Source organism: Macadamia integrifolia, unplaced genomic scaffold (assembly GCF_013358625.1).
Source record: "Macadamia integrifolia cultivar HAES 741 unplaced genomic scaffold, SCU_Mint_v3 scaffold46, whole genome shotgun sequence".
NCBI lineage: Eukaryota > Viridiplantae > Streptophyta > Magnoliopsida > Proteales > Proteaceae > Macadamia > Macadamia integrifolia.
The window spans coordinates 146599-290777 of record NW_024870459.1 but is presented as its reverse complement, the minus strand read 5'-3'; the positions used below and the strand labels follow the sequence as shown (position 1 = coordinate 290777).

The window sequence follows — 144179 nt, the reverse complement described above, 5'->3', positions numbered from 1 at the left end:
CTCTACAAGCACCTGGATGAATTTTTAGAGATATACTCCACTGTCAAAATCCTGAATTTTTCCCCTTAGGTTGACCTTGTGCCCATTTTCCCTTAAGGATAAATCCAAATAATAACTTAATTCTTTAAATTTTGTAGTGATTGAAACCTAGGCACAAACGCAATAGGAGTTCCTAAAAAGAAGTACTTTCCAATAGGTAGGACTAACCAAATTAGACGAGCCATCACTAGCTTTACGCAAGTTGATGGTGAGCAATTCCATGACATCTGGGAGAGACTTAAGAATCAAATTAAAAAGTGTCTCTATCATGTTGTACCCAAGTGGCATTTGGTCCATTGCTTCTATGATGGATTGACAGATAGACACATAGGCAGATGGTTGATTCTTCTTGTGGAGGCACTGTGGGCATACTATCTGAAAAAGCTTGACTACTTATTATACATGGGGCAGTATTTTAGGCAGTCTACGCTAGCTCCCACTTATCGGGACACGTGCGATTTTTGTGCCAGTTCTACACATTATGTGGGTGATTGCTCTCTAGCTGTGCGATTCCCTGAATATGTTCAAGAATATGCACAGACTACCCAGAGTTTCTCCAAACTGGGTAATGACCAATATTCCTAGAGCTATAACCTTAGTTGGAGGAACCACCCCAATTTTGGATGAAAGCAACCCAATAGTTTTCAAAATCCACTATATAAGCAGAATTTTTCCAATTAGCAGACTTCTTGTAGAGATGTGTAGCAGCCACCTCCTCCACCACCTATGAGTTCATCATTAGAGAAAAAGGTGATGCAGGTTTTGAATAGGTTGGACCAGAACAAAAGCTCTCCCAGTCACATACTTAATCCCTTACTAAGTTAAAAATTCAGTTGGGTCAGTTAGCTAACACCATCTGTAGGAGAGAGGAAGGTCAACTACCCATTCAAGTGGTAGAAATCCTGAGATTCAACCTAGCAATCGAGTTTTTCATGAACAAGCCCAAGTAGTCATGACTCTAAGGAGTGTTTGAGTATTGGGAACACCTGAACAAAATTCCCTTACAGAGGATTCTGAGAAAGAGATGAGTCCAAACCCCAATCCTGAGTGGTAGAAATCTTGAGATTCAGCCTAGCAATCGAGTTTTTCATGAACAAGTCCAAGCAGTCATGACTCTAAGGAGTGTTCGAGTATTGGGAACACCTAAACAAAATTCCCTTACAGAGGATTCTGAGAAAGAGATGAGTCCAAACCCCAATCCTGAAGCTCCATAAGCTTCCATGGATGATGAGATTGAACAAGTTGGAGGCGATGAAAACCCTGATATGTATATGCCTAGAGCCCCTTTTGCCTCTTCTTCTTCTTCTTCTTCTTCTTCTTCTTCTTCTTCTTCTTCTTCTTCTATATTTGACGAGAAGGGTTCAAGAATGGAAGAGATGATGGAATTGTTCAAACAAGTCCAAATCAATCTTCCCCTTCTAGATGCCATAAAGCAAGTTTTAGCTTATGCTAAGTTCTTAAAAGACTTATGCACTTAGAAGTGTAAGCTGAAGACCCATATCCCTAAGACTACCCATTTGACTGAGTAGGTTAGCACCATTTTGTCAAACCAACTCCCTCCTAAATTGAAAGATTGTGGACCACCCCTCCTATCTTGTACCATTGGGAACCTTCCCGTTGAGCATGTACTCCTAAATCTAGGAGTGAGTGTAAATATTTTACCTAACTCTGTCTATGATCATTTTGGGTTTGGAGAATTAAATCCTACAAAGATTATTCTCTAACTTGTTGATCGTTCTGTGGAAGTCCCTAGAGGCTTTACTGAAGATATATTAGTTAAGGTTGATAAGCTTTACTTCCCTGTGGATTTCCTTGTGCTTAACATGGAAACATCGACTAAAGGAAAACCACAGTCAATTATCTTAGGACATCCATTTTTTTCCACTGCTAATGCATTCATTAATTGCAGATCAGGTGCTATCGATATCTCCTTTGGTAATATGAAGCTTCGATTGAACATCTTTCATGCTTCTTTAGGGTCACAATGTGAGGAAGAGTGCTTCTCCATTGATGTTTTAGATGAGGTAGTAGAGGATTACACCCCAATGATACTAGTAGATGACCTAGTGTGGTAGTGTTTGACGTCCTTTGGAGGTGATGATTATAATATTGATTCTTACACTGTTGAGGTCAATTCTCTATTAGATGCTCCTACCCCCTCCATACCGTCCTCTGTGGACCGTCAATTTTGAGCCTCTTCCTCCTTTCACTGAGAAGCCAACATTGATTTTTATTAAGTCTCCACCAGTATTAGAGCTTAAATCAATGCCAGATTTATTGAAGTATGCTTTCTTGGGATAAAATGAGACATTACCTATCACCATTGCTTCCAACTTGACATCTGATCAAGAAAGCAAACTGGTGGATGTTCTCAAAGAACATAAGGCTGCCATTGGGTGATCGGTAGTTGATTTAAAAGGTATTAGCCCATCAATTTGTATGCATCCTGATGAGCACATTTATGTGTGAAATCTAGAGTAGTAAAACATGCATTTTACATATTTAGAATGGAGCTACCTTGGCTTTTATTCTCTTTTTTTAGGTTTTTTATTTTCATAGCTTGAAAGACTATCGTGCACTGTATCTCAAATTTTACAAGTAAAGAGGTCCTATTTCTTTTCATGATTGAGAAGAAGACGAAGTTCTGAGCAAGATAGATGTGTTCAATTAAAAGTACACATCTGTTTGGTCATCCGTACAAGTGATTATTCTTTTCGGGCCAGAAAAAGAATAATGGATCATCACTGAATCGAGATGCAAAACCAGCCCATCTGCAGTTGTCCCAGAGGTACAAAGAATATTCTAAATGCCAACAAGGATCGATGGACCACACCCTTAAGTGATTGAAGATTTGTTTTTGCTAAAAACAACTACCTAGCGTAGTTGGTGAGTTGTGGTATGTAAAATCCCTTGCTCATTAAGAGTTTTCAAGTTTGAACCATTTGGCTGCCATTTTTTTTTTTTTGGAAGATTTTCTCCCTCCTACTCATCACCATCGATTCAAGCAAGGAATAGAGGTCAGCCAAGGGGGTTTCTTGCACAAGAAGAGCGAGAAAAACAAAGAAATAAGAGAGAAAAAAATAGGAAGCAAAGAGAAAAAAAATAGAAAAATAAATATAGGAAAATAAAAAAAATTAGGAAAATCATGGGCTACACTCTCTCTCCACCTCACAATTATGGGCCCCCCAAACCCTAATCGTTGGTCTTTCTCCCTATTTCTCTATAAATAAAAAACGTTCAAGGGGAGAGGACGGCTAGTTATTATTTTTTTAGTGCTCTCTTTTTCTCTCTCCTTAGGTGCAATTCCATTTTAGGGTTTTATCTTTTTCTCTAGTTCTCTTCTCTAGGTGTAGTCTCTTTTTAGTTCTTCTTACTTTTTAGTTAAACACTTTTGTAATGGAGTTTTAATTAATCAATGCAAGTTTTCTTTCATGTTTATGGTTTATGGTATTGTAATTTTAATTCTCTAGTTCAAGATTTAGATCTAGGTGACAAGATCCAAGCTTTGAAGCATCTCCGTTCAAATTCAACTTTCTCTTCATGATTTGTTTTCTCTAGTACTAGCAATTTCAGATTCGGTTTATTCTAGATCTGGTTTTTAGTACTGGTAGTATTTTAAATCTCAATCAACTTTTCAAGTCCAAGTATTTAAGTTCAAGTAAGTAGGCTTCTATAGTAGTCTTCTCACCCCCCTCTCATTCCCTCTTCTTACTACCCATCATTCTTAAATTATGTTTTAAATTTTCAGTTTTCATTATTGCTCTCCCTTTCCCCCAAGGTTTATGGCTAGATTATTCGTTGGCTTTGCCCCTCTCTAGCTATGTAATCATCCTTTTATTTTGATTATTTATATTGCATCCCTTCCCCTAAAGCCAAGTAGAAAAGCCCTTACAAGAGTATTCTCTGGTCAAGTAGAGAAGCTCATATTATTTATGGTGCATCCCTCGAGCTAAATAGAGATACATACTTATGTGCATCTCTCTAGATTTATTCTTTTTTTATTTTATTTTTTTATTTCAGTTATTTGCTTTTTAATTACATGGTTTCAGTATTTAAATTCCTATATGACAAATGGTTAGGATTAGATGTGAATGGTTAGATCGCTCAATTTTTATTACAATTTCAATTCCAATTTCCCTAGATGTGTTGGTTAGGATGCTTTTAGATGCATTTGTTTTAGGTTGTTAGTTAGAAATAGATCACCATAATTAATTTGTGCACTTTCGTATTACTATAAGAAGCCTAAAATAAAGTGGTTGTTCTCCTTGTATTCGACCCGTTAGCTACACTGATCCGTACATTTGCGGTTACTTTTAAAATTCAAAGACATCCTATCTACTATGATGATGGAGCTAAACCTTCCCAGGATGCAAAGGAGATTGAATCCTAACATGTACTACGTTGTCAAGAAAAAGGCGGTGAAATGGTTAGATGCAAGTATTATTTACCCCATCTCCAACAGTAAGTGGGTGAGTCCCACTCAAGTTGTGCCTAAGAAGTTAGGCATTACTATCTTGAGAACGACCAGGGTGACAGGATCCCTACTCGCACAACCATAGGTTGCTGAGTATGCATTAATTATCAGAAACTGAATTCCGTCACCCGCAAGGATCACTTTCCTTTATCATTCATTGATCAGATTGTAGAGAAATTAGTAGGCCAAAAATATTTCTATTTTCTTGAATGATTATTTAGGTTATAATCAGGTCACTGTTTGTCTTGAAGACCAAGAGAAAAATACTTTCACATGCCCCTATGGTATATTCTCTTTTCAGCGGATGCCCTTTGGGCTGTATAATGCACCTGCCACATTCTAAAGGTGTATGACGTCTATTTTCTCTGACATGGTGGGAGAGTTTCTTGAGGTATTTATGGATGATTTCTCTGTGTTTGGGTCATCCTTTGATGATTCTCTTAAAAAATTAACGAAAATTTTAAAACGTTATATGGACACAAATCTGATTTTGAGTTAGGAGAAGAGCCATTTCATGGTTCACGGAGACATCGCTCTAGGTCACATTGTGTCTAAACATGGGATAGTGATTAACAAGACCAAGGTTAATTTGATTACCAAACTCCCACCACCCACTTCTGTCTGGCAAGTTCATTCATTTCTAGGCCATACAGGCTTCTATAGCCAACTAGAAGAAAAGCATCTATACCTAACAAGATTAAGTGAATACCAAAAATTGTGGTCATTTTATTTCTATCTTTTCACACAACAAAAAAATGGAAAATATTCTTCTAGAGTCTGAAGTTTGAGAAGTGCATGATAAACACTGCCAAAGCCCAATAGGTGGTTCATTAAAGACTTTAGTATTATATCTAGACCTTTGTGCAATTTGCTTGCCAAGGATGCACATTTTGTCTTTAATGATGTCTACCTGTGAGCCTTTCATACCATTAGAGCTTTGCTGTATGCAGCACCCATAATCCAGCTACTGGATTGGTCACTGCCATTTGATATTATGTGTGATGAATCTGACTATGCGATTGGAGTTGTGTTAGAGAAGAGAGTAGATAAGAAACCCATTGTCATACATTATTCGAGTTAGACCTTCTCAGAAGCTCAATTGAATTACACTATGACTGAAAAAGAATTACTAGCAGTTATGTTTGCTTTCGATAAATTTCGATCTTATCTCTTTGGATCTAAAGTGTGGTTTATTCTAATCACACTGCTCTTAGGCATTTACTTGCCAAGAAAGACACCAAACCTAGGTTGATTAGATGTCTATTACAAAAATTTGATTCAAAAATTCAGCATAAGAAAGGTTCTGAGAATGTGGTAGCAAATCAAATGTCCAGGATCTTAGTTGAGTCACTCTCCACCATTGAGTTGGTTGGCGAATCATTTCTTGATGAGAAATTATTTACGATTTCTCAAATTCCTTCTCCTTGGTTTGCACATAAAGTGAACTACTGACTATTGAGAAGCTTCATGATAGTTGGAGTAACCAAGAGAAAGATAGGTTCTTCTCATTACTGAACTTTTGTTATTAAGAGGATCCAGAGTTGTTTCAATATTGTCATGATCAGATTATTCATCGTTGTGTCCTAGAGAGTGAATTTCATAGTATACTTACCTTTTGTCACACTCTTGCATGAGGAGAGCATTTTAGTGGTAAGAAAATTGTTGTCAATGTATTGTAGAGCGGTTTCTTTTGGCCTACTATCTTTAGAAATTCCCATAAGTTTTGTCGCAATTATGTCCAGTGTCAGAAAGTCAGAAATATATCTTTTAGAGACATGATGCCCCTTAATCCTATTATAATTATTGAGATCTTTGATGTGTGGGATATAGAGTTCATGAGACCTTTCCCTTCATCTTTCGGCTTTGAGTATATTTAGTGGAAGCAGTATCTATGAAAGCCAATGATAACAAAGTGGTGGTTAAGTTTGTACAGTGTCATAAGACTCTTATTGGCATATCCCCTTATTGATTGGTATTTTGGGAAACCTTTTCAGTTACCTATGGAGTTGAATGCCGTGCTTATTGGGATATTAAACATTAATTTTGATCTGGTCAAAGCTGGTTACAACCGTCGTCTTCAACTCTTGGAGTTGAAGGAAATGCATAATGATGCGTATGAGAGCACACATATTTATAAGGCTAGGACAAAGGCTTTTCATGATAAACATATTGTCTATAAGTCTTTTAAAATTAACTAGAAAGTTTAGCTTTTCAATTCCAAGTTATACTTCTTTCCTCTTAAGCTTCGCTCTCAATGGGATGGCCCCCTTTGTGGTCACTCAAGTATCATCCCATGGTGTTATTATCATTCAAAATCCTAAAATAGGAAACACTTTTTCAGGTTGTGGGCAACGCCTTAAACCTTATGTGGATGGTATTCCTGATGGCCATGTGGTTAAGTCTGTTGATTTAATTGACCGGGTTTATGATTTATCTTAATTTAATGACCACAACTTTGTCTAGCTGAAGACAGTAAACTTAGCACTTGTGGGAGACAACCCACCATTCTACTTATGTTTTCATTTAGTTGTGTTTTTCAGGTTTAGTATTGATGCGTAACCATGTTGGTGCAGATGATAGTGATAGAACTTTACTCCATCAGGTTGTATTATTCCTTCCCTTTACTTTGCTTTGTTCCCATTGTTCAATAATGTGTTGTTCTTTCACCTACCATTGGGGACAATGTCATTTAAGTTGGGGGAGTGAACGTGAATTTGTGATTGAATTTGGAGCAATTTAAACTCTAATATTGGATTGCACATTTTTTGCTGATTTTTTCTACTCTAGAGCTTTTAAGGTCTTTGTCAAGAGTTATAGGATGTGGTATCATAGTGTGTTGATATCTTTAACAGTTCATCAAGCTTAAAACATTATTGTTCTTCCATGTTGGCCTATTAACTTTTTACTTGGAATCTTAAATTGCCATATTTAGTGAATGTTTATGATGATTCTTGTGTTGAAAATTTTTCAATCATGCATCATTATGACTTCCTCCCTAGTGAAAGAATTTCTTTTCCATAAGCTTTGAAATTCACATCAAAGAGGTGGAATGTCTATATAAAAAAAAAAAAAAAAAATCTTTTCTTTATAAATAACAGGGTCACTGTGTCACAAACATAGAGTTTCGCCTAAAAAGGTTGGACAGTTTGAGAAAAACTAGAAACTTTGATCTAGTCTTGGCTTATAGCCTATTTGGGTTAAGTAAGTAAGTCCTAGGGGTGTTTCACACTTAGTTCCTTAAAGCCATATGGTTTGAAATCAACTAACTGAAAGCTCCCTACATAGCTCCATTTAGAAAGCTTAATAGGTTAGGGACATTGCATGGATCAGAGTAATTTAATAAAAAAAAAAAAAATGATCATAGTTGCATGGTAAAAGTGATGGTTTTATAACATTTGGACCTCATGACTTAGCTACAATAGTTTTTTATTATTATAAGAGTAGAAGTTGGCTAGCATGGAAGAGGATTTCCTTTGTTTAGCTTTGTGTTGAATTGTACTGGCATGCTTATAATCTTTTTTATTGATTTATCGATGATACTCTTACTTGCTTATGAATGGTTACATTAAACTGATGGCATGATAAGCAGAGTTGTTTTATTTTCTTTCACTCCAGGACGAGCAAAAGTGTAAGTTGGGGAGTGTGATTGAGTCATAATTATACATGATGTTGTTATTTAACTATTGCTTTTTATTGGATTTCATAATTAGATTGATTCTGTTTTGCTATTTTATTGTGATTGTAGAGCTTTGATGATAGAATTGGAATTTCTAAGAGAAGAGAGGAAAAAAATTTGAGAAGGAGAGAGATACTCTCTCTCTCTCTCTCTCTCTCTCTCTCTCTCTCTCTCTCTCGTGTCCCTTTCCTAACAAATCTCTCTCTTTTTCTCTTTCTCCTACTTTCTCGCATCCTTCTACCCTTTTCCCACTTTCTCTCTCTCCTTGTGAAAATAGAATAAGATTCCTCTTTGTCCTAAAATCTCTCTCTCCTTTCTCCTGTAGACCACGTTCTCTCTCTCTATTTTTTCTCACTCCCATGAATTCCCCTCTTCTACTATCTTTCTCTCACGTTCTCTCCTCTTGTTTTTCTCCTCCCTATTTCCTCTCTCTCTCTCTCTCTCTCAATATATCCCTTTCTCTCCTTACTTTCCAAATCCCTCATTTTTCATGGTTCTCCCTTATTGGATCACGTCTTCTTCTGGACGGATTTCCCTAGACAACATTGCATAGAGATCATTGTCATCACACCAAGGTTCCATAACCACTATCATATTATTGTTGAATCTCTTCACCTGTGTTCGTGTCTCCATGGAAGAACACCATCGTTGTTGTCCTTCGTTGATTCGCACCATGAGCGGCTAAATCACTTCGTCCTTAGGTGTAGATACCTTTGATAATTGCTATTTAATTTCTGGTTTAAGCATACTGGATTGTTTGATATTGAGGTTCCATCTTAATTGAATTATTTAGTTCAGAGAATATGGTTATGTGATTCATATTTTCTGTTCAATCAATAGTGTTTATCGAAATTTCAGTTGTATCAATGATAGCCTTAAACTAATTGAACTAAATGTGCTAAACGTATGTGAAAGACAATAATGCTCAGCAAGATAGGTTATACCTAGAATAAATCGGAATTGTCATTTTATGGTTGCATTAAACTTGTAGTTTTAATGAACCGGAGTATGCACCAAAGTTAAATAATCATGTCAATGGGAATTCAAATCCTAAAGGTTGTTCTTCTCATAAATTCTCAATTTTGTTAATTAGTCGTTAATTTAGTCTTTGTAATTTTTATTTTCAAAACAACATTCACATCAATTTTAGAAAATTTAACCTTTTAGTTCTCTGTGGGTTTGACCCCTTTATTACCACTATCTTATAGTTAGTCAAGGTTTTATTTTGATTCGTTCACGACAACGATCCACAGTTATTTGATTAAATAATCTCTGGTTAGGATGCATTCCCCTCAAAACCGAACAGGGAGGTGAGCTTGGAAATATAAGGCACAAGCAACAACTAGAAGGTGCTAATGCTTATGTTCAATCACCCCATTTTCTTGTGGGGTGTCCACGCAAGAATGTTTGTGAATGATGTCGTTCACCATATAGAATTGAAGCATGGTTTTAGGGAAAAAAGACTCTAATCTATTATCAGTACGATGAGTTTGAATTCAACAATTGAACTAAGTGTCCACCATTTGGTAGAAGGAAACCAATAAACTATAAGTTTTAGATTTATGCCACATTAAATATACCCAAACGCTGTGAGGAAATTATCTACAATAGTGAGGAAATAATGAGCTAATAACTCACCCCCCCCCCCCTCCTCTCCTCCCTTCCAAAATATCGCAATGAACAAATGCAGAAGGATGAAGACAAATGGGAAATCTGATCCAGGGATGGATGACCAAGATGGATGCGCAACAATGCCGAAGATGAAGCTCGAGTAGCTAGGAAAGCAAAGGGCGATGAGGAAATTGGCGGTGGAAGATAGTAAAAGCCATCACGCATCATTCCTGTCCCCAATCAGCTTCTTTGTTGATGTGTTCTGCAGTACATAGAAGGTGGGAACAAAAATAAAAGAGACGTTTAAAGAAGATGTGAGTTACTGATAAAAATTAAATTGAATTTAAAAGATGAAACAAAAAAAGAAAATTATGTAAGGTGATATTAGGAAGAGATTTGGTCCCATGGTGGGTTATAGGTAGGGTGGTCCCATTGGGAAGACAAACTCGGTAGATGCGGTTGATGGTTTTGGTCACATGTCATGATCTGAAGCCCCATTGTGGAGTATCTAGGAAGAGGAACTCATACTTGAAACAGAGAGACTAGTCATAGTACCTGCAAGGCTGGCGCGGGAATAGATGGAGTGGGACTCGAGAGTGACTGTTGAAACTAGGCGGGACTGAGGCCTAGGATGGAGGTCCCAGTAGACATGGTGGTAGCGTGAACCTTAGGTGTGGAACACAAGTCACAACCTATATTGTTACCTGGGCTGGAACAGCGTGAACGGGGCTGATGGCCTAGCCGGTAGCCATGTATTTTTCAACACGTGGCTTGGGTGTGCCATCGATTTTGCAATGATCGCACTTGGCCATTTCTTAGGTTGGCTAGAAAAATCGTTTGAGCAATGGTTCTCTTGAGTAGTTGATACAACAAAGGTGTCAAATACAGAGGGTGCGGGAGACGGGGCACAGCGTTGTTCTTCTTGCAGAAGCAAATAATAAGAGCAATTGACATTAGGAATGGTATCAGTGGTCAAGATCTGAGATCGGATGTTAGCATAGCTATCAAAGAGCCTCATAAGGAATTGATAGACTCGTTCCTATTGGGCAACGGAGTTAAGTGCCGATTAGGCGGCACAGGAACAAGTGGGAACAAGGACATACGATGAGAGCTCATCCCATGGTACCCTCCACCGAGTATAGTAGGCCGCTAAAGAGTTTGTTCGTTGTTGGATGATGGATATGGAGCGCTTGAGGTGAAAGGTGCACGGAGCATTGCTGCGTGAGTAAATGTTCCTCAAGATCTTATTAGACAGAACAAGTTGCTTCAGCGCTTTTTTTTTTTTTTTTTTTCTAATAATCAGCAAAATTGAATTACTAAAATATAAAAGTTGTTACCGGAGCAGCTCTTTGAGTTCTTACTCCACCTTTGGCATTACCATCAGCAGATTAAAAAAAAAAAACAAATTAGAAAAAGAACAAAAAAAATTACAAGAATCTAAATCTAGGTCTATTCTGACCATCCCATTGGAGATCAGAAAGAATAAAGCAACTTGCTTCAACGTAGATAACGCAAATGACAAGAAAAAGAGAAAACAAATTCAAGATCCATGAAAGGACCATAAAATTGTAGCGCTTCTAAATTTAAATTTTAGATGGAGGAGACATTATTTGTGGAAGTGTGCCATCGATGAACATCATTTTTTTTTTTCCGCTTAAAGGGCCATGCCCATGGCTCGTCGCCATGTGGGATGGTCGACCATATTTGCAACAGTAGCGTTAGTGGAAGCCAGCTGCGCGGTGTTTACCAAAGGAGTGTCGTCGGTGACTTTAGATTCTTGAGACATGAAGACCAATCGAGAAAAAAAAAGAGTGAACAATCACATGTCACTCTAACACTAGGGGTGTCAATTCCTAAACCGAACCGGTAAAATCGGCTGGACCGAACCGATAACAACCCGGACCGAACCGAACCGAAGCCTTATTGGTTCGGTTCGGTTTCAAGTATTGTAACCCCAAAACCAAACCGAACCGCACCGAAAACCGGATGAACCCGAAACCAAACCGAAACCGGCTCAAAACCCAGACCGAAACCGAAACCAAACCGGTGAGAAACCGAAACAGTCCAAAATTCATTAAAAAAATTAAAATTTGAATAGTTTTGTATACATTTGTATGGAAAATCGAATTCAAACTAGACCAAAAATCAAAACCAACCCGGTTACAAATCGATTTAAGAAATCGAAGTTCAACAATTCATCATTTGGTTGTTTCCTAATGGCTCCATACCGGTTTAAAAAACCGATCCAAACCGAAATGAACCTAATAAATCCAAACCGGTACCAACCCGAACCCAAACCGCACCGAAACCGACACCGGACCGAAACCGATAAATCCTTATTGGGTCGGGTCGGTTTCGGTCACTTCCAAACTCACACCGAAACCGGTGGAACCGGACCGAAACCGCACCGACCCGGACCGTTGACACCCCTATCTAATACCATGAAAATATGTAATGATACTGAGTCAAAACTCAACATATTTCATTGATATCGTATATAACAATATGGAAAAAATTTCGCTGCTGCCTGGGCAGCAACCAAGTTTTGTTCTAACAATACATACAAGAAAATGATCCCACCCAATTGGTAACAAAGATTGAGTTGAACTTACAAAAAATAAAAACTCTTTTTTAAGGAGATTTGGTTGGCTAACCGTGACCAGCAAGGATTCCGCCCACTAAATCAATGTAATATATGCTAATATTTTGCTGTCCAAAAAGTGAATTTCAATAAAAGTGAAATTTTTATTAATAAGAAAACCATGTTAGATTTGCAAGCACCTTGGCATAAAAGGGATGCCTCTTTCTTCCCTCCATCTTTTACTGGGTAATAAAAATAAGATATCTTATCTCCATAGGATTTTATCCAGAGTCAACAGTAAATTGTTAGAACAAACACTAAAAAAAACGAATAAATTCATATAAGAAGACATAAAGATTTAACGAGGTTTACATACTAAAATGATTTTTTATGCTTTTGAATAAAAGAGAAAATGATTCACTATGTTAAAAGAAATTGTACAACGGAGATCTCTCAAGAAGATCCAAATTCATAGCAAGAAACTCTCAGCCCAAAATCATAATTCAAAAATCTCCTTCTCTCTTAGTTGAACAAGAAGACATCCTCCTCCTCCTCCTCCTCCTCCTCCTCCACCAAACGAGGCCCAATCCCTTTATTACAATCACATCTTAAAAAAAAAAAAAAAAAAACTCCCATTTGGATAGTCGCCAGGTTAAGAATTTGGGAAAAATTATATGATTACCCACTTTTGGGTTTCCTTTTACAAAATTACCCACAAAAAGTTTTGGTTAATAAAAATACAAAAAATTAGGTTTTGGTTTACAAAACTACCTAGACAAAGTTTCAGTTAACAAAAATACCCAAAGTCAGATTTGGGTTTACAAAACTATCCAAAATAGTGATTCTTCATCTTCCACATAGAAGCATGTACTTTTTTGTTACTAAAACTTTGAGTGGGTAGTTTTATAAACCCAAACTCAATTTTGGGTATTTTTGTTAAATTAAACTTTAAGTGGGTAATTTTGTAAATGAAAACCTAATTTTGGGTAATTTTGTTAACTGAAATTTTTAGTGGATAATTTTGTAAAGAGAAACTCAAAAGTGAGTAATCATGTAATTTTTTCAAGAATTTGAGACACCTAACATCATTTAGCCATGTGAAAGGCTCCTCTCCTCAAAGTGGCTGGTAGATAGAGCCCACTTGTTAAATCTATATTAATTCCAATCCCAATCTATCTCATGACCTATTTTCGTTTCCCTCGGAGTTTTGTAACAAACTGACAGTTTTAATACTCATTTCTGGAAAGGAAAGCCAGATAAGAAAAGTCAAACCCTCATTGCTTGAAGATACTTTTTAAGCCTAAAAGTCTTGGTGGCTTGGGTCTTGGGTCATGGGTCTTGGGTCTTGGGCTGATTTTTCACCCACAACACTGCTCTTCTCACTAAATTAAGCAATAGATTGATTTCGGATCACTTGTCTCTGTAGTGTAAGATTTTGAAACAGACATCCTTCCCTCATCAGGATAAAATGGACATTAATTTTAAGGCCAGAACAGGGACTTGGACTCGGAAAATATACTCTTCCTCTCTTCAAAACCTTAGTATGCTGGAAGGTTAGAACGGAGGAAAATTAATTGTCAATAGAAGTTGTAATACTCCTCTTGTCAATTCATATATCCAAGTCCCCCATGAGGATTTTTTTTTTCTTTTGTCCCCATAACCAAAAAGGAAATGCTCTCTACTAAGATAGTCTATTTCTATCTTCGAGGAGTGATTCTACCTCCAGTTCGGCTTCAAATCCAATTTGGCATCATCTTCGGAAATGCATGGTTCACCTAAAATTTATAATTTTTTTTCTGTAAAAACTTCTTAAGAATGGATCTACACTACAGTAGTTTTTTTTTTTTTTTTTTTTTTGGGGGGGGGGGGGGTGGTTGGGGATGGTAGAAGTCGCTCTCTAGATGTCATGTGCCCTCCTTGTCAAGATGCCCTGGAAATTAGAGGGATCTCTCTCTTCTTGTAAGTTTTTCTTGAGAATTTGGGCAATAGGATATTTATGCCCCGCTTGTTTGATGGGGAACTTGATGGGTGGGATAATAGTATAAAATTAATCCACCCCATGTGATTTGTGATCGTTTGGTTATAAGTGGTGATATTTTGGAAAAACAATATAAAAAATTGTGCTTTTGCTTGTCACCTGATGTAGATGACTAATTCTCCCACCCCGGTCCCTTGCAATGGCCCACCAAATTGGTAAAACTTTACTGAAATTTTAGGGAAAACAGCTGAAGATGAAGATGACGCAAACTCCACTCTAAAGGCAACCACCGCCCCTGCAAGTGCCCTCTCTGCAACCCTACAATTCCTTCGTCTATTTCACTCACTCTCCATCGTCAGTCCTCCCTTTCCTCCTGCACTGCATTTAAAAAAATATATAAAGGGGCAAGGGATTCCTTGGCAGTGGACTTCTCCTAGCCGCTGGCACTACGATTGTCATCCCTACCACTGCAACATCAGCATGAGGAAAGAAAGAGTGAAAGGGAAGAATAAAAATCAGAGAAGAGAGAGAGAGAATCAAAGTATATACTCGTCCATAAGATGAATAAAAAGAAAAAAAATCCCCAAAATCACAAGTGGAAGGAAACCCAAATTGAAAATCCCTAAACTAAAGCAAACCTGAAACCGTGATATTGAATCAGTAAGATCTCCGTTACCTTTTTTCTGAACTAAAGCAAATCTGAAAGTGGTTTGCTCGGTATGAAATAGAATGCGTGAAATTTCCGTCATTGTTGGATGTGGTGGTGAATCAGAGGAGTAGGATTTTTTCGGTATCAAATAAAATTCTAGATATGGCGATAGCTGGGGTCGTGAAGAACTCCACCGCAAGGCCTTGAACTCTCAACGTTGTACGTTGGTGTTGGTGCCCTAGTGAACCACCCAACCTATAGTTTCTCTCCTCCATCTTCCTCCTTGTCCTCTTCCCCAATCACAACAATCTCCTTCAGTGGATTATTCTTTCTTCCGAACCCAACCAAAGGAGTTGAGTGCGACGCTACAATAAGGGCCCGTTTGGTCGTTAAAAATAAAAAAAATAAAAAAAAACATTTCTGATTTTTTTTTTTTTTCATTAAAATGAAAAAACGAAATAAAGTGTTTGATAACCTTATGATGTGCTTCAGTTTTTTTGAAACAAAATAAAAAAAAGATTTGAAGGACAAAAGACGGAACAACAATTCGTTCTTCTGTCCGTGTAGTTTCATTTCAAAATTGTAAAAAACGAACGATTTTTGGAATTCATTCCCGATAAAATACACTCCCCCTCTCACCTCTCACCCTTTAACTTTTGCGCACACAGAGCTGAAGAGAAGAAGAAGAACGATCACTGGAAAAGAAGATGCACGATTGACCTTGAATCCTTGACACAGCACGTACATCTTCGCTTTCTTCTTCTTCTTTGCTCATCATCTTTATTCTCACTGAAGAAATCCTTCTCTATTTCGCACAGAGAAGAGCTACCGCAGTCAGCTACCATCACTTGTTGGCGATCTTCACCTCAGATTCAGGGTTGTATTCTCGGCGATCTTATCCTGATTCATGCTTTCATGCTATCTAGGGTTTCACGCAACCACCCCAAACCATGAATTGATGCAACCTACAGAAATCTCCCCTGAGTTACACATTTATGTTGTTGATGTCATTGTTAATGTCACTGATGCAACCTATAGAAATCCTGGCACCGACTAGTCTATACAATTAATAAAAGTAAAATTAAACTGCTGATGGATCATGGAACAGAGACCACCACATCAGAGGGAAATCTTGCCCTAAGATGTGTTGATTCAGGGTCGAAGCCCTCTCATTGAAGTCTCGATTTGTCTATGGGAGTTAAGAAGGTTTTGGTTCAGGGAGACAAGATTATAGTATTTCTGAGCTAGGATTTGATTGAAATTTGGCATGGGACTTCCAGAGTCTGGGCTCAGTAGTCCTGGATTATTTGGGTTATCTTGGTTCTGAAAGAAAGACAAGGAAAAGGTGCTGAGAAAGGACCATAGTTTATAGCTGAAATGTAGCCAATGATCAAGGAATTTGGTTCTGGAGATGAGGTTTCTCCATGGGAGATGGTTAAATTAAGGCATGGACAAAGGGTAGTGTGAGGGTTCACAGTGTTTCTGCTGTGTTGTAACAGAGAGGAAAGGAGGGGCGGGATTTTAGAGATATTAACTAACCTTTTGTTAGTTAAAAGGCCTAGTCTTTAGCCTTTATTTGGGCTTCAAACTAGTTAATTTGCTTACTGGATTTATCATATAATGGGTAGGCAGGTGGTTATTGAGGGAACCTTATCTTTGTATAGTCAAATTTATCAAGTGTAAAATAGCTTAGGACTATGGAACTGCTGATACAAAAGCAAAGACCATGTCATCATGCACTCAACTTTTGGCTTCAGAAGTTCTAAAAAAATGAGTTTTTTGCTGCCTCAAAATTTCGCTTTTACATGGGATTGCTTCCGTCATTGATTCCTTTGAAACTTTTTAGTTTAACTAAGATTAGTTGCAAGTATATTTCACATCTACAGATCTTTCTACTTTTACTTAATTTTCTGCCAGTTATTAATAATACCTTATTACTTTGATCTATATCTCAGCAACTATATCATATAGTTTGACAGTTTTTTCTTAATCTAAATCCGACCATCATCAATCCCTAAACCAATGGCCATTTTATTCCCCCACACCTCATTATCACAGAATAGAGATTCGATCCCAGTCTATGTAATTCTGTAACATAATTAACTTGAACAAGGCATTGTTAATTTTTTACTTTTTTATATTTTGGAACTACTTTTTTAATTTGGTATCTACTATTTTAATGTTGTCCCAAAAAATTATCAATTTATAATAGTACTTTAATTAGTGTTATTTCTATAATTATTGATTTTCATTAAAAAAAAAAAATTCTGAAACAAGCCTTACCAAACGCCACAACTGTCGTTTCTCCATTCTAAAACTGTCTCTGAAACAGATTCACCAAACACCATTTTTTCGTTTAAAAACGGCATTTTGACATAGAAACTGAAATTTTCGTTTTTGACACGAAACGCCGTTTCTACCAAACGGAGCCAGTCTTCCCTCACTTTGCTTTTCTATTATTTACCCCGTAAACATGTGGGTCCCACATGTCAAACTCTCCCACCCCATACTTCCTTCTAAACAAACAGGCCTCAAGGTTAGCAATCTGAATGATTGAAGACTGTTGCTGCCAAAAACCCCGTATGAGTTGATCTTGCACAAGCACAGACGGTAGAGGCCCGGAGCATTGTCCGGGGTTAGTCCTCGGACGCTCAAGTTAGGATCGGCCGCACAGTGTTCAATATGGGAGTAATGGTGTGGGTATTGATGCTTACCTTCTTCCTTCCTCTCGGGCCCTCTTATATGGTTCCTAGGGTCTAGGGTTTTTTCTTGCCTCCCCCCTGTCCTTCTCGGGTCCACCTTCCTCCCTTTCAGAGTTCCACTCGAATACGTCCATCCTTCTGGTGGGGAATATTCCCTTCATGCAAGCGACGTGATAGAGCGTGATAGAGTCTTTGTACTCCCTATCTGATGGGCAACACGTGTCCCGGTGGGCAACACTTGTCCTCACCCTACTGAGCGATCGATTTGGCCGTATCAGGAGCCCCCTTACTCCCGCTAGGAGTCTCTTCCTGTGGGAGTAACCAAATTTTTCATAATTATAATTTTTCCTCTTTTTCCTGCCTTCGGCCTTATTCCTTCAGCTTTAGGCTCTTGCGACCGAGGCCTGCGGCCAGCCAAGGTAAAGACCTTCGGTCGACAAGGCTCGGCTTTGCCCTGAGCCCCCAGCCGAGGTGGGGGTCTTCGGCCAGGTCCATTCGGCTCGGCCTTACCCTGAGCCCCCAGCCGAGGTGAAGACTTTCTTTCAGGTATGTTCAGCTTTGGCCGAACACCCAACCGAGCAGAGGTTGTCCTTCAATCAAGTCCGTTCGGCTTTGACCGAACTCCTAATCCGAGGCGAGGTCCTTCGGTCAGGTCCGTTCGGCTTTGGCCGAACTCCCCACCGAGAGGGGGACCTTCGTTCAGGTCTGTTCGGCTTTGGCCGAACTCCCAACTGAGAGGGGGACCTTCGGTCAGGTCCGTTCGGCTTTGGCAGAGCTCCCAACCGAGGGGAGGTCCTTCGGTCAGGTCTGTTCGGCTTTGGCCGAACTCCCAACCGAGGGGAGGACCTTCAGTTAGGTTCGTTCAACCGAGAGGGGGACCTTCGATCAGGTCCGTTCGGCTTTGGTCGAACTCCCAATCGAGAGGGGGACCTTCAGTCAGGTCTGTTCGGCTTTGGCTGAACTCCCAACCGAGGGGACGACCTTCAGTCAGGTCCGTTCGGGTGCAAACCTCGAGGGTTCGTACCCTGACGTGGCAGCGCCATTAATGCTTGGGTAGTCGTACCATTTTTCTCCCCATCTATAAAGTGTAGGGGTCCATTTGTGGGGCACTTTTCTTTTTCTTTCAGAGAGCTTACCTTCGATCTCAGTGTTCCCTTCGAAGAGCTCGCCCTTGCGTCGATTTCACTTAGTTTAGCGACACCCAAAAGTAAGTTCATGTCTTGTTCGTCGGGCTACAGCCCACCGTCCTCCGAGAGGACGAAGTCTATCCGTAGGCGTCGGAGTCCAGGGGAGGTCCGAGGGATGTCCTCGGATTCTACCGACTCTCCCTCTTCCCGTGACTCATCGTCTGCGGCCTCAGCTTCTGGGTCCGAGGGTGGCTCCAACGGTGCCGGATTTAGGGAGAGGGTGCTCGATTCCCGAGCTCAGACCCAGGAACCCTTAGAAGTGGAGGCTCTCAACATCGTATCCACGATGGATGAGCCCGAACTGGAGGAGCTAAGGGCCTCCTTTGGTGTCTCGGACGCTTTCGAGCTCTGGCTGCCCAGACCATCTGACCGAGCCAGCTATCGGAACTCAGAGGAGCTGTGCTTGTATGAGGAGGCGTTCAAGGCCGGCCTTCGGCTTCCCCTCCATCCCTTCTTCGCCCGAGTGTTTTGGCACTATGGGATATGTCCGATCCAGCTGACGCTGAACGGGTGGCGGGTGGCGCTCAGCTTTGTCGTCCTCTTCTTAAGGCACCAGAGGCCCCTTTCCCTCCCCCTCTTCATCAATTGCTTCCTCCTTCAGGCTTGCAAGGGGCTTTCGGGTTGGTACTACTTCTGCCCCCGGAAGGACCTTCGGCTTCTTAGGGGTTACCCGACGTCCATCCACGGGTGGAAGGAGAAGTTTTTCTTTGTGAGATCGTCCGAGGGGGTGCCCTTCGGCACCGTCTGGGATATCCCGGACCTTAGGGAGGTGAACTCCGCCCCTACCCTATTCGGGGCAGACGCGGAGTCGCTGGCGATGGTGAGGCGGCAAGAAACCTGCTCTCCAGTCGAGGCCGACTGCCTTAAGTCTGACGCCATACTGTTCAAATTTGGGCTTAGCCCAGGTGAGTTAGGCTAGCCTCAGCTTGTTTCCCTCTGGTGTCGGTGCTTCGTACTGACTCACTCGTTTCTTTTTGCAGTGCAAATCTCCAGGGCCGAGGCTAGGGCTGCCGCAGCGGCAAGGCAAGCTCAAATCAAGGAGGCCAAGGCGCGGGATGCCCAACAGCAGCCGAGGCCGAAGCAAAAAGAGAAGAAGGGGCCATCCTCCGAGACCCCGAAGAAGAGATCCAAAGTCGAGGGGCCGAGCACTGAGGCAGTCCACGGCCTCGCTGCTCCGAGCCATGACATGCCTACCCAAGACCCCTCCTCCGCCTCAGACTTCAGAGGCCCGAGGGTGGCGAGCGTGAGGGCCGAAGTGGGATTTGTCCCTCAGTGGTCGGTCAAGGAAGACGACACGCTGGCCATCGGGCGCGTTGCTCGTGAGCTGGTGATGAAGGGCAATCTTCCTCGAGACGTCGCCGAGGCTTAAAGGCAAGGGACGACGGCCATGATAACGAACGCTTGCATCTTCATGGCCGGGGTAGGCTTCGTTCCCCTAATCCTTATTTTATTTTTCATCCTAGCATTCTGACCTTCGGTGTCTCATGTAGGCACACAATCAAATGGGTCAACTGGCGGCTCGGGTTGAAGCTATGTGCCGAGACCTCGAGGTCGCCGAACGAGAGAAGGTAGCCCTGGAGAACGAGCATTCCATCCTCCTCGAGAAGGTGGAGCACCTGGAGACGGATCTTCTCTCCGTGCGCCGGGAATATGATCGGAAGCTCGCGGAGCTGAAGTCACAGGTGAAGGCATGGGTTCAGGAAGCTGAGGCCCGAGGGGTCGAGGAGTATTGGTCCTCCGAGGACTTTCAGGAGGAGATTAAATGCGCCATCGCCCCTGGGTTCACAATGGGCGCTACTAAGGTCCAAGACTGGGTCCTCGAGCATTACCCAGGGGTCTCCTTCTAGGACAGCGGGCTCATCTTCGAAGAGGAGGACGTTGAGGCAGCCCCATCAGCCATCGAGGTTGTCGATGCCGACGGCAGAGGCTGCAGCGAGGAGGGTGAGGTTCAGCTGCAACGAGAGGTCCCTCCGACTCCCGGCCATAGAGGTTCGGATCAGGAGACCCTCCATGCCGAAGAAGAGGCCGCGAACCCGATGGACGCCCCTTGAAGTTACCCCGGGTCACGGCTCAGACAACCCTTTTATGTTTTTGATATAAGCCTTCGGGCTTCTTCTTGTAATCTTGGCCTTCGGGCCTTCTAGTGTAACTATGGCCTTCGGGCCTTCTTCTGTAGTCTTGGCCTTCGGGCCTTCTAGTGTAACTATGGCCTTTGGGCCTTCTTCTGTAATCTTGGCCTTCGGGCTTCATCAATGAATGCATTTCTTTTTGTTTGCTCCAACCTTCACTTTTCTTGCGTTCTTTGCGTTCTTTTGGGTGAGGTGGTCTTCAGTCCGTAGCTAGGCGCAAGGAGGCCGAAGCCCCCCGTTGCCAACCTTAGGATTCACCCTTCTACTTAAGCACGGCTCGGTCCTGCTCCCTCGGCTTATCCGAGGGGTTTCCTGAGTCCGTGGACTCTAGACTTGAGTGATCTGAAACAAGTATCAAGTGGTTTTCACTAAGTGTTCTCCCTCGGCTCCAGCCAAAGGGTCTGTTAAACTGGCATTGATCCGAGATCTAGCCGAGGGCTGACCCTTCGACAGTCGTCGCTCCCAACAAAGTCGATTGCCTTCGGTCAAGTTCCTTCGGCTCTGGGCCTGGGTCCCAGACCGATGGTGGGACCCTCAGTCAGGTTAGCCCGGCCTTGCCCGTGCCTCGATCGAGGAGTGGATGCTCGCCCTGCAAAGCTTGTTCTTTGCCTGAGCCCCCTGTCCAAGGTGAACACCATCAGCCAGCTCGGCTCGACCTTTGCCCGAGACCCCGACCGAGGTGATGACCTTTGGTAAGTTCAGCTCGGCCTTTGCCCGAGACCCCGTCCGAGGTGTGGACTTTCGGCCAGGTCGGCTCGGCCTTGCCCGTGCCTTGGCCGAGGAGTGGATGCTTGCCCTACGAAGCTTGTTCTTTGCCTGAGCCCCCTGACCGAGGTGAACACCATCAGCCAGCTCGGCTCGGCCTTTGCCTGAGACCCCGATCGAGGTGATGACCTTCGGTCAGTTCAGCTCGGCCTTTGCCCGAGACGGCGTCCGAGGTGTGGACTTTCGGCTAAGTCAGCTCGGCCTTGCCCGTGCCTCGACCGAGGGGTGGATGCTCTCCCTATAAAGCTTGTTCTTTGCCTGAGCCCCCTGACCGAGGTGAACACCATCATCCAGTTCGGCTCGGCCTTTTCCTGAGACCCCGTCCGAGGTGTGGACTTTAGTCCAGGTCGGCTCGGCCTTGCCTGTGCCTCGACCGAGGGGTGGATGCTCGCCCTGCAAAGCTTGTTCTTTTCCTGAGCCCCCTGATCGAGGTGAACACCATCGGCCAGCTCGGCTCGGCCTTTGCCCGAGACTCCGACCGAGGTGATGACCTTCGGCCAGTTCGGCTCGGCCTTCGCCTGGGTGCCCGACTGAGGTGAGGACCTTCAGCTGTATCTGTTCAGTAGAGTTAAGGTCAGACTGGAGAATTCCTCTCAACTGCCGTAAACCAGCTTTCGTATTATCCATGAATAAGACCCTCCGGAATGTAGGATGAGGAATTACAACTTAAAAGTGCACAAGAGCAAAGATTGTAAAAATTAAAAAAAAAAAACAAGTGTGCTTGCTACTTCACTACTGATAGAATTTTCTCAAGTTCTGAGAGTTCCACGACCGGGGTACCCTTTCTCCCCCCGTAGTCTCCAGGTGATAGGACCTTGGTCGTATTACCCTTGAGACTCTGTAGGGACCTTCCCAATTTGGATCTAGCTTCCCTTGATGTCTCGGGTCCGATACTTCAGCCCTTCTGAGGACGAGGTCACCCATCCTGAACTCGTTCTTTCGAACTTTGGTATTGTAGTGCCTCGTAACCCTTTGTTGATAAGCGACCATCCTTTCTTGCGAAGTGTCTCTGACTTCGGCCAAGAGGTCTAAATTTGCTCGGAGCCCTCCATCATTTTCATATTCGTTGTAGTACTGAATCCGATGGGTAATGGCCCCTATCTCCACTAGAAGTACAGCTTCAGTGCCGTATGTTAAAATGAAGGGTGTTTCTCCGGTGGCTAATCTCTCAGTAGTGCGATAAGCCTAGAGGATGTGGTGCAGCTCGTCTGCCCATAGTCCTTTGGCGTCATCCAGTCTCTTTTTTATTCCCTGAAGTAGTGTACGGTTGGTTACCTCTGTCTGCCCGTTGGTCGGTGGATAACCTACAGAGGTTTTCCTGTGGTCAATGCCAAGGGCAACACAGAAAAAGCCGAAAGTCGGATTGGCGAACTGAGTTCCATTGTCCGTCACCACAACCCGAGGGATTCCAAAGCTATAGACGGCTGCCCTTTGGAAGAAGTCCCTTGTGTTCTTTTCGGTTATCGTTGCTAGGGCTTCGGCTTCTGCCCACTTCGTGAAGTAGTCCACCGCAAGCACAACAAACTTTCTTTGTCTCGTGGCCAAGGGGAATGGGCTTAGGATGTCAATTCCCCACATGGCGAATGGTATTGGACTCGATAGAGACGAGAGCTCGATAGAGTGTTGCCTAGGAACGGGGGCGAACATCTGGCACTTGACGCACTTCTTGACTAATGATTCCGCGTCCTTCCTCATTGTCGGCCAGTACAGACCTTGCCTTAGCACCTTATGCGCCAAGGCCCGGGCTCCTAGGTGTTGGTCGCATATCCCTTTATGCACCTCCCGGAGTGCGTACTCGCCATCGGCGGAGTCCAAACACTTGAGGTACTGCATGGTGAACCCTATTTTGTACAATGTCTCGTCCTTCAGAAGGAACCGTGTCGACCTCATTCTTATTTTCCTTGCCTCGTTCCTATTCTCTGGGAGCTTTCCTTCCTTGAGGTATTCGATTATGGCATCCATCCAGCTTTGGCCGTTCTCGCCTACGGGTAGTACCTCTCGGGGTTTTTCGGTGCTTGGCTGTGATAGCACTTCAAAATACACCAATCGTCCAAGATCTGCGAAATCGAAGGTGGCCAGCTGTGACAGTGCGTCTGCACTAGCATTCTCTTCTCGAGACACTTACCTCACCTCGAATTCCTTGAAGGCCGATATCCTATCTTGTACCATCTTCAAGTATTCAGCCATCCTCTGTTCTTTGGCTTCGTAGTCTCCATTCACCTGTCGTACCACGAGCTGTGAGTAACTATGCACCACCAGCTCCTTTACCATCAAAGCCCGAGCCAGATTAATCCTGGCTATTAACGCTTCGTATTCTGCTTCATTGTTGGAGGTGTCGAAGTCAAACCGTAGGGCGTATTCTATCTTGAAACCCTCAGGGTTGATCAACATGATTCCTGCACCGCTTCCTGCACTGTTGGAAGCACCATCCACGTACAATGTCCATACTTTCTCTCCTCGGTCCTCGGCAAACTCTTGGGGGTCGTCGGGGAGCGTCGTCTCAGCGATGAAGTCTGCGAGGGCCTGTGCTTTAATTGCGGTTCTCGGTTTGTACTGGATGTCAAATTCTCCCAACTCTATGACCCAGTTCACCAGACGACCGGACATATCCAGCCACTGCAGTATCTTCTTCAAGGGCTGGTCTGTGAGTACGCATACCGTATGTGATTGAAAATATGGCCTCAACTTTCTTGCCGCTGTCACTTGAGCATACGCCACTTTCTCTGCCTTTCTGTATCTTGTTTCGACATCTATGAGGGTTCGACTGACATAGTATATTGGCCGTTGTTGCCTTCCTTCTTCCTTCATCAGTACTGCGCTTACCGCCACTGCTGATACAGCAAGGTATAGCTGTAAGGTATCCCCGGTGTTCGGCTTCGTCAGCAGCAGGGGTGCAGCCAGGTACTCGTTCAATTTCTCAAAGGACTTTTCGCACTCCTCTGTCCATTCAAACTTTTTGGTCCCTTTCAATGCTTTGAAGAAGGGGAGGCATCTATCTGTAGACCGAGACATGAATTGCCCGAGGGCGGCGACCTGACCTGTTAACTCCTGGACTTGCTTCACATTCTTGGGTGACTTCATGTCCCGAATGGCTTGTATTTTGATCGGGTTGGCCTCAATTCCTCTCTCTGAGACGATAAAGCCGAGGAACTTTCCCGAGGCTACTCCGAATGCACACTTTGCTGGGTTCAGCTTTATGCCGTACCGTCTCAGCACCTGGAATGCCTCTTCTAAGTCTTGGATGTGTTGTTCCGCCTTCAGGCTTTTTACGAGCATATCGTCCACATATACCTCCATGGTTTTTCCGATCATCCCTTTGAAGATTTTACTCACCAACTTTTGATAGGTGGCCCCTGCGTTTTTTAACCCGAAAGGCATGACCTCATAGCAGTACAGTCCACCCTCGGTTATGAAGGATGTTTTCGGGACATCGACCTCGGACATCTTGATATGATTGTACCCCGAGTATGCATCTATGAAGCTCAGCGCCTCGTATCCTGCCGTGGCATCGATGAGGAGGTCTATTTTCGGCAGGGGGTATGCGTCCTTCAGGCAAGCCTTAGTCAGGTCGGTGAAGTCGATGCAGATCCTCCACTTTCCATTTGCCTTTGGGACCATTACCACGTTGGATATCCACTCCGGGTATTAGATCTCGCGGATGAACTGGGCCTTCAGCAGCTTCTCCACTTCCTCCTCTATTTTTTGCTGCCTTTCAGGGGTAAAAGTCCTCTTCTTCTGCTGCACCGGCTTCTTCATCGGGCTAACATTCAGGTGATGTTCTATTACCTCTCGATCTATTCCGGGCATATCCGAAGCCGACCAAGTGAAGACGTCAGCGTTGTTTCGGAGGAAATAGATGAGTCTTTCTCGCTGTAGCCTTGGCATGGTAGCCCCAATCTGAAATTACCAAGTGTTATCCCCCTCTTCGGCTTCAACTTGCACCAAATCCTTGGCCGGCTCCCCTCGTTGATAACTGGCATCATCGCGCAGATCCTCTATCTGAAGTGCCTCACCCGCCTTTTCTTTTCCCCATAAGGTAGTGGCGTAACACCTCCAAGATGCCTCCTGATCGCCCCGACATTCCCCGACACCATTCTTGGTTGGGAATTTTATCTTGAGATGGGGTGTGGAGACGACAGCCTTTAGTAGGTTCAATCCAACCCTTCCTAGTATGGCATTGTATGCCAAGGTAATGCCTACAACCAGGAAGTTAATCATGACCGTCACTTGGCGATCTCCGGTGCCGGCTCTTATTGGCAACTCAATCGACCCTTCCACCTTTACTGGGATGCCAGAGAATCCCTGCAATGGGTGTTCGACTTTCTTTAACTTTTCCTCGTCCAGGCCCATCTTCCGAAAAGCCTCAAGGAACAGGATGTCAGCTGAGCTGCCGTTATCCACTAAGATCCTCTTCACTTTGCAATCCGCTATGGTCATGGTGACAACCAGGGCATCGTCGTGCGGAGTGTGTACCCCTTCCAACTGAACTCTCTCCAGTGGCTGGGCCTCCACAGATGGTTGCTATAACTCTAGTTGGGCTCTTATTCTCATCTCGAAGGTGACGTTCAGCTTCCTCGGGTGTCTGGTCCCTTCGTCGTTCCTGATTGCCTCTACGGGTAGGCCCCCTCCTCTCACAGCGACCTCTGCCTTCTCTCCGACGGTTACCCCTATGGTCATTACTGTCTTGGGCATCCTCCTTTTCGCGGTCTACAAATCGGCCTAGATATCCCCTTCGGATCATCCCTTCTATCTCCCCCTTAAGGTGCCAACAGTCTTCAGTGTCGTGGCCATGGTCTCTGTGGAAGTGGCAATATTTGTCCATGTTGCGTCTCTCGCGGTGTCGCCCCATCTTTCCTGGCCACTTCATGGCCCTGGCATCCGGGGAATCCTTTATCTACATTAGTACCTCTATTCACCTCTGGGTCAGGGGTGCGTATTTCTCGAACTTCCTTGGTGGACTGGGTGCCCGACCGCGTTCAGACTTTCATCTTTTGCCTTCTTCGGAGGGTTTGTCGTCGGCCCTTGAGAGTCTCTTCCTTACCGCCTTCCTTTCGGCTTCTTCATCGGCCTGGAGGGTTTCTTCCATCTGGATGTACTTATCGCACCAAGCTCTCAGCTCGGTCAGATTCCTAGGTGTATGCTTCGCCAGAGACCTTTTCAACTCCTTATCCTTGACGCCTCCCAACAGGGCCGTGAACTCTTCTTTCGGGTCCAGGCCTCTGATTGTGATTTTCTCTTGTTGGAAGCGCTTCATGTAGTTCCGCAGCGATTCCCCCTCCTATTGCTTGACGTTGGTCAAGTTCAACGTAGTCTTCTGAAGGGACTGGCTAATAGAGAATCCCTTTATGAAGAAGTAACTTAGGTCGCTGAAGCTGTGGATCGACTTCGTCGGCAGACGATTGTACCATAGCCGTCGCTCCTCTGAATGTCAATGGCAGGGCACGACACATAATGTTTTTCGAGACCCGATGGAACTGCATGGTGACCTTGAAGCCTTCCAGATGATCGACGGGGTCCCCTGACCCGTCATAAGTGTCATACTTGGGTAGGCAAAAGCTGATCGGGAGCAGATCCCTCATGACCTCATCAGCTAGAGCCGTGTCATTAGTGAGGTCCGGCTCATGAGTTCCCGCCTGATTTTCTGCCACCTTCTTGATCTCATCTTTCAGTTCTAGGATCATCCGCTTTAACCCCGAGTCCTCGTGCCTCTGTTTGTCTCTTCGGCGTGGATCCCCATGTGGATCTCTGGCGGCAAGCTGCGTCCTACCTCTGGGTGCGGGACTTTCCCTCACTGCTCGATTTCGAAGCTTATGACCGGACCTTATAGATCATGTATTGCTCCGTTCCTCGTCTCGAGCCCTCTCAGGATGGATGTGGGGGCCTGGAGGTGCTCCACCGATCTTCTGAGAGACAGCTTTGGAGACCTCCTTCATTGCCTCGACCATCCGGTCATATTTGTCCTGGAGGGCTTCAAATTGCTCCCTCGTCATGTATTCTTATGTTTCAGGAGGGGGCAGAGGATCACTATCTTCACATACTGAATATCCACCCGAGTGCAGGTACCTTATGGATACTTCCCAGTCATCATTACCCCTTTCTCGTCCTATCTCCACCTAGGGAGGAAGCCCCCCTGAAGGTTCTTCCCCCATGTTTATGTTTGACGCTGCTCTTATCTTCCTGCGGTTGTAGGTTCTCCCCACCATTACTGTCGTTCCCACGGACGGCGCCAATCTGTTGCTGCCAAAAACCCCATATGAGTTGATCCTGCACAAGCACAGACGGCAGAGGCCCGGAGCTTTGTCCGGGGTTAGTCCTCCAACGCTCAAGTTAGGATCGGCCGCACAGTGTTCAATATGGGAGTAATGGTGTGGGTATTGATGCTTACCTTCTTCCTTCCTCTCGGGCCCTCTTATATGGTTCCTAGGGTCTAGGGTTTTTTCTTGCCTCCCCCCTGTCCTTCTCGGGTCCACCTTCCTCCCTTTCAGAGTTCCACTCGAATACGTCCATCCTTCTGGTGGCGAATAATCCCTTCATGCAAGCGACGTGATAGAGCGTGATAGAGTCTTTGTACTCCCTATCTGATGGGCGACACGTGTCCCGGTGGGCAACACGTGTCCTCACCCTACTGAGCGATCGATTTGGCCGTATCAAAGACTAACACATGGTAATCGAATCATGCACTCATTTTTTTTCTTTTGTAAGGAGTCATACACTCATGCTTATACGTTGCAGAGCTTTGAAATTTGAATTCAAACTTATAAACTTTGAACTGTAGATTATCGCGGGGGGTCAAGCTGGTACTTCCGTAATTCTAGTTAATTCGAGGCCCATAAAGTTACATTAACCCCGGCCAGATATCAGTGAACCCACCATAGAGTCAAGTTCATATATATACAAATCAGAAGATTGCCCAAGAACGAGAGAGGCGGCATCGCTTTCGGCCGCCGATGGAGCGCGAGATACCTCGATTATGGATTCTATAAAGAACAAAAAAATAAAATAAAATAAAATAAAACTCTAACTGATTAAAATATAACTCTGAAGGAGTTTTCATTCCAACAAATTCTTCCATCCACTTGTAATCTTCTTTGTTTTTCGATATTGAATTGATGTTGTTTCGTTTTTTGAGCTACATTATCACATGGTTCTTCTCTCTGTTCGAAACTGAATTTTTCTCTCCTTCGTTGTTGCTTGAATGTTAATCTTAGTTGAATTGAAAATGTTCAGAAGAGTCCTCTCTGGAAAAAAGAAAACCGAATCTGTTCCTATGTATCTCAATGTCTACGACCTCACACTAATCAATGGCTATGCTTACTGGTTCGGCCTCGGCGTCTACCACTCCGCTGTTCAAGGTCAGCAATTTCTCCATTTTAACTTCTTTCACTTCTGGATCCGACTGTGTTTTTTGTGTACTTGAATCCAGATCTAGTGGGTTTAAATTTCAATTTTGATTTTGTGTGTTTAGTTAATGGGGTGGGATACGCATGTGGAGCCTATGATTTTCCAACTACGGGGATCTTCGAAGGAGAACCGAAGCAATGCCCTAGATTCAATTTCAGGAAATCGATACTGATTGGGAGACAGATTTAGGTCCCAAAGAGGTTCGAGCATTGATGGAGAAGCTAGCAAAGGAATATAGAGGAAACACTTACAATCTCATAACCAAGAACTATAATCACTTCTGCAACAACGCTTGCCTCAGATTGACTCGGAGACCAATTCCTCGTTGGATCAATCGACTTTCCAGAATTGGTAAAGAAAAGAAAAAAAAAATCCAACCTTGATTTCACAAACCCATTATTTTATTCAAAACTTATTTGGGTTTTTGAGAATTGTTAAAAGTCTTGGGTGGGGTCCACCCACATATCCATTGTGGGGGTGCGACCCACCCACTTAGCGCCTAAATTGGCTGCTTAAGGGGGTGTTTGGTTCAGTAAATCTTTAGGATGACATTCTTTAGAATGATAATACTTAATTTTTGGAGTTGTTTGGTTCCACTAGGATGACCCTCATAAGTGAGCATCCTACTTCCCATGAATGACCATATTACAAAGGATATGTTCCAAATCTGAGTTCACCTCAACACTTAAACTCAGATTTGAGCAACCTTTTTACCACCTAGTATAAAAGGAGAAAGCGGAAAGACGTTCTCTACAGAAGCCAATATCTCAACCCGCGAGAAACATGCACTAGCCTTAAGGCAACCAAACGATTTTTTAGAAAGAAACATAATTCAGAAGAATGACTATCAAAAGTTGACATTCATATCCGATACATACACCATATGATTTACCGAACCAAACACCCCCTAAGGGAATGTGAGAAGAGAGTGAGAGAGAGATTCTCTCAACCGTCCCACCCTATTCTCTAGCTTATTGGAGTCCAATTGGGACTCTATAAGTTAGGATGATAAGTAATGGGATGGTTACGTTAGGGGACGACGACTGCTCTCTCTAAGGCTCCCTCTTTTTGAATCTTCTCTCTCTTGAGATTTGTTCTTGTATCTCATTCCTGAAACCTCCATCAAGGGTTCACAGTTTGGAACGTGAAAACGCAGTGGTGAAGGAGATTTTGAAGGGAACGCAAAGAGAGCACCTCCTGTGTTGCTTCTACTGTCAAGCTGGGTCTTCAAATTGGTATGTGAAACTCCCTAAAGTTTAACATTGGTATCAGAGCACCATTTTGTTTTGGGTCGCCGGTAGTGGCTGACATAAAGGTGTTTTGGTTGTTTGGTTTGGTTAGGGTTTGGAACCCTAACTGTGGATAACTAATGGGTAAGCATATGGGTGTTTCTTTTTCTTTTTCCCATTTGGCTTTTGGGATGTGAAATTGCCGCCCACGGGGCCGTCGGTATCGTCCACGGCAAACTAAAGGAGGGGCTACGCCGTTGCCAATTGTATGTCCATGCAATTTTTTTTTTTTAAAGGAGAAACTAAACCTATTAAACGTAACAGATTGTTGTTTTTTTTCTATTTTTTGTGAGCCTGTATGGGCCAGTCCATTAGGCTAAATCCATGGGCCTCACCTAAGACCCATTGGACACAAGCTGGACCAAATTACCTGACCCGAAATCCGACCAAGGAGATTCAACCCGAAATCTAACCCGACCCAAGGCCAATCTGAACAGGTTTGGTTTAATTTGGTCTGGTCCGGTTTTGATTTATGTAATCCAACCTAGACTGGCCTGACTTGTTTTTTGGACCGGACTGATTCAATTCGATCCAATTTTGATTTTGGTCCGGCTCGAAATGTTTTGGTTCGGTCTGGCCTGGGCTGGACTTATTAAAGTCTGTTTAAATAAAAATGTTCGTGGAGTGAATTACACTTGAGACCTTCAACATGGATTGCATACTATCATACCATTACACCAAATCATTATGTTTGGTAACAGAATCACATTTTTTTTATTTGTATCAATTGTAATGGTCATTGAGTTTTAATTAAAACTTTAATAGACTAATAAGCTTATGGGTCTATGCTATTAAACGGCTTTTATACCTATGCTGTTAATGGGCTTGTGGGTTGTAGGTATCATGGACCTCTGTTGGGATCGCGATATGGCGCGTAGCGCATGTACACACGCTAGGGTTCGACCCTAATGAGACAGTATCCCCTGGTCATCAAATGTCAAGGGGGATACACGTTATGGGTAAAAGGGAGTCATCACCTAGAAAGGGTCTAGGACCCATAAATGTCTCCCCCAATCAAGGGAGAGAGACTAATGACTCTGATGGATAAAGCTGGTTTGCACCAAGATTCTGGACAAGTGTCAAGTAACAGACTAGGAAGGTGTTAGGCACCTAGTCTGCTTAGGGCCGGTCTCTTTTTGTTTGACCAAAATTTGTTTGTACCCTACTAACTAGTCCTAAATCTAGGTCACTGAAAACCCTAAACTAAGTATCTAAGTATGGCATGTGAAAACCCTAAGCCAAGTGTCTAAATTATGCTCGCTAGGTTATGATGCAAATAATGAAATGATTATGCTAATCAAAAATTAAAAACCCTAAATGATTTAATTAATGTATTATGAGTCTTAGATTAAGCTAATTAAATAATTCTAGACCTAGGATTAGTTGAGCAATTTGTGAAACCCTAAATTGAATTAACTCGATTAATTGAGCCTAACCTAGATGGATGATTAATGAATTTATGAAATACTAAATTGAATTAATTAAAATGATTAAGCATAATCCCTAATAATTTGTGAAGTGAATTATTGCAATCATAATTAATCTATTAATCTAATAGGTAAAAAGATTTTTAAAGAAAGACAAAAACTTGAATTGAATGGTGAAAGCTACCTAAATCTAACTATTTCAGATGAAAGTTTTGGAAAACCTAATCAATCTAATAATTTAAACAATTAAAACCGAATTTTAAGAGTCAATTAAATGCATTATGAACCTTAATTAATCTAATGAGTTAAGACTTCATTTAATTAAATATTAAAATAATTATTTAATTAACTACCTCAATTTTAAGTAAATAGAATTTAACTATTATGTTAAATATACAATGGTTGTAAATGTCCCATGTGGTGATATGAGTGAGAAGTGGACAAAATATGAATACTAGGTAGGTAACCTACATGCATGAGAAAAATGAATTGATTTAAAAAAAAAAAAAAAGAATCATCAAGTATCAAAAACATGTTAATAAACACGAAGCATGACAAACATGACATTGACTAACCTATCTAAATCTAATGATTATCAATATGACAAGATATCCGAATCTAAATTATATACACAATTAATTCTAAAGGGACTCACTATTTGAGATAAAAAGAAATGGACCGAAACGGGTTCATTTTATCAACCCGAAAACCCAAGAAACGCACCTAATGCTACGAGCCGGTTTGTGGGGGCCAGCCATGCCCTTGTTAACATACGCCCTAGACTATATCCCATATATTATTAAGAGGGAAATAAAATGAAAATCATTTGATTTTAAAATTTAAAATTAGGGGAATCCCAACCCTAAATTTTAGGACCAGATACATTACAGACCTGAAATCAAACCAAAATGGATAAAAGAAAAATAAAGAACAAAAGGAGGGGAAGATTCCACATAGAAAACATAAATGAAATAACAGGTTGTGGGTATTACAAATATGGACTATCTAATCAGCAAATTAAAGAAATAACAAAAAACAAGAAAATAAAATAGGAAGAAGAAGAGAAGACGATGGGCTGGAGATGGATTTTGGCAAAGGGAAGAAGATGGGAGCTGTAGTGGTTCAGACTTCGGTTATGGAGAAAGGTAAGTGGGAAGAAGTAAGAGATGATTTCAGTTATGGAGAAAAAAGGGGGAGGATGAGTTCGGACCAGGTGAAAATGAAGGTGAGAATAGTTTTTTTTTTTTTTTTGGAGCAAAAAAAAATAGGAATTCCTCAAAAAAGTCACTTAAAAACTCTGACTGGAGTGACCCAGCCTCATTAGAAGTTCAATACCGATGCTCCAGAGATTCGATTTCCAAGAGTTTCCATAATCACAAAAATCCAACTAAACCCTAGCAAGAGCTGAGAAAATATGAAGAAATAAATCAAAACCTTAATAGTGAAGAACCAACACTCAACGCAACCTCCGTGCTTCTCTTTCAGACTCAAGCAGGGTGAGAGTATCTTCCTCCCTGACAAGTCCCTTCACATTCCTCATAATAAGACGGTTCTGGTCATCCAGAAACTTGACCCTCACCTGGGTCACCTGACCCCTGGACCCTGTTCGACCTATCACCTTCACCACGACTGCAAGCTTCACTTGAGAATCCATCCTGACTGAGCGAGACTACAAGGGTTTCAGCGAAGGCCGTGAAGCGCGGCAGGCAGCAAGAAGGCAAAGGCGAGCACTAGCGGCGATCCGTGGCTCTAGAGGGAGGAGATGGCGCAAGGGTTTACAGCAGGGACTATAAGAGGAAGGGAAAAGGAAGAAGAAGAAGGGGAAAGGAGGTTCAATGGCTGCTAGTTAGCAGTTACAGCAGCAAGGAAAAAGAAGAGAAGAAGAAGAATGAGGGAAGGAGAAGAGGTGAGTTGCAGGTTTGGTTAAGGAAAAAGAAAGGAAGGAGAAGGGGGTGGAGAGGGTTCGGCCATGGTAAAAGAGAAAAGAAGAAGAAGAAGAATGAGAAAGGAGGTTCAATGGCTGCTGGTTATTAGTTGCAGCAGCAGGGAAGAAGAAGAGAAAAAGAAAAAGAAGAAGAAGGTTCGGTGGGACTGATTGGTAGTTACAGCAGCAGGGAAACAAAAGAGAAAAAGAAGAATGAGAGAAGGAGACGAGGTGAGTTACAGGTTCGGTTAAGGAAAAATAAAGGAAGGAGAAGAAGAGGAGGGAGGCGGCTGATTTTCTGCTACAAGGAAAAGAAGAAAGAAAGGAAGAAGAGATGGGGGAAGAGATTAGGGCTTGAGATCCTAATCTAAGGGTTTATGTCTAAAGAACAAAAATAAATAAAAAATAGATCAAATCAAACCTACTTATTAAGTGAGTATATTAAGCCACAAATGAAACCGATTAATTGAATAAAGATATAACAATAAAAGAAAGCAAAACAAATTAAAATGAAAAATAAAATGAATTAGCAAAAACAATGGATTGCACCCAATGACCCAAATCAAACTATATTGAACCCAATTAAAGCAAGATAAACCCAATTGAACTAGAATCAACTAATTCACGTTTAATAAATCATACTAAACCAAATTAAAGCTAATTAAACCTAATTAATCTAAATGAACCAATTAAACCTAAATACACCTAATTGAATCAGAATAAACCAATTTATATCTAATAAATCACATTAAACCGAATTGAAACTAATTAAACCTAATCTATTAAATCAGATAAACTAGTTTTAAATTACAATTGGGAGAAGAAAAATACCTTAAACCCGGCTTTAATCAAGAAACAAGGGGAGATAACCCTTGTGCTTCAAGCCCCAAATCGAACCGAACCGGACTAGATCTCCCGGCTTAAGGAATGATTAATATGTTAAACTTTTAGACTTGGAGAATATTTGATTTTAGAGGGAAGAAGTTAGCCAAAACCTTGATGGGGCCATCCTCTCAAATTCTCAATTTTTTTCTCCTCCCCTTTTGGAAGAGAGGAAGGGCTATACTTATAGCCTTGGAATTTGAGACAATTCTCTCTTATTTCTGATGTAGGACTAAAAAATTAGAGAGAATTATCCAAAAAGGCTTGCTTTTGGACAAAGGGGTTTGGCACCATGTGGCACTCCTTGGTTGCTCAGAATGGAATCTGATACCGAACTTTGGAGTCAACTTTTGGGGGTCATATCTTTCAAACCGTTAGCCAGAATTCGATGTGTAATATATAGTTAGAAAGATCAGTCCAAACACTATCCAATGATGTGAGACACGATTGTGGTCTCGATCGAGGACCTTTACAAAAATATGTATAAATTAGGGACCCGGATCATATAATGAAAGAGAGAATCGGGCGTCGATTCGCATAGTTCTCACATCAAAGTGCAATGTCCGACTTAAGGGGACAAACAACAATAATCCACAATATCAAATTCTAATTTTTGAAAACATTTTCGCTTGAAAGTTTATAGAAAAAAAATGGTCATTTTCTACTCTAAGCTCAAAATTCTCCAAGTCTAAAATGTCCAACATGTAATTCTTCTTGTGTCATCATCGTCGGGGGGTGACAAAATTAGGTGTCTACAGATTGCCCCTCTTTGACCGAGACGTGTGTAACGGTCGAAAGGCAAAGAAAAGAACACACCATTTTGTCACCAGGAGCAATGTACTGCCGACATCCAGCTCAAGGATGGTGGAGGTGCAAATGCAAATGCAAAATGAGCGATAAGACCAAAGGTAGGAAATGTCGATTGATAACACATGCGAAATCAAGTAGCGTGTGGGTGCTACTATGATTGAAAACCTACCGCATTTGGTCAATACAGAGGTAATGCCCAAACTGTGTGATTCCAAAAATTTGAGTTTCTAGTCGCATGGCTGTCAACCTAAGAATTACAGCAACAAGGTAATGATTATCAATCTTAGCAGTCATGTATGAATATGAACCTTAGGATTCTCTATGGTTTGGTTCCGTTAGTCCATATTGGCAGTCGTGCAAGACTATGGACCTTGGGATTCTCTGCAGGTTATTGGTGCGGATAGTCTATATTGGCAGTCGTACAAGACTATGAACCTTGGGATTCTCTACAGCGGTGATCATCCTCGCACAGCAGTGCTCAGCTGGGATCAACGACGGTGCTTGGTTGTGATCCTAAGGATTCTCAAAAAGTTGGTGTGGGTAGTCCTCGCGTAGCGGTGCTCAGCTATGATCCTAAGGATTCTCAACAAATTGGTGCGGATAGTCCACCTGGCAGTCGTGCACGACTATGAACCTTGGGATTCTCTGTAGGGGATGATCATCCTCACACAAAGGTGCTCAGCTGGGATCAACAACGGTGCTTGGTTGTGATCCTGAGGATTCTCACGAAATTTATGCCAATGATGTGTTTGGTTGTGCACCTACATTGGAATTAGCAAAGGAAAACTTGGGAGATTCTGGATCTCAAATACCTGAATAAGGACATAAAGCTTAGCAAAGTTAGCAACAAACAACTGTATTGAATTTAAGAGATCGCAATGGTGTTCAAGATGCCATCACATGCCGAATCGACTAGAGGTCTAGATCCGAAAGCCAAGGGGCTTGGAAAGAGCACCATCATACGAAGGTTAGTGGTTAGTAAAAGCACACAAAGCCCATATGTTCATGAAGGAGAATGTTGTTAGTGGATTGATCATCATAAAGGCAAAGTCTTTTCATTGAAAGGAAAAAAATGGCGCCACGACTGCTACAAGTTTTGAAAAGCAGAAAGGTGGGGAACGACTCCTTAGTAAACGTTGCCCAGACCAAAAGATCTTCAATTTAACAACCTTAACCTAGGCGAGCCAAATGGTTCCACGAGGCTGCAATGGAATTCACCAGACCTTCTATTAAAGCCTCTATGATAGGCGTGGTACCCACATCCCCTAGAGCACCCTGAGGTAAACCGAATTGATGCATGAAGCGAGCTGGTATGTAGAAGGAGGTATGGGATATACCTAACAACCTGACATAGTCACAGCCAGAAATGTGTAAAACAGGGTTCCGAACTGACCACCAATGGACTTCCCACCTGATGCTTCGCTATATGAGGTTTGCCAGTCGCTCAGGCCAATTTGTTGCATCGTGGTAGTTAAAGGTCTGAATTCGCTTGAAATACTGAAATTGTTCGAAATGAGCTGTAACCAAAGGTTGGACCAATTGAAGGCACTCGACTAACCATACCTGGAGGAGGGCGAAGCACCCATTAAAGTCACTGGTGCAAAAATTTCGACTACCTGTCATAATATCAAGTCCTCTCAAAGTCTCTGCCAAAAACGTAGGGATAATGTTGCAACCTTGTCTCAGCTACTGGATGACGTTGATGATAATGGGTAAGCCCCCACACTTGGGGGAATGCAACAGATAACGAGCGATCATGCAGAAAAGGAAAGCATTCCTTCAATGCACCCTAAAGCTTTCAGTATTTGATCGAAGTGGGGCAAACTCCTGGATAACAACATAAAGATTGATTTGATCACTTTCCATGAATCACCTCGCCTCTTTAGCACTCCAACCAAAAAATTCTCGAATTTCTATCGATCTAATGGGTTGCAGTGTTGGGCGAAATACATCTCCCCGATGATTGTAAACAAGACAATATCGAAATTCTTCCAAAGTAGGGTAAATTTTCACAGTTCCGAATCAAAAAACATGAAGTTCTCGGATCCAAAAACGAGATGCCTCATGTATCAAAGCACGACATGGACTGATGCGTTGGAGCTGAAAGAGTGCATAAAGGTGCACTTCTGCAAGGACTCCAGGGTCGTCGTCCCTCATTTCTACCATCCATCGGCGGAAAGCAACATCCATGATAATAATGGGAGCAACAAAACACAACTCGAATTTCCTGGGTACATCATAAAATGTAAGTTAAGGAAAGGACCAACTTACAGGAAAATATCATATGACATATCCACCAAAAGTATACTGATTTTTTTTCTATTTGCAAAAGCTAAGTACCCTTTGAGCCAATTTAGAAAATGTAAGATTGGTCTCTCAGATGACCGTGATCATGTCTGGGCCCAAAACCTAAGCTAAAACAAATGTTAAGACACACATACCGAAGGAAACTAACCCAATGGTTCTGCCATGGGTAGAGTGAGGATACTACTTTGGATAGTGACCTCACAAGAGGGATCACACTGACTAAAGAAAAAGTTAAGCTAAAAGAGGGGCTATTGAAAACTCTTGGGAACCGTCGAATAGGAGAACATTAGATGGAGTCTTCGAGCCAGATCAAGACAATTATTTGCAAGGATGACAAGTTCACGAGAGAAATCCCATCAATTAAAATAGTTATTTTGAAAAAAGGACTAAAGATGAAAACTCTTAGGAATCTACCGAATTTGAGAGACGGTGGAAAGAGTTCTTAGTCGGACTCGATCACCTCCTGATGATAAGAGTAGCGAGAACCCATTTGTCTGAGGGGGAAAGGGATAGCTAAAAATGAAAAATTAGGTCCAACCCGCTATGAGGTGTGGCAGAAATTGACTAAGCTCAATTTTGACTTTCAAGCTGCTTACGTATCCTAAAAATTTAGGAATCAGGTCGAGCGTAGTTCATGCCTCAAAGGTAGTTTTCCTTCATTGCATTCCCTTTTTTTTTTTTTTTGAATGCGAAGGCTAAACATAATACTTTTTCAGTTGATCTAAGTTGGTCAGGTACTGCAGTTCTTGACCATCAAGATCTACAAGGCGTATTGCCATCCCCGAGATGATTTCCTTCACCGCAAAAGGGCCACTCCAGTTTGGCCTAAACTTGCCCCTTAGGTCATGAATGGCTCTCTGCTCCTTTAAAACCAAATCTCCAACTTCCAAGGAACGTGGGTGGACTTTTTTGTTGAAAGCCCTTGCAACTCGCAATTGATACTTCTTCATGTTGTCCATTGCCTTCATCCTTTTTTCATCAATGAGGTTCAACTCCTCGTACCTCGACTTGAGCCAATCCGCTTCTGGAATCTGACTCTCCATGAGGATTCTAAGAAAGGGGACCTCTAGCTCAATCGGGAGGACTGCTTTCATCCCATATACTAAAGAGTACAGAGTTGCCCCAATTGGAGTTCTAATAGAAGTCCAATAAGCCTATAAGGCATAAGGTAATTGGTCAGCCCAATCATTGTTCCTATCAGCCATCTTTTGGAGTATGACCTTTATGTTTTTGTTTACCGCTTCAACCGCTCCATTGGTTTGAGGGCGATAAGGAGAAGACTATGCCTTCCAATCCTAAATTGGTCACACAACTCCTGTGCCTTGCCCCTAAAATGTTGACCTTGGTCAGAAATCACCTCATGGGGCATCCCATGTCGGCAAATGATATGTTCTTGCAAAAATTTGGCTACCTTTGTCGCTGTGAGTTTTGAGTATGACTAAGCCTCTACCCATTTGGTGAAGTAATCAATAGCTACCAACACAAACTCGTGCCCGTTCAAAGCTTTGGGGTTAATTTTTTCGATCACATCGATACCCCAAGTGGAAAAAGGCCACGGAGAACTTAATATGTGCAATTCTGTTGGGGGCACATGGATGAGGTTGGCAAAAATCTGACATTTATAGCATTTCTTCACAAATTCTGTGCAATCGACTTCTAGTGTATTCCAAAAATACCATAAGCGGAGAATTTTCTTAGCCAACATACGGGCATTCATGTGAGGGCCACAGATTCCCTGATGTACTTGCTCCAAGATTGTCTGTGCTTGATCTTCATCCACGCACACCAGTTGTACACCATCAAAAGATCGCTTGTATAAAATATCTTTGTGTAATATGAATTGGGTGGCATAACGCCTCAAGAACCTTTTATCTCCTTGGGTAGCATCTGCAGGGTACTTCTCCTCTCTGATAAAATCCACAATATGGGAAAACTAAGGCCTACCATCTACTGTCAGGGCATTGACGAAGCCTTGATGTGAAGGATGATCTCTCCGATCTATAATGAAAGGTTGTATTTGCTCACCCGGACAAAAATCAACCATCGATGCAAGAGTAGCCAAAGCATCGGCAAACCTTTTATTGTCCCTCTGGAAATAGTCAAAACTAATTTCTATGAACTGCTTCATTAGAGACTACACACCCTTGGTATGGTATTTAACTTTTCCTCCTTTGTTTTCCACTTACCTTGGACTTGGCATATGACAATCGACGAATCTCTGTATACTTTCAATCTTTTGACCCCAATAGAGATGGCTGATTTCAATCCCATGAGGCAAGCTTCATACTCGGCCATGTTGTTGGTGCACTCAAAGTCCAACCTATATGCTATGGGCATGTTCAACCCTTTAGGAGTTATAAGTAGAACTCCGGCTCCGCAACCTTTGTGATTGGCGTCTCCATCAAAGAACATTTGCCAAATGCCAACCTCATTTTCAACCTCAACAGAAACTATATCTTCATCTGGAAATATGTCATTCAAAGGCCTTGTATCAACAAATGGATGTGCAGATAGGTGTTCAGCGATGACACTACCCTTGATGGACTTCTGGGTGACATAAACAATGTCGAACTCCACTAAGAGCAATAACCAACGTGTTAATCTGCCCGTCAATGTAGGTTTCTCAAAAAGATACTTGATGGGATCCATTCTGGATACCAAAAAGACTGAATAGGTCAACATGTAATGTCTCAACCTCCTTGTTGCCCAAACCAAAGCTGCACAAGTCTTCTCCAGGGTTGTGTACCTTGTCTCATAGTCTATGAACTTCTTACTAAGGTAATAAATTGCTTGCTCTGTATACCCATCTAGACCATGCTGAGCCACCATCGATCCTATGGAGGTTTCTAATACAGAGAGATACAACAACAATGGCCTTCCTGGAGTAAGGGGAATAAGGATTGGTGGGTTTACCAGGTAGCTCTTGATGCGATCAAAATCCAATTGGCATTGAGGATTCCACCTCTTAGGTTGATCCTTTTTCAGTAATTTGAAGATCGGTTCACATATGGCTGTCAGTTGAGAAATGAACCGACTAATATATTGGATCCTTACTAAAAACCCTCGAATTTCCTTCTCCGTTTGAGGAGGTGACATTTCTGTTATCGCTTTGATTTTGGATGGGTCAATCTCAATGCCTCTCTCACTTACCATGAACCCCAAAAGCATACCACCTGTCACCCCAAATACACATTTTTGTGGGTTCAGTCTCAGTTTGAACTCCTTGATCCTCTCAAAGAAAACCCTCAAAGCCTTAAAGTGCCCTTCTCGATTAATCGATTTGACAATCATGTCATCTACATACACCTCCACTTCTTTGTGTATCAAATCATGCAAGATAGTGGTGGCGGCCCTTTGGTAGGTAGCATCGGCATTCTTCAAACCAAAAGGCATCACCCTGTATCTATAAGTGCCCCAATCCGTAGTGAAAGAAGTCTTGTCTTTATCTTTGGGATTCATTTGGAACTGATTGTAACCAGAAAACCCATCCATGAATGATAGAAGCGCATGCCCCGCAGTATTATCCACTAAAAGATCGATGTGAGGTAAGGGAAAATTATCTTTGGGACTCGCCCTATTAATGTCCCTATAATCCACACATACCCCGATCCGACCATCCTTCTTTGGTACGACTACAACATTTGCCAACCATTCAGTATACCTCGTCACCTCAATGAACCCTACACTGAGTTGCTTGGAAATCTCCTCTTTTACCATTAAAGCCCAATCCGGACGCATGCGCCGAATCTTTTGTTGAAATGGCTTTGCATCAGAGGAAAGAGGGAGATCATGTTGAACTATGCTGGCATCAATACCGGGCATATCGGCGTACGACCAAGCAAACACCTCCTCAAATTCTTTTAAGAGCTCGATTAATTGGGTTATCTCTTGCTTATCAAGGGACATGCCAAGTCTAACCTCCCGGGGATCATGTTCTAACCCCAAATTTATTAGCCTAAAGTCCTCACGGATAGGTTTGGCCTTCTTTTCCTTTAAAGCTTTTAATGATTTGAGAAATTCAGGTGATGGGTCATCGCAACATTCATCATCAAGAGATGGAGGGGATAGGGAAGAGGAAGAAGCAATATACTCGGAAGAATTCAATTCACTAATAACTTCTCAAGAAGGGATGGAGAAAAGAAGAGAAGAAGAAGAAGAAGAAGAAGAAGAAGAAGAAGAATGAGAAAGGAGGTTCAATGGCTGTTGGTTATTAGCTACAGCAGCAGGGAAGAAGAAGAAGAAGAGTTGCAGGTTCGGTTAAGGAAAAATAAATGAAGGAGAAGAAGAGGAGGGAGGCAGCTGATTTTATGCTACAGGGAAAAGAAGAAAGAAAGGAAGAGGAGATGGGGGAAGAGATTAGGGCTTGATATCCTAATCTAAGGGTTTATGTCTAAAGAACAAAAATAAATCAAAAATAGATCAAATCAAACCTACAGTATATTAAGCCACAAATGAAACCGATTAATTGAATAAAGATATAACAATAAAAGAAAGCAAAACAAATTAAAATGAAAAATAAAACGAATTAGCAAAAACAATGGATTGGACCCAATGACCCAAATCAAACTATATTGAACCCAATTAAAGCAAGATAAACCCAATTGAACCGAAATCAACTAATTCACGTTTAATAAACCATACTAAACCAAATTAAACCTAATTAAACCTAATTAATCTAAATGAACCAATTAAACCTAAATACACCTAATTGAATCGGAATAGACTAATTTATATCTAATAAATCACATAAAACCGAATTAAAACTAATTAAACCTAATCTATTAAATCAGATAAACTAGTTTTAAATTGCAATTGGGAGAAGAAAAATATCTTAAACCCGGCTTTAATCAAGAAACAAGGGGAGATAACCCTTGTGCTTCAAGCCCCAAATCGAACCGAACCGGACTAGATCTCCCGGCTCAAGGAATGATTATTATGTTAAACTTTTAGACTTGAAGAATATTTGATTTTAGAGGGAAGAAGTTAGCCAAAACCTTGATGGGGCCATCCTCTCTCCCAAATTCTCAATTTTTTTCTCCTCTCCTTTTGGAAGAGAGGAAGGGCTATACTTATAGCTTTGGGACTTGAGACAATTCTCTCTTATTTCTGATGTGGGACTAAAAAACTAGAGAGAATTATCCAAAAAGGCTTGCTTTTGAACAAAGGGATTTGGGCGCCATGTGGCACTCCTTGGTTGCTCGGAATGGAATCTGATACCGAACTTTGGAGTCAACTTTCGGGGGTCATATCTTTCAAACCATTAGCCAGAATTCAACGTGTAATATATCGTTAGAAAGCTCAGTCCGAGCACTATCCAATGATGTGAGACACGATTATGGTCTCGACCAAGGACCTTTACAAAAATATGCATAAAGTAGGGACCCGGATCATATAATGAAAGAGAGAATCGAGCATCGATTCGCATAGTTCTCACATCAAAGTGTAATGTCCGACTAGAGGGGACAAACAACAATAATCCACAACATCAAATTCTAATTTTTGAAAATATTTTCTCTTGAAAGTTTATAGGAAAAAAAATGATCATTTTCTACTCTAAGCTCAAAATTCTCCAAGTCTAAAATGTCCAACATGTAATTTTTCTTGTGTCATCATCGCTGGGGGTGGCAAAATTAGGTGTCTACATGGGCTTATACTATGTATGGGCTTTATTGTTTTAATAAAAATTTATATGGGCTTTACATCTTAGTGATTTCTTTTGTGTTGGTCTCACTTCATTAATGCATTTATACATGAGCTCATACCATTGATGGGGTCTATTTTTACGTATCATATTATTTATGTATGTATATATAAATGTGAATGTATCTTTGGTACCGTGTGATGGTGTGGTTATGTATGTGCGCAGTGGTGCCTATGTGTATGTCTCTCAATGGTGCGCTTCCTAGTAGATTGTAGTAGGTTTTTTATAATGATGTAATATTTAAGGACATGTTATATTATATTTTTGGAAGCCTTGTAATGGGGGTTACGGACCCACTATGAGACATACAGTAGAGTTATCATGACACGCCACCAGAAGTACCAAAAGGGTTCTTTTGAGGGACCCCGCGCACCCTTATGTATGGCGCATTTTATGTGTTTGGAGATGCCCATTCCTCTATTGAACATTGCCAGTAACCCTTAGAATTAATTATCCCTGATACATGTTAAGTGGGGTTTGACATTGAGTTATACGAGATGATTGGTCCCACATTATGCATTAGGAAAAATTAACTCTGATAGGGTTCCAAGTAGCAATGTACAAAGTACTTAGAAATATACTCATTATGTTTTCTTTACAATATGAATGTAGAAATGGCATCAAAGAATGTGATTGCTGACTTTAACAGAGGCGACAAACTTAAAGGCCATGAAAACTATGACCAGTGGCAACGAAAAATTCAGTATCTGCTTAATGAGCAAGACTGCTTTGAATATCTAACCACAGAAATAAAAGAACCACCTTGCCCTCCCTTAAGCGAAGAGACCACCCAGACCCGCAAAGACCAGGATGCCTATGCTACCTGGGTAAAAAAGGACCGAAGTACATGCTACATCATGCTCAGTGCCATGCATGGTGACATTATAAGGGACTATGAGAAGTTCCCTATAGCTAAGTCCATGTGGGATGAGCTTAAGCATGCATTCGGAGGTATATCCACTACCAGACTTAGAGGTATGATCCTCAAGTTTGAGATGTACAGAATGAACCCAAAGCATAAGATGCATGAACACATTAGAGCTATGAAAGAATGATCCGCAAACTTAAGGATACGGGACATGAGCTCTCTAATGAGTAGCAGATTCAGGCACTGATTCGGACACTCCCTGATTTATGGGCACAAGTGAAACTTATCCTTGCCCATATTGAGACTATCAAGACACTGACTGATCTTGCCCAACACCTTGAGCTGGTGGTAGAGCGCTTAGAGGAGACATGGATCATAGCTCTTGTCGCCCAAGGGGGCAAACGCAAGAGCAACAAGCCCAAACATCATGGGCAAGGAAAGGGGAATCAAGGAGGTGATCAAAATCAGGCACTTAAGGCGGGTGGGGTCAAACGCAAGAGGGGCAAGCGTGGGAATAAGGACATATCCAAGAAGAGATGCTATAATTGCCAAGGACTTGGACACTTTGCTCATAATTGCACTGAGCCAAAGAAAGTATAGTCCATATCTTTTCCTCCTTGTACTTGTGTTAGTACACATGTTTTGGTTGCCCTAATGCAGTCAGATTGGATTGTTGATACAAGAGCAACCAGAAACATCACACGGGAAAGAGGTGGCTACATAAATTACCGCAAAGTGGCCCTGAGAGCGCAAAGTATATTAATGGGAAATGGCACCAACATTGATGTTCTAAGAGTTGGAATGGTTCTACTCCGCTTGCAGACAGGCCGCCTTCTTCTTCTCTATAATGTTCTTTATGCTTCGGACATAATGTATAATCTCATTTCTATTACAGCACTTTTAGAGTTTGGATACTCTTTTGTTTTTTCCTTCGATTCTTTAGATTTGATGTTTAAAGATGTCCTTTGGGGGCACTATACTCTTGACAATGGTTTTATTAAACTAGATTTAATTAATGTAAATTCTAGATCTTTTTCTTTATTTGTAGGTAACAGTAATTTAGATTTTGTGACTTGGCATGCTAGACTAGGTCATATAGGGCAGGACAAGATGTCACGTTTAGCTAGAGCAGGACTTTTAGGCTCACTCGCTAAAGTTGACCTGCCTATATGCAAACCCTGTCTGGCAGGGAAGGCTCATCGTAAGCCTTTTGAAAAGGTTGCCAGATCAGCTCAACCCTTAGAGCTAGTACATTCGGACATCTGTGGACCCATAGATGTCAAAGCAAGACATGGGGCCTCCTATTTTCTCACTTTTATAGATGACTATTCGTGATTTAGTTATGTTTATTCGATAGCTCACCGTCATGAAGCGTTAGATTGTTTCAAATACTTTGTGACTGAGATTGAGAATCAATTAAGCAGGAATCTAAAGATTTTGCGAACTGACCATGGACACAAATATTTATCTGATCAATTTAAAGAATTGTGTGAGGAAAAAGGAATAGTGAGACAGTTGACCTACACTCCACAACAAATTGGTGTAGTGGAGAGAAGGAATAGGACTCTATTGGACATGGTTAGATCTATGATGGCACAAGCCAACCTCCCAATTAGTTTCTGGGGGGATGCATTTGAGACTACTGCCTACATTCTTAATAAAGTACCTTCTCAGTTTGTTCCATCCACCCCCTATGAGCTTTGAAAAGGCACTAAGCCTACTGTAGGGCACTTACGACCATGGGGTTATACAGGGTATATTCACTCCTCGTCCCATAAGTATGGGAAGTTAGAACCCAGAGCTAAGAAGTGCATCTTTGTGAGGTATTCTAATATCTCAAAGGGGTGCGTTATGTATGGTGAACATCCTGGTGGAGGTTTGACTGAAATTGAATCACGTGATGTTGATTTTCTAGAATCGGATTATCCTAGCCTATCTGATGCGCATAGAGATCTTGACCTCTATAAATTAGAGGAACTTCATAGTGTATCTCATCATCTTGGCGAGGGTGGGGTTATATCTCATCCTGTAATCACCAGAGATAATTAGAATGTCATAGATGGTAATGCATCTGCTGACTGCGAGCCTAATGGGAGTGCACCAAGTGGGAGCACACCTACACACTATGAACCTAGTGGGAGCACACCCACAGATAATCAAGAACATCTCATGCACAGAAGCACATGATGACACATTTCCCGTCATTGATTCGAGATTGAAGGGGAAACTGCTCTTGTGTGTATCCCAGGTGATGAGAGAGAGCTAACTTCTTTGCAAGAGGCACTCTCATCAATAGCTAAGGATGATTGGTTGGCTACTATAAAGGATGAGTTGAGTTCAATGAAAAAGAACCAAGTCTAGGAATTAGTTGATCTTCTACCCAACTGCAAGACCATCAGGAACAAATGGGTTCTCAAGATCAAGCGTAAGGTGGATGGATCAACTAGCAAGTATAAGGCACGCCTTGTGACGAAAGGCTACACCCCAAAGAGAGGGTGTGGACTATGATGAAACATTATTCCCAGTGGTGAGGATATCATCCATTCACCTTATTTTGTCTATTGTTGCAATGTTAGATCTAGAACTCTTTCAAATGGATGTTAAGACTGTATTTCTTGATTGAGAACTGGACAAAGAGATCTATATGGATCAACCAGTGGGATTTAAGGCCAAGGGGCATGAGTGCAAAGTATACTTCCTTAAGTGTTCTTTGTATAGCCTCAATCAAGCGTCCAGACAGTGGTACTTCAAATTTCACCACATTGTAATTTCGACTGGCTTTGAGGTGATTGAAGAAGACCATTGCGTGTATATAAGACGGTCCAATGAGGGATTTATAGTTCTTTCTTTATATGTCGATGGCATTCTCTTAGCTAGGAATAACATTAACATGATTGCCTCCACTAAAGAATGGCTATCCTCCACATTTGAGATGAAGGATATAGGTGAAGCCAACTTTGTGTTGGGCATCAAGATTATGAGGGATCGATCAAGGAATTTTCTTGGATTGTCTCAGTAGACTTACTCGGAGAAAATTCTTGAATGATTTCACATGCAAAATTCAAAGCCTATGACACTCCAATGGATAGAACGTGCACATTGAGCCTGAACAAATGTCCTAGAATGAAGAAGAGAAAAAACAAATGTCAAGAGTACCCTATGCTGCTGCAGTAGGTAGTCTTATGTACGCGATAATGTGCATGCATTCAGACATATGCTATGCAATAGGGATGGTCAGCCGTTACCAGAGTAACACAGGGCCAATTCATTGGCAGGCAGTCAAAAGAATTTTTTCATACCTTCGTGGGACTACAGATCTCATGCTCACCTATAGTAGTTCAGACTTGAGATTAAGAGGATACAGTGATATTGATTGGGGCAACGACCACGACGAGTGAAAGTCTATCTCATGCTATACATTTGTCCTTGGAGGTGGTGGTGTGACTTGGAGCAGCAAAAAGCAGACCTGTATTGCTTTGTCCATGATGGAGGCTAAGTACGTTGCATGCTCAACAGCTGTTCAAGAGGCAGTATGGCTTAGGAGATTCTTGAGGAGTCTCAGCCTATGTTTCACATGCTGATGATGTGGTAATGTTACATACTGATAGTACAGTAGCTTTGGCATTTTCCAAGGATGCTAAGTTCTATGGAAGAGCCAAGCACATTGAGATCCATTACTACTATGTTCTTGATATGGTTGTAAAGGGAGAAATTGTCTTAAAACACATCTCCACATCTAATATGGTAGCTGACCCATTGACTAAACCTATTCCAAGGGATGTGTTCTTTTCACATGTTAGGAATCTGGGTCTTAGACATGGATGATGTATCTTTCTTTTGTAAGATAATTTTATTGACATATTGTAGTCACTTTTAAGGAGTGTGCATTTGAGGCATGTGTTTGTAATAAGTGATATGTGTATTTCTATTTGAATAGTTGTCACCAGGCTTGAATCGACCCACTCACACGGGTGATTCACATTGGCGCTTGTGAGTAGCAAGCAAGATGAATCTATGGTTTTTTAAAACTTTAGGGTGCTTTAATAAGAGAAGCCTTAGTCAGCACTAAGATGAGACCTTACTGGTCGAACATGGAATCATCACAATTCTATGTAGCCTAAGTTAAAGCCGAATGTGAATCTTTTAGACAGTTGGATGCAAGAGCAACTTGTGCTAAAAGAATCAGATTAGGCGCTCTGAAAAGCGACTGAACCAAGATTTGTATGGTGTTTTATATTTTTAGTGACATGCCCATGCCAGTGGGAGTTGCCCCATAACATGCATTAGTTGCATGTGCTGATGCCGATCGATGATGCGAGTGACCAAATGGATCCCTGCTTCATCACTGTGTGAGTCATCAACCAGTACCCTTTATCTTAGACTATGTCATTAAGAAGACACCCAATGTTGCTACTTTAGCTTGTTCCTTAGGATCAAGGATGATGTGGTCTCACAAGGCAAGACTGGGAAAGTAGTTGGGGATAATCTAAATGGTATGAAGGCTATGGGAAAACTTTTCTTTATATACCTTATTGTGTTGTGATTCATTATCCGGGCAACTTCTCAATTTTCGGTTAGACAAAGTCATGAGTACTTTGCATAAAATTGATTCACACTGCTTATCAAAAGGGATCGAGAGTGTGGAATCTGGTATAGTTGAACTGTTTTTGGGTATTATGAGATTATTCCAAGTGATGTGCTATATTGGTGAGATGGAGATTTGATATAGCACTCATGCCCTAGATATATCTCTTAGGTCGCACATTCCACTTCTACATAAAAGGTTTTGGTAGCTAGGAGAGATCCGCCACTTACTGTGTGTGTGAGATGTTAAAAGTCATGGGTGGGTTCCACCCACATATCCGTTGTGGGGTTGGGACCCACCCACTTAGTGCCTAAGTTGGCTGCTTAAGGGAACGTGAGAAGAGAGTGAGAGAGAGATTCTCTCAACCATCCCATCCTATTCTCTGGCTTATTGGAGTCCAATTGGGACTCTATAAGTTAAGATGATAAGTAATAGGATGGTTACGTTAGGGGACGACGACTGCTCTCTCCAAGGCTCCCTCTTTTTTAATCTTCCCTCTCTTGAGGTTTGTTCTTGTATCCCATTCCTGGAACCTCCATCAAGGGTTCGCAGTTTGGAACGTGAAAACGCAATGGTGAAGGAGACTTTGACGAAAATGCTACTTCTACTATCAAGCCGGGTCTTCAAATTGGTATGTGAAACTCCCTAAAGTTTAATAGGAATGAAATTGTAGGTTTATTATGCAATTGTGTTCTTCCGATGAGTTTGAATATGATGAAGGTTCAGTGTCACAGAGTGGAAGATAGGATTTTTGAAGTAGAGAAGAACAAGTTGAGAAGCCATTCAAGTAGGTTCGTCTCGTCCTCCTCTTCTTTGAATTCGGATACATCGAGTTCTGTAAGCAAAAGTGTAGACTCAGACGCCATTTTCTTCCATCTTCTCGTGTGATTCTTACTTCTTCAGCTTAGGTTTTCATTTCTACCTGTTCATTTTTCTCTCCCCTTTTCCCCTTGGCTTTTTTTTTTTTTCAAATGTTACCCTATCCTATTGAGGGCCAATGGCCAGCCTACTGGCATTAGTTGGAGGGCCAAGAGCCACCACCTACTCCCACAGACACACCATCGAATATGACAAGGTTTGAGCCCATAACCTCCTCCCCTTGAAAAGCAAGAAAAGAGAGTAAAAAGAAACAAACCCCCCTCTTTTGTGGTTTCTTCTGCTTCGTAACAAGAACATTTCACTGTAAATTTTTCCTCTTTGAAACAACTTAGCGCTTTCAATCTTCTTTATGTTCGTTCATTATTGGATTAAATCACAAGCATTTGCACTTGTCATGCAGAGTTTTTTTTTCGTCTACTTAATACCGTTCGTGTGTATTGGCATCTTTCATGATTTGCCAATCAATGCACGAAAAGAATGTCCTATCATTCACATACAAGAGACCCATATGATCAAAGAGGAGAGATTGTGATTGTTTTGAAATATCATTTACAATGAGATTGGTGAGCTTTTAATATTAAGTAGGAATTTGAGTTCTCTGTTTGCGATTTAATAAAAAGAAAGCAAAGAGTTATCTATTAAGGAGTGAAGCTCTTTTCATCTTCTTGGAATTATTTTTCAGAGTAAAAAACAAAAAATAGGGATGCTTTCAATTCATTAAGCATTCAGTACATCACAATCACAGCATACTTAGGTATCTCATGAGTTGGTATGTTAGGCAAGCTATATATATATAAAAGTAGATCCTTCCAAAACCAAGGATTCATAAGATCCTAGATGTCTTTATACTTTCATGTGGACTACATTCACACCATTAAAATTGAGCGTTGAGACTGCATTGTTATTACTAATCCAAGCTACCACAATTTGGAATCTAATTCCAAAAAGATATGGAATCCACGTTCCATTGTCAGGCATCCCAATCCTCCCAAGATTCCTCTATCTTCTGCTTCTTGGTTTCTTATACCTGGATTTGGAAGGCCTACTACCACAAGACGAGAGCAAACATCCTTACCTAACATTGAATACCTCTACCTAATTGCTTGTTATGGTTAAAGTTTCTAGAGAGAGAGAGAGAGAGAGAGAGAGAGAGAGAGAGAGAGAGAGAGAAAAGTTGAATTAATCCAAAATAACATATGGAAGGCATGTAGAAAACTTTGGTTCATTATTGAGTGGGGGAATCTCTATGGAAGGCATGTAGTGAGGGAATTAAAGATAAACTGAACCTTCTATACAGAAGATCTACTTTAACCAGTTTTAAGGCCCTCTTTTATTAGCATCAGTTGGTTTATCTAAACATTAGTGGTTAATTATTTATCCTTTGACAAATGCATGTAAGTTTGTGTAATGTTGAAGCACCATTGATAGGTTTACCTAAGTGTGTCAACTAGTATGGTATCTGATATTCAATATGATTTCGGTATGTTACAGTATACCTAGAGTAGATACCAAAACGATAACTTATCGAGATTTCAATACCGATATTGCATCAGTTCAATAAGGTTGTATGGTTTCTTATCTATCATGAATACAATTTTGATACGGTTTCTACTAGATTTCCCCCCCCCCTTTTTTTTATCATGTTACGTATATTTAGTCTATAATTCGGTATTTGGTAAGGTGTCAACTGGCACGATCTTGGTATTCAGTATGGTTCCGCACCACTACACAGGCAAAAAGAGCCATTTGCCATTGCTCCAAGCAATGACCCCTTTTTTAAACTATATTAAACCAATATGATGGGGTTAAATCTGATCACTCATGTGTGAAGGCGAAGGTGAAGGTGAAGATAATATAATTACTCCATAATCCGAATGTGCATTAATCCATCGACTTTGATAAAGGTTTATTCCTTATAATTTCCAAATTAATCATTTAAACTTCTTTAACATACTAAACATAATGGATAACTTGCAAACCTAGACGTTATCTTCCCTAGGCCGTCTAGTTGGTGTTGGACAGATAATAAATGGGCTGGGCTCGATCATGGGCCAGCCCAAACCCTCCAAAAAATTAAAAAATAAAAACCCCTCCTATTTCCTATCCCATCAAATTCAAAAAGTAACAATGATGATTTTATTATCAAGAGAATCATCCAGATATGGGACAAAAATAACACTATCAATGCAGGGGGATTGGAACGGTCCAATTACAAATAAGTTGGTTTTGGGCTTGGAGCCATCTCTCCTCCCTCTTTTACAAATTTTGATTTTCTTCATTGAGTGAGCTTACCTATTGCTGTCTATTTGGGATTCTTAAGCCCTATGGGATTGTGTTTGTTCAATACCTTCAATGACAAATGTACTTGTCAATAAAAGTATGACTTGATTATATTTTTTCATTTTCATAAAATTTAAGCTTTCTTAGTTGAACATTGATCCATTAAAATTCCCTATTTGATTTACTGCCATTGTATTCATTAGGGAAATTTCGAGTAGTTATATTTTTCGCACTTGAGAGGCAATTGTTGTTACATTTATATTTTATGTAATCGTGGTTATCCAATGGTTGGTATAGGATTTTTATTGTGTTATATATATATATATACTACTACTACTATTAAAAGGTATGTATTCCCTGTCTTTAGTATACTTTTTCAAAAAGACAAAAAGAACCATCAACCTCTACGTAAAAAACTTTCCAATGGACTAAAAATCCCCTCAAAATGGAAGAAAAAAAAATAATAAGAAAATGGAGTAGAAAGGGGAAACTAATTATTATTAAGTATTAAAAGAGGAGAGAAAATTCTTAATAATTAGGAATCGTGGGCACAAAAAGGGGAAGGTGGAGGTAATTGGGGATTTTATTTTAAATAAATACCTAACAATTAGGAATTAAATCTTGGGCACATAATAACACACAAAAGGTGGAGATTAAAAAAAAAAATCTCTAATAATTAGGAATCAAATTGTGAGAGTATCATTTGGAGATGGAGAAATAATAGGGAGGTTTAAAAGGAAATAAATAAATCTCTTAATGCCTTCTTTTAGTGAAGATTACTATCTTAAATTAAGGAGTGTAATGGGTCCCATCACCATGCCCATGTCCATGTGACTTGTATCTTATTCCATTAACCCTTTTTTTACGGTTATGAAAAGGTACAAATATTCAATTTTAATTTGTCCCTTAATTTGTTATTATTATAACCATAAACCAATTTCATCTATTTCTATCTCTTTTTGTTTTCCTTAATTGTAATTACCGAAAATTTTCAAATACTAAATGCAGAAGAGAGAATCTTAAAAGGAGAAAACGAAAGGTTTTGCAAATGCCAGAGCTCTCTCCCTTCCTTGCAAGTTGCAGCCCTTGGCTATATATATGATTATATGAAAGAGAAGAATACAGATTCACTAACACAATGCTTATCCGTTTCAAATACTTCACATTAGAAAGAATCTCCATGCAAGGTCATACTTTACTCCTTACCTATCTATTTTTTTTTTTGAATCTCTTTTGTATTTTTATTTTCTATGTAATTCAATTTTTTACTTTTCAGTGCCTTATTGTGATTTGCAATTCTTCTCGCGCTTCGACCCTTTGATGATCATAAATAACTACGTTGCTCGATGGGTACACGAGTTAAATCTTTTTTAAGTCTAAATTATGATTTGCAAAATCTCGGGTTCTCCATGATTTTGAGCCATCGACCTTTTGATTCAAGAGTTGCTATTTCTAACCTTCCTTGGTATAATTATCTTCTAATCTTATCTAATGGAAGCTTTGACAGTCTTAGACATCTGGTTGATTGGGCCCCATTTTTATTTTAAATGGAAAATTGTTATGTGATGATATGAAATTTGGTTTCTCAGAAAATGCCCATGATGTAGAAACACAAGCTCTCGGATAGGGAGTATGGAGTAATGTCGTTGGGAAGAGAGTGTAAATGGAGAAGGAGAGTGAGGCACAGGAAAAGGGGCCCGGTGGCAAGGAGAGATGATAAGTAAGGAAGGGAAGAGGACTGAGATAATAAACAAGGTTTCTTACTCTTTTTTTTTTTTTTAATAAAGTGAAACAAGACCAAATCCATTCCAAACACTTTAAGGGAAATTCCTAAGTCCATTTCATGGATGATATACTCAAATACTATTTTACACATAATCTATTAAAAAACTAAATATAATGAGCGAAAAGAACTTAACTGATCATTAAACCCCAAAATATGGAAAAATCTTTGGTGGTACGTTCATTAAAATAAACAAAAGCCATAGTAAGATAAAAATAGACAAAATATGCAAATGGAGAGTCAGGTGATGCTAAATACAATAAAGTACAAAAAATATGAAGTTATGTGGAATTCCTTAAATGGGTAATCAACCTTTATTTTCTAATAATTTGCCCAATTATTTCATATATAAACTTATGCTTATTCTTTAATACAATACTGGGCAAATGACAATAGTGTCTGTAATGCTCTCCACATCCAAGATACGTTTGAGAATATCGCTGAAATATTAATAGGCATATTACTATAGCAATAGTAAGGAACGGTGTCTTTGATGATGAACATAGCAGGGGTTGATGTTCAGGGATTGATTGGGAAACGGTAAATGTATCATTATAGCCTACCTTACTCATATGAAATCCAAAGCAGCATCCAATATCATCTATATCTCAGTAAAAAAAAAAAAAGTTATCTCAAGTAAGAGACTACGCCGTATTTTTACTAGTATATATATATATATATATATAATGGGTCTAGAAGTTCATTCGATTAATACCTCCAGTGAAAAATGTACTTGTCAATAAAGAGTATGATATGATTAATTTTATGCGATTCCCAGAAAATTTATGCCTCGATAAATTTTGCAAACCTACCTTGTTTACGCATACCAAGAAAATCTTACCTTTTCTTGAAATATTGAATTTATGTGAAATAGACCATTCTCATTGTCTATAAGTTAGGAAGAACCGAAGAAGGTTCCTACACACTCTGGTCGGAATCAATCTTACATGCCTTATCATGTGGATAGTTAATGAAGCTATTTTGACCATTGGATATAGAGGTTATCATTTGGGTCAGCCACATGGTAAATTTCATAGCTTAATTTAATCAAATATCCCTCGTGTATTGGTATGCACCCTATGTTCATGTACACCTATAGTACTTCAATTGTTGGATTATCTACAATTGATGTATATCTCTCAAACCTAATTTATTTTGATTAAATTAATTATAATGATTCTTATTTATTTACTTGTTGTAATTATTTTGAGAATATGCAATTGTTCACCTTTTACCATTACTATTCACAATTACAAGAATGACTGGACATTTTGTTTTAAGGATGCCACATTGTATGTTTCCCCCAATGGAAATACTTATGAAAATATAATTACGGGTACTTAATTATGTTGGACATTGATTCATCGAAATTCCTGATTTGGTTTGCCGCATTTGTATTCTCTAGAGAAATTTTCGATAGTTGTTTTATTCTGTACTTGATAGGCACTTACTGTTATGTTTATATTTATATTTCATTCAATCGTGTCGATCCAATGGTTGGTATCTACTGACAGGATTAATTACACACTAGATGTTTGTTGTGTGGAATATATGTGTGAACATGAGTGAGGGTCTCCACATTCTCAAATGATGAACATCTGAGTGTATGAGGTGTCGGACTATGATTAATCGAAATTTGGGGACTCGATAATATTATTATTTGAAAAAGCGTTCAAATATTTTCGCCAATCATGATTCCTAATACTCTCAGATTAATTAGCAAAATGCACTTACTTTGTTAGTGGGTATTTTTATTCCATACTTGTGAGCGTGTGTTGTGAATTGTGAATAAAAATTATTCTGATTTTCGTTCAATCCTATCTGATTTGATTTTAATTTTCATCTTGTCAAAGTATAAATCAAACTGAAACCAAACCAAATAATAAAAACTGGCCCAATTGACACACTTATTTAGAAATTAGAGATGTAAATGGATAATCAAAAATTCAAATTTGGTTCGCATCCATATTCATGTCCGTTTTATAGGTATCTGTATCCAGTCAAAGGGTATCTGGAAAATAATTACTCGATCTGATTAGATAATTAATTAATGATTTTGGGGGTTCTTGAAGTTTAGGCAAATTCTAAAGAATATGGAAAAGAGTTAAGACAACTTAGAAAAATGGATTAAAAGAAAATTGTATTTATCGAGGAGAAAGATTTGAATTACATAAGTCAAAGACGTAAACAGATAGTCCAAAAATCCAAATTCCAATAAGAAAATACAGATTAGGGATGAAACAGGGTCAGGTTGGGCCGGATTTTTTAAAACCCTAACCCAATCCTAAATCCTCAAATTTCAACTCAGGCCCAACCCAACCCTTCGGGTTCATGTTCAGACTCAACCCTGTCGGATTCATACCAACCCAACTCTGCCATAATTGACCGTATTAGGGCCAGGGTGGATCGGTATGGGCTAAGTTGGGTTGACCTTTTCTTCTGCAATGATTGGATTAATCTTGATTGACTTGTTTTGCCATTCATATCTTATAAATTAAAAAACCATAACAAAATAAAATACCAATAAGAACTCTAAATTCTAATATAAAAATTCAGGGTTAAATTTCAGGCCAGATGAGTCAGGTTGGGTTGAGCTGAGGCCTCAATCCGAGCCCGATCCAACCCTGGGTCAAGATTGGGGTTTTCAACCATAACCTACTCTTAGGTCAAAAAACTTGGCCCAAGGCCTGTTCGCTCAAAACAGGCCAAGATGGGTTCGGATTATCATGAAAAAACTTTCACCGCTAATACAGATCGAATCCATTTACATCCCGGCTGAAGTAACAGGAAGGGAAAGGGGAATTGGGCTGAAGTCCGAACCCCACACACCGGATATAGGATAACTCATTAACTCCCGTGTCATAAGTCATAAGACTCATAACTTCTCAACACATACGGATCTAGGAAAACACTTCATTAATGGTCAGTCTGACTGTCAATCTTATTATACTATTCATTCTTCCAACACGTTAGTCGGACGAGCCTCGCCGTTCCTCTGTCCACGGCAATAGAAAAAGTGCATCAACAATTGCAGAAGCGGCAGAAATCACACGACAAGTGTTTTGTAGTCAAACTATCAATACTGATTCATCTAAAACTCATTTCTTTCCATTTTCCATGCCCATTCCTTTCATCACGTACCATTGTTTTCCTTTCCTTCCCTTTCTTTTCCTCTGCGAGTTTTTCTTATAATTTAAAGAAGGATTTAGTCTCAACAGCCCATCCTCCAATGGCCCCCATAACAAACCATCTCACCCCACCACCGCCTCCTTGTTCTGCTCTCAATGAACAAAGAGGAGGAAGAAACAATGTATTAAAAAACAAAATCTAAATCAAAACCAAATCAAGCCCAGAAGAAGAAACAAATGTTAATCTTCATCTTCATTCTTATAATCAATGTTCATCGTACATGTTCATTCAATCAAGAAATAAGGAACCAACAGCAATCCTCAATTCCTCACTGCCAAAGCAGAAAAAAGAGATTTTTTTTTTCTTTTCTAGTAGCAGAAGATGATAATGAGAAAGAACAATTTTATTCTGTTATGTTCATGAACAAATGGGTTAGTAAATGATTTGTTTACCAGTCCAAACAACGAATTAACAAAAATGGGGGAAATTTTTTTTTTTAAATCAGGCCCTTCAGCTTTTCCAAGCATAAACCAGCAATGAAAACCCATATGGGCTCTGCAACTCGGTCTCTTCTGTACTAGCCCACTCCATCACAGAAGAACTGCAACCAGACGAAGCTGAAGACATTGACGACGACGACGAGCTCCTTGTCTTTAATAGACTCTTCTTTATCTTCTTCCACTCGAACCCATTCATTCCAAACCCATGGGGCTGTTGCTGCGGTAACCCAACAACCCCTTCTTCCAATTCGTCCATTTTCTCAAATCTGAACATGAACACAGCATGTCCATTATTAGCATCATCGAACAACCAATTATAAACATCCCACGAAACCTGAATTGGGACACCATCCATTTCAGTCCTCTCGTTCCCTCTGAACTTCCACTTCAATCGTTTCACCTGCAAAACACACTTTCCATCGATGCAGAAAAAGAGACTGGGCTCATCCCCTGAACACCCCCTGCAATCAATGGAGATACATCTGATCTTACCCCCAAATCTTGCTTTCGTTGTGTAATATTTTTTTCCCACAACATGTTCTCTCCTCAAAATCAAAACTTGGGTTCTCTCTGGCTTCCTTGCTCTGGTTTTGCTATAAGCTTGGTTGTAGGAATCACCGACCAGAAGAATCATCTCGCCATCAATAACAACGGCAACGTAAAACCCAGATTGGGGTTCTGGGCCTGAATTGAATTTGACTTTGGTGAGATCCCAGAAAATTTCAACCTTCCTAGTTGGGTTACTCAGATTGAATATCTTCGAACCATATCTGCGCCATAAGAGAAAGGGCTTAACGGGTAGGCGAAAAGAGACATCCTCATCATGGTCATCCAAGCGGAGGTCGATATGGAGAGCTCTGCCAATGACGTTGCGGCACCAGGTGAGAACGAAAACGCCCAAGTCAGTGTTGTAGACACATGTGCTGAGGTTGGCCGTGCCGGAGGTGCGCGGCGGAGGCGGCGGCAGCGGCAGCGGCAGCGGCAGCGGCTCCGTCGTTGATGGGTCGAGATCCATTGGGAGAGTGGTGGAGCGGAAGCAAGAAGCAAAGGAAGAAGAGGAGGAGGAACGATTTAACATCTTAATTTGAATTCGTAGTGGTTTAGGGTTTTTAAGGAGAAGATTTTGGTATAAGAAGAAGAAGAAGAAGAAGAGGGACGTAGCCTATGGGCTAGGGGCTGTAGGATCGTTAGGATGAAGGAGCGGAGACAGTAGTGAGTTGGAATTTTTGGATGAAAGGACAATTTCTTTTAACTTTATAAAAAGGGCCTTTTAATAACTGTTAGATTGATCTGAGTGTGCTGTTCCCTCCAGTATTTCCTTTGGACAGTCATCTCCAGTTAAATGAAGAAGAAATGACACGTATCAAGATTCAGTATTGTGGGTTTAGATCAAAAGTTGATCAAACAAAGTGAGCTTCTTTGGAAGTGGAGGTGTCCACTTCAGGAATTGTCAGAGAGGACCTTTGACCATGGATCCCGTTTAGATTTGAGAGGGTTATTTGAAAGATTTTTTTTCCAATGAAAAAAACTAAAATTCCCATTCTTTTGACTGGAGATCACCGTTAAAAAAAAAAAAGCATTGGAGAATGGAGAGAGCCTATCCCGAGATTAGGGGTGTCAATATCTAAACCGGACCGGACCGGACCGAACCGATTAAGTCCGATCCAAATCGAACCGGTGGCTTATTGGGCCGGTTTTGGTTTGTATATTAAATTGAATCCGGTCTCGGTTCTGTTTGGGTTAGCCCGTTGGGCCACCAAAAACGTCGGAAATGTGCACCAAAATCGGACCGATCCAAACCGACCCGAGCCCAACGTTTATCAACTATACAAAATTACAAATTCTACATTTCAACTTCAACCTGTCAAAACCCTAATTTTTCAAAAGAATGAAAACCTAGGTTAGTGACGCCGTGACGGAGTGTCGGAGTGAACAGCAGCGGCCAAAAGCCCGGTAAGGAAATCAGCCGGTAACGAACCCAACCCACTCAAGCTTGGTAGAGAACCAGAGATGTTGGTAGGCATCAACTACAATCGTTGCAGGACTGTGAGCTTTTGAAGATCAGAAGGAAGAGTACCTGAGAGACCCTGGTTTTCATTTTGAATTTGGGATATCTTTGAAGCCGTGCAGCCCGCATTTTTCCACTTACAAGGATCTGGGTCAGTCCATTCAAGGGACTTCGGAGGGTCCAACTCTGCTTCAAAGCCATCATCGTTGCCACATCTCCTGAGTTTGTCTGAGACTTTACCGGAACAAAAAACCGAGAGGAAAACTACAACAAGAAGGTCAAGAACTCCACATTCAAGATGGCTTTTCTTCATCTTCCACATCTTTAGAACCCAACAAGACAAATTCAAAAAAAAAAAAAAAAAAAAAAAAAAAAAAAAAAAAAAAAAAAAAAAAAAAAAAGTGCTAGAGAGATTTTTGCAGAGACAGCTCCCCACAACGGTGGTTTAAGTCAGCAAGGTGGATAGGTTTTCGTTGTTGAGATTGAAGAGGGAAGTGAAAGATAGGGTAAGATTTTGGAATGCACAGAGAGCGGCGGTGATTAAGGAGGGAAGGATCCAAAGGAAGTGAGGAGAGAGAGACAGTTCACAAACAAATTTGCTTTCACGAGATGCAGAGGGCTCACGAGATTTGACAGACAGTTCACTGGAGTTACAGATAGAGTCCGGCTACAGCTAGCCGTGGAGCCGACAGCGGGCAGCGGTTATGGCCATGGGAGCTAGCGCCGAAGTTGGCGAATGTAATAGCTCCGACGGCGACAAGCGATGTGTACAGTTACGGGGTGTTTGTGCTGGAGGTGGCGTGCGGGCGGAGACCCATTGAAATGTCGTTTGATGACGAGCCGCTGCTGATCGATTGGGTGAAAGAGCTTTATGCGAAAGGGAGGCTCATCGAATCCCCTGACTCGAGGATTGCAAGGGAGTACAAGGTGGAAGACATAGAGGCGGTGCTTAAGATTGGGTTTAAAAAACCGATCCAAAACCGAAATGAACCTGATAAATCCAAACCGATACCAACCTGAACCCAAATCGCACCGAAGCCGACACCGGACCGAAATCGATAAATCCTTAATGGGTCGGTTTCGGTCAGTTCCAAAGTCACACCGAAACCGATGGAACCGGACCGAAACAGCACCAACCCGGACCGTTGACACCCCTACCCAAGATGACATAAATATATATTTTTTTAGGATGGTGATGGGGTTGTAGGGGTTAAGCAGCCAATACCCTGACCTGAGTATGAGGGGGGAGACCACATCCTCTGGAGTTGCTGCACTGGTACAATGAGTATTTAATAGTTGAGAAAATCTGGACACATATCCCAAGGGGTTCTCAGCTATTGATTCTCATCGCACTAGTACGGTGGCTACAAAGGATGTGGAGGCTGGGAAGGGGGAGGAAAAGGCCATTATATAAAATATGTGAACATTAATTGGTCATGTGGTCTCTGCATCAGCCTAGGGGATAATGAAGGGGTGGACATTTTGTATTTCACATGGGTAGGTACTCATTTTAACTCCCTTGTGTTTGGGCATAGGTGCCACGTGATCAATGATCAGGTAGCAATACTTTCCCCCGATCAAATATTCAAATGTGATAGGAGTAAGTTTTCCTCGATCGAGGGTTCAAGAAAAATACACCCTCGTAGGGTTATAAATATTCTTTCCCCTATAATATGAAGTTGATAATTATAATATTCTTTATTGTTTCTCGATACCTTGTGGATATCATCCATAACCTTAGCTCCTTTAACCATAGGTGTGGGAAAACGTGTGAAAATTGTCTGCAACTGTTGCATTGGTGCAATGAGTATCGAGTGGTTGGAAGTTCCTTAGGATGCGTGTCTAGATTTCCAATGCTCACCTCACCTCACCACCCGCTGTAAAGGATATGGACTCTGGGAAAACTTGATTCCTATTTTATGTTTTGGGTTGTTATGTTTGGACTTTGAACTCTGAATGGTTTAGATAGTCTCTCTCTCCACCCCCGGGGTCCATTAAGCCTTTTTTTTTTTTTTTAAATCACAAGTTCCTTGATTAATTTAGGGATTGAGAAATTGATTTCTTCTTCATATATAAAGAATGGGAGGGAGATGAAAATTTAGAGTGTTTAAAATAAGAGACCAATGAGCACAGTACTTGCCTCTTGGGTCAATATTTAATATGATAGCCATTACAGTAATGACAGTAATGATGGAATAGCTTGATCATATTGACCATTCAAAACTCCATAGAGTGACAAGCTAACATTATTAGCCTTTTTTCACTTAGAAACCACTTTTTATCTACACTTCCCTTATACCACATGTAAGTAAATATAACCATATTCATCTAGATTATATAATTTATTTTTTGAGTAAAACTTAAATAATATAATAATTGTATAGAAGGTTTGATTCTGTTCATATATAAACTCTTTTCTCCCCCTCCCAAAAAAAAAAAAAAAAAAAAAAAATTCTTATCTTGTTGGGGTGCATAGAAATAATGATGAGCATGAGAACTTTGGAAGAATAGGCTATATTTGAATATAATAAACACTAAACTAATTATGATTGACAACCAAATGATATCTGCGGGTCTTGCATTTGAAGTTTAATATTGCAAATTAATTAAACAGTAAGAAATTAAAAATTAAATTTGATTTATATCATTATGGAGCTATGTTGGAAAGGAATTATGTTACATGGTTCACCTCATCTCATGTCCTATGATCAGGTTCAAGGGTAAATCCGGATTAACCTATGTAATAGATTAGTCACCAGAAGAAGACTCGAATTTAAAACGTTTATTAACATGTAGAACTAAACTGTAGATAACCCATAGGCTAGTTCCTGAGTTAATTGGCTCCACTGGCTCACCCAATTTTAGGTTGAGGGGTGAGGTTGGTCTATTAATCAACTGGGGTGTTTCCTTTGGTCAAAGATCAACCTGGTTGAATGATTCAATGCTTGGACTTCCTGGCATGTTTAATTAAGGGGTCAAGGGACCAATTTATTTATATACCTTCTAAAACATTTGTCATTCTTCATTAATGAGAACGGAATCCTATTAAGAACCCCTTAATTCTTCTTTACAATTAATCTCCTTTCTCAAGTCTCCTCCCTACAAGTCAAAGTAAAATGGCTCTAAATTCATCTGACCAGGGATATCTGACTTAATGATTTGACCGAGTCAAACTCGGTTCATACGCTGTCGTTGAATAAAATCTCCATCTATGCATGCATCCACGAAATCTCGGAAGCAAGTTGCTCTTGGCAACATTTACAATGCTTTCCACGAGAAATTGCTGACCTTGAAAGTTATGGAGAACGACTTCTCCCGTAACAAATTACACAGTTGTTTATAAAGACAACATATAAATAAGGTACCCAACCTATTTCTCCCAAATTAAATGTAAATTGTCTGATGTAAAGGTTTATAGGTAATGATTTTTAAGGATGAGTTATACCCGAGTCCCAATGAGTGGTATCTGAGTAAGTTCTTCAAAATATGTGTAAACATTAAAAGTCTATACCACACCATGGAAGATTAGCTTGAATGAGAATAACTGGATGATTTGGAGAAAATAAGATGGAAAACTTGTTGATACGCCTAAATGCAAGGATCAGTACACCCCTGTAAAGACCTTGGATCAAGAAATCGTTGGATTACAAGCTCTATTTATTAGAACTCCCTATGGGTTTGAGTTTGAAACCCTATTAAGGAAACCACACAGGAAAAACAAGAACACGAATCTAATAAAATTATGGAGGATCGATTTGTACCTTTCACCTAGTATGCTGAAGATGATTGATGTTGGTCACTCCCACTTTCGCTCTCTTGGCTTGGCTATGGATCTTCTACAGCCCCTTAAACCTCATTGATTCTCTCACTTTAGTGGTAAAGTGGGGAAGAGTGAATAATGGCTGTAGGAACCCAAAACCTAGTATTTATAATACTGTCCTGCACTCAAAAGCCTAAACCACAATGGGTTGAGCCAGCATATCCCTAAGCTTGAGAGTGGACCGAACCGGTTCATGTAATTTGACTCTCACCCATTTAATCAACCCGAATAATTAATTTAGCCCATAAATCCAACAATCTCCCACTTGGGCTACATTAATTATAAGGATGTCTTTTAAATTGGTGTGGCCATAGAATCTTATTACATTAACCACTCTTACTGTGATTCAGTTGAAAAACCACTCACATCGAATAACAGCAGAAGATACACCTCAATATACGGCATACAACTTTCTGTTATTACAAGCATAAGTAAGTTTCTTAACACGAATCTATGTGGGATACCATCATAGAAATATTGACATATCCTCAAATTACACTGTTGTCATTCTATGTAGGTCCTTAACTGAGATATTAACCTTCACTGTGGCAAATCGCCTTCGATCTGTGGTTAATATCTAACTGTGGTCTTCCGCCTATAAACTGTGGTAAATATTGCCTATGAACTGTGACAAATACTGTCTTAAAATGTGGCAAACATTACCTTTTGAACTGTGGCAAAATATTGCCTATAACTAAGACAATTACTACCTATAAAAACATTTTCAAATGAAATCATAAACCAAATATTTCAAGAAATAACTATGCATAATGTAAATGTTAAAACTTAACCATAATTCATCAAACTGTGCCCCAAAACATACGGGCTAAGGTTCAAAACATAAACAAATACTAAACAAAACCAGAGCTCCCACTAATCAAGCATTTCAAATAACTGTATGTAAAGAAATCCTAACTACTTGATGTGACCAAATTTTACTTGCTCTCAATTGCTGATGATCAGTCTACCTCACCCTTTCTTAGTATCATCCTGCTTATCAACCCCAGAATTCTTCCTCTTCTCTAACCATTTCTTGAAAATAAAACAGTCCTTCTTCACATGTCCTTTCTTATGGCACCAGAAACACTCTACGTTGTTGGTATTCTCTTCATCCTGAGCCTTTTGAGATGTGTCAAGTTCTTGAGAGCTATTAGTCCTGTCATATGGTTTGACGCCTCCTCTGTTGGAAAGATTTTTGTTCCTTCTGCTTGGTCCACCAGAAGATCCCTTGTGAAAAGTTGCATGTGCACTCTCAAACCTAATTTGTTTCAATTTTTCTTCCTCTTGAGTGCCAATGGAAATGAGCTCATTTAGGCTCCAATCGTCCTTCAGTGCAATGTAGGTAGATTGGATAACCTTATATTGACTAGGGAGGGTATTCAGTGCAATGTGTACAATATATTCTTCATCGATCTGTATTCCAAGATCCTTAAGTTTACTAGCATCAGTAGCTACACCCAAAATATATTCTCTAACACTCCCACATCCATTATACTTTGTATTCAATAGCCTGGTCATCAATGTGGTTTTCTCAGCTTTCTTGTTGTGTTGAAATCTAGCTTTAATAGCATCCAGGAATTCTTTTGCAGTGTCTTTGATCTCTATGTTTTCACGTATAATTTCAGGAACTGTCTTTTTTAAAACCAGTATGCACTTTCTATTTGCTTTAGTCCATTTCTTAAACTTGGTCCTTTGAGCACTTCTGCTCGAGTCTGTGAGAGGCTCAGGTTTAGGCTCCCTAAGTGCCAAGTCTAAGTCAAGAAGACCTAAATGTAATTTTAATTTCTCCACCCACTTTTGATAGTTGTTACCAGTAAGTATTGGGATGGAAGATACATAACTTGAGGGAATGACCATCTTACTACAGCAGTAACAATAACACAATACATGCCAAATATCAAAATATAAATCATAATATAAAAACATGTAATACCATCAATATATTTTAAATAAGAGTTACAACTAAAAATGTATCCCTATCCTTTGGGACAGGAATTAGCTGATGCTCTTATATTCTTCTTTTAACTGTGAAAATAACACTGACTTTGGAATTCAATCACCTATGGGTAAAAGAACTCCAAATTCAATGTCCCCTTCTGAAATGTGGATGATTATCCTCAAACCTTGATGACATAACCTTTGGAAAAGTATCATCTTTACTGTTGGGAAAGATACAATCGAACTGAATGTACCACTTTGGTGGGTTTCACTCAATTCTATCATATCTTTCCCATTGGAGATGTATATCTTTATGTTCAAAACATACATATAAATATGTCACTAGGACAACAATAACCATACAAAAGTCACAACCGCAACTACATTCCTATCCTCTGGGCTAAGAATGCACTGGTCCTCTTGTAAATTCATATTTACTGTGAAAAGAACAATAACTTTTGAAATCCCCTCACCTTTGGGCTTAGGAATCTCTAGATTACTGTCATTTTCTTAACTTTGGTGACGTCACCTTTGGGTAAATGTCACCTACATTGCTACCCTGTGGAAAATCATGAAATAATAAGATGTACCACTTTGGTGGATTTCACCTCATCATTTCATGGTTTCTTAAAGCAAAATTACTTTGCAACTAAGAATGAGCGGAAGCTTACACCCTTTTCCATATTAACATATCTCAAAAAAATTTCTCAATTTCATAGTAACCAATAACATATATATTTTTCAAAGCATTGATTTATGCCATTTTGTTTCAATGATTGAAACTAAATACAACATAAAATTTCAAATAAACATGTCATATTAAAAATTTGATCATTAAATGTGGCCCGAAACAAGGAATCCAACGCAAAAAACAGATTTCAATTTGGCCTTAAAACGAACCTTTCACCTAGTATGCTGAAGATGATTGATGTTGGTCACTCCCACTTTCGCTTTCTTGACTTGGTTATGGATCTTCTACAGCCTCTTAAACCTCCTTGGTTCTCTCACTTTAGTGGTAAAGTGGGGAAGAGTGAATAATGGCTGTAGGGACCCAAAACCTAGTATTTATAATATTGTCCTGCACTCAAAACCCTAAACCACAATGGGTTGAGCTAGCATATCCCTAAGCTTGAGAGTGGACTGAATCGGTTCATGTAATTTGACTCTCACCCATTTAATCAACCCGAATAATTAATTTAGCCCATAAATCCAACACTATTATTTTCAGTTCATTACCTGACAACTAGAAGAGAGACTGGTGGTCTCTTAGTAATTCTACATCAGATGGAGTACGTACCCATTGAGTCAAGTGACAAATTCTATTTAATGAAGAGGCAAAAAGAAAAAGACGCCATTGCCATCTACTCAAATGAGAGTGTTATTATCTTTCTAGATAATGGAAAATCTTATCACACTTCCTTAATGAATTGTTCATACTGATGTGACATCATTGATCTTGTTCTTATCCTTCTCCCATGGCACATAATGATGTGGGGAGCTGTACAACAAGGCATTGGAGATGTAGATGACGATAATACCCTTACAGTTGGTATAGGTAATGTGAACAGGGGAGCAACCCTATGAAGAACTACTAGTTGGACCACGCTTGATTAAAAGATCTATATCAAAGTGTGATAACTATCTACCAGTTCCACCACATCATTATATGCAGGTGAACCAGAATGCATTTGAAGAAACAAAGGCCAATGAGCATTGAAGCTATGCGACTAGAGTAGTTGTATAATGAAAGTACAAGTAATCGACACAATTTGATCCTTTTCATGACCCAGAGTCATTCATTTAAGGGGCTAGTGCTGCACAGAATACACACTGACAATGTGCACAGAATTGCATAGATAATGGTGTATACAAAATTATGCATGCAAAATAGTGGTACACACATAATGATACACACATTAAGAATGTGCAAAGTGAAGCATAAGACAAGTAAAATGTTTGCAGTGGCGAAGGAACTATGTTGTATGATGACAAGATGAAGTTCTCTTACAATGTGAGAATTTTAATGTACATCATAGTGGAAAGTCTATTTTATAGGGATACACAGATATTGACAAGACAAATTTGAGAGATCACCTCTTCGTGAGCTAGAAGGGGAGTTTCCTAGGTATCTTCCTCATGGGAAAGGACCACATGGATAAGGATTAAACAAAATAGGGCAGATAAGTAAATGACTTAGTCTTATACTCTCTTTTCTTATAAAAATGGAAAGAATGAGGAAGGGAATTGTACGTATTAGGAATTAACATAGCAGCGGAACAATGATTTGTAAAAGAAAAACGAAAGAGAGTTGCATGCACATATAGAATGTACAAATTTACGTGGTTCACCCAAGATGGGCTACGTCCACTGTCAAGGGATAACAAGATATTCCACTATTCTAATGAAGGAAAATACAAAACCATAATCCCTCTCACCTCCTTATGAAATCTCTTATATATAATATCTAACACATGACATAGAAAATCCCTAATTCTGAAAGTATTAAATTACTCCAAGTACAAATGACTTCAAAAACAATTTTGGTCGAGCGATTTCGCCCCCTACACCCCCTCCTTGCAACCCCCCCAACCTACATAATGGCTAGTGGGGCATTCGTTATTCGAGAGAATTAACAGTACTTCCTGGATTAAACTGAGATATCTATTCTCTTGTACGCTTATGTGGTGGTGGTGGAATGTGCTCTTTTTCGTGTTCCTCAAATTAGGTTGCGACACGACAACATTCTATCTATCAAAGGAATGTTGTGATTTCTCCTGTATGTGTCACGTTGGAGAGGTGAAGCTCATGTATTCTTGTTAATCTACTTCTTTTGGTGAGTTTTATGTTATCCAAGAAGTTCATTGTTGTTGATGTTTTGGTAGCCTTTAGCGTTATCTGGAGAGTTAGTGTAACATCATTATTATTGTCATGTCATCTTTTACTTGGATGAAATCTCGTGGCTTTCTTCTTTCCCCGTGAAAGGATTTTCCACGTTAAAATTAGTATGTGCTCTTAGGATTAGTTTTCCTGGTTTCGATGTGTTTATTTTGTGTAAACTTTATTATCGTTGTGTATCTCCATTAACTTGGACACATGTGAGAATTGGTTTATTTTTCCCAAGAAATGGTATCAAAGCTAGAGCATGGCAATTCCAATGTCCCTTAGAGGATGGAGAAAATCTTGAGGAAAATCTCAATATCCACATGTGCTCTGCATGGAGGGGAGATTGTTGGGTTCCACGCGAAAACAACCAATACCACATCAAATGTGCATAGCTCAATGTGAAGGCTTACTGGTTTTAATCCTAGGGTAATCATTACGCTTCTTTACTGGTTTTAGTCCTAAGGTGTTAATCCCAGAATCATCCGATTTACTAAATGGTCCCAAAACTAGGATCCGGTCCTATTTACTAATGGAACAATCTGGTTCTAGTTCCTTAACAGTTTTGGGTAAAGGTGAAAGTTTGGCATTGACAGCCCGAACCCGCTCTGGACCGTCTTGAGCCCGAACAAGGTTTGGGCCAAGTTTTTTAACCCTGAGGGCGGGTCAGGGTTGGGTTGGGTTAGGGTTGAAGCCTCAACTCGGCCCAACCCGACCCAACCCAACTTAACTTGAAATTTAACCTTGCATCTTTATAATAGAAATTAGGCCTCCAATAGGTATTTTATTTTTCTATAATTTTTTAATATATGAGACATAAATGGAAAAAACATATCAATCAAGGTTAATCCAACCTAGGCCAACCCTACCCAACCCGACCCTGATAGGGTCAATTAGGGTGGGGTTAGGTTGGTATGAACCCGGTAGGGTTGGGCCCAAACATGAACCCGACAGGGTTGGGTTGGGCCTGGATTGAATTTTGATGACCTAGGGTTAGGTTAGGGTTTTAAGAAACCCGGCCCAATCCACCCTGTTTCACCCCTAGTTTTGGGCATCAAAGTCTCAAACACTCAAATATCTCCAAAATTTCAAAGTATACAAATAACTTTCCAATCATACAAATAAATGACTATATATTCCTAAAAATTCAATTAATCAAACATCAATTCTTAAGCCTACAAACACTTGATCCATGACAACTCAGTATTATTTAATAATGGAGGAGGAGCGTTGTCCATTTATTGTTCCCACGCCCAAACACGTCCCTTGTTTTTAGGGGGCAGGGGCCTCTTCTCATAGCACCCCTAAAACAGAGGCTCTGGTTGGGCGTGGGGAATGCTAAGCAAACAACATTCTTTCTCCCATATGTTCAACAGATACAAGATCTTCTCTGCCCTACTCATCTTACCAAACCCAACTTGACCTGACCCATTGCCATGATTTCTTCCTACCGTTTGTTAAAATATAAAATGGATTCCATCCTAACACTCTTATCTATGTTCGTTCTGTTTTTACATCCAATAAAACAAATTATCATTTTTATGTTCCTTTGATTTCCTCTAGTTTTGAACATTTTACCGCAAAGCAAACACAAACTTAGGAGGAAGGTGGAGAGGGAGAAGACTGTGATAAGGATATCTAGTTTTTGGAGGAAGCAGCATGGTCCATCAGCTAACTGTACAACTTGATGAGAACCCACTTACATGTCTCTTCAACTTGAAAAGTATATGCTAAAGGGAAGGGATAAACCTCCTTCTTGTTTAAGCTTTAAAAGTTAAAATAAAACCATCACTGGGCCCCCACCATGTGCGTGGGATTCCCCTCTCTCTCTCTCTCTCTCTCTCTCTCTCTGCAGGTGCCTTCAAATTTCCTTTCCCACCAAACAAAATCCTAATTAAATTAAGTCAGTACAACACCCTTAAACCAAGTGCATCTTTTAACTATTCTTCATTGTTTCCACTAGTTTCTTCTTCTTCTTCTTGTCTTTTCCAATGATTAGAGCTTTCCTCATTCTGATTAGAAAAGAACTTAAAAATACACCTGCTAATTGTCTTCTATAAACACCTTACCTACATTAAAGCTTCCCTTTGTACACTTTTGATTAGTCTACTCTTAATAATTGTTTTAGTTTGTTACTGAAACTAATTCGAAATCCACATTATACGCCTTGATTTCAGATTTACTATTTTAAGGTGGTTGTTAACTTGAAAAATGACGATCATATCAAGTTACACACTCTTTCAATACTTTAGATATATAATCCCTCCCACCCCCACCCTACCAGAAGTCATGGTTAAAGGACAAAAATCCCAGATCTGAGGTCTATCAGTTTAGTTAGACTTAAAATCTAATAAAGTAATAGATGCTTGTGTCCTAATTATGATGAACCAACAAGGCCAGTTGAAGCATGGGGTTTGGTGTCCTTGTCAGTTCTCAAATCCTTGTCAATGGCAGGTAGTCCTCTAGATTTTGAAGAAAAAGTAGAGAGGCTATAGAGGAGGGAGGACTATAATAAGCTAATATGTTGACAAGAGAGAGGACCCTTTGTGTGTTCCAGCTAAGTATTCTCTTTTTCCTCCTAAGAATTCAATTAGACCTAACAAAGCTACGAATATTTTGCATGGTTGTTGAAACTTGAGGTCTTGGGTGGAACCTTGCAGTCAGTAGCATTTTCTTTTCAAAAGCCTGTAATTAATTGAAATTTTAAACACGTCTTGGGATGGGGACCTATTTCAGAATCGTCATTAAGAAGAAAATGAAGGATTCTGATTTACGCAATGGAGAAGGCAAGGCCATTTTTATAAATACATGGGAAGTGGTTCTCCAGGAGCAAGGTCTAAGTGTGTCTCTCTCCTTCCCAAAACAAACAAGGAGTAGAGATGTCTTTTCACATGGGAAGGGAAGAGAAAGAGAGAGAGAGAGAGGAGACAACAGCCTAGCACAGGTGGAATGGGCTATCATGGTAGGCGCTTAAGCCCCTTGAGGTCTGATTTCAAGCCTCAAGTCCACATTTAGTAACCCACGCGTGCCTTTGTAAACAGGTAAATCTCAAGGTTCCTACTCACAGGTACCAAGTTTCAGACTTACAAAGTGACAGTTTAACCACAAGCCAGTGAGACCCCTGTGTTTCTACGTGTGGACCTCCCACCTCTTCAAAATTAGTATGAATAGTATTCCTCAATATATTACCCCTACATCCAAACACAAGGGGTGGCAAAATGACCACCCTAACCTTGGTTGGATTACTGTGTGCCTCCCCTGATTGAGGTCCCCACACTGGTATAGCAGCCAAGCGACAAGACAGCGATCCCCAACGCATTTTATTATCTAAAAGTTTCCTAGACAGACCACCAAGATAAGGCTTATCTGATTGGCATAAAATACCTGCTACATTATGTGTTGGAAGGGTACCCCAAATGTTGCGAATCGGTTTTCTAGTTACATATCAAGTTAAACAGCCAATAGAAGAGGTCATGTTACAAAATAAAGCTTCCAAAAATTTAACATTACGAAAAGGATGCACATTAGGATAGATTTTGAAAAGTTTATGCAGATACTAGAGGTTATATGATTTAATTGGGCTTTGAAATTTCATATGTGGCAATCCAAATCATATCCTATCTCTTAAACAGCCGGAATTGCCAAATATAATGTGGCACAACTAGGTAGACGATCAAAAGAGCACCATACTTCGGCCTTCTTTGACAGAGGAAAACTACAATCGAGAATCCACTAACTTCATGCCATGAAGAGTTTGGGTCCAGGGTTTACCCACCTTTGGACTATGGGCTACCAAGAAAAGCTTTTGAATGCCACTCACCCGCAGGTAGCCAAGCAGTTAAACCATCACCAATGAAATTTCAATGTAAGAAATTAAAAATAAAAATCATTAATAATACTTGGACCGAGTTTCCCTCTACCCACAATAAAGAGAGCACATCTTACGTCATACGATCTAACCTTTCAATTGGCCGGACGAAAGGTGTTCTCAACTTCGCACAATAGGAGGCAAGAGTTAATTATAAACATTTTTGATGAAAAGTTAATGATAAACATTACTTGCTCAAGAATACAATCATAAGTTCACATTATAGTGGGTAGAGAGATTCCCTCTCCATCATGGGAGATGAAAAACCTCACCTAAAATGGATTGTGTTAGCAAGCTAGCTCAAATGGTATGGTAAACATTTTGTTCGTCATTTGGACAAACAAAAACTTCAAACATCGTCAATGCAATGTCTTATTCGATGCCAACATGGCATGGGCTTTTCTCTAGTGACTTCTAATTACAAATAGATTGTTTAAGCATCCAGAGCAGGCACAGTTAAGCTAGAGAAGGCATTAACCAAGTCGGCCGGTATTTGGTGTAATTGATTTGGAATATAGGTTTAATCTATTATAAGATTGGTTAAATTTAAACACCAGTCAAGATATAAAAGATTGCCTATCCCTGTTGAATTCCAAAAAATCAATGGCTTTAATTTAACCACTTCATGAGATGGGATAACTAATCAACAGGGCAGTATAGCATTTAATATGAAAGAACAAGGGGTAGTGAATGTAACAAGATTCTTTCCGGCATCTCCAGACCAAAACAGGGTAACCTTTGTGTGTCGCAGAGCTCTGGCAAGAGCTGTCTGTAAAAAGATTCAAGAATGCCATCTAATTCCTAGGCGCAGACCTGCACAAAGATTGGTCAGAATTTGGTACTTAAATTGTCACATCCCCTCTTTCCCCTCTCAATGTAAGAACAATATGTAGTAGTACCTTTTCTAACGACTCGTAGTTTCAAGCAGAGAACATCACCAGACGATGTATATACTAGCTTTGCCTTGCTCTCATCCATTCAACGAAATTATCCAGAATCAAGGGCCAAGCAAGATCAGGATCATAATTGTTTAGGTCGGGAAAACTTGTCTGTCAATGAAAAAGAAAATTAAAAAGACAGGAGGGTCAAAACACGACATGAATTGTAGATTCACATCATTCTCACGAGGGTCAAGACAGTCAAAGATCTCTCATTACATATTACCGCTTTCATTTTCCCTTATACACGAAATGCCAAAAGGGGAGAAGGGGGGGGCAATAAGAAAAAAATATAAAATCAGATGTTCATACAAGAGAAAATTTGCAAGCAAGACAATGGTTGGTTGGTGGAATAATAACATCATTCCCTTGGGTGCGTACATGCACAAAATTGACCTCACGCCACATGAGAGCCACCAAATGAATGTCCAATAGGTTAGATCACATTTTTCTGGACTCGTACTATTAAAGCTTCTTCAGGAGTTATTTGTTATCTATGATACCTGGATTGCCATTTTACCCTAAGTACCTCTGCCCAGACACAAGTGCACAACAGATGGATGTTACAGTGGGTATGAGATTTGAGTGAACCCCCACCCCCACCCCCACCAACCAAATTAAAATATTGTGTTGGACAAACAATAGAAGTAGATAATACACTCGATATAAACCATGAATTCGTATCAGCAATGCTACATCATAGTCATCAAGGTGACTAGAAGGCAACTCAACATGTTGGAGAGACACCTGGGCAACAATGCCCCACCTAAGCATTGCCTAGGCGCCCTAGGAGTGCAGTATAGTCATACGTAATATGGTAATGATAATTTTATATAATTACGCCTATATGTAACAACAACAATAACAACTCAGCCGTATCCCAACTAACTGGTGTCTGCTATATGGATGCAATCAAAGACATCAACAGAAAATCCTGGACAATGCAATATGATATAATTATGCTAGTAATGACCTGATATGAGAAAATCAACATATGATAAACAAAGTATAGGATATAATATAAGCATTTTCATTGAAACACAAAGCAATAAAAATATATCCGTAACCTTCTAAAGTGTCAACAAGGCGTGTTGTTGCCTTGGACTCAAGAAAAAGCCTGGATGCCTAAGTGACCTTGATAACTGTGTTACACATCATTATGACAAGAAGTCAAAACTCAAATGTAGGAGAAAGACAATTATATCCATAAGCTTTCAACTTCATCCGCTTTATGTTTCTGATGCATTGTACTGTTTTACTCTTGACATTATGTCACAAGTTCACGACTGCGTTCTTTTGATATCAATAATACATGCATCTAGGTTAGTATCTTACTTGTGCAGAGACTAGCACATTAATGCCATTTGCTCTCATGTATGATGTGCCACTACTTGTACCAGATCCGTGAGTCCATTACCTTGCACCACACCCCCTCCTGGAATTTACAAATTCACACCTCAATTTATTTCAATTTTTCTCCACATGGATGCTCAGTTACCGTATGGACTGGGCTCTACCCTTCCATGGCAGTCCTCTCTGCCGGAGGTCCTCCTCCACCTACTGCTTCCTATCGGCTCCCCACCTCTGAACCCCCTCCCGCTTCTCCCCCATTGACCTCTACCTCTCTCCTTCATCAAAACACCTCTCCCCCTCCCCCTGCTTCAACCTGGAATCCCCAACACAACTTTTCCGTTGCTGCTCCTGTCGACAGTCTCCCTCTTCATTTTGTCCCCCCTTGCCCCATTGGAGATTCCCTGCTAGCAAAATGTCCTTCAAGCCTTCTCGATGATGAGGTTTCCCGATGGTCCTCCTCCCTTGTTGGCCATTTCCTGGGCAGCCGCCCTCCCTTCAATCTGGTCAAGCACACTCTGCTAAATCAATGGAGGCCTGCAGGGATGATGGACATCTTTTGGATGGACCATGAGTTCTTTCTATTTAAGTTCTCCGATGACAGAGATAAGGTTCGCTGCTTGGAAGGGGCCCCTGGCTGGTGGGTCGCAAGCCTATCTTCCTCAGGTCTTGGAAGAGGCAGCTCTTTCTGAATAGGGTGGACTACTCCACCACCCCCCTTTGGATTTCGCTGTTGCGGCTTCCTCTGCACTTCTGGTGCGCTGAAGGGCTGAGCACCGTCGATTCCGTGTTGGGTACCCCTATCTGCTCTGATGATTAACAAATAAAAAAGATCATTTGGCCTATGCTCGGATATGTGTCGAAGTGTCGGCGTTAGCTGTTCTTCCTTCTTCAATCTCTGTCCAAGAAGGCGATGGCCCCTGTTTTCAACAACCAGTCCACTACGACTGGCGCCCCCCCAATGCCTGCAATGCAATGTCTTCGGTCACGACATGACTGTATGCACTCCCAAAGGTCTTGTGGACGCTCCCATTGAAGTCTCCACCTGCCGAGATCGATCCATTATGTCTATAACAGAGGATTGGCCTTTTGTTGCTCCCCCGGCGAGGGGAAGAGGACGTGCGAGGCTCTGCCGTCCTACGTTGGCTTCCACCGCCATTGCAAGGCTCCGGCCAGAGATTCCTTCAGAGGTTTTGCCCGTTGGACAAAATCGATTCTTGATTTTGCGGCCGGAAGAAGAGTTGGACCAGCAACTTTTCCCTGTTCGTGTTCTTGCCAATGATCCTGTCGGCCCCCAAGAAAATACTTCTTCGAGTGATAACCCCTCAGATACCTTGGCTTCTGACTCCGTCTCTTCTGAAGATCTTACCTCTTCTGATGAAGCTTCCTCTGACGACGAATCCTTGGCATCTGAGCCTTCGATCGCTGAAGGTTGCCCCTCTGCCCTATGTTGCGAAAAGGCCTCTGCAAGCGCTATCTTTGAGGAGGATCGTCCCACTTTACCTTTTAACCTCTCTGTCGCCCTCTCTTTGAACCACACCCAAACTGGTCCAACCAATCCGCTGGTCAAACCATCTATTGAAGACCCATCTTCTATTCTGGAAAGCGATGATCTCCCAGCTCTTTGCTGCACCCCAGCCTTGGCCATCATCAAAGCCCATCGCCTCATTTCATTTCGCCCCCTCCAGCCCTGCATGCTACCCATGAGGCCCATAATCCTACTATCCTTCCTGGATCAAATTCTGAGAACCCATTAGACTCGACCTAGCGGACTTCAGCTGACCCGCCTTCTTCACCCGACAAAGCTGCTCCTCCAAATCGCTTTCTTGCCAAGAAGCCTTGTCAGAAGCCGGGGAGAAAGCCACACTTGAAACCCCCTGTGAAGCCCAACCCCTCCACCTCCCTTGCTCCTCCAAAAGCTCCCTCTCAGAGATCCTATCAGTGTCACAGCAAGTCCCGCCCTCCCTTTACCACCACCTGCACCCTCCCTGTAGAGCATTGGTCGCCTCCTTCTCCCATTGCCTAATGTCGCAGGCCCTAGTTTGGAATACTCGGGGTCTGAATTCCCCTAGTAAGCAGGCCGCCACTCGCCTGTTCATCAAGGACCTCCGTCTTGGATTTTGATGTTTGTTGGAAACTCACATTAAAGAAACCAACTTTCAAAAATTACCTCCTCCATTGCCCCTGGGTGGTCGTTACTCACCAACCATTCCCACCACCCCAATGGCAGAATTAGCATTCTCTAGGATCCCAAAATCCTCTCTGTCTGCTTCATTTCAGCCACCGATCAAATCCTTCATCTTTCCATTGCTGATTCCGCCCTCAGTTTCTCCTCCTTTTTCTATGTTATTTATGCCTCCAACAGCACGATTGAGAGATCCTCCCTTTCGAATGATCTTCGCTCGCTCGCTGTGCAAGTGGGCTCTAGGCCTTGGGGAATCTGTGGAGACTTTAATGTTATCCGATACGCCCATGAAAAACAAGGGGGAGGGGGTCTAAATATAACTAATATTGCATCCTTCAATGAGTGCATTGAGGACATAGCTGTGGATGACCTTCGATGGTCTGGCATTAAGTTCTCTCGGAATAACAAAAGAATGGGCTCATCCCGCATCGCTTGCAAACTTGACCGAATGCTTGTAAATGAGGCATGGCTATCTGCCTTCCCTTCCTCCAATGTTTCTTTTGAGCCTCCATCCATCTCAGATCACAGTCCCATTTTCCTCTCAATCCATCCATAAATCTCCTTTGGGCCTAAACCCTTCAAATTTTCTGACATGTGGACATCCCACTCTGATTTCCTAAAAGTTGTTGAGGAAGCTTGGCTCAAGCCTGTTCAAGCTTACTCAACCCCTCTCATTGCCTTATCCAGGAAGCTCAGAAATGTCAAGGAAGCTTTAAAGCTTTGGAATACTGACACTTTTGGCATCCTCTCCTCTCTTGTCAATGATTGCAGGAACAGGTTGACCTCTATCCAGATGTGTCTTCAATTGAACCATTTGGACACTTCTCTGGCTAAGGAAGAGAAATCTGTATCTAAAAACCTTTCAGCTCTTTTTTCCCAGGAGGAAATTTTTTCGAGGCAAAAGGCCAGAACCAATTGGTTGGAATTAGGAGACTCAAAACTCCTCTTACTTTCATCGATCCTTGAAGGCTAGGAATAACTTCAACTCCATCACTAGGTTATCCAATCCGGACGTTTCCCATATTACTAGAGTGGATGAGATAAAAGAGATGGCTGTCAACCATTTCAAGAGCCTGTTCAACCCGGAAGTTGCCCCCTATTGCCCATCCTCAAGGGGCTTATAAACAAATTTATGCGGCTAATGTTGCTTCGATGCTCTGGGCCATTCCCTCCGATGATGAGATCACTGCTGCCATCCTCTCCCACAAAGTTAGCAAAGCTCCGGGGCCTGATGGATTCAGTATGGGCTTCTTCACTTCTGCTTGGGACATCATTAAAGAGGATCTTATAAAAACAGTCAAGAGCTTCTTCTTCAACCCCAACCAGATCAAAGCCATCAACCACACTTTCCTTTGCCTTATCCCCAAGAAGGATGGTGCCAACACAATGAATGACTTCAGGCTGATATCTTTATGCAATCTTCTAAACAAGTTTATTGCCAAGATCCTTGCCAACCGTATCAAGATTAATATTGGCCCTCTTGTTAGTGACAACCAGTCTGCCTTCATCCCAGGAAGATCCATTGGAGACAACATCCTTCTTTGCCATGAAATTGTCAGAGGCTTTGATAGAAAATCCCACCCTTCGGCGGCTCTCTAGAAAATTGATATTCACAAAGCTTTTGACTCTTTGAGATGGGATTACATTGTTTCTGTCCTCAACTTGATGGGTTTCCCTCTAGTCTTCACCAACTGAATCTTCCACTGTACTGCCTTCCCAAAATTCTCAGTGCTCGTCAATGGCAACTCAGCAAGCTATTTCTCCTCTTCCTCTGGGATTCGCCACGGATGCCCTTTATCTCCCTATATATTCTGCCTCGCCATAGAGGTTCTATCCCGCAATCTTCAATCAGCTTCGGACCAGGGTTCCATCATTCCCATCTCCAAGTTCAAGAACATCGTGCTCACTCATCTTGCATTTGCTGACAACTTGATCTTCTCCTGTGCGGATGCCATATCCCTTGGCACCATTATGCTCTACCTTCGCCGGTTTGCTATGATGTCTAGTGTCCGCATCAACCCTGGGAAATCCCTTATCTTCTTGACTGGGATCTCGGGGACTCTCTCCTCCAAATCACAGGTTTTGCTCTGAGCTCTCTCCCCCTCAAATATTTGGGCCTCCCGCTCATCCCTACAAAGCTCTCGAGTCACCACTGCTCCCCTATGCTTGATATAATCCAAAAGCGCCTCCAGCTATGGAAAGGAAAGCTCCTCTCCTTTGCGGGCCGCCTCATCCTCATCAGATAAGTTCTCCAAGCTTCATACATCTACTGGTCTGGTATTTACGGTTTACCCAAGTTGGTTGTTGCAAAGTTAGAAAGTTCATTTGCTTCCTTTCTGTGGAAAGGATGTGAGTCTTCTCGCTTCCTCCAGCCAGTTAGTTGGGCTTCTATTTGCCTTCCTAAATCAGAGGGAGTTCTGGGCCTGAGACGCATAAAGGGTGTTAACAAGGCGGGCCTTCTCAAGCTCATATGGAAGATTATTAGTAAAAAGAAAAGTATTTGGGTGGATTGGGTGTATTCGCACCTCCTCAGGAAAGAATCTTTTTGGTTGGTCTGCTCTCCTTCTGATGCCTCTTGGGTTTGGCGTAAGTTAACCTCCTTGAGATCCTTGGCCTCTGCAATTATGGTTTCCCGCATTGGGGATGGTGCCTCCACATTCCTATGGTTAGATCCTTAGCATCCTAAAGGGCTCCTATCTCAAATTCTCAAAGCCAAGAATATTTATAACTTTGGTCTCCCCAGACATGCTTTGGTGGCCGATATCATCTGTGCTGGTTCTTGGAACCCCCAACCCCTGCCTCTACTCTCCTAGCTGATATCTAGGCTTCTCTGCCTTCCTCCCCTCGGCCTGGGAGATCTGAATCTATTGTTTGGTCCCACGCTTCGAGTGGCATCTTCAGTGCCAAGTCCGCCTGGGATTACATTACAGCTCATGGAACCACCTCCCCTTGGCATAAGCTCATCTAGTTCAGGCATCATATTCCGCGTCAAAGCTTCACTACTTGGAGGGTTTTTATGAACTATCTCCCTATGCAAGCTTTCCTAACTCAAAGAAGCATCCAGTTCTCTCCTTTATGCTATCTCTGTGGCTCTGCTCCTAAAGACACAAATCACCTATTTTTTGCCTGCCCTGTCTCCTCCTTCATTTGGAAGCTTGTTCTCTCTAAATGCTGGCTGGTCAACAGAAGAATCCTTCCATTCCAAAGGGAGTGGGTTTGGATGGATATGACTATGTGGGAAAACTGGCCTTCTTTGCCACTCTAAATCAAATCTGGATGGAGAGAAATCATAGGAAATGGACTTCCAACTCTCGTCCGCTTGGAAAGATTTGGAATTCCATCTTTTTCGATGTCAAAGCGAAGGTCTCAAGACTCACAGTGCCTTGTTCCCCCTCCCCTAGGAATTTGTTACATTGTTGCATCTTGGGAGCTTCCAAGCTCTGCTACCAAGAACCTTGTTTCCCCTTGAGGATCTTCTTTCCTTCCCCCTCCCCTTTTGGGGCTGTATTTTTTCTTTCATCTCTTTGGTTAATGAATTATTTATTCACCAAAAAAAAAAAAAAAGCCCACACCTCAACCAAGGAATTTTTATTTTCTTCAGTTCAAAAGAACTAGATGAAATGGACAACAGACACCGTAACCACTGCCAATTGGTGAGCCTGCATAGGGATTACAGTTATAGCAGAAACAGGAAGAACTGATGATGCCGATCTTTATTCATCTTGTCTTCAAAGATAAATAAGATCATTTTACATGATCTGCTTTCAGCGAGTATAACTGGACAGTAGGTTTGAGACTCAGATGTGCATCCTATTTTCATTAACTAAAAAGAACCAAAAGATGAAGACAAGAAATTGAAAATTTTCAGCGTACCTCATTGCAAAACCGGAGAAAGCCCATCCACTGGTCCATGTTAATTACCTTGTAATCATTCTGGGTCTGTGAAATTAGACATGAAAATATTCAATTAAGAAGCATGCAAAATGATTCGTGGTATTAACTTTGAAATAAGTTATTTGGCATCATATACTGAAGAAATGGGAAAAAAATACAGAAGAAGACGTTAAGTCACCTGAGATCAGGAATATCCAACAGGACATAATCTCTTAAGTTTTATTATGTATACATGAAGATATGATCCAGGACTTAACCAGCATTACAATTTCAGAAGCCACTAAAGATAAAAGTTGGCATTCACCTTTAAGTACTCAGTAAACAAATCAACCTGTGCATGGAACTGGGATCCTAAAACAAGTTCCAGCAACTCGCAAATGCTATCAATGTCAATGCTCTTTTGCTTCTCCTCTGAAGATAACAATACATCATGAGGTCAACAACAATAGTGGCAAAGCCAAAATTGCACTTATCTTGGAGCCCGGTCAAAATAAATTCCTGAAGACTTACCAGTTAGGCAGTATCGAAATGCATAGGAATAGAAATCCACAAAATTTGGTGGCCTCCTAACCTTTTTAAGAGAATGAAAAAATATCAAAACTGGGCTATCAATCCTCTGCTCACTAAGAAGCACCAAGTAGTAGTAATAAAACCCATCAAACTCCAATAGATGTTCCAGAAGGAACAGTATACCTCTTTCTCTAGCTCCGGGAGTGCCTTCTTTAATTTGTTGATACTGTCAGCTCGTACTGCTTTAAGGCCTCTTCTCCACTCATCCTGTTGAGAAGGGAATTTGTGATATCAAGTCAAACAATGAATGAATGAAGAAGGATATTCGCACTAATCCCCCCGGCATATTGAAGGACGCATTCCAGTTCGCAAGGAACACACACACAGGATTGGAGTCACCAAGGGTGGTTCAAATGTGAGTCTGTTTGAGATAGGGTTGATCCAACCTCAGCCAAACACTAAGAACTACAGGGAAAACTAATAACCTCAGCCAAACCCAAGCCAATCAACTTAAAACTCTAATCCTACCCAAACTGGTTTTGGTTGCTCCAATTTAGGTCATTAATAGTCATAAAGAAAATATTTAAAACAAATACCTCATACCATACTGCATATCATTGGGCTTGCATTTGTTCCAAGTATCAAACCAACCCTATCCTAGACTTCTGTTGCTTAATCTCATCCAAGGCAATCCTAAACTTGACAAAAGGCCGATGTAACCAAGCTAAAAGTCACTAAATAGATAGTTGGGATCATTGAATGCAACCCAAGATGCATCCCTAGTTCCACTTCCATCTAGGAGATCTGATAGGACCATACTAAGCAATCATACATGCCACCATGGCTGAGCAGAGTATACATACACATTAAGTCTTAACAATCCCATCCCCACTCAAGACACGAACATTAGCATGGACTTGAAGCACAAGTGAGTAAATGTGTCATACCAGGGTAAAATATCCTTGCTTTTCAGCTTTCATTTTCCTGATAGATGCAGCCTATTAGTTTTGCAGTATGAACTAGTGCCAAGTGAGCAAATCATGTCAACAACAAATGACTTACCAAGCAAGCATCAATATCCTGACATCAGTATGATCCACTTCCAGATCTGAACAAAGTGCCTCAATTCCTTCTGGGCTGCTCATGCAAATAAAAGAGAGAAATATTTTTAGTTCCAAAGGATAAATAGATAATCATGACATTGTATCTAAGTTGTTTATTTCTTTTGGGAAGCCAATTTAGTCCCATCAATGAATTGAAATTTCCAATAATTCATTCGGGCATTTCAGTCTAACTTCATGGAGAATATTTATAGATGTTACAATAATTAAATGCATAATAATAAATAGGGAAAAGTATCTCCAAGAACAAGGCATTTCCTATGTCCTCTCACATATGATTTTTCCTTTCCAGAAAAAAATGAATAAAAAAACACTTTGTGAGAAGGTATAGGAAATGCTGTAAGTTCAGAGAGCCCTTTCTTTCCTATAAATTACAAGGGAAAAGGTTCTCCAAGCCGCCAGGGGAGGGTCTTACACATGAAATGACCTCGCTGCCCTCCTATGTACAAAACCGTTCTGTTGCACCTCTTTGGTGCACTCCTTTATGCTGCTTGCTCAGAGAATCCTCTCCCATATCACAAATTACAATGAAATGTATTTGAAGGTATATTTTTATACATTGGCACTACATTTGGTCTTTCTTTTTCTAGTACAGGTTAAGGTAAATAGTCCTATGGAGGATCTCTGTTCCAACCCCGTTAACAATTTCTTTAAATATGGAACAACACAAATATCCCATGACCCATATTGATTCAGTTCAGAGACGGACTAAAATTTCCAAAACTGAAGTGCCCTAGATAACTAAGAATTGTAGCTATGCAAGCATCTGAGAAATAAGGACAACACTAAATAAATAAATAAAGAACCATATAATAGGGTAGCTTAATGAGGAAGAATGAAATGAAGCATACTTGCATTCACATGAAAGATCTTCATTAACTCAGGGAACAAATGATGGGATACCTAAGGAGATCGGCTAGTAGATTTTGGAAAGGAACCATCTCAAGTAGATCCATTGACCCAGAAAGATTATGTAAGATGTAGCCATAAACTTTGTTAATTTTGCCTCAGTGGCTGTTTCACTTTGGTTCCAAAAATGAAGATGCGCTACAAAGTGGGCATGTTGAAGCTTAGTTATAATGTGCATTCATTTTGGACAAATAAACCAACAGAGTTAATCCAATCCAAAAAAGATTCTAAACCCATAATTCTCATTTATTTCAGCTGAAAAAATCCTGAGCACAAAATGACTGAAACGGCCAAAATTATCAAAATATTTAAAATAAAAATTGAAACAGGTTGTTCGTTTTGGCCACAAAAAAGAAATATTTCAGCTTTTTTCAGCTGAGCAAAATGAAATTTACAACTGAAGTAATAAAAGCATCAATTACTAGGAGAGAATGATAGTTTTCAATTACAATAGTTTTACAACAAGAATCCACATTGGAGCTGTATCACTTCGTATTATTTATAAATGAGTCGACAAGGCAAATACAAGAGGCCCCATGGTGTCTGCTGCTCACCTATAATGTAGTTTTTATTGACAAGGCTCGGGAGGCAGTAATTGGATACTCAAAAACTACAGAATGATATTCAGAATCAAAGCAGCTTAAGATCAATAGAGACGGAATGTAAGCAAAAAGAGGGAGCTGTTGAAGATTGAGAATCAAAAGATACCCCCCGAGCAGCCATTTCCATCATCTTTGTTCAGTCATCCATAAGGAGACCAAGATTAAAGAAAATGTTGCCCATAGAATTAAAGCAGGATAGACAAAGTGGATATATGCTTCTCAATTGCTATGTGATGAAGAGAAAGGAAGCAAACAGAACTTTTGTTCAAGGCATCTAATTTTCTCATAGACCTAAAAGATGTAGACAATCATAATTACATAAGAAATTGTAAATTTTTGGTGTTTTACAATGACAATATTAACAAAATGTCATTCAACAAATATATCATGCCGGAATGTATTTAAGACTGGATCAAATGTTGGATCATTGTAGCTCTTGAAGTCAGCATTCCAGGTGTCTATCTGGTCTTAAGGATGACATTGTTGAAAACCTATACATGAAGTATTTAAAAAATGAGATAAAAGTTAAAGCTATACCACTGTGTGTGCTAGGTCCAGTGGCCATGGCGCCCAAAACATAGTTGTCATGGAGCCAAAGATAAAGGAAGACCTCTACCCAACCACAACCCAATGGGGTACTGGCTTTTATTTGAAGGTTTCTCAAATAGTACTGACTTTTATTCGAAGGTTTCTCAAACATGCCCTCGAATGAGAGACCTTACCAGACTCATTATGCTTGAGCCTAGCAAGGACACAAAATCCAGCCCCTCTAATGCATAGCAATGATGAGAACCGGGAAACCTAATAAACTTAAACATTGCCATCAGACCAAAAGGGTGTGTATACCCATGCAAAGTCCGCAAAACATAGTTGTCATAGTGGAAAAGTAAGTCTTAAGTGGTTGCCAAGCACCTTGACACCTTGGTAACTAAATGGCACATAGGCAACCAAGGCAATGCATATAAAGAGCAGGGTGTAGGTGTAAAATATCAATGATGCTTCTTCTTACTTCTAATTTTAAGGTATTTTGTGAAAGATCAGAATTTCAATTGCTTTTAAGGATAAATACTGAAAGGTGTACCCAGTGCACAAGGTTTCCAAAACTGTGGGGTCTGTGGAGGGTCATAATGTATGCAGTCATACCCCTGCTTTGCGAAGAAGTTGTTTACCAATTCAAACCTGTGACCACTAGGTCACAATGGAGCAACCTTACCGTTGTGCCGAAGCCCACACTCCTTTATGAATAAATAGAAAGGGTAAATTTTTAAAATAGAAATATATCTTCCTTTAATTCAATTATTCCATTAAAGAAATTTTAGTGAAGGTCCAGAAATTTAACTTTAGTGTCCTCACAAACAATACCATTTTTCTTATACAAATATGTGTCCATCTCTCTCCTATCTCACACAAGTCACAACTCTACAACAAGTAGGAAACTTCATTAAGGTCCGATAAAAAGTAAATCTCTTCTTCTTTCTTCTTCTTCTCCCCGATGCAGTTATCCATGGCTAGACCAGCTTGACCCAGTCTAGAAACCCAGGCCGAGAAGAACAAGGTCCAAAATCAGGTTCTTGTCCTATTGGGGATTGTTCAATTGTTTTTAGGGTTTAAATTTTTATTTGATATTGGGGTAAAAGGGGCACGCTTGGTCCAACGGTAAGGTACAAATGTTGCGACCTGGTGGTCAAGCGGTCAATACAATCTCTTGATATTTCACGGGGTAAGGCTGTGTGACCACGTACCAGAGAGATCAATACTTCAGGTTTGTCTTCTCTAGTTCCTTCTTTCCACCGGTGAGATCTTTTTACTTCTTCTTCCTGTTCTTATTTGCTCTTCATGCTTCTTTCTTTCTCCTAAATTTCTTCGTCTTACTTCCTGTTTATTTGCTTCATGTTCAAGCTACCAACTACAGGCATTAACTTGGTTAAGAGAGAGTCGAATATTTTGATACTATTTCCAGCCCCAAACTCTGGGGTTAGAATCAATACCCAAAGGTTGACTTGAACTGAACCCTAGATACTTGCCCCTTACTCAAACCCCTGCTACAAGATATTACGGTGCAATCAAAGCTGTGTATTATTCTATGGCCAGAACCAGATGCAGTTTCAGAAACTAAATATGATTTCTTTACCTGTTAATCTGGGTGCTTGTTGATTAGATTCACTAGTCCTATAAGCTAATGTTCTTCTCTAAATTTCTCAGATTCATTGAACTCCATTTGGAAGAGTTCTACCACCTGCAAGCTAGTCCACTTACCGCCAGTTATGTTGGAATCAAGAAGAAGATAAATTCTTATTTACAAGTGTAGGAAGGAATTCTGTTAATTACACAAAGTCCTCTTCTTTCCTTTATATTTCTAACTATTCCCACTCTAATTCTGGATTTCCAGTTCAGTCTTTTCTTCCAAATTATTCTGTTTACCTCTATCAAAAGTGTACTGAAATCTCCTGAATATTTACTACTACTCCTCCAGAAGTTATGACAGCGGTTGCTACAGCTGTTAGCAGCTCCTGCTGCTTCGTCATGGCAGGACTTGCAGGTCCTGCTGCTTCCTATTCTTCTTCTTCGTTTCTGGCTCCTTCTCTCAAGCAGTGGTGGCAACAGTAGCTACTGCTGCTTCTTCCTCTTCTTCTTCTCCAGCAGTGGCAGATTGAGGTCAATGCTGCTACTGCTGCTGCCACTTCCCATTTTTTCTTCTCTGGGAGTGTCAGACATTATCTTCACCGGATTTCATCTATTTTAAAATCCAGATCACCCCCCCCCCTCCAAAAAAAAAACAATACTTCCACCTGAAGTTCAAGTCTGGAGGCTTTGACAACTATGCTACAAACCTTTTAAGTGTCTAATGTTCAATTTTCAAAGTCGCATGCATCTGAATGATTGGATCCTTACCCTCCAATCAAATCCATTCAAAGTCATACATGATATGAGGCCTAAACTACGCATATCTTTCCTCACTTCTGCTCCCAACATCAATTTAGGTCTGCCCCTGGCTTTAAATCCTCAATCTGAATCAAATTGCTTCTGCATATTGGATCCTCTAAAGGCCTCCGTTGTATATGGCCTTGCCACCTCAAACAACTTTCTCGCAGCCTATCATGCATCGGCGCTGCTCCCCAAATCAGCTCTAATATGATCATTCATTACTTCATTCTTCCTAGTTTTACCACTCATTGATCTCAACATCCTCATCTCAGCTAACTGAGTTTATCTATATGATGTTTCTTACCTACCCAACATTCCATGCCATACACTATAGCCAGTAGTATGATTGTTCCCCACAAAATTTTCCTTCTAGTGAAGTAGATAAGTCACTTAGTGGGCTTATTTTATTGCAAATAAGCCTTGGGTTTGGTTATGTATGTGTTGGGTCTTTGATCCCATGTGCTTTATTTGTAATGAGCCACTTTAATAGGCCTCAAATATGGGTAGTAGTAGGAAAACGGGATTTGATTCATTAGTTTAGTTAGAGTCCTATTTTGAGTCTATTTCCTTTGTTATTTCAGTTTTCTAGTCAGTTTAGGTTTCCAAATTAGTTAAGGATTGGGTTAGGCCTTTCTTTTTTAGTGTTTGAGTCAGTTTTGAGTCTTCTATATAAGTTTGTAAGGGGCTACAGCATTGAACATGAATTTATTAGCAAAAAAAGAAGATGGCTTATGCTATTGTGCTGTGAGATGCAGTTGGGTGAGATGCCCTAGGTGAGATGCCTAAACCTGACGGGTGAGATTCTCATTCACTAGTTCTTCTTCCCCCTTCTCAACCCTCCATCGAATTCTCTTTCTTTTCTTATTTTCCTTTTATTTGTTTGCTGTGAGAGAGTGTTTGAGAGCTAGAATCAAGCCTACTGGAGGACACCTTCTCTATTCAGCCAGAATTTCAAATCCTACCTGGGATTAGGATCATTTGTGATTCTAGTTCTACATTAAGTGGTATCAAAGCTATGGCTGAAGAAAGCTCCAAACAAATTTCATTAGAGGATGTGGTGAAAATCCCTCCAAACCTTAACTACAAGGATAGATGTCATTGACCAACAAATGGTAGAACTGAACGAGACTACTGCCCAATTCAATGCTCAGCCACATTATTTTTGTGGGGAATTCCTTGAATGGATGTATGAATTAGATGTGTACTTTGACAACTACAACTTGACAGAGACGCAACAGCTTCAATACGTTTGCTCCCAAATGAGTGATTGTGTTCGAAGACAATGGAGAGTTCGTGAAAGGCAACTTCAAGCTCAAGGCGTGAGCCTAGAACTTGGGACGAGATGCAATACGAGTTGGCAGGCATGTACATATCTAAACGTGAACGAAGTATGTACTTCGTTCCACTAGAGTTCCCTCCAATTACACCCCAAAAGCCACCCACAGGTGACAAGAGCATGAAGGAATTGTTTGACCACGTGACCTTTATATTGTAACAAATTGCAAAAGACACCTCCAACCAATAAACCAGAGTCAAAAGTTGAGGTTAGTGTTGAAGAAATTCCAACAATTCCTATTGTCAAGGAAGAGCTAGTCATTGATGTTCCCATCAACAAAACCAAGGAACTTGACACTACAACAATTGTGATGATTGTGAACAATTAAGAAGAAGATCCTAAGGGGTTTAAGAATGAAGTTGTGTTTGAACCATCAACGGAACCGATTGAGAACCACCAAGGTAGATGAACAAAAAAAGATTTATGTTGTATCAAAGTTTGAAGAGGTTGAAGGTTCATATGACCCTATGGATACATCCAACGATATTGAAGTTATACATGTGGAGTTCGTCATCCCATTGAAGTATCTAGAAGATCGAGCTCCTCACATTCTAGACTATATCCTTATTATCAAAGGGCTACCTGAATTTTTCTACGGCTTGAATAGGGACGTGCACCATATTAGCCTATAATCACCCTCATACTACAAAATTCAAGGACGAATTTTTTCTAAGAGAGGGCGAATTGATGTAGATAAGTCACTTAGTGGGTTTATTTTATTGAAAATAAGCCTTAGGTTGGGTTATGTATGTGTTGGCCTTTGATCCCATGTGCTTTATTTGTAATTGACCACTTTAATGGGCCCAAAATATAGGTAGTAAGTAGGAAAACGAGATTTAATTCATTAGTTTAGTCAGAGTCCTATTTTGAGTCTATTTCCTTTGTTATTTCAGTTTTCTAGTCAGTTTAGGTTTCCAAATTAGTTAAAAAATTGTGTTAGGCCTTTCCCTTTTAGTGTTTGAGTCAATTTTGAATCTTCTATCTAAGTTGGTAAGGGGCTACAACATTGAACACAAATTTATTAATGAAAAAAAAAAAAAAGATGGCTTATGCTGTTATGCTGTGAGATTCCTAAACCTGAAGGGTGAGATGCTTATTCACTAGTTTTTCTTCCCCCTTCTCAATCCGCCATCGAATTTTCTCTGTTTTCTTATTTTCCTTTTATTTGTTTGCTGTGAGAGAGTGTTTGAGAGCTAGAACCAAGCCTATTGGAGGACATTTTCTCTATTCAACCAGAATTACAAATCATGCCTGGGATTAGGATCACTTGTGATTCTAGTTCTACATTATTTAGTTATAAGGGAATACGTCAATCACACAACAATCCGAAAGCACCTCTCCACTTCATCCATTCTATTTTAATTCTCTGTGTAACATCCTCCTCTATCATGGTTTAAGATCTCGTTGAGATCTCTTTTTTTAGATTAGCGAGACAAGATCATAGGCGAGGTGTAAAAAAGACAAGATCTCGCCAAATCTCGCTAGATCTTGCCAACATCTCGCTTCTCTCTCTACTTTTTTTAAGAAAAAACATTAAGGGGCAAGAATTTTGGTGTTTTTGCTTGAGGATCTCCATTCCTATCTTATGTCATTTCAAATTTTCTAATGTATGTTAATGTGACTCATCAGTTATCAATGTTAATTATTAATCAATTAAGTAATTATCTATGATGTCTTTTATATTCTTAAGATTATGATGTCATGTGTTGGTTGTGGAATGTGGATTATGGAATAGAGCATACTAGCCCAGGGTCCGAAGAGCCAGAGACTACTTACATAGGGTACGAAGTCAAAGTACCATTTTAAGTTTGATTTTTAAAAAATTGATGTTTCCATTATGTTTAGAAGCCCTTAAATAGAGTAAATACCTAGTTTCAGGGACTACAAAGGCCATATGACCACCGACACCAACCACCGAGTTGATCACAAAAAAATACATGATCTCGGCGAAATCTCTCTTTTTTGGATTAGCGAGATGGGGGGGCGAGAGCGAGATCTTAAACCATGTCCTCTATTTCTCCTTTACTTATGACTAAGTCCAAATACCTAAAATAATCACTTTGTGGGATCTCCCCCTCATCAAATTTCACCACCTCATTATCCGTCCTACAGTAACAAAAGTAACAAACCATATATTATATTTTTCGTTCTACTTAAAACCTTTCAATTCCTAGGTTGATCTCCATAATTCCAAAAGGTTAGTGCATTTGAATAATTTAATGCATAAATATGGGTTGTCTTTCCATTTTACCCAACCACCGCACTAATGCAAAGTTGGAATCAGCATTGAAAATCATTACAAACTTTGGCAGATAATGAAGGTGGGAAGTTGGAGCATTAATAACAGCTCCTTTAAAATGTGTATGTTATTTTCAATGTTGGAATCAGCATTGAAAATCATTACAAACTTTGGCAGATAATGAATGTGGGAAGTTGGAGCATTAGTAACAACTCCTTTAAAATGTGTGTTATTTTTTCTTGAAATGAACATTCATTATGGACAAAGGTAGGTACTAATTTATGCCCCTCCACCCTCCAAATTAACAGAAGTGTTAAATGATTTTGCACGGTCAACATAGGAAAGGCTTCCTCAACGGTCTTTCTTATTGTACCACTTAAGAGGATGACGTGACAATTCTGACCATTGGATAGAGAGTACATGGTCTGCATTAGAAACATGTCAAATTCAAGCCTAATCCAATCACACAGCCCTATGTATTGGCATGCATCTCTATTATGTCCAGTTGTCCACATACATCTATAGTACTCCGACCACTACAGTGAAGTCTACCATAGTCCTAATTTTTTCAAAGCTCTATTTTGCCACTTCTCAAACTCCATTTCAACTGTAATTTGATATGTGAGGAGTGTACCTTCAGGTCTGCCTGTCTACAAAATTTGGGCCCAACTAAGGTGTGGTACGGAAAACATTTGAGCCACCTCGGAAGGCCTTCCTGTGTGGGTCGTGCAAGATTCACATGCTCTTAACAATAAAATACTGATTTTTTAAGTAGAATAAAAAGCAACATTTGTTTGATCAACAAAATGCTAGAATAATTGCAATCAATAAGATCCTAGTAAATTGAGTCAATGACATAGTTGTTCCCTAGGCAATGTCACAACGCACAAGAACTATAAAAGATTTAACCAACTACAACACTTCCATTGAATGGTTAATGGCGACTGACTTGTTCAAAAGAAGGCGATACAAACTGGTAAGCACTTGATACTCATTTTTACAGGTTGAGGAATCAGCAGGGTGCTTATTGTTTTGTTACATTATCTCATAGCCCTTATCATGGGGAACTACAATTCGGTGTTTATGGGAGGACTAGTCAGCACATCCAGATTTTAAACTTACCTTTACAACTTAGCCTAGATTTAAACCTTCCCCAACGGCTACAAGTATTAGGCAGCTAATAGAATTTGTGGTAGATATTGTCTCTAATTTACTTGATTGCACATGTGAGTTCCAAGGGATCTTGATAGAAAGGTCCTCATGCATCATAGGTGGAACATTATTTGATGTTGATCTTCACTATTTCAGTGAACTCTAGTCTACCAAACTTGAAGAGCATTTACAAATGTCAAATATTTGGGTTGAACAAACTTTTTTTTTATAGGTACAGAAGGGACATAGATAACAGCCAGGAGACTTGAACTCGAGATCTCCTGGTGGGCTTGGGCTTTTTGCCCACCACAGCTCATCAACTGCATTAAGCAGTTGTTAGGATTGAACAAACTTACTCAATCATGCCAGCGGACTTATTTGTGTATGAATTAAATAGCTGATCAATCCGCTCCAGCTCCTTGACAATGGCTTTACTAGAGGCTGAAAAGCATGGTGTCAATTTCATAGAACAAATTATGTTATATAATGACAAAGCTGCAAATATAAACAGCTCATTTAAGTGAAATAAGAAGACATAAACAATCTGCAGAAAATAATGAAGTACAACAGCAGAGGAAGTCTTGATAAAATCAACTACATGCAATCCTGGAATTGAAATTTGGCTCCAACACCTATATGGAGCATATCCACTCCTAAAAAATTTGAATTTTTTTTTTCTTCAAGAGCTCCAGATTCACCATTAAACAAGATAAAAAAGGGTGCATAAATGGCTAGGGTGTCAGTGCACCTACTCTGCAAATATAAAGGCTTGTATGTAAAAGAGACTGTTGGTGTCTGACAAGGCAGAATTTGCAAACCTTTAATGTAACAGCAAAAACCAGTTTAAGAATGGTGTACATTGAGCTATGTTTCATTTTATTTTACCTTTTCGTGGATCCATGTAACCGACCCCATTTAGTTGGGAAAAGGCTAAGTTGCATATTTGGAAGGAGATGAGCCCGTTAATCTTTGGAGCAAATATGGGCAGAAATGCCACATTCTTTTGGTCCTTAACCCCCCTCCAAACAGCTCTGTTCGAGGTCATACTAGAGTCAAGACCTAGCCTCTACATGTCTTCACTTACATCCTTTCTGGTCATTTTATGCCTTCCCATACCTCTTTTTGCTCATTCCAACTGGATCTGGTCATTCCTTCTTACTGGGGCATCCCTAGGTCTCCGCTGTCTTGGATCGGTGCTACTCTCAAATCATCTCTAACCTAGTCATTCATAACTCCATCTCTCCTAGTCTTTCCGCACATCCATCTCAACATTCTCATCTCTGCTAATCTTAGCTTATTTATGTTACGCTCCTTGAACATCTCCTTCCAAGGATTAAAGTATCGGTATCGGTCGTCGTATCCGTCGACCAAAATTAAGATACGTATCGGAGGGTATCGTATCGTATCGGAGATACACTAAGATACGCTAAAGATACACACATAAATGGATAGAAAATATTTTTTAAACACTTTTGCATAAAGAATTTGTTAAAACAAGCTATTGATAACATGTATTATGCATAAACACTAAATTGAGGGTATCGTACTAAGAATTCAAGGTCTGTAGTTGTCCCATAAATGTAAAATTCTTGTTCCCAACCTTGATTTCCACTTTAGTTAGGGAAAAATATGGTTGACAACAACTTTGAAACAAAAACCCTTCAAAAAATCGTTTTTTCCTGAAAAATTACCCATATTGGCCATTATATGACCGTAGCACCGATACGTATCGATACGTATCGATACTCACCGATATGTACCGATATATATCGATACTCACCGATACGTGCTGATATATACCGATACGTACCGATCGATACAAACCGATACTCACCGATACGTACCAATACATACCGAAACGTACATTTTACCTCAATTTTATATTTTTCATAGAGTCGTATCGAGGCATGTCGTATCGTATCGATGTGTATTAGTGGTGTATTGATGCATATCGGTATGTATTGTAGGATATATATCGATACAAAATGATTTAAAAAATTCAATGTATCGTATCGGTGTGTATCGTATCGACCGACTAAATTTAAGATACGTATCGGAGGGTATCGTATCGGTATCGGAGATACTTAAAACCATGTCTCCTTCCAAATATGCCAACTAATAATTCACAGGTAGGAAAACTGGACCCCGTAGTTTAAACTATTTATAGGCACAATTGACAACACAAATTAAGTTTCCCCGAGAGAATAGGAACCCTTCAAAAACTCTACTTGCTTGAATTTATTCAAGATAGTGGTCCTTGATAACACCAGAACTGGTACCTCATAGAAGTCTCATAAACTTCCTGAACACTGACAACTCACTCCCGAAATTTTCTACCATAGAATTCAAACTTAGAATGGTTACATTAACCGATGACTAACAAAGGATGCAAATGAAAGGGAAAGATAACCACGAAAATAATGTCAATCTTTCACTCTATGCCACAAGCAAAAGAAGAGTCACCAACTAATAAGCTAAGGAGCTATAGTAGAGGCATAAAGTAACTATTGATAATTTTTATGGTTTAAAGATGCTCAAGTCCTCCTTCGAGATGGGTCACCATGATTCTACAATAATATCACTCATGAGAAATCAGCATCAAGGTCAAAATCGGTAAGAAATGGTTTACAAGCCAGAGGGACACCTAATTCTACTTGTCTCTACTCAGTAAATGGCAAGCAATAAATGAGTTCAAAACTGGGTTGCAAAAGGGAATATAATTCTGTAAGGTTCTGTAGAAATTGAGCTCAAAAAGCTGGATATACGAAGACTCTCCCAACCTCAACGAATTGTGGCCATTAATAAGCTCAATTTTTCTCTTTTTCTTTTAAATACTCATTGCCTGGTTCTCCAGTTTTAATTTCAACCATACCAGAAAATAGAAAATGAAAGGAGAATCCAGCCTCAGTTCATCTAGCTAAAAACAAAAATTTGTAGCAACACAATCAACCAATTGGGTAATATCAAATTCTTTTTGACAACAGCTCATAACAAGTCAGGTGTTGGTTTGACTGATGTAGTAGATCTCTTAAACTTAATTTGTGAATCAGAACTGCTGCTCTTTCCTTTTTTTTCTTTTTTCTTTTTTTTTTTTTTTTTTGCATTTCTTTTTCTTCCCCACCCCCTCCCTCAAAAAAAAAAAAAAAAGTATGGAAGCAGATCTCCAAGAAGAGTAGGGACCTTATCCGCACCATCCCTCCTCTTTCTAATAGATAATAACTGAGGTGCAAATTGAAAAAACATTCACTATAACTCCTAAACCACAAGTCATCAAAGGAACAGCCGAGACTCCCACTACCCAGATCTTATTTTTTCATCTGAGTACCAAATTATTGAATCCTCGTGAATTTCAAGGCCTCACAAAACAATCTCCAATTTCCAAAAATTTCCCTAGAAATCAAAAACAAAAGCTTATACATCATGTCGCCAGCGACATCCGAAAAGGAAGAAATTGAATTTAACTTCTCAAAGATCAAACAAAATTCAATTTTTTAAATACAAAACCTTTCTATGACAAAGCAAGATGAGTACACCGACATGCCACAAATCAAATAAAAAAAAAAAAAAAAAACAGAATTGGCGAATTTGCTTGGAATAAATCAGATCTGAATAAGTAGAAGAAGAGAGATTAGTAGATATACCGGACCGAAAGAGATCAACTGGTGAAGAATTCATGGAGGAGGCGGAGTTCTGCGACCCAGTTTTCCTTGTGGATGAGCGACGCATCATGATGGCTTATAATAAATACAAATTTCCTATTATAGAAAAAAAAAATTCAAAAAACCCTCGAGCGAGCGAGAGGCGAAGAAGCTTCGTCGCTCGAAAGCTTGTAGGAAACGCTAATAAGGATTCGAGCTTTCGTTTTCAAATTGGAAGAAAGCTAAAAGAAACCAATGCCGAGTCTTCTCCTTTTTCCTTTAAAAGTTGCGAGAGAGAGAAAGAGGAGAGACGCAGACATTGAGAAAGAGACAGAGGAAGAAGGCGGTGTGGGAGGGACGGATGACGTCATGCTTTCTTTTTCGTTATTAAAAACATAATACTAGGGGTGTCAACGGGTCGGTTCGGCCTGGTTTCAGTCCGGGTTGAATTGGTTTCGATGTGGAAATGGTGAAACCAAAATTGAACCAAGAAGAAAATTTCTGATTTTGGTTTCGTTTTGGTTTCATTTTGGATGTGGTTCTTGTATCAGTTTGCAATCAGGTTGATTTTGGTTTTTTTTCTAGTTTGGGTTTGATTGAGTTTTGGATTTTTTTTTCAGTTTCTTACCGGTTTATTTCGATCTAGCTCCAAGTTTTAAGTTGGTTTTGGTTTGGTTTCAAGTTCATTCGATTTCTAGTGCGGTTCAGTTTATTAGTGGGTTACAATCTCCCAAACCAAAACCAGCCCAATAAGCCTTCGGTTCGATTTGATCCAAGTTCAATCGACTCGGTGTGGGGTGTTTTACCGATTCGATTTAGGTATTGACACCTGTAAATATATATACCATAGTTGTAGATGCTTCAACACACTCTCCCATTGGTATGCATTAGATTAGGAGCCACATGAACTTTTCCCTTTTCTATTTTTATTTTTTTCACATAGACTACGACGACGAGAAGTAAAATAATAGAGGAGCCATGAGACTAACCAATACCATTGATAGCAAGCAAGCCCTAATGCCCCTATATAACTCTTTTTTTTTTTTTGGTAAATCATATCTTTATTGATAGGCCCATGAGTAGATATTGGCCATACCGTCTTACATGGCAAAGACAGGGCCCTCTGGGCAAGATTGAGCAACACAGTTGACTTATTTTGGAATAAAAACAAAATCACAAGCAACAAAGCATGTCATCAGGTGGTAAATCACATGCATGATGGGCGCCAGAGTCGTGGGTTGATTAAGGCAGGAATCGAGATGAGGCAGATAAGCTCGCTACAGTATGACTCCGTCTGAATTAGTGTAATCCCCATATCATAAGTAGCTAGCAGTAGGGGTGTCAATTAGTCGGTTTGAATTGGTTTTGGTCGGGTTAAATTGGTTTTGGTATAAGAATGAGGGAGACCAAAACCAATCCATTAAGAAACTTCGATTTTTGGTCGGTTTCGGTCCTGTTTGGTCTCGATTTATTTTGATTTTTCAATATCGAGTTAATACCGATTTAGATTGGTTTATTATTGAGCTTGAACCATAATAAAATCTTACATTTACAACTTATGGTGACAAGATTTGAAGAAAAAAACACTTTAAATTTATGATTAAATTATGGTTTATCGTTGTAAGGGAAATATAACTAATATTGAAACCAATAGATGACAGATTACTAAGAAAATAACTAATATTGAAATCACAAAATAAACCCTATTATCCAATCATTCATTTAACTATCCAACTAGTTTTGTATAATAATGAACAAGAAAATCAATGGAAGCATTATTACAATTTACAAATCAATTTCTCTATTCATAACCTAATATTCAATGATTTGTAACAATTCCCCTTATAATACAAAATATCCTTACTAATATTGTAAAAAATGTATGGCCAATTCACCAATTTATAATCTCATAATCATTTTTTTTTTCGGTTTCATTCGGTTTGGTTTCAGTTTGTTTATTGATCGGTTCAATTTGGACCGGTTTTCAGCCGGTCCCAACATACCTCAGTCCAAAACCAATTCAATAAGGATCAGTTTGATTCGGTTCAAGCTTTATAGGTCGTTTTCGATCTGTTTTATCGTTTTGGGGTGGGTTTTGACACCCCTAGCTAGCAGGCCCAATCTGATGCTAAGAGCTTTCCCCCACAAGGCTGTTGGAGAAAGACAATGGATCTAAAACAACATAGAATTGGGAACCTGAATGATCATGAAGAATAAAGTCAATACCCCCTTGACCAAAATCCAACAGGAGAGCAGCATCACAATTAAACTTCGTGAAGAACCTAGGAGGCCAAGACCAAGTAGTAGATGTGTGTGCAGGTCGTTGCTAAGTTGAGGTATGGTGTATCCTGGACAGAGATTGGCATTCCAAAACTCCAAGAAGGCAGATTGAGCAGCCAAGATGACCTCAAATGATGACCAAAATCATTGACCAAAGATCCCATCATTCCAAGCTATCCACAGGTACCAGCAAATGAAGGGTCCCAGGCTAAGATCAGTTGTTGCCCTCTTCTTATAGGATAAAAATCCTTTGCAATGCCTTGCAGTGCCACCTCTAGAGTGTGACATGTGGACAAGGAGGTGTGGACGGCTCATATTGGTTGTTGGTTGAAACAACCCCCAAAACTGTGAAAACTCTCTCTCTCTCTCTCTCTCTCTCTCTCTCTCTCTCTCTCTCTCTCTCTCTCTCGCTATTACATCTCTCTCTCTCTCTACCTTAACTCGACCGCTGCAACTCATAAATCTCTCTGCTCATGAAGGTCCTACTCACCCAGAATCTCTCTCTTGCTCTCATGAAGCTCCCCCCAACGTGGTTCAGCTTTACGCAGTCATGGCAAGCAAGACCAAGATCTATTTCACAATGGAATACGTTAAAGGTGAGGAACTTTTCAATTGCAAGAGTGAAGCTTAAAGAAGATGCAACTCGTAAATACTACCAAAAATTGATCGGTGCTATCGATTTCTGCTATAGCAGAGGCATTTACCACCATGATCTCAAGTAAAAAAATCTCCTCCTCGATGAGAATTGTAACCTAAAGCTCTCCATTTCAGTCTCAGCACCCTCGGCTAGTCTTGCCGGCACGACGGCCTCCTCCACACAACTTGTGGAACACCGGCATATGTTGCACTAGAGGTTATCAACAAGAAGGGCTATGGTGGTGCCAAGGTCGACATATGGTCCTGTGGGGTTGTTCTATTTGTGCTATTGGCAGGGTATCTACCATTCCAAGATTCAAATCTCATGGAAATGTATAGGAAGATAAGCAGAGGAGAATTCATGTGTCCCAATTGGTTCTCACCAGAGGTTAGAAAGCTTCTCTCGAGAATACTAGATCCCAATCCTCATACAAGGGTACCAATTGTTAAGATCATGGAGAATCCATGGTTCAAGAAGGGATATAAACTAGTGGAGCATCCACAACCATAAGAAGATGAACATGACATGATAGCTATGGATGTCCAGAAATTTTCTGAGGACTCTTCTAATCAAGCTAGTTCTTCTTCTTCTTCAAAGAAGAAAGACCCCATGGAACCAACTTGTATGAATGCATTTGATATCATATCTCTGTCTCAAGGGTTTGATCTATCTAGACTTTTTGAGAAGGACAAGAAACACAAGCCAGAGTCTAGGTTCACGTCAATGAAGCTGACATCGACAATTGTGTCGAAATTAGAGGAGATTGCAGAGAATGAGTGCTTTAAGGTGAAGAAGAAAGATGGGTTGGTGAAATTGCAGGCGAAAAAGGAAGGGAGGAAGGGACAATTAGCCATAGATGCTGAGATCTAAGCGGTAACTCCATCATTTCACATGGTGGAAGTGAAGAAAGCATCAGGGGATACATTGGAGTACCATGATTTCTGTAACCAAGGATTGAAGCCTTCACTTAAGGATATTGTATAGGCTTGGCAAGGAGGGGACCAACCACCCCAACAGAAACTTTAGGCACCTCAACCTACTTAATATTTAATTATTGGGAAGGGATTACCAAAAAGAAAGATTTAGGGGAAGTGTTGTGCTTTTAAGAGCGAGAGAGATTCAGGGTGAGCAACACCTTCGTGAGCAAAGAGGTTCTGAGTTGCAGCAGTCGAGTTAGGGTAGAGAGGGAGAGAGAAGCAACACACACACACAGAGAGAGAGAGAGAGAGAGAGAGAGAGAGAGAGAGAGAGAGAGAGAGAGAGAGAGAGAGAGGGAGAGAGGGAGAGAGGGAGTTTTCTAATGTTTTAATTCAAAACCCTAAACCGGTCCGGTTTGATCTACTCAAACAGGTTCGATTTACCTGTGGTTCACAGTTTTGGGGTTGTTTCAACCAACAACCAATCTGAGCCATCCACACCTTTTTGTCCACGTGTCATGCTTTGCAGGTGGCATTGCAAGATGCAAGTATTGCAGAGGATTTTTATCCCTTCTTATCTTAACGAAGGAGATTGTCCCAAGAGATAATCCAGTCGAAGAAATTGAAAGCTTTTGTGCACGGAATTGAGAAGGACAAGGAGCTGCCAAACCAGGTTGCTATAGCAACATGGCACCCAAACAAAAAATGGGCGTCAGACTCCACCTTAACTCCACTGCGATGACATGTAAAGTCCTATCCTATTCGCCGGCATTTCATGGCTTCACCGTATGTAGGGCCATTGTCACAAACTCTCCACATGAAGTGACCTATTTTTGGGAGGATTTACATGCCCAAATACTCTTCCACACCTTATCCGGGACTTGTTCCCATTCACGAGATCTTGAAGAGGAGGCCTGCTAAGAGGAGAGATCTGCTCTAGTATTGCATAAATAATGTTAAGCCTTCTTGATTGAAAAAACGTCATTCTAAAATCCTCCCCAAACCCGTTGATCCCCTTAACAATGACTCAACTGAATCTTCATAATCTCCTGCTTGTCGGAAGGGTGAAACCACCTATTAAGAGCTTCCAAGTTCTAGGTGTGGGAGTCAGCATTGATAATGTGAGCAACCAAAGACACTAGGCAACCATAAGGTTTAGGGTACCTAAGCTTGAAAAGAGGAACAGAAGGGATCCAGTTATCGTGCCATATGTTGATGGATTCACTTACCAACCCTCCACAATAGACCACTTAGAATAACTTTTTGGCCCTCCAAAATGCTCTTTCATGCACAAGACGGTTGGTCACCATCCTTCACGCTTAAAAAGTCCGAATTGGGGAAATAAATGGCCTTAAGGAATTTAGCCCACAAAGAATCTGGATTCTTCCACATCCACTACGCTACCTTAGATAGAAGAGCACGACCATGGAGGAGGGGATCTCTCAATCCCAAATCACCTCTCTCCTTTGATCGGCACAATCTTGTCCATAACCAATGTGTCTTATTTCCATCTTCATTATGTTCTAAAAGAAATTAGAGATCCTGCCTGTTACATCCTGCACTCTCACTGGCTGCTGTTAGCACCCCTGCTGGCTACTGTCAGTGCCCCCACTGGCTGTTGCCAGCACCCGTGCCTGCTGCAGCCCGTGCCTACTACTGCCTAGCCTATGCACGACTGCAGGCCAGGTTGTGCATTAGGCCCACCCATGCTACCTGCCCCGCGTGCCATGTGCTGCACACCCTTGCACATTACTTGCACACCGCCTGCACACCTTGTGCACATTGCCTGCACACCTTGTGCACATTGCCTACCCTCTCGTGCAGCAGTGCCGGCCATACCCCTTGCACTTCAACCCAACCTTGTGTGCTGCCGTCGACGGTCAGGATTTGCGTTCCACTGGCCCGACAGGTGAAGAAATTTCCTTTTCACCCATTTTTGTGTATGCACTACTCCGTTGGCATGTCCTACACGCAACCTCCTATCAGTCCAAAAACCCACTTTTTGCCCCCATTGGCTAAAATTTCTCTCTCCTCCTATTTGTCCAAAAACCCCCTTTGTCCATTGGTTTAAAAAACCTTGTCATCCACTTTAGTCCAAAAACCCCCTTTTGTTTATTAGTTAAAAAGACCTCTTCATCCACTTTAGTCCAAAACCGTTCTCCTCCCCTTAGGTTCGGAAATACTATAAATACCCCCCCTGCTTTAGAAAAAGGACACCAAAAATTACAACCCCACTTAGGAATTGAAGCTCTGCCCTCTCTCCTCCTCCCCTCCCCCTTTGATTTCTTCAGGTCTTCGGAGCAATCTTCATCAAGATCCAAAATTTTATTTGGATCTTCGAAGTGTTATTCGGGATCTTGAAGATCTTCAATCCAAGTTTGTAGTTCAATCCATTTTTTTCCAAAAAAACATATTTTTGAGTGTTCTTGATCTTTACCGAAAGTAGAAATCCCCCCTTGAGGTTCTTTGGGTTTACGAAGAGATCTTTGTTAAGATCCGAAGTTCTACTCAGATCTTCAAAGTGTTCTTTAGGGCTTTGAGGATCTTCAATCTATTTTTAGGTCAATCCATTTTTTCTAAAAATAGCCATTCCCAGCCGAAGCTCTGTCTGAGTGCCCTTGGAATCTTTTCAGAAATAGCCATTCTCAGTGGAAGCTCTGTCCGAATGCTCTTGGAATCTTTTCAGAAATAGCCATTCCCAGTGGAAGCTCTGTCGAAGTGCCACCTTAGCCTAGCCCTCCCCTAGCCTATCCCCAGCAGAAGCTCTGTCGGAGTGCCACCTTAGCCTAGCCCTCCCCTAGCCTATCTCGAGCGAAAGCTTTATCAGAGTGCCACCTCAGCCTAGCCCTCCCATAGCCTATTCCCAACAGAAGCTCTGTCGGAGTGCCACCTCATTCGAAGCCCGAAAATAACCTTCCCTAGCTGAAGCTCTGTCCGAATCCAAATCCAAATCCGAAAGTAACCGTTCCTAGCCAGAACACTACCCAAATATCATCACAATCAAAATCTCACAAGAAAGGAAGTTGAAGGTTAAGACCATCTTCCCTGAGCTAGGAGAATCCAAAAGACAGTCCGAGAATGTACCAATCAGGGGCCCACCCCTCTTGACCCGAAACAAGGGTTAAGTTCAGGTACAGTTTATCAACCGAATTGTCATCATGTAGACTTTATATAGACCTTGTTTTAGTGTACATAGTCGTTTAAATTCAGTAAATGTATATATGTGTGATAACTTAGTCATGCATGTGGAATAGGAATAATTGTGAAAAATGTTCGTTCTTAAGCATTTAGTAGGAAGACTGGTTGAACTAGGTAGATTGGGTGCCTAACACCTTCCTAATTCTGTAACCTGACCCTTACCCTAAATCTCTAGACCAGACCAACTTTCGGGCCCTCTTTTCTGGAATTGGGCCCACCTTCGGGTCCTAGGCCCATAATCCTTGGTGGTGACTCCAAACCCTTTTGCATGTTCCCGATCCCCGTATTGGACCATCATCAAACCCCCGTCTAGAATGACAAACTTTACACTCTTGCGAAATAGGCCTCCATGTATCTCTGAGAGGAGATACAACGGTGTGGGGCCCGTAAGTGAAGCACATCATGACACACCCCCTCCCTCATGAAAAGAGAAGAGAGAGGAGAGAGGACGGAATGGAGACTCATGAAGCCATCGATTCTCCGGCCGCTACCCTCACACCATGCTCTGCAAAATATTTTTGATCTCATCTTCTATTAGTATCTCGCAAAGGGTTGTATTCACCTTACTCGGGACACAGAGCTGAATGGAGGCGAGAACCTGATCAAGCACATCTAGGTCAATACCCTCTGTAGCATATACATTCTTGTAATGATCCTGAAATTCTTTGACAATTTCGGGTTCAAATGAGGACCATTGACTGTTCTAAAGTTTGATCTTTAAGATTTTGTTTGTGTGCCGCCTTTGGATAGCGGTAGCATGGAAAAAACTAATATTACGGTCCCCGCTAGTTAGCCATGACACCCTAGATTTTTGGTCGAACAATTCCTCCTCCCTTGCCAGTTCTTCTTCCAAGAGTTCAATGATATCATTTTCCTTATTTTGAGAAGTAGTGAAAATTGGTGAAACTTCAAGATAAGACAATTCATCTTTGATGAATTTGATTTTAGATTGTACCTCACCAAAGACCTCCTTGTTCCACCTTCTAAGGACATATAGACAATGGCGAAGTTTATTGTGAAGTATACCCCCAGAAGATGTATCAGACTGCTGTGCCCAAGATTTTAGAATCGTTGATTCGGGTGTCTCATCCACATGCTGTGGAAAAGGAATGGACGTCTTCCACCAATCGAGTCCACCATGACAGGTGACTGGTCAAAACCAATAGTTGGGAGAACAAAGACCGCTGCATCTTCAAACTGGGTTCGCCAAGCATGATTTGAGAAGGCCCTATCAAGCTTTATCCGAATATTCAAAGCACCCAACCGTTTGTTGTTCCAAGTATATGTGGGGTTGTGGGAGCCCAAGTCTATAAGATTGCAAGCCTGAAGCATGTCCTTGAAACCTTTAATGTCACTTTCTCACTTCCTATTCCCACCACCCTTTTCATGCCATAAGAGTTAAAATTGCCCAAACAAGTCCAACTAGCAAACCTGCTAGTGCCAATGCTTTGAAGTCTATCCCAGACTACATGCCTATTAGCCCTTATCGGATCACCATAAATGCATGAGAGCAGGAAGGATACGCCATCTACCTTCACCTCCGAATCAATAATTTTGCTATCTAAGTAAAGGATAATAATATCCACATGACTGTGCCATATTAAATCTAAACCACCCGCAGCCCCTTGAGAATTCATAGATGAAGTCTCTGCCATTTCGAAATCTTCTTGATGTAATAAATCTAGGGGCATTGGCATTTAGTCTCCATCAAATTTACATCGGGTTGTTCAGATTTGAAAAGGCTGAGAAGTGAACAAACTATCAAACCTCTTCCAATGCCTTGATAGTTCCACCCAACTATTTTTATAATCTCCAATGGGACTGATAATCCCCAGTCTCCATGGGAGTCGGTGATAAAAAGTGACCCTGCTCGGTAGAATGAAGCTCTTGATTTCCAGCACCATCCCTATCGTCGTGTGATGCCTTATGTGCTCGTTTCACCTTTACGGCAACCCTAGAGGATTTTGATACTGGGATAGAGTGCTTAGATCGGGTTCTACGAGAGATCGCATCAGAGTTCCCCTAAGAAGAAGGAGGGGCTGGAATGGGCTAGTGGATGGGAGGGTATAGGGGAGAGGGTGGGATAATGGAGTGAGACAGATTAGGAGTTACAGAAGTGTTGGTAATTGGGGTTAATGGGCTGGGCCAAGATAGGATTTTAGTAGTTTGTTGTAGTGAGGGCCTAGTTAGGAGTAGAGATGGGCTCAGTTAAGGGTAGATGTTGGTACTGAAGAAGGGTTGGACTTAGTTCCTGGGGATAAAAGGGTATGGGTAGTTGGAGCTAATGGACCTGGGTTTAAGATAGATAAGCTTGCCAGGTGTTGGAGGATTGATAAGACAATATCAGTGTGCTCAGGACATTGTTGTATGTATGTTTGTAGTGATGGGAGGAGAGATAAATGGGACGTGGCACCTGGATAGGTACATTTCTCCTTAATCAAGATCGACATAGGATAGAGGGCATTGTGATGGAGAAATGATGAGATTTGTTCGTTATGGGAGACTGCAGATGATCCAGTGTACTGATGGGTATCAGGAGTTGACGTGACAAAAAAGTGGGCTTTGATTTTGGGATCAAAATCCTCTGTTTTTCTCATCCCTGTTTTTCCTTGTTTTGCTACCTGCAGAACACGACACGTGGACAACTTTAAGATCAACAGTCAAGGTTGGGTGAGGATTATTACATCCGGTGCGTTGGTTTTAAAGTTTTCCACGTGTCGTGTTCTGCAGATAGCAAAACAAGGAAAAACAGGGATGAGAAAAACAGAGGATTATTTTCCTTGATTTTGTCTATCATTTGGCACTATTGATGACTTGTCCAAACCACCGTTGCTGGTAGGGCTCTGTGGTCCCCTTCTATTGGTTTTCTCACATGTGACATCTCCTGTAGCATGACTACCTTCATTATTGACGACATTCCGGTGATTTTCCTCTCTACCGATAGGTTGTCCAGAGGTGGGGGGTTGAGTCTCCATAGGTTATGAAAAAACCTGTTTAGCATCCATCGCTCCATGACTCCATTCTCAATCTCCATCCTAGTCATTGAGGCTGCATTTTCAACTAATTGTGCATCAATAGTGACACCCATGATATCGGAGAAGCACTTTGGTGGGAGACCTAAGAAAGCTTTAGAAGGCGGGCATCCATGTTGGCCTCTATATTGATTCTCAACTTCAATAGGGCAATATACCTCTTGTCTTCATGTCCTAGCTTACCAGAGAAATAGAAAAACAAGAATAATCTTTCAGAGAAGAAATATTCCTTCAACAAATATGAACAGAGAGACACAAAGGTTGTCAAAAATCAATGCTCACTCTAGAACGGACATACTAAACTTTTTGGCTAGATTGCATACCAGTAATCACCATTGTGCCACTAGTTTTCACCTACCATTAAGGAGACTTTGAGCATATCAGTCCATATAGGATCCAACCATTGTAATAGTTGTATATCCTAGCATATTCTAGTTACCTTGTATACTAGAATTCATATTCCAATTACCTTGTAAACTCAGATTCATATCACATGTGATTAGGAAAGTCAAGGATCCATATCACATGTGAATGGTAAGTCCTAGGATATTAGTGTGTATTTATTCACTCTTTTCAATAGAATAAAACATAGAATTACAAGCCCTAAACTATGTTCTAGCATGGTATCAGAGCCGCACAAGCTCCATAAAGCATAGCCTCCCCACCCTTCTTCATAGTCAACGACGACTCCCCCAAGGGAGATCAGACACCAATCGCCCTCCCTCTTTCCCCATCCCCTCTTCCTTCATCAAACCTACCATCCCATTCCTCCTCTATCCCCAATGTACATCACTATCTCTTCATTAAACTAAACTCCAAGAACTTTTTATTTTGGAAAAGCCAATTGGAACCCTTTCTTGAAGGACATAATTTACTTGGTTTTTTAAATGGCTCCAACCCTTGTTCCTCTGAACCAAGTGCTGCTGCTGCCTGGCACCAACAGGATGCACTCAGTCACAGTCTCCTTGTTGCCTCTCTCTCTCTGAAGAGGTCTTCCCTCTCGTCATTGAAAAAACCACCAGCTAGGCCATATGGGACATGTTGACCACTATGCCTATGCCTCCACCACTCGTGTTCTTTCTCTCCATATGGCCCTGCAAGATCTTCTCCACAAACCTGAGGAATCTGTGTCTTCCTTCCTCCAGCGTGCGAGGAGCCTTTCTGATGAGTTAAGTGCTGCTGGTGAACCCATTAAAGTCACTGACTTCAATATTCACATCTTCAGGGCAGTACACTCTGATCTCTAGGAAGTCATTCCCACTTTGCTTGGTCGCTCCACTTCAGTCTCCTATGATGATCTGCATGCGCTGTTTCTCAACTAAGAGTTCCTTGTTAGCTCCTCTCTGAAGAAGCTCGCTATCACTGATACTCCAACTAGCAACTCCAACCCCTTTGCCAATTAGATCACCAAAACCACCAAAGGAGGCTCGCAACCTAACCAGTCTCAATCTCAGCCCTCTGATCATGGTTTTACTTGAGGCCATGGAGGTCACAATCACAATGGATGAGGTTTTGGGGGGCGCTACTTCCAACAAGGCCAAGGACGCCTCTTCTGCACCATCTGCAACCGCACTAACTATGCAATCTCTACCTATTACTGTCGCACACCTAACCCCGTGGCTTCTCACACATACCCTTCCCCTATGACCGCCTACCATCACTGGCCTAATCCCTTTGTGAACCCACCATCTGCTTACCATGCCCAGCCTAACCCCTACATTAACGCCCCACCTCCCTCCAATTGGTACCCTGACACTAGAGCTACACCCCATGTCACTCTAGATCTTCATTCCCTATCTTCCTATGATACCTGTTCAGGTCAGGATCAGTTGCAGGTCAGTAATGGTAAGGGACTTCCCATCACTCATATTGGTTCTACCAACCTTTCTTCTCCTATTCGGAACATTAGTATTTCTAATGTTCTTCATTGTACCCTCCTTAAATAAATCTTTACTTTCTGTACAACGTTTTACTCATGATAATAAAGTTTATTTTGAATTTCATACTACCTATTTCTTTGTCTAGGATCCAATAACCAGGCGTACTCTTCTTTTCGGTCTGAGTAGAGGTGGTCTCTCTACACCATTCCCACGTCGTCTCCCTCGTTGTTTGCCAATATTGCTAAACGTACCACGTGTGATTGATGGCATCAGCGTCTCGGTCATCCCCACCATAGAGTTCTTCATTAGATTCTTCAAAATCACAGGCTTCTTTGTCTCTCTAATAATACTAGTGATCTCTGTATGGCCTATCAACTTGGAAAGGCCTGTAGGCTTAGTTTAAAAGAAACATCCACTCATAGGTCTTTTCCCTTGGATTTATTATTTACGGATGTATGGGGTTCTTCTCATTTTATTTCTGGCAACGGTTTTCACTATTTTCTTATTTTTATTGATTACCACACTAAATACATATGGTATTTTCCTATGGTTTCTAAGTCTAAGGTGTTCTCTATTTTTCCAAAATTTCAGACCATGGTTGAGCACCAATTTGAGCACAAAATTAAGTATATCCAGTTTGGCTGGGGAGGTGAGTTTCATTCCCTTCCCCATTTTTTTTCCATCTTTGGTATTCAACACTGTCTTGCCAGTCCCCATACCCATAAACAATAGGGTGCAGTTGAGCGCCACCATCATTAGATAGTTGAAACTGGGTTAACTCTTTTAGCTCAGGCCTTGGTACCATAGCAATGTTGGCACTATGCGTTTGAGACCGTGGTATACCTTATTAACCACATGCCCTCTTATGTCACGGGATGCATCTCCCCCTTTGAGCTTGTACACAATCACCCTCCTAATTATATCTTTCTATGCACCTTTGGTTGTCATTGTTTTTCATATCTCCATCCCTATAACAACCATAAGATGCAATTCCGTTCCTCCCCTTGTGTCTTCCTTGGCTACAATCTGTCTTACTTCGGTTACTGTTGTATGGACATAAGCTCTAATCGCATTTACATTTTGTGCCATGTGAGGTTTGATGAGTCATCTTACCCCTTTCGATCCTCAAGTCCTTCAATCCTTGGACCAACTCCCTCCTCCCCACCGCCCTCTCCTTGGGCAATTGCTCCACTCTCTGGCAGCTCTCCACATGCCACTACTGCTCCTACAACTCCTTGTTTGCCTTTCCCTATCTCCCTCGCCTCATCCACACAATCCCCATCTCCATCCTCCTCTCCCCCACATCACACTGTACCCCTTTCCTCTCTTTACAAGCAGCCCACTCAACTACCAACCCCAACTTCCCTACCACCGCCCACCACCTCCTCACCAACACCACCTCTCCCCACATTCCTAACCCCGCTCAACCCAACCCCATCCTAACCCCCCATCAGCCCCACCTTTACCCCCTCCCCTACCAAATCCCATGTCATGGCTCTACGCACTTGCCCTACCCGTCAACTTCACCTTACCATATCAATCACCACTACCCCTCCCCTTGAACCCACCTGTTTCTCCCACGCCACCAAGGATTCCCAGTGGCTGGTTGCAATGACATATGAGTTTAATGCCCTTGTTCGCAATGGCACCTGGACATTAGTTCCCCCCTCCCCGTACTAGTCTTGTTGGCTGCAAATTGGTGTACAGGATAAAGTGCAAAGCAGATGGTACTATTGAGCACTACAAAGCTCGCCTGGTTGCAAAAGGTTTTCACCAACAATAGGGCGTTGGCTACACTAAAACTTTCAGCCCTGTGGTCCAACTCACCATAATCAGGACCATGCTCTCTTGCTATCACTCGTGGGTGGCCAATTCATCGGCTTGATGTACATAATGTCTTTATTCATGCCTTTCTTAATGAGGAGGTGTATATGAATCAGCCCTTTGGGTTCAGGATGCCTCTCATCCTGATCACGTTTGTAAGCTTCAACACTCTTTATATGGTCTCAAAAGGCCCCTCATGCCTGGTTCCAGCAATTGTCTCAGTTTCTTCTCCAATTAGGCTTTATGCCTCTCAGATGGACCCCTCCTTATTTATATTCTCATAGGGACGGGTTGTGACCTATGTGTTAGTTTATGTTGACAATATCCTAGTCATGAGTAGTTCATCCACCCATGTTGATTTTCTTCTTAGTGAGCTCTCTTAGGAGTTCTCTATCAAGGACCTCGGTCCACTGCATTATTTTTTGGGTATTGAGGCTGTCGCTCATAGCAAAGGGCTTCTTCTCTCACATCAGCGCTACTGACCTCCTTCAGCATACGGGCATGACCAACTGTAGGCTTGTTCACACCCCTATCCCTACCTCTTCCAGATCATCAGAGATAGGGGGTGCTCTCTTCTCAAATGCCACTCACTATCGCTCCATTATGGGTGTCCTTCAGTACATTACTCTCACAAGGCTTGACATATCATTCAGTGTCAATCGTGCCTGCCAATTTATGCATTCCCTCACTGATTCTCATTGGTCTCTTGTTAAGTGCATTATGCTATCTAAAGCACACGAGCTTCCATGGCCTACTTATTGATTGCTCTTCTCCCACTGAATTACAAGCCTTCTCTAATGCAGATTGGGCTGGCAACTCTTCTGATCAAAAGTCTACAAGGGGTTATGAAATTTTTCTAAGTTCCAATCTTCTTTGTTGGTCTTCTCATAAACAACGAATGGTTGCTAGATCCTCAACAGAGGTTGAGTACAAGGCCTTGGTTGATACTGCTATAGAATTGACCTGGCTTCAATCCCTCTTTCATGCACTTGGTGTTCCCCTGAACCGCGCCCATATTATGGTGTGACAATATAGGGGCCACTTACCTCTCAGCGAACCCAGTGTTCCATGCATGTACCAAACATGTGGAAATTGACTTCCATTTAATTCGTGACAGAGTGGCCAAAAAGGATTACCAGGTTCAGTTCATCTCCACTCTTGATCAGATTACAAACATCTTCACCAAAGGCCTCCCTTCCAAACGTTTTTAGTTTCTTTGAGACAAGCTGAAAATCCGACTCATCGAATTGTCAACTTGAGGGGGTGTATCAGTCCATGTAGGATCCAACAATTGTAATAATTGTATGTCCTAGCATATTCTAGTTACCTTGTATACTAGGATACATATTCCAGTTACCTTGTAAACTAGGATTCATATCACATGTGATTACGAAAGTCAAGGATCCATATCACATGTGAATGGTAAGTCCTAAGATATTAGTGTGTAATTATTCACTCTCTTCAATAGAATTAAACACAGAATTACAAACCCTCAACCATGTTCTAGCAGAGCGCAAGGGGAATTGAGAATAGTTCCGAAGGAATGTCATGAAGTTGAATCCGGAAGTCCACCATATGGTAGTCTCCTACATCAGTCTTGTTCCATGGTTTAAGCAAGAGGAGGTTACTTGAAATTGATGATGGGCCTTCCTTAGTCACATTCTTTAAGTCCAGGGCATGCTCGAAATGGAAGAAAAATTTCCTCCCTTCTAATGAAATCACCTCCACCTTAAACTGAGGGGTTCCAGGTAGCAACCATAGCGTCAGAAATAGCTTGCTTACGGAAGGGTTTCCCATCATGGATGAGACCAATGAGAGAGTATTGCGGAACATTTTCAAGGATGTCCGCCACTTAATCATCAAGAAAATAGTCCTCCTCATTTGTACTAAACTAATGTGGATCATCCAGAGGTGGGTTATCCGGTATAAGAGGTAATGTAAGTTGGTTGTTCTCCATCTCATAGTCATCAAGCATAGTCGTGTGTAGGGTTGTCGGAGAAAAGGGCAAGGAGAAAGGAACACGCATAAGGCGAAGAGATTGAAAAAAAAATATTTTCTTTAAAACAAAATTCCAATAAGGGTTTTTTTTTTTTTGGGGGGGGGGGTTTGATTGATGGTGATGTCGAGCTGGGGAGTGTTAAATGGGTGCCTAGCCATTGCTCAGACCTTTTGTAAGCCCTGTTTGTTTAGAGGTACTGAGGTAGTGTGGGGTAGGAAAATTGAAGATTGGATTCCATATGAGTTTACCCAAAAAATAAAATAAAATAAAATAAAATAAAAAGTTCATATTTTTGCAGAGATGAATGACACTAATAGTGTTTCGTTGGTGCTAAACATCAGGTATGGGTGTTTCCTTGCAGTGGGTGCTGTAAATTGTATCGGCACTGTGTGTGCCCTCTCAGTTGTGTGCTGGGTAAACCTGAGAGTTGGAGCTCTAGTTATAGGTGCAACACTATTGAGTATTTAAGTAGATAAGAAGCCTTTACAGGCATTGCTCCAGGAATGTAAGCATCTTGCCAAACCTCATAAAAATCCCTATATTGTGGGTTTGGTATTTGTTTCAACTATATATAGTGTGAACTGCATGGAATGTGGAATAAGTATGCACACTTGGAGGTTGCTTATGAGGGGTTGAGTGTGCATACGACTGTGTATGTCACACCCCACTCCCGGCAGACCTAACTTACCATTAGGAATACCGACGGTGTGAGTAAGACATGTACCTGTCTTACAACCTTCTAGGATCTCTGATAGCAGTACCTTAACATTTTCACAATCTCACATCACAAACCAGTATAAGCAACGGAAACAGAGTATAGTAGCAGAATTATAAGTAAAATGGGAAAACATCTAATGGTAATATAATAGCAATAACCAAGTTATTCTGTTAGATCCATCCATGACATATACTTATAACCTCAAAAATATATACAATCCACAGCTATATCCAAAAATATCAAAATATGATATACAATCTTACGGTGCGGCATAAGCAAAGTGGTCACAAGCACAGTCCTAGTCGTGCTCCTCCACTTCTGGCATCCATCAGTCGCTCACACCGTACTCTGACCCAGAAGTTACTGGATCACCCACCATCGGCACCACGATACCTGCATCATCATCTAAAAAGGGGTGTATACGTGGGGTGAACTTTCCAACTCGCTTAGTGAGGGGTGGGGTCAAACACATCCAAGCAAGTCAATAGCAGTAGTAATTTATGATGCATGATTGTAGAAATTAAACACATAGTCCATGATGCTCGTGATGCAGTTCATTTATTTATTATCCACCTAACAATACAAACTAAGTTTGGTGAATGCTACTATGACGCATTAGGCTGTATACTTTGTCTCAGAAATGACATCGACTATGTAGTGATACAAACCCTAGCCGTGATTAGAAGCCTATCGGTCCCCGTATGTATCCATGGGTCACCCAGTAAACCCCTAATAACCCCCTCCTGGCAGTCATGACATCGGTAACACATCAGCCATGCTAGACAGGTTCCCGCCTCCAATAACAATCACATCGAACTGTAAGAGTGGCACTTCGGAAAGACACATCAAACATACCACAATGAGTTATCCAACAGCTCAACCCTTGTTGGCAAGGGTGCATAGCATAGGTAGTGATACCTAACCACATATATACTATATGCCTTCTTAATGATATAGTTAGTATGGATTACATGATACCGGAAAGACCTTGGCCACAAAGTGTAATCCATCTCCAAATACAGTCCTGGGTACATGATACCAGAGAGACCTTGGCCACAAAGTGAAACCCAAGACCGTTTACCTAATCTAGCATACATATCACAGTTGAGTATGGACTACGCAACACTGGCAAGATGTCAACCATGAAGCGTATCCATTTCCAAATGTAGTCCTGGGGTACACGATACCAGCGAGACCTTGGTCACAAAGTGTAACCCGCGACTACAACTAACTCTAATGCACATAATCAATGCATGAATGCAACATACATACGAAAATCATGGCACCGGTACCACCTCAGCCACGTCAGATTCCATCTCACACACACACACACATCCAACATACATACGGTGATCACTGTATCGGTACCACCTCGGCCACACCGAATCCCGTCATACATTCCATACAATTCATATCATGATCATGAAATGACAATTTCAATTAAACATATAATTTTAAGCAAGTGAGCAATTTAATAAATAATAAACATTTTAAAAATAAACACAATCCATCCCTCACCTGTTTTACGATTGGTTGTGTTCGGGTTCAAGTATGGCCATCGATCGATCAATTCAATTCTAGGTTCGGGGCACGTGCACATCATTGTCCTAGACATGAGGGAATCGTACATCAGTATGTGTCAGAAACATAGGGAGGGACCCACACAGGTCACCCCCAAAGGGTACATACATAGTTTTTAGGTGACAGTACTATCACCGGAAATACTAACCGAAAATAGGGCATTTCCACTAAAAATATCTGTCCTGTTTTCGGTGGAGGTGAAAAAGAGCACATTAGGCTCTTTTGTCCAATGGAAATAACCCACTGGAAATAGATACAGTGCTTCCTGTGCCATATTTTCAGTGGACACAGAAAGGTCCAACTCAAATTGGGCCTTTCCAGCTCGGGGCCCGATCTCTAAGATTTGTTCTGTGGAGTTTGTAGGGGATGTTTCTAGCATCATTCTAAGCCAAAAAAATTTCATTTCTACTATGCCATTTGGGAGATATGTCGATTGAATGATCGAAACCCTAGTTGGTCCTTTGGCATTACATGTTGCCGGAGCTCACCGGGCTTGGTTTGAGCTCGGCAACAACACCGGGAGGGTAGAACACCCATCCTACAACCCTAACATGGTGTGTACTCTAAGATTCCATCAATTCCTAGCTTTTTCTAGGTCAAAATAAAGAGAAAGAGTGGCATGAGAGGTTGCATTTACCTCCGGCAGTGATTCCGGCAACAAGGCGGTAGCCGGCACCACGGTAGGCTTTCAATCCCCTTCTCCTTCTTCTTCTTCTTCTTCCTCTCCTCTTTCTCTCCTCTCCTACGTTGGGCACAATGGAAATGAGGAAATGAATCCTCATTCCAACTTATAACTTAAGTTGGGCCTAAGGGTCTGTTTAGTTTGGGCTTCTTTTGAACCAATCAGGTTAAAATGAGTTTCGGGACACGAGGACCCACACATTTAGGTCCATAAGGTGTTCACATCAAGAGGAAGGTGTGGAGGATGATTTGGGATCATCCTGAACCATTTACAATGCGAGTGGCGAGACCCATGGGCATCGGAACCTCAACAGCAGCCAGTGTACCCATCGAAAATAGGCATCGGATTCATGCCCAGGCTGCTTCCGATGGCTTGTTTTCGGTGGTGAAGATAGTCTACTATCTTGATAGCTTGCTATCCTATGGTTGGCCTCGCACGGGTGGCTGCCCTCGGACATGCTAAAGGCCTTTCGACTATTATGATGCGTGTCAAAAATCAAGTGTGGGGAGTCGGGTCACTTACCGTCTGGGATCGGAAGGTATGAAACCCCTCTAGTTAGATAGGCATGCAATGCACGAACATGTGGGGTCATCCCTACGCCTTCGGAAATGCGCAGGCACGAGCCAAAACCCTGTCGTACTTTAGATCTCCGATCCGAGGTCTGTCATAACAGTTTCAAATTATACCGGATTAGGGCACGAGTTGGTGCATGTATTATAGGGTCTATCAAATTAGCATTCAAGTAAATTCAAGGATCGGAATTAGAGTCACTGATTCACCCCCTCTGAGTGACTACCCAGATACAACATATATTTCAATCTCTTTTTTTCTTTTTTTTTTGGCTACCAATTATTTATATCTCTATTATCTTTTCATTTTTGAAAAATATTTGACATCCATAGAGGCATTATTTGTTCATTTGAATAGGGGGATATAATATTCTCATGTATACCATGTTTCAACTTTTATAGCCCTTCTAATTGCAAGGCAACGATATAGAGCTCTTCCTCTTTTTTATTCAGACTGCATTTGTAACACTCTTTGGAAGTGATTTCGTTGATTTCTAGCTCACTGGGAAAAGACTATGAACCTAATAGCGTATGACATACTGATCTTTTTTTTTTTTTTTTTTGGTTTACAAGGAGCGAAAAATTGATGTTTTTCACGTTTGCTATCAGATTTGTAAGAAGAAAAAAAAATGTTTCGCTCAACTATCACACCTTGCTTTCTCCCTCTTTAACTTGGACGCAAGAACCAAGGTAAGCTTCCGCCATGGCTATTTTAACCCCCAGTTCTCGCCCTCTCTCCTTTTATACTTCTCAAATGAATTTTGCTCCCTCCCTCTCTCTCTCTCTCTCTCTCTCTCTCTCTCTCTCTCTCTCTCTCTCTCTCTCTCTCCATGGCTTTTTTTGCGAATCCATTGTAAGTTTGGTTTCCAACTCCAAACCTTAGAGCTTAGATTGAGAATAACCGTACCTCCAAAACCTAGAAAATCTTAGATTAATCCATTATTGGTTTGCAGGGGTACTTGCCTGAGATTAGATTTCTCTCTCTCTCTCTCTCTCTCTCTCTTTTGAGGTGTGTTTCTTCTTAATTCAAACGCATGTGTTAATGTTGCAGGAGGATTATAGTGACAAGACCGTTGTAAGTGAGTTTTTTGCTAACCTCACCACTAAACAATGTGGGTACAATGGTAGGTAGGATCAATAATACCTCCATCCTCTCCTTACAGTAATGACCTTCTTTAGTCAAGAGTGGAAAACAAAATAGGAAAAACTTGTTGGACTTAAGGAGTCACCACCTAGATGAGGATCTAGGACTTGTAAGTATCTCTCCTTTTCAGGGGGAAGAAAATGACTCACACTGGATAGGCACTAATCCACCTAGAGGTCTGGTAAGTTTGAAGAAAGCTGATACTGTCCCCTACAAATGGGTTTCCCTTATGTTTCTCTATGACTCTCTAAGAATTTTTTTTTTTAGTTTATGGACTGAAAGGGATTTGCTTTTACAAGTTATGCACTAATATTAATTGATGATGTGAAAAGGGTACAACAAATATTAGAATGAATATCCAAAATTTAGAAGGCAAATGAATGCTTCTTGAATTATTCTACAACGGCTAAATGCAACCTCTCTCATTTTCAAATAATTAGAAGAAAAGGCAGGATGGGAACCTTGAAAAGGTGTATTCAACTTTCAATAATCTCTTATATCTTTTTTCTTATTTTTGGGTAACTTTCCTTGCTTTGGGTGTGATCACTCAAACCCAGATGTCAGGTGAGGGTATAGCCCTCACGGGCACTGATAAAATGATCTATAACACTCATCAAAACCATGTCTAATAAAACTCATAAAATTCAAGTCTCAACAAAAATAATTAATTTCATTGTCATAAATCTCAAATAACTTCCTACTGGTGGCAATCTGATGTATTGCCCATTTAAATTTCAAATCCAACTATCAAAGATTGCATCTCAAATTTATCCATAATAAATCCATCGAAGAAAAAAAAAAATAATAACTAAAAAATAGATCTTCGAGTTGCCCTTGAACTCTGCTCTAACCATAACTCTATCTTAATCATCTGTGCTGTTAAAATAACGGGGTGAGCTTGACAACCCAATAAGAAGGAATATATTAAGAGCACAATACAGAACAACAATCAAAATCATAGAGGTTTTAAAACAAACATTTTAGTTTGTCACAAAATATATTTTCTTAGTAAAACACTCTCACTTGATTTCTCTCTTTATCACTTTAGCCGGCATTGAGGGAAATAGGCTGTCACCGTCAATACTTCGAAAGGAAAAACAAGACCCCTTTAGAAATCACACAATCACACTGCCGTCATACCCTCTGTTACTATAATTTCCGTGGCTTAATGAAACACACTACCTCTTAGGTGGCAATTACTCTCTACAATACATGACATTCCATTTACCCTCAAACATTGTCACTTTCACACTTTCACAGAATCCCACTGTCACAAAATCACTTTTTATAAAATCACTTTCTTAGAAAACACATACATGCAAAAAGACAGGTAAAGTCTCCAAATAAGAATCAATATTAATATACATCATACAATAATATTCATCTCCAGTAATATCAATCACCTTCATAAACTCATGTCACACATAAACGCAATTCAAATAAGCATAGGTTAGTATATCTCAATGATGCAAGCATGCCTAAAATTATATCGTACAATCAAACCACACACCTATTGTAGTGTAATCCCAATATAATCCACTTACACAATCACATGGAATATTTTCAAGGCCTTAAGGACTATCGGGTGCTATATCTCCAATTTTACAAGTAAAGAGGTACTATTTTTTTTTCATGGTTGCGAAGAGGACGAAATTCCGAGCAAGATGGGAGTGTTCAATTGCAAGTACACATTCGTTTGGTCAACTGTACAAGTGATTATTCTTTTCAGGTCAGAAAAAGAATAATGGATCAGAACTGAACCGAGATGCAGAACCAGCCCATCTACAGTTGTCCCAAGGGTATAAGGAATATTCTAAATACCAACAAAGATCAATAGACCACATCCTTAAGTGATTGAAGATTCGTTTTTGGTAACAACAACTACCTAGCGTAGTTGGTGAGTTGTGGTGTGTAAAATCCCTTGCTGATTAGGTGGTCTCAAGTTCGACCTTCTTAGCTGTCATTTTGTTGAGTTTTTTTAGAAGATTTTCTCTCTCCTACTCATCACTTAAAGGAGGTGGGCCAAGATAGTTGTACGCAAGTTTGAAGAAGAGAGAAAAAATAGGAAAGAAGAAAAAAAGAAAAGAAAAGACAAGGGCATGGTTGGAATTTCTCATTAAAATAGAATATTGTCCAAATCCAAGCAAGAAAAATCGGCCGAAGGGGGGTTCTTAAGCAATAAGAGAGAGAAAAATAGAAAAAGGGAGAAAAAATAGGAAGAAGAATGCAAGAAAAATCATGGGAGATCTCTCTCAACGTGTTTTCTCTCTTCTCTCTCCTCCACTTCATCAACAAGATAAAAAAAAATTTTTTTTTTTAGAAGCTAAAATCGCTAGCTTCCCTCCCCCATTCTCTATATAATAGAATTAACACAAGGGGAGGAGACATTTCATTATTCTTCTTGGGGGTTTTTTTTTTTTTTAGTTGCTCTGTCTCTTTCTCTAGCTCTAGTTCTAGGTTTATGCTTTAAATACTTTTGTAGGTTCTTTTTATTCAATTAATGCAAGCACTTTTGTTTTTGATCAAGTCTTTTATTTTTATTGTTTAAGCAATTGAAGTTGTAATTTTCAAATTCTAGTTCTAGGCTTAGTTTTAGGTGACAAGAACAAGATATGAAGCATGTCTTTCAAGTTCAATTTTTTTTTTCTTCAGATTTATTTTCTCCAGTACTAGAAATTTCAGATTTGGTTTATTTTAGATCTGGTTTTTAGTACTGGTAATATCTCAAATCGAGCAAGTTTTCAGTTCAAGGGTTGAAGTTTAAGTAAGTAGGCTCCCTCAGTAGTCTTCTCTCCCCCCTCTCATTCCCTCTTCTGACTACCCTTTCTTTTTCTAATTTAGGATTTTAATTTTAGTCGTTACATTATTGCTATCCCTTTCTCCCCAAGGTTCATGGCTAGTGTATATGTTGGTTTTGCCCCTCCTAGACATAGAACCATAACTTATCGTTTTTATTTTAATTGTCTCCATTTCTCTAAAGCCAAGTAGAGTAACCCTTGTAAGAGTGACTCTCTGGTCAAGTAGGGAAGCTCATATTATGATGCATCCCTCGAACTAAGTAGAGAAACCTACTTGTGAGTCTCTCTCTAACTTTATTCTCTTTCTTTTACTTTATTTTTATTTTAGTATTTTTTTCCTTCATTACCTTTTAATTGCGTGGGGTATTTATTTTCAGTTATTTATTTATTTAATTTTAATTACATAGCTTGCGTTTTTAAATTCTTAGAGGATGAATGGTTAGGATGTTATTTTAGATACATATGATTAGGACGGTAATTAGAATCAGATCACAAGCATTAATCGGTTCACTTTTGCATTGTTAAAAGAAGCAAAAAAAAAAAAAAAAATAAAGTGGTTGCTCTCCTTGTGTTCGACCCGTAGCTACATTGATCCATACGCTTGCAGTTACATTTTAAAATCTCAAACAAGTTTTTGGCGCCGTTGCCGGGGAGACGGTTCCATATTATTTTTCACTTTCATGTGGTAAATCGGAGTGCTTTGTTTGCTTTGCTTTGTTTTTTCGTTTCTTTTATTGAATTCCTGAGAAGATCAACTTGCAATAATAGTTGTATCAGCGGAGGTCAGTATGCCTCATAGTATGATAAAGATAGGTTTCGCCCTATAGTAGTACCTCAGGAATTGACCTGAGTAACCCTAGATCCCTACCAGTAAGCTCCCAAAAAGCCAAAAAAAAAAAATCAAAAAAATCAAAAAAAAAAAAAATCATTAAAAAAAAAAGTTTTGCTATCTATTCTTTTGTGCTTGTCTTACTCTAGTTGTGGGTAGTTTTCTGTTGCATGAGTGTTAAGTGGGTACGTAAAACTAAGAATCGGTTAGAAAGAAGAAATCCAACAAGTAGTGACCCTATACATCTGCTCTCTTTAAACCCCTTCAATATGGGAGAACAATAGCAAAACCCTCCACCTAAATCTCTGAAAGATAGGTTCTACCCCTGCTAGAACAGCCCAACCTTCCTGCATAGTTCTACCACAAGCCCAGGGTAATAATTTTGAACTCAAATCTCAATACATTACTATGTTGCCCCACTTCCATGGGTTGACATCTGAGGATGCATACCTATTTATAAGGGAATTTGAAGAGGTATGTATTTAATTAAGATCCAACAACTTTCTGATGATGATGTTAAGCTTAGGTTTATCACTTTTGCATTAAAAGACCAAGCTAAGAAGTGGTTGTATAGGTTACCCACAAATTCCATAACCTTATGGGAACAGTTCACAGTTGTCTTCCTTAAGAAGTTTTTCCCAACTCACAAGACCAATAAGCTTAGAAGTGATATCCTTCAATTTAGGCAAAAGCCTAGTGAGTCCTTTTCCAAACTTATGGAGAGATTCAAGGATCTACTCTAAGAATGCCCTCACCATGGCCTAGACTTATGGCATTTATGTCAAATAATTTATGAGGGTATTGATTACCCAACTAAACAAATGATAGAGTCTATGTGCTCTGAGGGATTCACATCATTTACAGATGAAGAAAAAGCATGAGAATTCTTACTTGACTTGGCTGACAAAACTTGTGAGTGGGAATCAACTCAAGAGAGTGAAAGAACTATAGGAGGAAAATGATATTTTGTGGATGAGATAGTAGTCAAAGAAGCCCATTTGGATAGCCTAATCAAGAGGATTGAGGCTATTGTTCCTAGAGAGCCATCATCAGTCAATTTGATTAAGATTTGTGCTTGGTGCAAGTCCCCTGGACATGTCATAGAAGAATACCCCAATACCTCTGGGGGCCTTCTAATGATAGTGTTAATGCCTTATACCAGAATAATCCATATAGTAACACTTATATTCCAGGATGGAGAAATCACCCAAATTTCTCCTGGAATCAGGGCAACCAAGCAGGGCCTTCCAATTTTCATAATCAAGGTCAACCTGGACCCCAAAGGCCTCCCTTTGCACAACAATTTTTTTTCTAAAATACTTTTCCTAGGGCCCCTCTCCTATCATCTTATCAGCAACCCCCTGGGTTTACCAACACTAGAGAGGCAAGTAGAATAAGTGACTTGGAAAAAAATATGGCCCCCCTCATGACAAGCCATCAAAATCTTACGAGAGAACTCACCCAAGTTGTCTCAATTATGCGTGAGAGAGAGAGAAAGGAACTTTGCCCAGTCAACCAGAGCCTAACCCTAGGCATCATCAGTCTATTAGTTCACAAACACCAACTAATCCACCACTGAATATAGTACAAGGTTAGACCCAACAAGGGCCCTTTAATCAATGTAATGTTGTTTATGCCCTCAGGAGTGATAGAGAGTACCAACAGAGCGTTCCTAAATCTTCCTCATCTATTACTCTTGTTAACTCTCTTTCAGTTGAGGACATAAGTGTGCCTCTTGTTCCAGGTTTGTCTGATGAACCTAAATATTCTTTTAAAATTAAAGATGATTTGGTTGAGGAAACTAAAATGATTCTTCTGAGAAAGGGTAAATCCCTAACAATCTTTATGTTCCTCTTGTCCCATTTCCTAATCGCTTGGTAAACAAAAAGAAGATTGCTTCTATGGATAAAATTTTAGAAGACTTCAAAAAGGTAGAAGTGAACATCCATCTTTTGAATGCCATATCCTAGATCCCCACCTATGCAAAGGTACTAAAAGATTTGTGTACTCACAAACATATCACTAGTGTGCCTAAAAAAGTTTTCTTGGCATGTAACATTAGTTCCATAATTACTCAATCTATAGCAGCCAAGTATAAGGATCCAGGGAGCCCTGCCATATCTTGTGTCATAATAGGCAACACCTACATTAAGCATGCCTTACTTGACCTTGGTGCAAGTGTGAATCTTTTACCTTACTATGTGTACAAGCAACTAGGATAGGGAGAATTAAAAGCCACTGGAACTACTCTTCAGTTGGCAGATAGGTCTGTTAAGATTCCTAAAGGGATGGTTGAGGATGTCTTACTAAAGGTGGGAGAATTTATTTTTCCTTTTGATTTCATTGTGTTAGATACCAAGCCTTTCTTACCAAGGATGAGATCCTAAAAATTCTAGGAAGACCATTCTTAGCTACTAGTAATGCATTAATCAATTGCTGGAATGGTTTCCTAAGGTTATCTTTTGGCAACTAAATTATTGAGTTTAACATGTTTAGGATAGGTAAGCAACCACATATGAAAGAAAAGATCAATATGCTTAAGGATTTTCTGGATTTTTCTGATGGTTTAATTACCAACTTTGATATTGATTTTGATTCAAAATTCCAATAGTGTATGGATGAGTTGGATGATGATAGTGAAAATTTCTTTTCTGAAGTCTTGAGTCTTCACACACCTGTGGAACCCTTAGGACCCCTTTCCAATTCCATTCCCAAACCTTCTATAGTTGAGCCCCCTAAGCTAGTTCTTAAGGAGTTGCCTTCTAATTTGAGATATGCTTTCCTAAGGCCTGACCAGACTCTTCCTGTAATAATTTTTTCAAATTTGACTTCTAGCCAGGAAGAGGAGTTACTTAAAGTGTTAAAAGATAATAAGGAAGCCCTAGGTTGGACCATGACTGATATCAAGGGTATAAGCCATTCTATTGTGCAATATCATATACATCTTATAAAGGATTCCAAACCATCCACGGAACCCCAAAGAAGAGCTAACCTAGTGATGATGGAAGCCATTAAGAAAGATATCCTAAAGTGTTTGGATCATGGAATAATTTATCATATTTCTGACAGCCAATTGGTAAGCCTAATTCACGTAGTGCTTAAGAAGTCTGGGGTGACTGTAGTTCCCAGTGCCAATAATGAACTAATTTTAACTCGTGTCCAATGAGGGTGGAGAGTGTGCATAGACTATAGGAAACTTAATGTGACAACCTGGAAGGACCACTTCTCATTGCCATTCATTGACCATCGAGGTTAGCTGAACATGAATACTATTATTTTCTTGATAGATATTCCGGTTATAACCAGATCCCAATCGCTTTAGAGGATCAACATAAGACCACTTTTACATGCCCATATGGAACATTTGCTTACTGACGTATGCCCTTTGGGCTTTGCAATGCCCCTGCTATGTTCCAACGATACATGATGAGCATCTTTTCTGACATGATCGAAAAATTCTTAGAAGTATTTATGGATGACTTTTTAATTCATGAGAATTCCTATTCTGAATGTCTTCATCATCTTTCCCTAGTTTTGAAAAGATGCATATCTAAGAATTTGGTTTTGAATTGGAAAAAATACCATTTTATGGTTAAATCTGGTATTGTTTTAGGTCATGTAATATCCAAGGAGGGAATTAAGGTAGATAGAGCCAAAGTGGATTTAATTGATAATTTACCACCTCCTCAATCTATTAAAGACGTCCGGTCTTTTCTAGGGCATGCGGGCTTCTATAGAAGGTTTATTAAGAACTTTAGTCACTATGTTACTTGCCAAAGATCAAACTTTTGAGTTTTCTAAAGAGTGCTTAGAATCCTTTAAACAACATAATAAGGAGTTAACCAATGCACCCATTGTTCAACCACCTGTTTGGACTGAACCTTTTGAACTGATGTGTGATGCTCAGATTTTACCATAGGAGTGGTTTTGCGTCAAAGGATTAATAAGTTTTCCATTGTCATTTACTATGCTAGTAGGACCTAAAATGATGCACAAATCAATTATGCAACCATTGAAAAAGAATTTTTAACTGTTGTGTTTGCATTAGAAAAGTTTCGGTCTTACTTGGTTCACATGTGGTGGTGTATATTGATCATTCTGCTCTTAGATACCTAGTTCAAAAGAAGGATGCCAAAGCCCGTCTCATTAGGTGAGTTTTACTTTTACAAGAGTTTAATTTAGAAATTAAGGATAAGAAAGGAGTTGAAAACCTAGTTGTAGACTATTTATCCCGGCTTCCCAATTCGTTGACTGTCGATTCTCCAGTTAACGAGAACTTTCTAGATGAACAATTATTTACAATGTCCAGTGAACCATGGTTTGTTGATATTGTCAATTTCTTAGTTTCAGGTGTGACTCCGAATCACTGGTCCACCCAAGATAAATATAAGTTTCATTCTCAAGTTAAACATTTTTTATGAGATGATCCTTATTTGCTTAAGATATGTTCGGATTAGATTATTCGACGATGTGTTCCTAATCATGAGCAACATTCTATTATCTCTTTTTGCCATGATTATGCATGTGGTGGACACTTTGGACCTAAGAAGACTATCACAAAGGTTCTCTAATGTAGATTTTATTGGCTCACTCTTTTTAGAGTTGCTTTTGATTTTTACAAGGCTTATCCCACCTACTAGTCTTTTGGCCGTATCAATAAGAGGAACATGATGCCTCTCAACCTTATTTTGGTAGTTGAGATCTTTGATGTATGAAGCATTGATTTTATGTGACCATTCCCTAATTCCTTTGGGAATTTGTACATACTTCTGGCTGTTGATTATGTTTCTAAATGGATAGAGGTCATATCTTGTAAATTTAATGATCATAAAGTGGTGGTCCAGTTTCTCAAAGAGAACATTTTTTACCGCTTTGGTGCACCACGTGCAATAATTAGTGATAGGGGTACTCATTTTACAATCAACATTTTGAGACCTTAATGAAAAAGTATGGGATCACCCATAAGTTATCTACCCCTTATCACCCCCAAACTAGTGGCCAAATAGAGGTGTCTAATAGGCAAATCAAACAAATCTTAGAGAAAACTGTTAATCCGAACCATAAGGATTGGTCCCTTAGGCTCATTGATGCCTTATGGGCCCATCGGACTGCATTCAAGACCGACCTTGGTCAGCCTCCCTATCATTTGGTGTATGGGAAAGCTTGTCACTTACCAGTTGAGTTGAAACATAAGGCCTTTTGGGCTATCAAGAAGCTCAACTTTGATTTGTCTAATGCGGGAATTCACCGTAGGCTCCAACTATCTGAATTGGAGGAACTTAAGAATGATGCATATGAAAGTTCTAGAATATACAAGAAAAAGACCAAAGCTTTCCATGATAAGCACATTCTGTGCAAATCTTTTGCAATTGGTGATAAGGTCTTATTGTATAACTCTCGATTACATCTTTTCCCTGATAAGCTTAGATCCCGATGGGATGGCCCATTTATTTTTCATAATGTATATCTCTATGGGGATGTGGAGATTTTGAATCTAGGAACAGGGGTAATTTTGAAGGTTAATGGTCAGCGTTTGAAACAGTTCCTCGAGTTTTCTACTACTGGTAGTGAAGAGGTCATAGATCTTCATGAACCTCTTTACACTGATGACTAACTTTTAATCAGGTATGATCCCCTTGTATTGTCTTCACTTTTAATTCTTTCCATGCATTGAGGACATTACATGACTTAAGTGTGGGGAGGGAAACCAGTTTTTGCTTTGTCCACATTGTTTTGTTTGTTTGTTTTTTTTTTTTTTTTGAGCTTACCAGGGATGAAGTCCTACTTTGGCTTTTGGCAAATGATCATACCATTCGGTTACTTGATGTATGAAAATAAAAGTTTTGATTAAGGTACCCATTTTGAAAGTGTAAAAACCTTGTTGAGAAGAAAGAAACAAGCCTGTGTCTTAAGATGAGATTTTCTTTTGAAAAATAAGAGATCCTTGTTTTATGGTGTTGGACCAGATGTAAGTCTGTGGGTTCCTTGTACTTTTAATTTGGAGTTAAGACATTATTTTTAATTTGACATGAGTTGACAAATGCATAATTTTAAATGAAGTGTGAAATGCGGTATAAAGAAGAATAAGAGTTGATTCTCTTGAAACTAGACAGGGCATTGCGCCTCAGGAAGTGTGGTGTCTTGATCGAAATTCCTAGGGAGAAAACTTCTGAAAGAACTCTAGCATCATTGTCTTTGTGGGCATATGCAAAACGAGAAGCTATATAGTAACTTGGGTGCCTGGTATTTCTCCACCATGTCATTCATGCCAAAAGTAGTGGAGTAGAATAGAGTTTATTAAGCGAAAAATGGAGAAAAAAATGTGCAAATGTCATTATTGCTAGGTAACATATTTGATCAAAAACACTCCAACGCCTTAGTCATTGGTTTCTTATTTCCTCACAAGTGGTTTTGCCTTAAGATAAGGATGTTTTGGAAGAGACGAAGTGAGTTCTAAATTAAGAAATATGCTAGTGCCTAGAATTGATAAAGGGTAATAAAAGTTTAAGGGTGGGGGTCCCTTGTAAGAGGAATTATCTTTGCTCCGGATAGGTATGACCCATACCTTTAGCCAATGTTGAGATTTATTTGTTCTGAATTTTGGGTGTATATTCACTGCAAATATCCACGAGACACAACTCGTTCACTAGAGGTGACCTAGGGGTTTAAAGGCTTGTTGCACATGCTAAGTGCAACCGTGATTCCTACGAAAGTGAGTTAGGTTTTTTATTTTTACTCTTTTTGTTTTTGTTTTGCTCGAGGATTAGCAAAGTCTAAGTGTGGGGGAATTCTGATGAACACATTTATGTGTGAAATCTAGTGTAGTAAAACATGCATTTTACATATTTAGAATTGAGCTATCTTGGGTTTTACTCTCTTTTTGTAGGTTTTATATTTTCAAGGCCTTAAGGACTATCGGGTGTTATATCTCTAATTTTACAATAAAGAGATCCTATTTCTTTTCATGGTTGCGAAGAGGACGAAATTTTGAGCAAGATGGAAGTGTTCAATTGCAAGTACACATTCGTTTGATCAATCGTACAAGTGATTATTCTTTTTAGGTCAAAAAAAGAATAATGGATCAGAACTGAATCGAGATACAGAACCAACCCATCTGCAGTTGTCCCAAGGGTATAAGAAATATTTTAAATACCAATAAGGATCGATGGACCACATCTTTAAGTGATTGAAGATTCGTTTTAACAACTACCTAGCGTAGTTGGTGAGTTGTGGTGTGTAAAATCCCTTGCTTATTAGGAGGTCTCAAGTTCGAACCTCTTAGCTGCCATTTTGTTGAGGTTTTTTTTAGAAGATTTTCTCTCTCCTACTCATCACTTAAAGGAGGTGGGCCAAGATAGTTGAACGCAAGTTTGAAGAAGAGAGAAAAAATAGGAAAGAAGAAAAAAAGAAAAGAAAAGACAAGGGCATGGATGGAATTTTCTATTAAAATAGAATATTGTCCAAATTCAAGCAAGAAAAATCGTCCAAAGGGGGTTTCTTGTGCAAGAAGAGAGACAAGAAAAATCGTGGGAGATCTCTCTCCACACGTTTTCTTTCTTCTCTCTCCTCCACTTCATCAACAAGATAAAAAAAAAAAAATCTTTTCTTTTTAGAAGCTAAAATCGTTAGCTTCCCTCCCCCATTCTCTATATAATAGAATTAACACAAGGGGAGGAGACATTTCATTATTCTTCTAGGGTTTTTTTTTTTTTAGTTGCTCTATCTCTTTCTCTAGCTCTAGTTCTAGGTTTATGCTTTAAACATTTTTGTAAGTTTTTTTTATTCAATTAATGCAAGCACTTTTGTTTTTGATTTAGTCTTTTATTTTTGTTGTTTAAGCAATTTAAGTTGTGATTTTCAAGTTCTAGTTCTAGGCTTAGTTCTAGGTGATAAGAACAAGCTATGAAGCATGTCTTTCAAGTTCAATTTTTTTTTTCTTCAGATTTGTTTTCTCTAGTACTTGAAATTTCAGATTTGGTTTCTTTCAGATCTGGTTTTTAGTACTGGTAGTATCTAAAATTGAGCAAGTTTTCAGTTCAAGGGTTGAAGTTCAAGTAAGTAGGCTCCCTTAGTAGTCTTCTCTCCCCCCTCTCATTCCCTCTTCTGACTACCCTTTCTTTCTTAATTTAAGATTTTAATTTTAGTCATTACATTATTGCTATTCCTTTCCCCCCAAGGTTCATGGCTAGTGTATGTGTTGGCTTTGCCCCTCCTAGTCATAGAATCATAATTTTATTGTTTTTATTTTAATTGTCTCCATTTCTCTAAAACCAAGTAGAGTAACCCTTGTAAGAGTGACTCTCTGGTCAAGTAGGGAAGCTCATATTATGATGCATCCCTCGGGCTAAGTAGAAAAACCTACTTGTGAGTCTCTCTCTATCTCTATTCCCTTTCTTTTACTTTATTTTTATTTCAGCACTTTTTTTCCTTCATTACTTTTTAATTGCGTGGGGTGTTTATTTTTAGTTATTTATTTATTTAATTTTAATTGCGACATTTGCATCTTTAAATTCTCAGATAACGAATGGTTAGGATGTTATTTTAGATATATATGTTTAGGACGGTAGTTAGAATTAGATCACAACCATTAATTGGTTCACTTTCACATTATTAAAAAAGGCAAAAAAAAAAATAATAATAAAGTGGCTACTCTCCTTGTGTTCGACCCGTAGCTACACTGATCCGTACGCTTGCGGTTACATTTTAAATCCTAACAAACACATGATCACAATTAGATCACCATATATCAATAAGTATAATGCGAAACATTATAATAAAGTATATCGCATTCAATAACTAACATACCTCATAAAACACAAGCTAAACATACCACACCTGGTGTACCACTACAATCCACTTACCTCGGCCTGCATGCCTCCTACTTCCACGCTTTGAGCTTTGAATGCTCAAATCAAACACCACTTGCAATTAGGTCTGCATCCCATTAAACTCTTAGTTCAAAACTAATTCAATATCTCATTGTTCCCAAAAGTCAACCCTCTTAGATAGAAGTAAAACTTTAGGAATCAATCCCCCATGACATGCGCCTTCGCCCTTTAGAAGATGAGAATGATCGGTTGAGTGATTAAATAGAAAAATTTTAGCTTAGGGCAAAATTTCCAGATTATCAATCCGTTAGTCAGGTGCTCCCCAAATTTTGATTATAACTTCCCCTATGGTAGTTTACTAACCCTCAAAAGATGAGTAATTAAAGAAATATAGATTCAGATCTCATAATTTTACAGATTTCATTAATAGACAAGAACAGAATTTGAAATAATAGATATCTCACGATCCGAAAGTCAGAATTGTCTCAGTTTTGAATAAAGTTCTAATCTAGGGATGATGAAAATGTGCTCAAAATTTTAGATCGATCGGATGGATGAATTGCTTAATCTAGAAAAGTGTCCTATATCCAACCTCCTAGAAAATAAAATCTTAAGTGAAGAACTTAAAGAACTATACTTACTTGTTGATGGCAAAAATTAGAAATTGAATAGAGAGAAGAACCAGCAATGGTAATGAGAGAACACAGTAGCTCATAGAAAAGACTATCAATCGGATCAAACATCGATTTGATCATCTTGACCAAACATAGAAATATTAGGAAGCCTTCACAGATGAAGATAAGCAGTAACAACAATAATCTTCACTGATAAAATTCATGTGCAATACGTGACCCCCTTATAAAACTTATATAGAAAGCTCAAAAATAGGATTAGACACTAAAAAGGAAATACCTAACTCAATCCTCAACTAATATGATATTTAAATTGACAAAGAAACTGCAATAACAAAAGAAATAAACTTAAAACATGAGTGGACTTATAGATTCTTAATCTAGTCCAAATAATATTAATAATAAGTAAAATAAAGAAATAAAGACTCTTATTTGACTAATTTTGTATTTTTAGCTCATAGCCATATTATAGGCATATAAAAGTGGCTCATCACAAAGAAAACCCTTGGAAATAAAGTCCCAACACATATAACCCATTCCAATGCTAATTTTACTAAAATAAGCCCATAGATATAATAGATCAGATTCACCACACTTTTTAGAATTATAAGATTTGAAAAAATCTCTCACTAACTTAAGTCATAACCTAGTGTCTAACACTTAATTTAAGTGGCAAAACAAATCTTTGATGACATTAAAGAATAAAAATATCTTAAAGTTCCAAACTTTAGTGCATTACATTGGGTTACCTAATGGAACTCGCCAATGCTCTCAATTCATTGTCTCTGCTAGAGAAAATGTTGTAGCTATTGTGCGTGAGGCTGAATCTGAAGAAAATAGAGCCCTAAAATGATGTAAAAAGAATAAAAATCATGTACAAACAATCACACAATAATCATAAAATACGTCCACAGTGGGATGAGATTATACTTTATTATCAAGGGAGAATAGGGTTATAGCCACTCATCCTCAAACCTCTTTCAAATTGCTTTGGAAAAGAATCCTTACTATAAATATATGGCTAACCGTATACAAAAACCATATAGTTCCTGAATATTTTCCATAGGGGTTATGTTACACCCGTGCCCTAATCCGGTCTAATTTGAACTGTTGTGACAGGCCTCAGATCGGAGATCGAAAGTACGATCGAGTTTTGGCTCACGATTGCGCATTACTAAAGGGGTAGAGATGACCCCACATGTTCGTGCATCACGTGTCTATCTAACTGGGGGGGATTGGTACCTTCTGATCCTGGACGGTAAGTGACCCAACTCCCCACACTTGATTTTCGACATGCATCAAAATTACCGAAAAGCCTTGAGCATGTCTGAGGGCAACCACCAGTGCAAGACCAACCATGGGACAGCAAGCTGTCTTGACCACCGAAAACAAGCCACCGGAAGCAGCCTGGGCCTGAATTCGGTGCCTATTTTCGATGGGTTAAAAGGCTACTGTCAAGGTTCCAATGCCCGTGGTTCCCGCCACACACATTGTAAATGACTCCAAATGATCCAAAATCATCCTTCACACCTTCCTTGTGATGTGGGCACCTTGTGGACCTAAATGTGTGGGTCCTCGTGCCTCGAAACTCATTTTAACCCGATTGGTTCAAAAGAGGCCCAAACCAAATAGACTCTAAGGCCCACTTAAGTTATAAGTTGGGAAATGAATGAATCCTCATTTCCCTTGTGCCCAATGTAGGAGAGGAGAGAAAGAGGAGAGGAAGGAAGAAGAAGAGGAAGAAGGAGAAGGTTGAAGGTTGAAGGTTGAAGGCCTACCTTGGTGCCGGCTGCCGCCTTGTTGTCGGAATCGTTATTGGAGGTAAGTACAACCTCCCATACCACACTCTCTCTTCATTTTGACCTAGAAAAAGCTAGGTATGGATGGAATCTTGGTGTACACACCATGTTAAGGTTGTAGGATGAGTGTTCTATCCTCCCAGTGTTGTTACCGAGCTCGAACCAAGCCTAGTGAGCTCCGATAACATGGAATGCTAAAAGACCAACTAGGGTTTTGATCATTCGATCGATGTATCTTCCAAATGGCTCAGTGGAATTGGAATTTTCTTGGCTTAGAATGATGCTAGGAACATCCCCTACAAACTCCATAGAACAAATCCTGGCAATCGGGCCTGAGCTGAAAAGCCCCAAATTAGTTGGACTGACCTGAACCACCACTAGAAATAGCCCACCGAATCCACTGGGTCTGTTTCTGGTGGTATATTTCCAGTGGACATGGAGCCTTTTGCGCTCTCTATCACCTCCATCAAAAATAGGTCTGATATTTTTGGTGGAATGCCCTGTTTCTGGTGGTTGTTTTCAGTGATATTACTGTCATTGGGAGACAGTGTCTGTACATTTTGGGGGTGACTTGTGTAGGTCCCTCCAGATGTTCCCGATGTGTACTGATGTACGATTCTCTTTGTGTCTAGGATAGTGACAAGCACGTGCCCCGAAGTTGAAATTGATTGGATTGATCGGTGGCCTTACTTGAACCCTAAAACAAACAGAGATCAACAAGGTGAGGGATAGACTGTGTTTATTTTTAGAATATTTATTATTTATTAAATTGCTCACATACTTAGAATTATGCTTTTAATTGTAATTTTCATTTTACGATAATGATATGAATTGTATGGAGATGTATGACGGGATCCGGTGTGGTCGAGGTGGTACCGATATCGTGATTGTCTTGTGTTTGGTTGTGTGTGTGTGAGACGAAATCCGACATGGCCGAGGTGGTACTGGTGCCTTGATTGCCATATGTATGTTGCATTTATGCATTAGTTATGTGCATTAGAGTTAATTATAGTCGTAGGTTATACTTTGTGGCCAAGGTCTCGCTGATATCGTTTACCCTAGGACTGTATTTGGAAATGGATTCGCTTCATGGCTGAGGTCTTGACGGTGTTGCGTAGTCCATACTCAACTGTTATTTGCATGCTAGATTAGGTAAACGATATCGAGTTTCACTTTGTGGCCAAGTTCTCTCTGGTATTTTGTGCCCTAGACTGTATTTGGAGATAGATTACACTTCGTGGCCGAGGTCTCTCCAGTATCATGTAATCGATACTAACTATATCATTATAAAGGTATGTAGTATATATATGGTTAGGTATCACTCCCTATTCTATGCACCCTTGCCAACAAAGGTTGAGGTGTTGGATAACCCATTGTGGTATATTTGATGTGCCTTTTCGAAGTGCCACTCTAGTGGTACGATGTGATTGTTGCCGGAGGTGGGAACCTGTCCGGCGTGGCCGATGTGTTACCGGTGTCGTGACTGCCAGGAGGGGTTATTAGGGGTTTGCTAGGTGACCCATGGATGCATACGGGGACCGATAGGCTTCTAATCATGGCTAGGGTTTGTATTACTGCACAATTGATGTCATTTTCGAGACGAGGGATACAACCTAATACGTCGTTGTAGCATTTACTAGACTTAGTTTGTATTGTTAGGTGGATAATAAATAAATGAACTGCATCAGGAGCATCATGAACTATGTATTTAATTTTCACTATCATGCATCATAAATTATTATTGCTATTGACTTGCTTGGATGTACTTGACCCCACCCCTCACTGAGTGAGTTGGAAAGCTCACCCCACGTATACACCCCTTTTTAGATGATGATACAGGTATCGTGGTGCCAATGGTTGGTGACCCAGTATCTTCTGGGTCAGAGTATGATGTGAGCGATTGATGGATGCCAGAAGCAGAGGAGCACGATCAGGACTGTGCTTGCGATCACTGTGCTTACGCTGCACCATGAGAGTGTACATTATATTTTGATACTTTTGGGTATAACTGTGAATTTTATATTATTTTTTTTGAGATTATATCATACGTCATGGATGAATGTAACAGAATAACTTGGTTATCGCTATTATATTATCATTAGACGTTTTCCCTATTTTTATTTATGATTCCGCTGCTTATGTTGGTTTGTGATGTGAGATTGTGAAAATATTAAGGTATTGCTATCAAAGATCCTGGTGGGTTGTAAGACAGGTACATGTCTTACTCACACCGCCGGTATTCCTAATGGTAAGTTGGGTCTATTGGGAGTGGGGTGTGACAGGTTATTACCCCAAAACTCTCACATTGATTTGCTTGTTCGTCGAGGCCTTGCCAGTGACTATGAAAACACCTAAGGTGAGCCAATTCCTCTATTCCTTGAGGCATATATCCACTTAATGGACTTTTAGAATCAGCCCACTTATGCAAGAAACGGAATACAAGACATCGTACCCCCAACAAAATCTCTTATAATTGAAAAACTTGTCGATGTTCTTGAAGACTTCAAGATGGTATAGATTGTGAAGAGTAACTTGAAAAAGGCTAAAGGAAAGATTGCAAACCAATGCAGTCATGCAAGTTTTGGTCTTTACAGGAAGCTCCTTCACAAAGTGCCAAAAGCTGTGAATAGGTGGGTGATGAGTGGACAAGTTAAGGTCGTTTTGAAGATTAAGAGTGTGGAAGAGCTGCTGGATCAGTAGAAAAGAGAAAAATCACTCAATCTACTAACCCATATTAAAGTTGATGCTGAGAGGACACCGATTGCACTGTGTTGTAGGGGGAATAATTCTACATCGGTGAGTGAAGGGAGAAACTTGTGACTCATAAGTAGGGTCTAACCCCTTCCATGTAAGACGCATTTTAAAAACCGTAAGGGTGCTAATCAACCTCCAAGCATTGGATCAAGATGCCCAAAGCAGACAATACTATATGGATGCGATGTGGATCCCGACCTCATCATTTGATACTGTCCATGTAGATATTGTCCACTTTGGGCGTCTTAATTTGAGGGATTGAGGCTAATTTGTTCCCGTACAATTTTCAAAACGCGTCTTGTATGGAAGGAGGGGTTGGCCCCTACTTATAAGTCACGAGTTTCTCCCTTCGCTCACCAATGTGGGATATTCCCCCAGCAACGCATTGAATTCCGAACGGTGATATATGGCTCTCTATATTTTAGACTTGAAGGCTTCAGAAGGGAAGGTTCTATTGGAAGGTACTCATTTCTGAGAAGGAAACGGTTGTCGTTTCTTTTGTTTCAATCTTGGATTCACTGGGGTATTTGTTCTTTAGATTCGAGAGTGCAATAACTTGATAATAATCCTGCTACATTTGCATTTAAACACCCCAAGAAGGGAAGGTTCTATTGGGATTCATTAGCAATGTTGCAACTTGGAGAGCTTCCATGAATCATCACCATATTAAATTTGATAGTTCAAGTGCATTTGGATACCCCTCCATATCAGCCATCATATTATATTTAATGGGTTTAATCTTATTGCATTTTGGCCTCTGTTTTTGCAAATGATTCCTTATTCATCATATTAGATTTGATAGGTGAAATCAATTTGTTCTTTGGCCTCTGTTTCTGCACATTGTTCCTTGGTCATGTGGCAACCGGAATTGAAAATTGAAATCGAATAAGTTAAATCGAACCGAATTTGATTCTCAATTTAGTTCTAGATCCAACATAGGAATCGAAATTGAACCCAGGATACTAGTATATTATAATACTAACATATTATATCATATTATATTAATATATTATAATAATAATTTGTTATAGTATATATTACTAATGGTAGGATTAGATCTTATAGTACTACTTACTATATTACAATATTATAGTATAATGTATTATATTATATGGTGTATATTATAGGATATAAACCGTGTATAGGAACCGGAGCCTAATAGTACCAAACCGAGCAAGTTTGGTTTGAGTATCGAATTTCAAAACTGAATTAGCATTTGATTTGGTTCTGGATCACACCAACATTCTTTGAAACCAATTTACACCCAATGGTCTCCAGAGTTTCAATTTTGAATTTGAGCATAACAATTTGTTTTTGCGCATGGTTCCTTAGCCCCCATCTAAAAATAAAGTTTAATTAAATGTTCGTACATGATGACTCATGGACATCATATTAACGCAGTTTTCATAATTATTATCAGCATTCTTAGTCTTCTTTTTTTTTTTTTTTGGTAGAACCCATATTTCTTATCCAATAGTGTGATTTAATTATGGGGTTCTACTACTCAAAAAAAAAAAAAAATTAAATATGGGTAATTATATAGGTGAGATGTTACGGTGGCATTTTTGTTAATTGCCTACAATTATTGGTCTAGTGCTAGTATATTAGAGGTAATGGCAATTTTTTTAAATATTTAAGTGAAAATGAAATTTAGTAAATGTAGATGAATATTGGAAGCGATTTCATTAAATTGCCTGCCAAACATCATTCTGTTTTTATTTATTTATTTCAGAAGCACTCCTTTAGCCAAGTTACAAAACACCAATCTACTCCCCGTAATTACTCTTTGTAAGCAGAATAAAAAAAGTACTTATGGGTCAAAAACACTTTCTATGAGAAGAGTTATTACCAAACACAATCTCAATGATCCAAATTCTTCAAAGAGGTCTGAACAATTTTCAAGTTGTACAACTTGGATTGGAATTGAACGGACCCGTTACTTTGCTTATGACTTGAACAAATGGGTCGGGTTGGTTCAAACTTTATGTGTGGTTTGAAATATACTACAACTCGAAGTATGTTGATGGATGACAGAATCACTCAAAAGATTTGTAATTAAACCTAGTCCCACCATTGACCCCATCAGTATCCAGAGTCCAGACCACAAACTAATGGGTGAACAAGAGCTTCAACTTTCAACCCTTGTAATGGGCTAAAAATGGAACTGGCCTCTAACTGGTTGGATATGGGCAGCTTAATTTTGCTAACTTCTAGTTTTCTTGTCCATACTGGCCCATCACAAAGGTTGCTGAACTGAAGTCTAGATCGTAGAATTCCTTCTTTTAATTAAGGCAAGACTCAAACAAGTATAGGTCATCAACCAGGATTAATTAACATATAATTAATTTTTTAGGAATTGGAAGCAACAATCTTTGCGATGTGAACATGATGATCTCATATACTTAGGAAAGAAAAAACTTCTTATACCACCTCTATAATCAGCCCGAATTCCATGTTGTAAAGTTTAAAGAAGAGGGAGTGTCTGGATATTCTTGCTTACCCTGGAATTGGGTAGCGATATATATATATATATATATATATCATACTATTATATAAAAGCACGAAGTGGCAAATCTTTCATTGGACTATTTTACCCTTTTTTATTTAAATACTATATAATTAATTTCATAATTTTAGTTTCCTTTTTATTCTAAAACTCTCCCTCCTTCTCACTCCCTCCCACTCTCACACGTTTCCCTTCTCCCAATTTTTGCTCCTTTCTTTTCTTCTTATACCATGGAGGCTTTCTGACACTTGTTACTCATCTTGGGCTCGCTTTTCCTTCTTCTGAAGTAGTTTCTTAACAATCCATGAAGCTAGGAGGAAGGAGAGATGAAGAAGAACTGTGGAACCACGTACTAGCCTTGTTTATGACGCAGGTAGCATGGATTTTGATCCTCAAGAGTTCTTGATATTTCTGTCGGATCCAAGTCTTCAGAAAAATACTGGGGTTGTATCTGAACATGAGTCTCCTTCGTCTTTTTTCATTGGTTTACTCAAACAATTTTGTATTTTTAGGATCTTCAATCGTGCCTGCTATTCCCTTGGGAGCTGCAACTATCTGGGTCCTTATGTACTTCCTGATTTTGTTTCCCATCCATTCTGAATCATTGCAAGATTAAAGAATTGTAGAAGTTCTCAATCCATGCTACAGGGCATCGTAACACGCGGCTTCTTCTTCTCCCTATGGAAATGTCCAATAAAGAGAAAAACTAGTCGCTATATGTCCAAAAGTTAGTGTTTATGTCTGCTGTATTTTCATTCTTGCTTCATAAATAGTGTTTTCATCCATATTTGGTTTAATATATGAAGTCTTCATTGGTATCCAAGTGTATATCTCTATTCTGCTTTGTTATTATACATATGTTATTTAATTTATAAATTCAGAGGACAACAATCTTTGATGATTCTAGCTTGATTTTTCAGTCGACCAATATCAATATCAGTTTCTCCATTTGTGATTGCTTTTCTGTGCTAGTTTCTTTAAAACTCCTCCCACTTTCTTTTAAACTCACTCCTCTTTCTTTTAACCTTTTCTCCCCCAAACTCTCCAATTGTCCACAATCTCTCCTCCACTAAAACATTCCTTTTTCTTCTCAAACTAATTCTCTCCCTCCACTTACATTTTTTTGCTTTGTCCGTCTCTCCCTCCCACTTCCTTTTTCTTCTCAGACTCTTTCTCTATTTTGGAATAAAAGCATAACAAACATAAGATCTCTCCTACATTGGAATCAAGAAAATCTCAGCTCATTCTGATCGAGTGTAGCAGTCGGTTAAGGATTTCCCAATCGAATGTCATCTCTGCTCTCAAAGGTTTTGATTATTGGCTGCTCTTAATTCCTCTTTCTTCTATTATTTTCTTGAAACAGTGTTTTCTGTGTACATTGAAAACCGATTGAAAAATGAAACATTAAGATCTATTTGTTTATGCAAATATTTATTAGTTTAAGCTTATAGGAATGGTTCAACATTGCAGCTAACCCCATGTATGTTGGAAGTGGGTCACACCATACAAGTAATTGTTTTTCTTTTTATCCTTGTTAATTAAATATTTGGTTGTTTAGTGATGATATCATTCCCCCTGATAAAGAAATCTACCTTCTAATAGTACTTTAAGATGGGTTGTCCATTAATTCTTATTATCAATATTTGTTTCCTCTGAAACTTTGAACTCAAGACAGATGAAGATATTGGATCAGTGGCTTTCATATGTGTATGTATGACATTAAAAATCATGTAACTGTGGCTTCCTTCTATAGAAAACCCTAAAGAGGTCATAAAAAATCCTCTTTCTAACTTCATTTCTATTGCTTAGGGGTCATAAATGATGTGCTGTAAAGGCTAGAAGAATTAGATTTTTTTAGACACACACTACAGTAAGTTCTATTTGTATCTATTCCAGAGTCTGTTTATTGAAAGTACAAAAAAAAAAAAAGATGGATAATAATAGATTCCAATTTTTTTTATATTCAAAGATGATACACAGAAGAAAACCTCAAAGGAAGTAAACAAAAATACTAACTTTGATACAAACAGAGAGCTAGCCATTCTGTTCACTTATTTCTTCAGGTAATTTGTATGCCCCTACGCTTTTGTTTTTTCCTCCAACCTTTATTTTACTTTTATAGATTTTATAAGAGATTTCTAATCGGTTTATTTCCCCTATCTTATTCTCCCTCTCCGTGAATCAATTTTGAGGGATTGTAATAGTCCCACAGACATGAATTAGCTTACTTTTATATTGAAATAGGTGAATGTGACTGACACAACCGACACTGAAAGATTAATTTTCCATTGCATTTGCTTACTCATACCTCATAGAAGAAACAAAACATTGCAACTACACAACATGAGATGGATGTCTCAATCCCTAATGGTAGTGAGAGATTAAGCAGGGAGATTTGGAGATAAAAGATGAAACTCCTAAAAAAATAAGGTTTCTCAAACATAATTCAAAAGAAACAAAGGCATTTTGTGTTTTGCACCCAAAAAGTTAAATTTCCTGTTTTATTCATAATAAGCTTACAAACCCATCTCTAGGCACTAACATGTTAACCTTGACTTCACTCAATCAGAGTCTTTCTGTCACATACTCACACACAGCTGGAATGGGAAAGCAATTTGGTTAGTATAGTAGACAATCAAGGAACTCTACCACCAATTAAGCAAGCAGGTATCTCCATGGAAATGATACCATCGTTTGTGCTTCAACCTCCAGTAGCTGACATTTAAAAATGACATCATCATTTGTATATGTAACAATAGAAACTCAAGAAGTGGCTATTGTAACTCCTCCAGTAGATGACACTAAAGTGAGCTAAAGTTTCTCCTCCCACCACCCCTACCCCTTAAATTCAAATCTATACCTTGACATATGGATACTGGAGTAGTGAATTCTTTTTAACTGTTTTAAGTGAATTTCTTTGTGAATCTATTGGAACTCTTCCACTCTATTTTTGTGGCATATGGTTTCCTTTCAATTACATTATGGTATCATCTACATTCCCTTCCTTTCATCTTCTCTACTTTCATTTATTTGATTTTTCTCTATAAGTTTTAGCAACTTATTCTTTTTAGAAATTGTTGATATTCTACTTATGATGCACTCAACATAAAGATATTGAACCTTTGATTCTGAATGGCTTATCACCATGTCTGTTTCAATATTCTTTTCTATAAATCTATTTTTGTATGTTAGTTTTGATCATTAACGAATGGTACAAGCAGATTGATGCTAGAACTTGTTTCAATTTTTCTAGGTGGTGGCTTAGATGAAGTAACAATTGGATTAGTAACTACAAAAAAAAAAAAGTTTCTTTTTCTAAGGTAGTTTTTTTCTGCCGCTAAACCTATTAAAAAGCCCTTACTACCTTTAGGGGCAGTTTTTTTAACCGCCGGATAACCCTCACTAAATGTGGTGCCACTATTGCTTTGGGGCGGTTTTTTGTGAAACATTAAAAGCATGCTTACAAGTTTAGCACAACACATTAACTCAATTACCCAATAAAACTAATTAACTCACCAATTTCAGCAAAAACCCAATCTATATCACAAGCCTCTCTTTTTCACATAAAAAAAAGAAGAGGAATAGAAATTTTGAATCAAAGTGAACTCCATATTACATAGAATCTAAAACCTCACTTAAAAATGTTTCGTCAATGTGCATTTGCACGTTTGTTTTTGCTAGTATATATATATATATATAAATATAATATAATATAATATAATTCTGTTACAATAAGATAAACATTTGTTTTTATACAATTTGAATTTGAAATGGATATAACAGAAAGATAAGGTTTGTTGTTGAAAAGTCAAACAAAATTTAAAATTTGAATGATGTAACAAATTCCTTAACATCCCCCCGCAAGTTGAAAATGGTTGCTTGCAAATCTTGAACTTGTCACGTAAGAGTAGAAAACGGCTTGTAGCGTGTTTTGTAAAAATATTAGCCACTTGATCCCGTGTTGAGATGAATTTGACAAGCAATTAACCGTGCACTACTAAATGTCGAACGAAGTGAAAATCAACTTTGATATGTTTAGTATGCGCATAAAATATTGGATTTTCCGTAAGATAAGTTGCACCCAAGTTATCACACCATACACTACAAGAAAAAAGGGTTTTTGGGACGGAAATTATCTGTCCCAAATACTAAAATAGTGTCGCTAATACCTATTAGGGACAGTATAAATTTCCATTCCAAAACTGTCGTTACAACGGCCGTCGCATAATTTAAGAGACGGAAATTTTTTTCCGTCTCTAAGTGGTTAATTGCGACAAATTTTGAGGCGGAAACTAACCGTTGCAAATAGAAACTAAAGCGATGGAAAAATCTGTCACAAATATTGTGTTAGCCAGGTAACTTAGCGACAATATATTTCTGTCTCTATAACTAAAGGATTATTTGCCACCCTTACTTACCGTCGTAAACTATTAAAAAACTATGTCATTGGAGGCAGATAAATGCCGTCTCAAATAAGAAAGTTGTTTATCATTTGAGATAGATTTTTACTGTCCTTAATAGTTTCCTCCTCATAGAGACAGATAACTGCCGTCTCAAATAAGAAAGGTGTTTATCATTTGAGACAGATTTTTATTGTCCTTAATAGTTTCCTCCTTATAGAGACAGATTACTTCCGTCTCAATTAGTAAAAGCTTTTTAAATACTTTATCATTTGGGACAAATTTTTTCTGTCTTGAATAATGTCCACCTTATAAAGACATATAATTTCCGTTGCAAATAAGAAAAGTTTTATGCTTTTAGAGACGGAATTTTTCCGTCTCTAAAAATCATGTAGGAAAAAAAAAATTTCATTTTGCTGGCATGCATAATATAATGACCCTGTTCTTACACATTACTAGGTTACACATTACTAGATCTAACCAGACAACAGTTAATAATTATATCATCCAAAAGTATTAACATGAAAGAAATCCATACAAAGACTTAATATTTACATAATCATCAAATAAAACTAATATTTCAGAGAAATTATTCTAAACATACAATCTAAGTGGTTGTCTATGCCCATTCCATCATCAAAGCTCCCCTTGGCAGCAACCTCTTTCCTCCAAACTTTCTTATTGGTTTGTTGCTCTTACCTACGCTGCAAATTGGAACATTTCCACAAATAATTAGCTAATATTTTTGTCATGGTTATTTATAGTGAAGGATGAATAGAATGCTTTTTGCAGACCATCAAATCACCTGATGTGTAATTTGGTTTGAAACTAGAACTATAAGCTCCATTATGGACTGCAACAAAGATAAAAGTTATGTTAGTATTTAAAATAAGTATTTTTGAAAGAGTACAACAGGATGAACTATATGTTTAACCTTCTTTAGTTCTTCACGACTTTGCCTTTCGAAAGGACCTACTGAAAACAAAATGATTCAAACTGATCAAGCACAACACCAGTTGCTGGAAATTCTACTTGACAAAATGGCAAAAGAAAAACCCAAGATATATTAAGTATTAAGTAAATGGAAGAGGGTAGTATAATTTTAAATTTAAATAATCAAAGCAACTGTTCCATATGAAAGTTCAGGCAGAAACGGGTTAACGACAAATTGTAGAAAAAAAATAGATAGTCATAATGTCTTCAAAATCAAATATTTCAATTCAAAATTGGATAGTAAACCTGCACCATGACCCACAACAGAATTACACGTGGTGCCCTATGTGTTTACAAAGGTTCTTCATCCATTTAAAAAAAAAATCTAGCAACATAAGATATAAGAAGTTGAACTGTTTTATGAAGTTATTGGATATGAGCCTTATTAAAGAAAATATTAAAAATGAAATGAGAATAGCAAAAACCCTGATAGTTGGTACTGAATCTGGGTAATGTCAAGAAAAAAAAAACAAAAAATAAAAAATTGTAAACAACATTCAAGTAGCCAATGGAAAGCTCCAAAACGCGATAATAGAAGGAGAGAATCAAAAGGTGATAAAAGTAGAGAATAACACACCATTGCAAGCAAAGTCTTAAGAGGGGAAAGAAAAAGTAAAGAAGAATGAATGAAAGAAAGGATAAATGATTTCAAGGCAATAAATCAATAAGAAACCACATTAGCTTACAATTATTCAATAGGGAACTTTGACACCTCTAAGATGAAGACTCATAGCAACATACGACTCCAACATGACATGCACTCTCCTTGAGTTGAACCATTCATGTAAAGCTAGATTACTTCTTAGGAAGTTCTATTAACATAAATAAAAACTCCACTCTTAGCGAGCATAGGTATATTAGCAAGGTATTAGAGAAAAGAGTTTCACCATCATTAATTACATGGTTGAGATGAGACAACCAAATCATTTGCATGGAATGAAATAAGAAGCTGTACTCTATATCCAAAGAATTCCTTCATCCTAACTATTGTACCCATCAACTTACTCTCGATCAACTATATATCACTCAACAAAGGAGTTAATTAGAGAGAGAGAGAGAGAGAGAGAGAATTTTAAAATCCATCCCTTGATCAAAATTACAGTTGATGCAGAGTTTTTAAGAATCGGATTCAGCCATGACCAATCCAGATTCTCCCCGATCCAATTCAAGCCAATCCTTTACTGGAAAACCTTGGATACCTGGAAAATGACAATCCAAGGCCTATCCAAATCAGAATCTGCCATGACTGACCATCTAGGTTTTTAAACCTGGGTTAAAGGAAACACTCTTCCCCCATCCCCCCCAAAAATAAATAATAAAGTATCCAATATTATTGAGAATGATTAGGGCCTTATTGTCTATACCTGAAGATCCAAATGCACGTGGGGCATTTGTAATGGGGCAAAGAAAGATACATGGATTTGGATTCATACTTGATAAAAGGAGAGAAGAAACATATAAGTTTAAACTAATTTGCATGACATTATTCATTTGAAACATTCGTTTGTATATATGTCCAATCCATCTTCCCCCCTCCCCACCTTTCCGTACAAAGTGACGAGATCATCAATCAAAGCAAAAGGATATACTGCAAATAGTACCTGGATGACTTCGCATCTTTATACTGTCATTGTCGTATTCATTAGCATCAACACTGGCTCCAAATGACTACCTACAACATTTTTGTAAGCCTGCCCTATTGGATGAACCAAGTACTATGCCCCATAAGACTCTTCCTGCTATAGAAAAAAATTTCATGTCAATCATAGAGGAGGATAAAAATCAGCATTCCCCTAATGTAAGATAAGGACATTGATAATCTGATACAGATCACAAAGATAGCTTCTCTAAAAAGTACTAAAGAAGAAGCAAGAAAACATTGAGTCAACAACTCACGAGTTAACTCAGTTTAAGGGTGATCTGGGTCATCACCTACAAAACCATAATTGATGGACTTGTTTAGGAATAGTTTTCTCTAACTTTATTGCATGTTTATTCATTCCTTTGTAAAAGCTGAGTTTTTATTTTTATTGGCCTTTGCTACTTCTATATTATAATGTAAGGGCTAATTAACCCTCTCCCATCGATTTTTACTATGTAGAAAGTATGCCATTACTGCTCAATACTCTATGAGAGTCAGATTAATAGTTGTGGGATGTAGTTGCTGCCTGATGGGATGCTATGTGGGTCAGTGGGATGCTAATCAAGGCTAGGGTGTGAATCTCAAGTCATATTGTTCTTGTATCTTCACCTTCACTGTTTAATTCCTGCAACAAGTTAGTTCTTAACCTAAGTTCATGTGCATGCTATAAATCTGAAACCTTCATTTTCTTACCTGTTACTATTGACAGTTTAATTCTGATTTCATATTGTTCAATCAGGTTCTACCCTACAATTGTATGATTTCAAATTTTGAATCTGATCTCTTAGCATCTGATTCCTATTGTTACTAGGCTTGCTGGTCTTCTTACTTTTATTCTCTGTTTTCTAGTTTACATCAGTAAATTTTGTTGTCCATAATATCTCAGATTACTCTTCAATCCTATTCTATATTCTATTAACTGTCGCTACTGCATCTGAGTGAGTTTATTTACTGATCAGAAATCACTTAGTTAATTACTAACATCAATTCTTGTTTTTAGAAGTCCTATTTCAAGCAGGATTCTTCTGAAACTCGAGATCAGACCCTTGGTTCAAGTTCAACTTTTAAAATTTTATTCCTATATTTGATTCAAATATGAGATGCAGATTACTGTTTATCACTTATTCTTAATTCTGGTCAATATTCATTCATTGGGCTTCTGGTTTTCAAATGAGTTTCTGAACCTAATCTTTAGGCTTCTAGAAACCCATCTTAATTATAACAACAAAAGAAATATGAACTCATATCTATCAATTTCTGGATTAAAGTCCACGTTATCTCAAATCCTCAACGTATCTTGTAAGTTTAAGCTCGAAAGTATTACACCAATCTTCATCCATTTCCCTTTTAATTGGACATAATCATATCTGTTCAATCAAATCCTATGTAAGAGTTAACACAGAGAAGGCAAAATTCAATGGAAGACTTACAGTGTCTGCAACTCAGAGAGGAATTGTATGTTTCCTGAAAACTGACCTTTCATACCACTGCTTAATATTGTTCTGATATAGAAATTGAAGAAGGGGAAGAGAAGTATCAAGAATTTTCACAAAAGTTGAAATCAAAGTATCTAGATAGAAAAATAATAAATTTAGTAATGACTTACATGGAGAACACTCGAGAACTAGAACACTTAATCCCATCCCAACCATCCCCACAAGGATCTGA

General features: G+C 39.9%; 3 protein-coding genes, 2 long non-coding RNA genes, 1 other non-coding gene and 2 pseudogenes across 7 annotated transcripts in view; 2 read left to right on the top strand and 6 right to left on the bottom strand.

The window, feature by feature from the left end:
- Positions 1 to 14559: 14559 nt before the first annotated feature.
- Positions 14560 to 15378, bottom strand: LOC122068806. The gene is made up of 2 exons (XR_006137252.1): positions 15036 to 15378; positions 14560 to 14826 (listed from the first exon to the last, which is right to left on the bottom strand). It is a non-coding gene; the product is annotated as an uncharacterized LOC122068806 (long non-coding RNA).
- A 13566-nt stretch (positions 15379 to 28944) lies between these two features.
- Positions 28945 to 49873, top strand: LOC122068838 (annotated as a pseudogene).
- LOC122068829 (40S ribosomal protein S28-like) lies at positions 33180 to 33683 on the bottom strand. The gene has a single exon (XM_042632748.1). The coding sequence runs from the start codon at positions 33560 to 33562 to the stop codon at positions 33365 to 33367; it is 198 nt and encodes a 65-aa protein (XP_042488682.1). The 5' UTR covers positions 33563 to 33683; the 3' UTR covers positions 33180 to 33364.
- Positions 49874 to 57285: 7412 nt separating the features above from the next.
- Positions 57286 to 58786, bottom strand: LOC122068824. Its single transcript, XM_042632736.1, has one exon. It carries the CDS (start codon positions 58632 to 58634, stop codon positions 57567 to 57569), a length of 1068 nt encoding a protein of 355 aa, XP_042488670.1. The 5' UTR covers positions 58635 to 58786; the 3' UTR covers positions 57286 to 57566.
- Positions 58787 to 72572: 13786 nt separating this feature from the next.
- On the bottom strand, positions 72573 to 95206 carry LOC122068818 (DCN1-like protein 5). The gene is made up of 10 exons (XM_042632726.1): positions 94873 to 95206; positions 91588 to 91672; positions 82010 to 82084; positions 81895 to 81931; positions 81131 to 81214; positions 80948 to 81008; positions 80742 to 80848; positions 80417 to 80482; positions 72970 to 73119; positions 72573 to 72883 (listed from the first exon to the last, which is right to left on the bottom strand). The coding sequence occupies exons 1-9, from the start codon at positions 94958 to 94960 to the stop codon at positions 73024 to 73026; spliced, it is 699 nt and encodes a 232-aa protein (XP_042488660.1). The 5' UTR covers positions 94961 to 95206; the 3' UTR covers positions 72573 to 72883; positions 72970 to 73023.
- Positions 95207 to 97176: 1970 nt separating this feature from the next.
- On the top strand, positions 97177 to 98770 carry LOC122068837 (annotated as a pseudogene).
- A 20843-nt stretch (positions 98771 to 119613) lies between these two features.
- On the bottom strand, positions 119614 to 119720 carry LOC122068844. The gene has a single exon (XR_006137254.1). It is a non-coding gene; the product is annotated as a small nucleolar RNA R71 (small nucleolar RNA).
- Positions 119721 to 140564: 20844 nt separating this feature from the next.
- The window catches only part of LOC122068803, a 4807-nt gene continuing 1192 nt past the window's right edge, over positions 140565 to 144179 (bottom strand). The window contains exons 1-6 of one of the 2 annotated variants that reach the window (XR_006137250.1): positions 144118 to 144179; positions 143942 to 144013; positions 142471 to 142608; positions 140811 to 140851; positions 140682 to 140729; positions 140565 to 140580 (exon numbers count right to left, since the gene is read on the bottom strand). The exon at positions 144118 to 144179 is cut by the window's right edge and continues 1192 nt beyond it. This is a non-coding gene — a long non-coding RNA (uncharacterized LOC122068803). The remainder of the gene's footprint in view (positions 140581 to 140681; positions 140730 to 140810; positions 140852 to 142470; positions 142609 to 143941; positions 144014 to 144117) is intronic. The other variant, XR_006137251.1, reaches the window with a different exon arrangement.

Bases quoted from the DNA above. Each gene is read 5' to 3' on its own strand.
- LOC122068829 (XM_042632748.1), bottom strand. From the start codon at position 33,562: ATGGATTCTCAAGTGAAGCTTGCAGTCGTGGTGAAGGTGATAGGTCGA.
- LOC122068824 (XM_042632736.1), bottom strand. From the start codon at position 58,634: ATGTTAAATCGTTCCTCCTCCTCTTCTTCCTTTGCTTCTTGCTTCCGC.
- LOC122068818 (XM_042632726.1), bottom strand. From the start codon at position 94,960: ATGATGCGTCGCTCATCCACAAGGAAAACTGGGTCGCAGAACTCCGCC. The intron at 82,085-91,587 runs GTAAGTTTGTTC...TTGCATGAGCAG, and splicing joins AAGTCCGCTGGCATGATTGA to CCCAGAAGGAATTGAGGCAC. The intron at 73,120-80,416 runs GTACGCTGAAAA...TTTCATTGACAG, and splicing joins TTCTCCGGTTTTGCAATGAG to ACAAGTTTTCCCGACCTAAA.